At 36.7% G+C, this 142,659-nt stretch overlaps 4 protein-coding genes across 8 annotated transcripts; 3 read left to right on the forward strand and 1 right to left on the reverse strand.

Annotated features, from left to right (window-relative positions):
- Positions 1 to 16,193: 16,193 nt before the first annotated feature.
- On the forward strand, positions 16,194 to 64,740 carry MRVI1 (murine retrovirus integration site 1 homolog). 3 transcript variants are annotated; one of them, XM_030451424.1, is made up of 24 exons: positions 16,412 to 16,446; positions 22,440 to 22,517; positions 24,687 to 24,807; positions 34,022 to 34,119; positions 36,971 to 37,024; positions 37,761 to 37,910; positions 42,881 to 42,981; positions 44,138 to 44,208; positions 46,105 to 46,278; positions 46,848 to 46,897; positions 47,251 to 47,292; positions 47,689 to 48,276; positions 48,932 to 49,010; positions 51,805 to 51,925; positions 52,355 to 52,385; positions 53,505 to 53,645; positions 54,516 to 54,647; positions 55,395 to 55,536; positions 56,203 to 56,252; positions 57,676 to 57,783; positions 58,898 to 58,965; positions 59,525 to 59,644; positions 60,362 to 60,493; positions 61,484 to 63,373. In XM_030451424.1, the coding sequence occupies exons 6-24, from the start codon at positions 37,842 to 37,844 to the stop codon at positions 61,722 to 61,724; spliced, it is 2,460 nt and encodes an 819-aa protein (XP_030307284.1). In that variant the 5' UTR covers positions 16,412 to 16,446; positions 22,440 to 22,517; positions 24,687 to 24,807; positions 34,022 to 34,119; positions 36,971 to 37,024; positions 37,761 to 37,841; the 3' UTR covers positions 61,725 to 63,373. The 3 variants fall into 3 exon arrangements, with proteins under 3 accessions (XP_030307283.1, XP_030307284.1, XP_008502963.2); XM_030451423.1 differs by lacking the exons at positions 16,412 to 16,446; positions 22,440 to 22,517; positions 24,687 to 24,807 and adding an exon at positions 16,194 to 16,371 and having other exon boundaries at positions 61,484 to 64,740; XM_008504741.2 differs by lacking the exons at positions 16,412 to 16,446; positions 22,440 to 22,517; positions 24,687 to 24,807 and adding an exon at positions 16,672 to 16,740 and having other exon boundaries at positions 61,484 to 64,731.
- A 2,610-nt stretch (positions 64,741 to 67,350) lies between these two features.
- Positions 67,351 to 76,020, forward strand: LYVE1 (lymphatic vessel endothelial hyaluronan receptor 1). The gene is made up of 6 exons (XM_008504740.2): positions 67,351 to 67,614; positions 69,406 to 69,565; positions 69,675 to 69,814; positions 72,251 to 72,550; positions 73,298 to 73,376; positions 75,195 to 76,020. The coding sequence occupies exons 1-6, from the start codon at positions 67,533 to 67,535 to the stop codon at positions 75,376 to 75,378; spliced, it is 945 nt and encodes a 314-aa protein (XP_008502962.1). The 5' UTR covers positions 67,351 to 67,532; the 3' UTR covers positions 75,379 to 76,020.
- A 2,188-nt stretch (positions 76,021 to 78,208) lies between these two features.
- Positions 78,209 to 89,250, forward strand: RNF141 (ring finger protein 141). Of its 2 annotated transcripts, none has more exons than XM_030451242.1 (6): positions 78,209 to 78,319; positions 80,062 to 80,264; positions 81,587 to 81,695; positions 82,514 to 82,695; positions 85,346 to 85,453; positions 86,432 to 89,250. In XM_030451242.1, the coding sequence occupies exons 2-6, from the start codon at positions 80,080 to 80,082 to the stop codon at positions 86,580 to 86,582; spliced, it is 735 nt and encodes a 244-aa protein (XP_030307102.1). In that variant the 5' UTR covers positions 78,209 to 78,319; positions 80,062 to 80,079; the 3' UTR covers positions 86,583 to 89,250. The 2 variants fall into 2 exon arrangements, with proteins under 2 accessions (XP_030307102.1, XP_030307103.1); XM_030451243.1 differs by having other exon boundaries at positions 80,065 to 80,264.
- Positions 89,251 to 92,223: 2,973 nt separating this feature from the next.
- AMPD3 (adenosine monophosphate deaminase 3) lies at positions 92,224 to 118,254 on the reverse strand. Of its 2 annotated transcripts, none has more exons than XM_030450949.1 (15): positions 117,369 to 117,874; positions 114,390 to 114,615; positions 113,221 to 113,416; positions 112,588 to 112,753; positions 110,233 to 110,452; positions 107,929 to 108,058; positions 104,438 to 104,632; positions 104,066 to 104,197; positions 103,292 to 103,455; positions 102,032 to 102,158; positions 101,084 to 101,247; positions 98,955 to 99,075; positions 98,010 to 98,183; positions 96,793 to 96,903; positions 92,224 to 95,882 (listed from the first exon to the last, which is right to left on the reverse strand). In XM_030450949.1, exons 1-15 carry the CDS (start codon positions 117,535 to 117,537, stop codon positions 95,706 to 95,708), a joined length of 2,472 nt encoding a protein of 823 aa, XP_030306809.1. In that variant the 5' UTR covers positions 117,538 to 117,874; the 3' UTR covers positions 92,224 to 95,705. The 2 variants fall into 2 exon arrangements, with proteins under 2 accessions (XP_030306809.1, XP_030306810.1); XM_030450950.1 differs by lacking the exon at positions 117,369 to 117,874 and adding an exon at positions 117,961 to 118,254 and having other exon boundaries at positions 92,265 to 95,882.
- Positions 118,255 to 142,659: the final 24,405 nt, after the last annotated feature.

Consider the following 142,659-nt stretch of genomic DNA (forward strand, 5'->3'; position numbering starts at 1 on the left):
CCTGGTCTTGAGACCACGACTCCCTCAGGCTATGCCTCTCCAAATGTCATTTTAAAATGGGTAGAGATTTCCAAACAAATGCATCAGAACGTGTGGATTTTCCCTGTTTTTGAGGAAAAACAAATGTGATAATTGAAGTACATATCTAACTAACATAGGTGGTGTAATATTGTTAATACGTAATCACAATTTTTTTAGACACAGCTCGACCAATGATTTTAAAATTAAGTGTTTTTAATTGTAAATACTTAGTCTGGTAAAATTCTGAATCCTGAACCCAGGCTTAGATCCTAGAACTTGCTTTGGTGTTAGGTATTCGGCCAGGTGGCAGTGCCACTGCTTTGGCAGTGAAGCCCAACTGAGCTGGGCAGGCATTAGGGGAGTCCATGGTGATGAGGCAGGTCTGAGGTGAAGCTGGAACTGCTTGTGAGTGGGGCAAGGGCAAGGTCTAACACAGCCTAATGAGTGCCAGGCCTTACTGACCTGTCTGAAGTAGGTAAGTCCTCAGGCAAAGGTCCAGATCAATAGGGTATCTATGGCTAGGTTGGGACCTAGCTCTTACTGAGGGAGGGAACAACTCTTATAGTGTTATTCAGGCGAGGGCTGTGGGCCCTGGGTTGGGTTTATAGGCAGAATGCACCTGATATGGCTGGTCAGAGCCATTAAAGCTTATTAATGTAGCTAAGGCCCTCATGTAGTATGTGTATCTTAAAGAAATAGTGGGCTTAGTAAAATACTGGCTTGGTAGGTTTAGAAGGTGCTGAAAATTGAGTTACCAGGTATATAAATTGCTTTATTAGGTGTTCTAATACTTTACAAGTTCCACAATCTATTGAATTAGGTGTGCATCTCAAACTTGCTACCAAAAGAACTTAGGAATTTCTGTCCTGCTGGTTAAGGACCTCTAAAGCAGGGTATATTAAATCTACTTTGAGCAATTATATAGGTATTATTTTTCTACAAGCCTAACTATTTTTTTTTTAATAAAACAATGAGAAATGTAGCAAGGCAAAGCTCTCAGAATAGATGGTCTTTACTGCTTTATGTTAATGCTTTATTTGGAGGTGTAGTGTTTTTACAGGCCAAGAAAATTTGAATAGCTACTAAAAGCTTTACAATTTTGTGATGCTAAGGTTAGTAACTTTTTTTGTTGTTCATGTTTTTTTGTATTTGTCATTTGCCTTATTTATCTGATAAATATAATTGTGTCCTTCTAAAATAGTCAGCTAAATCTAAATAATTCTTCAGCAAGTAAAAGCTTTAGGGAGTGCTTGTGATCGTGTTTTGCAAGCAAGTTGTATATTTGGAGAGCGAATGCGTTTGTATTTAAGATATAAAACAGTGAGATGCTTACATTACAGCCTAAGTTTTTGGTGGTTTTTTTTTTTTGCCTTACTATGTTCTAGTGAGTCAAAAAAACATTCTTACTTGTTCCAGGAAGCTGTGATCGATAAACAGCTTATTCAGTGATAATTATTTTTCTTTTGAATGATGAACACCTTATATAGAAAGTGCTACTTAGCAAAAGCAGATTTTTTTTCCTCCTCTTCCTGGTGAAGGTTTTTTTCAGGGATTATGCAATAGCAGTACAAATTTAAAATGCATGTCAGCAATTAATAGGGCAAGCAAGGATTATGTGAAAAGGCAAGAGATACCAGATAAAATTACAGGGCTGAAATGTATAGAAGCGTTGCTGATTTCTAGTATAGATTGTTTTCTAGAATTCAGATGTTGAAGATTTTAATCAGATTTACATCTAGAGAGAGGGGATTTTTTTCTTACTTAGAATGAACATCAGCAATACTGCCATTCTGTATTCTATCTCTTTTTAAAATACTTAGTTTACAAAAGCTTGTACTTGAACAGAGCAGAATTTTTAAAAAGAAAGAAAAAGTTGAACATGGACACTACTCGGATTACTTTTTCCAGTGCTGCTGAGCTCTGATACTGTGTTCTTTGGAATGAAATTTCTCATTGCAAAGATCAAAATTACCTGATGTTTTAAAAGAGATATTAGTAGCTAACCCAAGAACGTTGAGATCTAGCACTTCCATAATTCTCTATCTTTTTTGATAAAATTATTCTTCATTAACATTTAACAGTTACAGTAATTTTTCACAAAATGCTTAAGTTAAAGTATGTTCTCCATGTTCAATGGAATGTTATTTGTGTACTGAAAATCAAAGGTAAGAAAAGACCACAGGATATGTTCAGAAATCAGTGTCTTCTGCTACTACAATTGCACTTTTGAAAATGTAAGGAAAATAGTAGGACTGCATCTTATTTTAAATATGTCCTTGTTTTATATCACTGTTAAAGCCATTCTTTTCATTATGAAATCCGTGCATGCTCTCTAAAAGCTAAGTTTCTAACAAAGATTAAGGAAAGAAAAACACATTATACAAGCAAATACTTGAGTGTAGAAGTCAGTTCCAAAAATAGCAATGAGCACTTGTGCTGAAGTTCTCAGGAAGGATGAATCCTGAGAATCATCCTGAAGATGAAGAAAGCTTTTGGGACTATGTCAACAAATCTGTTTCCTGGGGGTGGCTGGTTGTTTTCAATGTTCTTTTCATTAATGTGATTTATAATATAAACTATATACTGACTTCTGTACATAGACATTAAATAGAAAACCCAATTGATTTTCATGTCTCTAACATCCATAGTTTCTTTTTGATAATTCAGTCTTTTTCTTTTTTTCTTTACAGAATGCTTTCCACTTTTGTTTAAGCACTTAAAGTGATAATGTTTAAATGGATCAATGTCTTTACTTTTTGAGGGCAAAACAATTATTCTACTGGATTTAACTACTAGTAGTGAAATAGGTATATTTTCTGGAATTTATTTCATCCCAAGAGGAAAAAGTGAACTTGTAAAACTTGAAATTTGTGCCAATGATTCTTTATGATGTCCTAACATGCATCTTACTGTTGATAATGGTAAAACTTTATTTTGTTTATTTTGGTACTGTGGATGAACAATATAAATAACGTTACTTTTAAACTGCAGTGTAATAGCACAATGTGTATCTAGCTATTGTTTAAGAAATGTCTGTTCTGTGTTTCTGTCTATCTCTTGTGTTTATTAGCACATTTTTCTTGGAAGGCCAGAGACATTTTGTTCAGTTATTTGAGAAGTAATGTGGATAGATGCCATATTTGAAGACTGTTTTCATACCTCCTGTCACCATGTAACTGAGGTTTACAGTTAGCTTGATCTGTGAAAGTAGAGCTATTGATTCTCGACGTGGCTTATGCCTAGCTAGCTTCATGAATTAAGGCCTCAGATTGGAAGTAAACCAGTGACTGTTTTCAGCCAGAAGCAAATGTTATTTTGAGATGAAAGGGGGTATTCTAGACACTGGGTCACTAGGTAGTTTGGAATCTATTTCCATGTATTGCCCTGAGTATACTTTCTTCCTCAGTTTCTAAGGTCATGTGGCAAGTAGATAATGCTGATGTGTGAGCAGCAATGAATATCCTTTTAAAAGTAATGTAGCTGTAACTGCTCAGAAGCAGGGAACAGCATTTAGAGAGAAAAATAACATTTATCAGACATTCCTTTCCCGCTTCTCAAGATATCTTTTAAAATGAGTATTCTTTGATGTATCAGGGTGGTTATACAGGGAGATAATGGATTTGGTATTCTTAGCCTATGTTGATAATGGAGTCTAGGCTATAGTTTCATAGCAGTAGCAAGTAGAAATGCTGTATTGCAAACTACCTGGAAATTCATGGTTTTGCATATTGATAGAAAAATACCTATCATCCTCAAAGTGTGTAAGACCTGAACAGTGCAAAGAATTAAGCTGGCCTTGCTCAGTAAACTGTATACAGATACCTGACTGGACTTCAGAGCTGATTTCATTTGCTGAAGGGCAGTAGTGGTGCTGTTAGTATTTTGTAGTCCTCGCTGTTGGAATGGCAATCCATGATGCAGTATGTTTATAAATAAAACTGTGATTCTATCTGCAAGCTCAGCTTGTGATGTAAAATAAAGTTGTATTCTTTCCAGCTTGCACATCACCACTAATGGAGCTGCCACTGGAACTTAATCAAGCATTCTGTTGATTCAGAAGCCAGTATAGAAACTCCTGACCTATGTTGCCTCTGCAAGTATGAGTGAAGGTTGATTCATATCAGTCAATTGACTATGCATGCATACACTCAAATCACTTAAGGAAGGAAGATGCAACTTTGACAAATTACTCCTGATTATTTTCTTGGTGGGTAAAAGGAGGCTCCCATTTGCACCTCAGCAGGTTATTTTGCAGTTTCAAGGTGTATATGTGGTAATTCTTAGTGTGCTGGAATCACTGAACTCCAACGAGGAACACTTCTAACTATTTAATAAATATTGTTCAGGCATAAATCCTTTGTGCTACTTAAATGTCATGCAACTCAAATAACAAACTAGGAAACTCATGTAGGCAAAATTGATAGACATCGTACATTTGACAGCTGTGTGACTCAAAGCTGGAAAAATGGGTACGTATGCCTTACTATCACTTGTTTTTAGTTAGATGTACTTTTTTCATCAGTGTATTAAGTCCTTTTTTAACAGTGTCAAGGGTGGTTGCATTTTCTAACAATCTTAAATACATGGTCCTTTCTTAGTTTAGCTTTGCTATTTTGGGCAGCAGCTGTAAACAAGGAATACAATACTGATATTAATCTGTCTAAAACTGTAGTGATAGAAACCCCTAATCTAGCAGTCATGTTTAAAATGTGGTAAAACATCTGAGAAACACTTCAAACATTGGAAGTTAGAGTAAGCATTGGAGAAATTAATATTTTTTCTTAGAAATTCAATTTAAGTAGACTAAAAATCTTGAAGGAAAATGTTGACTACCTTTTGCAAAGCTTTAAAGCAGATTTAATAAAAAATATATCTTATACAACCGAGAAACATCTTAAATATCCAGGAATACTGATAGCTATCTTTGAAGCTTTTTACATGCTCTGAATAGGGTTGTTCTGTAGCTCTGAGGCCTGCTGTAAAGTATCCTAAACTTTTATGGCATGAAGAAGACATCTACTTTGACTTTAAATATATAGACACTTTCCAAACTGACCTAGTGCTGATAACTTATGTTCTCTGCCATATACCAAGAGATTCAGCCTGCTGTATTTATTTGAGTATTAGCAGACAAGAATGCTTTTCAGTTCTTCCCTTCCTTCATTTGTAGGAAAAGTGTCAAAACATTCACATATATCTTTGCAGTTTTCCCTTGCAAATGACAGCAGAGGGCAGCATTGAGGTATACATAGAATAACAGTAAGTAGCAAAAAAAAAAAAAAAAAAAAAAGTGGTGCCGTATGTTTTGAGTATTCCTTCATAAAATCACAGAATAATTTCCAGTGAAAGAGGTCTGTAAAAGTCATTGGGTTAATCCTTGCTCCAGAGAGCCAATTTAAAAATTAGATGCAATCAACATAGTCATGTGTCTACATTGTTGAGTTTTCTGAGACTGGATGCAAAGTGCACCTAGTGCTGAAGTTAGTTATTTTGTCTGAATAATACTAGAAAAAAATATTTAGACATTTTTGTGAGGAAATAGTATTTTTTAACCGTTACTCTTATGTATTCTCATAAATTTTAATAATAATAGATGGGCATCTTGAAAAAAATTAAATTAGTTCTAAGTATCTTGCCTGTAACTTCTGAGGAAAGATCGAAGAGCACAGTTATATCTATGTACCTTCTGTTGAAACAATGTCTTATTGCTGGGGTTTTTTTGTTTAGTTTTTAAGTACAGTTTCTGTAGTACTCACTACTCAGTACTATGATTTAATTGTTTATTATACCTTTATTGGAGAGCTGACACATAGTGACAGGAAGAATTTAAAAAAACTAATATTGCTCTCATATTAAAACTTTTTTTTTTTTTTTTTTTCATTATGTGCTGTATTGAATTTCTGGAAAGATTTCTAGAAATCAGAGGCTTCTCCTAATTAGTAAATAAAGAAAAGTTTTCCTTTCTACAAATATAAATGCAGTCCTAGCCTGTCATCACTACTTGAATTAATTCCAATTCCTTTTTACAATCTGCTTGTTTATGTTAGCTAAAATTTTATTGGCTAAATTGGTGAACTGTTGAATTTTGCAGGCTACAGCATTGTTCTTTATCTGGTTCTGTGATGCTTTTCAAGACTGTACTTGAGACAAAACTGCAGACTTCTGAGGTGTGGAACAAAAGTCTATTATAAAATACTAAATGTAATGCTATGTTAGGGAGATTACTGACACTCATGTTACATAAGAGCACTTCTGACATTTTCCTATACCTTTAAGATGCAGTAACAATTTGCATAATTGCCTTGAAGACAGTTATTCGACCTGCTGCCTTCAGTCTGGGAAGCAATGTTGTTACATCTCAGTGTCTAGTTTTCAATCCTTTTTTGACAAAATGCTACAATGTTTATTCAGATAAAATGTTTGCAATACTATTTATTAAATAGGACTGCTAAAAAGGATAACGTGCTTTTTAAGTTCTCTTTTTACTTCTAGAAAAGTAAATACTAAGAATATTGTTTAGCTATTCTTATGAGTATCAGAAATGTTTGCCTACTCTTATTGATGGCAAATTTGAACAACTCGTAAAGAGATGGCTGGCATTTTAAAAGCACTTTTTCCATCTTAATTAAATCAGCTAGGTTTGGAAAATGTTTGGCTAAAATTCTAACTCTTCTCAGAGAGCTAGCTAGCCCTTTAACATAAGCAGTTAAATTGGCAGTTTAGGTTCCTGGCAACTCTCCAAATCAATTTGTTTAAACTGTCTCTGGCTTATTGCCCCATCAGCCACGGGTGGTTTTGAGTGTTTCTGTGTATATATCAAGAAAAAATATCAGTTGCTGTGAAATTCAGTGAAGGCTAGAAAGGGCTCCTGGAACCACAGGTGGATGCAGACTAGGACAGAACTGTTCTGTTATCAGTACCCAGCAGAGCTCGGGTACGGTATGTATTTCAGTTGTGATCAGAACTTTGGCAGGGATGATGAGATGTTTTATAAGCACCGTCACATTGCTTAAAGGCCCACACAGCTCTGCTCGGCCCAGTTTGTGTATCAGCCCTGCACTTCCCTGTTCCTGAAGTAGTATGAGCTATCTCTTTGTGAAACTATTAAAAAAAAAACTATTAAAAGTTGGAAATTGATCCAAATGAGTAAATAATAATACATTTTAATCATGTTTAGAAACTTTGGCAGATGAGCATGTTTGTCATGTAGGAATACAGTCAGAAAATGTACTCCCAATTTGTATGTTATTTTAAAAAAGCCAATATTTTTCAAAATCCTGAAATATTCCTAGTTTCAAAACACTGAAGATACCTTTTTTTTGTTTGTTTAGATAACCTCACCAGAGAATTGTTTTTCTCTTTGACTTTAATAATAATGATTTTATATTAAACATGCAAATGAGTAATAGTAGTCATAGAACAGAGGTAGGCATAAATATTTGTGAAGGTGATGTGATAGTTGAGTGTGATGGCAGATGACAACATAGAGTTGACAAAGGACTTTTGTAGTGAATTTTAAATGGTGTAAAGCATGGAAAACTTTGGGACTAGCAAGGCACAGAAGAAGAACAGTCAGTTTGGGACAACTGATAATGACAAATACTGTCTTTTCCTGAGTATGGACTGAGGCTGTATAGTAGCCATGCTTTAAGCAGCACAGAAATCACAACTTGGCAGTCCCAGCAATGGAAATGTGGGAAGGTTACCTACTGTAACCTTATCTCTCTCCTGAAGAAAATGTAGCTCAAAAGGGGTATCCCCATGAGGGAGTGACACAACTTTAATCCAGTTGTAGATTGCCTTTGTTTAAATTATTGCTTTTAACTCCCATAGTACACTAGTGAACACCACTGTGAACAATAGCACATTTAGCACTCCTACTGGCAATCCTTACAGCGAGTGTTTGCAGTGTTTGTGGTGAAAAGGAATTCAAGGTCACAAAGAGTTGAGATATGTAAAATTATGTGGGAAAGTGTCATATGTCAGCTTTATACCTGATAGCCTACAAAGCCTAGTGCTTTCAGAGGTTACTAAATCTACAAAAAAACAAGTAATAGTTTTAGTCATGATCTTGTGACATCAAAGTTATTCCAGTTTATTAGACTAAAGTACATAGCACTGCGGATCCTTCATGTAACATCCTGTGTTTTGCTGTTCTTCTTCCTCCCCCACCACACCAGACCCTAGCACATTGCTCTCAAATGGCTGCCAAGCAGTTTTGTACTTGCATAATGAGATTTTATTGAGTGCATTCTTAAAAAAAAAAAATATTTCACATGATGGTCTAGTTTTGCACCACAAGATTTACTTCATAGCAAATTATAAGGAGAAGTCTGTGAGCTTTTCTGTCATTTTAAGATTGGAAATTTTAGTTGTGACTCTTGGGGTGATTTTTCTGTGAGGATGAACAATTGCTCTTTTGTTTCGTTTATATTCTGTTACTATTCTAATAGGATGAGTGAAGAGAAGAGAATATTGTTTATTTTTACTTTCCTCTGTAGGGCTTTTGGCTTGCGACACTTCTCTGTGAGATTATCCGTATGTTTCCTTAGTAGCTTTCAAGGAAGTGTTAGGTTCATTATTATACAGAAAAGGATGACATCCAAGGTGCTGCTCTTGTTCTGGCAACTTGAATTTTGTTCCAAAAATTTTGATGAAAACAAAATTAGTGGGATTTACTGTCAAGGATGTTTAAATGCTACTTGTATTGTGGAACAAGTTAGAGTTAATTTAAAATCCTTCCTTTCCCAAAATTTATTCTGAATCTTTATAAAAAGTGTTGGGGAATTTCATGTAAACACTTGTAGGGGCACTTATAAATGTATTTCTTGGATTCCTGGAACTGGAAGCAACTGTATGCAGTACAGCTTCCCAAATCCATGTACCTATTTGTCTATAATAAACTTTTTAGAAGCAAACAGATTAGAAGTCTCATGCAGGTGCTCTACCTCTGATCTGGAAAAAAAAAAAAGTAGGAATTTTCCATTTATTTTGAAAGACTGGCACTGGTAACATAGGTTCTTTTACTAGTGAAATGTACACAAAGCAACTGTATAATGGGAGGAAAAAATTCTCTTGCCTTTTAGTCATTCAGTTTGGTTTTGTTTTTCATTTTTTCTAAAGTAGTATATTACTTTAATAGCTATATTTCCAAAAGTGAGAAGGTCTATACTTGGTTCTGCACAGTGCCTGTCCTAATGGGCTTGATTAAGGTTTGTACATTTTACAATATTGTGTGAGTCAAGTTCTTGATGAGTAACTCAGCTCACAGAACTGCATTTTTTTTCGGCACTGCAAGTAGGAACGGAAGTTTAGAACTGAGCAGATGGTACAGTATTGAGGAATAATTGGTGAGTTGATACTATTTAATCTATTTTTGAAGTTGTATTATTTTTCTATTTTCATTATTTTTCTAATTACTGAGATTCTGTAAAAAGGAAAAAAATAAACATGGAGTAGTGTTTTAATGTGTGGATAGTTCATGCATAACTAGAGCAGTGGGCAATGGCTACCTTATCTTGCTTACTACGTGGCAGTAAGCTTGACTTTCATAAACTATTAATAGCCTGTTAATTAATTAATTAACTCCTGTCCTCCTATCCCAAGCATAGCCTTCCTGACATTACCACTTAGCAGGGTGCTAGTAAATGACCCAAAAAAGCTGTGCCTTGGCACACTTCCGTTGACTTCATTTAGGTTTCAATGATAAAATGCAGAGATGAAATAGAGCCACAAGAGGTCAACAGTCTGTTAATAGCACAGTGCTGCAAAGCATCATCTGTATAAGAAATCCTACTGCAGTACAGTATTTTTTTCCAAGAGACTCTTTTCTTAGAAGTTGTTTGTGTGGGGTTTCCTGTGTGGTTGTTTTGTTTGTGTGGTGTTTTAGCCTGAGGTTGAATTGCTAAATCTAGTGCATTCAAACCTCAGCTTTTGTAACTGTAACTGAAAATGAAATAGCATTGTAATGATTTGTCTGTGTATCCAACTAGTAGAGAAATGCAGAAATTATAGTTAAGTGGGATTTTAGAAATCAAGTCTTACTAGTTTATAGCAAAAAGGGGTTTTTGTTTACTTGTTGTGATTTTGTTTGGGTTTTGTTGTTGCATAGATATTTTTGTTGGTTTTGTTTTCCCTGGAGATAATTATACCTGTGTTTTCTTGCTGTTCAGCAGACTAGCATTTCTTCTCTTCATGACTAGCATGGGATGAATTTTTTTATAGCCATACAGCAAGTGTAACAAAAACCCAGTAATGACAATGCCAATTGGTGTTACAGATAATTTATTTGTAGCTGATAAAATACACTTTTACACTAATGTCTTTGTTGTTATGTCACATGCTCATTAACATGACTTATGTGTGCTTGTATTTTGCTAAAGGAAGTGGTTTGATACTGAGCATCAAGTAGCAAAGGGGGAAACTTAATCCATTGTTTAACTACTCTCTTTTTTAATGAGATACATAACTAAGCCAGGGCACGAATAAGATAAATAAAAGCTACTCATAATAGCTAATAATAATTATAAAAGTACTGTACTGATTTTAGGATCTGGCTGTTGAGAATAATGCATTTAATAGCAACATTCCTGGGTAAATCAGTGAGAATGAATGTAAAAGTATTTAGTTGGGAGTGCAGTCATTCCCTCTTGTAACAAGCATTCTGAAATATCTTGAAAGCTTTTTCAGGAAACTGCAAGTGAAGCTGTGAACACAACAGTAACTTTCATGTAGTCAGTCACCTGAGGCTCAATCCAGCTGTCACTAAAATCCATGGCAAAAACTCTTGGTAACTTCACTAAGGTGGATGGGACCTTAGATTTCCACATTTTCTCTCTTCCAAGGGATAATGCTTGCTTTGTTTTTCCTCTTAAAGGCTGAGTAGCCTTGCCTACATTTGAAAATCTAAATTGTGAAATTTCTAAGTATCATTATTTTTTTTCTTCCTCTCCTGCTTTAGCTGCAAAAGACCTATATCCAGTCTGTATATCCATGTATGTCTCTATATTTCTGTCATGAATTTGCATTGATTTCATTTAAATGAAACCTTCAAACAAACCTTATTCATATAAATTTCATGTGACTTTCTTATTATTTTTCTGAGGATCTTTGACTTATAAAAAGTTGGAAAAATATAAATTAGTTTTATAATATCTCTCTCCCTTGCAAAAGCAATTTCAGCAATATAGTGCAGTTTTAATTTGTAAAGCAAAATAAAGCAGTGCAATTTAGCAAACACTTTAGATTTCTGAGATAATCTTTTCGGTTTATGCTCAGGTCTTCAGTTTGTCCCTGTCCTACAATGAAGCTTTCATGTGTATCGTGTCATTCATACTTGGCTGGCTTTGTATCTATTGGAAAACCAATGTGTAGAATGATTTGACTATTGGAAGAGTACTGTGTAAGAAACAGAAAATCTACACTGGTTCAAGTGTGTTTCAGTAAGTACTCCTCTTTTACATATGACAAAGTTTTAGGCCCCTGGGAATGGATTCCTAAGAGTCAAAACAATTTTTCATGTTTTATGAGAGAAGTCACAGTTCTGAGTCTAGAATTTGAATTGGAAAAAGAGTTAATTGAATGCTGAAAACTATGTTGTCTGGAAAGTGCAAAGCAATTAGTTATTCTGAGCAAAGTAGTCAGAAAACTGAGGAAAGGGAAATAAATATGGATGTAATAATGAAAAATTATCTAGACCATAAAAATGGAATACTGTTTGGGATGGCAGGAAATATTAGTGAAAAAATTGAGAGCCAAACTTTTTAATCATGGGGTTTTTTAGAACTAAAAGTATGAGTAGCATGCCTCTCTTGAGAGATGTGTGGCTTTGAGGACATCTGAAGTAGAGTTAATTAGTGCAGTGACATTGTAGACATCTCATTCCTTAGAGTTTTTTTAATGTGCTGTTTATTTGGAGATATGTCCTTATTGAAGGAATATTTGATGTGGTAAGGAGAATGTAATCCAAAAAGCCTGGTCAGTGGGATGGGATATTTGGAAACGTAGACATTATGTTCTTGGTTTCTGTCTCCTGACCCACTAGGCTACACATAATTTATAAAGGCATCTTCCGTCTTCTATGGTCAGGAAGGGTTGAAGACTGTAGGAAGACTGAGAAGTGTGTGGTTGCAGCTCTCAAGGCTCAAACATCCAGCAGCTCTCAGGTGTCAGCTGCTAGAAATGATGAAGTATGTGCTCACCTGCAGCTAAACAGATACTGAAACAAATTTCTACCATGTGAAGTAAAAACGCTTTGCTTAAACCTTACTGTGTTATAGCTGATATTTGATCAATCGTTAAACTATAGTAATGCTTATGTATAATCCCTTATTCTGTGAACTGAGGCTTTAGGGGTTTAAAATGCTAGAAGAATCAATAAAACCTTTTACGAAACATATGTCTGAATAAAATACATAAGAATATGGTAAGCTAAATTTTGAACAAATTCTCAGGTGATTTGTTCATCTGATGTAATGGCTGTTTGATTTCCTTTTTTAGTTGCTTGCTACTTCAAAGCATTTTATTGCTCTGTTCTAAAAATTGCATTTATTTATCTACTGCTGCCTTTCACAGTCTCAAAAAAATGTCAGACTTGTTACAAGAAATGTGAGCACTACAGTAGTACGAGGTGATAAAGTAGTGACTTCACACCTAAAGACTAAGCTGTATGCTCAAGCTTTTCCCAGGCTTGCTCTTTATTATTAAGCTCATGTTGCATAATCAAATTTAGTAGAAATTTGTCTGCTAAAGCACGATTAGGATGTGCAGTCGAAGAGGTCTGGAAGTAAAGGTTTTGACTAACAGTGTTATAGGAATCAAGAAAAAGATTTGAGTCAGTAGACATAATGCAGGATGTTAATGCATCAAGTGATTTACTGGTGCAGTGAATTTAATCCTTTGGACTTTTTACATAAAATAGAAAGCTTGAGAGGATTATTAGTAAAGCATTAGTGAAATCCACCAAATTGTGCAGAACTAAAAAGTATAACATGCAGGAAATGGTATGTTAATTTTTAGCAAGATGGTGCTGGACAATTGCACGCAAAATTAAAGGCCTTGTAACTCAGAGACAGATAACATCTTACTTAGCTGTATGTAGCAGATTTTTGACCATCACTTCCCAAATGCATAAATTTGGCTTATAAAGTGGGATGGTAGGAGAGGTAGACAGTAGACCTATAAAATAGATTTTCTTCTGTTTACATGGTACTTATCTAGTCTAAGGGAAAAATTTGCTTTTCTGTATTACAAGCATGGTTTGCTCTTAATAATGCTGAAACTTGGGTCTTTTTCTTCCTGGGAAAACCAGAGAAATAAACTGGAATTCACTCTGTGTTGTAGCAAACAATAGATACTTGGATTAGTTGCTTTATGATTTAGTGCTTATAAGGCTTTAAAAAAACAATATGCTCTTAAATTGTGCCACAAATGGGGTCATAATCTTGTTGTTCAGGGTTTTGTTAAATTTCTGTACTGGGCCCACGGGACTTGCATGCAGTAAGCTTCTGAAGGTCTCAGTATGCACTAACATGCTTTCCTCCTTTGTCTCTGGCATTTTTCCTCTGCTGCTGTTTCACAGTAGTAGGAGTCTAAATTCCAGCTGTTTTGGAAACTTTTTGAGTGTTTGGTTTTCTGCTTGTTTGTCTCTGAGGGCAAGTAAGTGACTAACAGATTCCTCACATCACTCCAGAGATATGTTGTCTAAGGGCTATAGTTCAACTCTTCCAAAAATGATAGAAGCAATATGATAGAAACAATACAAGAAACAAGAGTTTTGAGGGAGTCCTAAAACAACATTATGTGTATGTAATGGCATGAAAAATAGCAAATTTCAACAAAAGGAAATAAATCTTTTTCTTGTCTCCTCTGGCAGAAACGGTCCAGGGGACAAAAGGGTCTCCAGCATCATTACAGGGTCTCCAGCATCATTATGGTCCTCTAAACTGTAAAGTTCATCCAGTGTAGTACATTTTATCCTGACTAGGTTTTTGCTGTTTACTTTGCCTATTTCTTATTGTCTTATCTTGTACTAACTCAGTGATGATTATGCTAGTCTCTTCTTTGTTTCTGTGGACTAAGTGCATGACTTCTTCCCAACAGACTCCTCCATTTTTGTTGGTTTTTGTTTTCATCTCTTTTGTTTCTGGTTTGGTTTTGGTTTGTTTAAAGAAAGGTGACTACAAAACCCCATCCCTGACAAAGGTAGAAGTGGTAGGTCATTCTAACTCTAGCCAGTTAACTTTACAATTGTTCCTACCTTGCTGAATTAATACTCTAGTAACAGAAATAAACTTATTCTATGGATACAGTGGTTTTTATAAAGATAATATTGTATGATCTATTATTCCTTATTCATACATATAACACTTCCCCAAGCCATTGCATATGTTCCATTGACTTCCACTTGATTTGCAAGTGTACATATGGTCTGTAGTTAAAAATTAGCAGAAAAGCTTAGATAAGACTTTCTAATCAACCTTTTTTTCTTGTAATTAATTTATTCCCTTTTCATCAATTCATGATTCAAAAAAAATTACACATCACTCCCATTGGTTCCTATCAGTAAGAAGGTTTAACCAGAAGTCAAAGGAATCTTAATTGAATTTTATATGTAAAATCAGTAAGGGTATATCTGTGTGATTTTTGCTCGTGTTTTGTTACCTTCTCCTAATGTCAGGTGGTTTAACAGATTAATCACCAAACCACTTGTGTAAACATATCCTGTTTGTTGCCTCTTCTGTTGGATAGTGAGGTTTTTTTACCCTACAAGTACCAGCAGACTGGTAGATGTGTCAGAATGGTGAAATGTCGGTTGACAAAGCTTTTCTGTAGAGTTCTACTGGTAGAGATGGATTAAATTTTCTATCATTTTTTTCCATAGGATGCTTGGAACTTTTAGAATAGATGACAAAATGTAAAATTTCAGCATTGAAAACAAGTATTAAGCAAAGTCAGTCTCTGGTCAGAGCTTGTAGATATTTTTACTTTCTGTTGTAGGAATGGAGATCTGTTACTGTATCCCTCATAAAAGCTTCCCACACTACTTGATGAGTTTATTTTTACCATGTGGTAATGTAGTATTACTAATACTTAAAACCTAGGGCCTTTAATTGAGTCTACAAGAATTCTGGATCAGTATGATTAAGATATATGCTGATACCAAGTTTCACATGTGGACAGAATTAATATTTAGGATTAATTCAGCAAAGGAATGTCAGCTTAAAGCCTAAAAAAAGTCTGTCTTGTGTTCTTTTTCTAAGAAAAAGCAAAGTCATGCTTTTGTTTTTACGGATTAAAGTATTTTATAGCAATATTTTAATTTCCCTTTGCTTGAACTGGAATATGCTAGGAAGTCCAAACTTTGGTATGAATAGCAAATTAGAGAAGAAATATAACTTTTGGAATTCGGCCTAGATTAGTGTGCAGTACTGGTTTCCTTCACTGGTACTTTAGAATACCATAGTATGGAATTACATGTACATATATACATGTGGGAGGAGAAGCCTGTCATTTGTTGGATTTTTTTTTCTCCTGACTCTTCGCTTCATAAGCAGAACTCTTAGTTGGGATCTGTGGATGTAATACTTGTAAATAATCTGAATTAGCTAAAGGGCTGGAGTAAGATCTGTGTCTGTTTCAGAGCTGGGCTCTGAATCACATGCAAGTGATTGTCCTATAGGTAACTGAATATAATCTGGTAAATATAAGGATTTTTTTCATTCCTCTTCATGCCCCAGTTGTAGCTGTATTTTCTCATGGGATCAAGGAACTTCTGTGGACTTCAATTAGAACTATTCATATTCTGAAAGTAAAGAGCAAAGACCATGGCTGGACTGAAGCCAACAGTTTTTAAAAGTTCACATGCCTGGTATTGGCTCTCTAATTTAAACTCCTTCCGACCAAACAAAGAGGGAGGAGGGAGAATGAAAAATAGTAGCAGCTGTTTCACTAAAAAATTCTAAGGGTTAATGTGGCATGTTGTAAAGTATCTCATCTGTTCTTTGTACTTGCCCATTTTAATCAGAAATGAGTAATAGAGCCTTATATGCAGTGAACTTGAAGAATGCTAATGGGATGTCTCTATCATGTTTTACTTGGGAGTGCTTATGCCAGAATAGGAAAGCCTTTTATTCTGTAATTCTCTGAGGCAAGAAAGAGGCTTTCTGAGGAGTTACTTTAAATTTAAACTCTTGTTCTAATGTTAGACAGCCTGTTGGATCTCCGAGTTAAAAATTGCTTCAGCTTTAGTTACTAGAGCCAGATGCAACATTGACCTTAAATGGTAAAAGCTCCCAAGAGTGAAAGAGAGGCTGGCCTGCGGGGGAAAAAGAGGAATAACTGAAGTTTTAGGTAAGTAATCTCTATACTGAGAATAAGCTCTTTTTCAGCTGTGAAACAGAACAGAACCATATTTCCTCCTTAAAGGTACAGTACCTTGTTGTTGTGAAACTGTTGCTGTTTTTTTCTACCTCTTCCCCCCACCCCTTTCAAATTCTACCTCTTCTTCAAATTTTAGCTGCTTCAAATGTAGGCGTAGTTAATGAAACCTAAATCTTCTTTTGTACTTTAGCAATATACAAGAGTGAAAAAAAAAAGCTGTGTTAATTATACTGAGATTTATTAACAGAGGTAGGTAGTCAGAAATTCAAGGCAACGTGATGCATGGATACAGTTATCGGTATTGTGCTAACCACTGGGCAGCAGCAATACATCCATAAGGTAACATATATTTAATAGATTTCTTTTTTTCTTTTTTAGTAGTATGACATTCCTTCCCCCTGCTTTTAGCAGTGCTGAGTTGTTAATTTTGATGGGTTACCTATTTCTGTCTGGAACCTATCTTTTAAAAAGGTATTTCCAGAGCCATTTCTTTATACAATATGTGTTTGGTTTAATCCTATTAGAGGTAAATTAATACCATGAAATTGTGTCTAATTGGAATGTTGTACAGAAAAAAAACACTGCCTTCAAATTTTGAAGCATGTTTGCTGTAGTAGGAAAAAATCACAATGTTTACATTTCCTGATATTTTAGTCTTCAGTTTTATCTGTGCTGTTTGGTGTGTACTCTGCAATTAAGTGTATTTTATTTTCTTGGCAAATGGACACTTTTTATGTGTTATGAATGTGTATGTTAAACACTTTTTTTCAGACAGCAGTATGAATGCAACATGAAAAATGAACTCTGTATCAGGAAATGATGTCTGAAATGGAAAACTCTGATTTCTGTTACTAATTCATATTAGAAACAACTTGTTTTAGTGAGTTGATTTTTTAAAATTGTATATAGCATAGTTTCATCCAGAGAAAACTTCTGTCTTTTCACCAGTAAATCTCCATCTTTGTGGAGCAATTAGACAGTAATTTTAGTTTATGCTATGCAAAGATTGGGTCAATTTAGAGTTTCGAGCACAGATAGTGTTCCTGCAAGTGTTAACAGTTACTGCATGTATATTTGATGTGGTAGTTGTTATCTAGGTTTTTATCAAAGTTCACTTAATTCAGTTTCAAGATAATGTGTTAACTGTACCTTAACTTATTAGAACATTTCAGGTCTGATTACAAAAATTGGAATTAATTTTCCTTTTTTTTTTTTCTGTCTCTCCTGACTGTCATCAGTGAAGAGTTTAGTATTTTTGAGTTAATTTCCTAACTGACCTCCATGTTTTTAAGCAGCTACTATATCACAACTCAACAATTACACCAAACTGTAATAATGTACTTATAAAAATGGAAATTAAGGAACAGTCTAATATGCAGAATATTAGAGAGTTCTCACTCTTTTAATATCCTTGCATGTTCTAGCCTCCAAAGGCCCTTGTTCTGATTTGCTGGTCTTGCATGTGCCACTTTATTTGTCATACACTGATAATCCTATGTGCTTTACATGCCTTTGGATTAAGCTCTAAATTGGCTGTGGACACAAAACCTGTACATCTTCCTGCCTCCAGTCTTTGTGCATGTTTGATTCATAGTCCTTATAGTCCTATTTATCTGGGACCAAAGCACTGGAAGTTAAGAATTTTCATGCAGCCAGATTAATAGTTGCAATCCTTAGCACCAGCTTCTTCTATCGTCCTTTGGATCAATCTGCTTTATGACAGCTTTTAATGATAGTGTGGTGTCAAATCTCTTTCAAAAAAGTGGATAAGACATAATATGGGAATTGAGGTACAGGGAGTTAGTACTGAGAAGAGACAAAAGCTTCTCATTTCAAGAGTCATATGTGTATGTTCCTTACATGCCACAAGGTTCTCTAGCCTCATCTAGTTGCAGTTCTTAGAGGAGTGTAGAAGTCCAGGAAAAAGAAGCATCAAATGGCTTGTGAGTGGAAAGGGAAAGAAAATGCTGGCTGTTTTAAGGTTTTTGGGCTTTTTAAAAGAACTGGGAGATTTGTGGGCAGAGAGAGATCTCCTTTTTTGTCCTAACTTGCAGCCTTTCTGTTAACTAAGCAAAAGAATTTCCTCGTGATGTGTTCTTCACTTATACTTCGTTCGAAAAGTGGGTCACAGAGATGTTTTGGATCTAAGAATCACTGAAAAAAAGGAAATCTCAGTGGGTGATGGATCTTTGTAAGCTTGTAAACTAGCTCCTCAAGACATGAGTTGCTGCTTATATACACATGTAGTGCTGTGCTGTGGAGAACTTAGACTGTGACTGTTGTGGTAGCACTTCAAAAAATAACTAAGTTTCTCTCCCTGGAAAGTATATAGTAAGATTTTTTTAAGGTTAACTGAATTGCTTGGAGAGGGAAGGGTTGGAGGGGGGGGAGGGAAACCTGCAAACTTGGAAGGCAATCGTTGTCAAATGTCTCTGCTAACCTGAAAATTTCTTTCCCCAGCTAATGCTAAAGCATATTCTGTTGTGTTTTGTCATGATGCAAAGTCATACTTTAGAATCATTGTGATGTCTTCTAATTTACCTGCAAATACACTTACACTGGTGATTATCCAAACAGAGCTGTTATCTCATGGCTATAAGATGGGGTCCACTGGGCTAGATCCTGCAATTTCTGCAAAGAACAAATGAACTGAAAAGTTGACATAGCAAACAGAGGGAGGAGGGCAGATCATTTTTTTGCAGGAGTTCCACGTTTTTTTCTTACCAGTTATAAGATTTGGCATCCTGGAAATGGATACGTGGTACAAATTCTGTGCTGCTGGGTCAAGTACAGCAATTGCTTTGGGCTAGGGGCTTGCTTTCAGACTAAATTTATTGCTGTTTATATAATTCTGCAGAATGTTTTGTAATGCTGAAATTATACATGGGGAATTTGGCTTTGAGCCTGTGCTCAAAAACATGAGAAAAATTTCCATTTACTTCAGTGGTGCCAGATCAGGCTTTTAGTGACTACCACAAAGGTAAAGGCTATGATAGCAGAAATCTGGGAGAATTTGAGTAACAGCAGTGCACTACATATAAGATATTATAACTGTATCTTAGTTTGAACTTAGAGGGATGTACTAACAAATTGTAGGATGCCTAAAATGTCATCTCTTTCTGAAATTTTGGAAAAGAAAAATGCATTAGTAATTTTCAAATGTTCCCCCAGTTTCTCTAAAATATCTCTGAAATGGCGTTTCTAGAAGTGGGTGTATGTATGCAGGTAGTAGAATATAATAATATAGAATATAGGGCCTAGTTGTAACAGAGAGTGGAGTTTGCCCCAAGAGGAGACTTAAAAACTGCTGTCTATACTCACTGAATCAAGTGAAAATATCTTCAAGGGACACAGAGAGAATTTGTGGGATATATTTTTAAACCCCAACATGTAAAACTCCATTTTTAGTATATGTGATGAGCTTTTGGGATACGTTTGAAATCTCTCCTTCATAAAATACAACATTAAAATGTCCCTTCCAAAACTCATATATTTCATGCTAATGGTATAGACTCACTGGAATACTAACAAACTTGTACTTTTATAGGAAGCTCTTGACATTTCCTGTTGGATTTAAAAAAAAAAATCTTTGACATTTCCTGTTTAACAGATTTTAAATGCTTTTTGTTGGTAAAATGGCAAACACCAACTATCCCACTCTATACAAGGCTGACACATAATAATAACAGAAAGGTGAATAATACCTAAAGATCCCCCAGGAAATCTGTCCTGTTGCTTCTTGGTATTTCCATGTTTAGGAATGTGTTCAGAAATTACATTAAACATTAAGTGGTGTTTTTCACTGATCACTCATGAAACTGATACAAAACTTAAAGGATACAGAAAAGTACTGTACCAGAGAAAAGCAGCATTTCTAATTATGAAAATGGTGAATTGCATTTCCTTAAACCACATAGCAGGTTAAGCTCTCACTTCTTCTAAGTCACTGTTGCTGTGCTTGGAATATGTGGAGCTTTGCCCATGTGCGTGAAATAGGAGTCTGTCTCCATGGATTTTGATCCCTCCCTCCTGAGAATCTGGCTCCACTTACTGTGAAGAAAATTTCCCTTTTTCTGGATCAGAGCTGATGAAAAAGTTTTTCCCTTCTGGGTAGGACCTTGTAGATTTCTTGCACATCTTTTTACAAAATGGGCACAAATCAGTGAAGTTTTTCATCTAGTGTTGCTCTCAGGTAGTAGTTAGTGATATGCTCTCTCAAAACAAAATCCTTTAAACTCAAAGTAGGTCTTGCACTTATCTGTCTGCTTATATGATTCAGAGGTTGTGAAGCTGGGAGGTTTTTTAGTTCCTTTTGAAGGTGGGTGCTGTAGAATCAACTTATCTTCTGAGTATCTGCTTAGAAAATAAAACAACATGCCATTTTAGCATGCAAGAAAGTGCTATAAAAAGTCTGTTGCTGTGTTTAAATGCCTACACTCAGTTGCTATAGTAATAAAAATCTCAATTTTGTACAAATTGCCACAGTTCATTGCCAGCCCTTTCTGGGACAGGGAGACTGTGGGACTGAGAACAAAGATCCCCACTATCTTAGTGAGCTGAGTTGCCACCTAGTTCCAGGTGTCCTGGAAAATGAGCAAAGTGTAGCCTAATGGTACAAATCCCAAAGTCCCTGTTTCAAAAAGGGCAGGAGGATTCCTAATTAATTCAGATGCTTTTTCATTACTTGTCTTACAGAGTTCAATACTTTGAGCAACTTCCCATTTCTTTGCAAGAGAAGCTGCTGAAAATGCTGACCTTTCTCTAAATTCCTCTAGTCCCATGGTATCAAGCGTGAAAATCAGCATCCATAGTGCATTGGGCTGTGTAGTTTTCCTCCTTGTATCATTGCAGTAGTCATCAGTCTGAAATGCTCTTGCTCCTGAGGCAGTTATGGGAACCCTGCTATAAAAAATAAAAGAAATTAAGTGGTAGCTAATGGAATCCTTAGCATCTCTCTGGGACTAAAAGCCTTGGACATTCAGTTGCTTCTTGAAGAGAACAGGAAATTCAACTTCCTTCATAAAACATAGCAAGTAAAGGAAGGCATGTAATTTTGGCAACTGTGAGTTCAGTTATGGAATTGTTATTTCAGGCATTTCTGTGCCTTGTTCTCTCCTCTCCTGAGGAGCAAGTTAGACATGGATAAGATGACTTGGAAAAACTGGAGCCTTGTTTAAAGGCAATATAACTGTTCTGTTCTCTTTTTTCCTAATTGCTTGAAGAATCAAGGTTCAAATGAGACTGGCTCAAACTGCATTAATTGTGCTATTCAGTTTGAATATGGTAATCCACAAGAGTCACATACTTATCTCAAGTGTTTTCCTTAGCCTATTCAGAGGTCTTACATCAAGTAAGACCTATTTTATCAGTGATAAAAAGAAATTTTTGTTTCAGTTGTTAGATGGTGATTAATGTTCTTATTCAAGCATCACTATACTGGTAAACATGGATAAAATGACTCTTAGAGGCACTATGATGCTTTGTAGCTTGAGGGCACACTTAAATCCTCTAATACTTCTAAGGACATGCAATTTACTTAATTTTTAAATAAACTACTACCACATATGTGGCTTATAGTTATAGTTAAAATAGGAGCTGCCTTGAGTGTAGCACCTCTCATTTCTACTACAGAATACTTTATGTTTGTAATCTCATTACCATATTTTTTTGAAATTAATTTGAGCATCTTTGAGATTTAATATTTCAATTTTGGTTTTAATTGTTGAGAAACTTGACATTTTGTAGCTCTTCAGCTGTACAAACTTCCATATGCATGGATACACGTCTTTCTCAACCTCTATGTGAATTCTTTGCTTTCCTTCTAAACTGTTCTGCATGGGGTACTGGACAACCACCTTCCAGATGGTTTTATTCTTAAACAAAAATGACAACAGAACTGTGTTTGCTTTTGTTTGGATTTGTTTGGTTGGTTTTTTAGAAGACCTTATAGAGGTATCCAAATGCTAGATCTATAAATATTTATTGATACTTGTTTTTTGTTTTTTTGCTTTTGTTTTTGTTTTTTTGTTTTTTAACAGTTGCAATCATTATGTTTTATGTCAAACCTGAGAGATGCTTCTGTGGTTAAATATACTGTGCTTGTATAATTAACACAGGTATGCTACATTTACAATATTGTAAACTTTTACTGTTAAGAATATGGGGTTATATGAATGATGTAATTGAGGAGGGGAGAAGGCAATGGGAGGAGATGTGTGAAACTTACAAACTGTAGCTTTTGTGTTTCATGAAACTGTAAATATTTGAAATACTTAAATGTTAGTTTCTGTAGAACTGTGTCCTGTACCTACAGCACCCTCACCACAATTGTTAGGACATCAGTTTATTCTGTATTTTAAAGTTATTCAATATAGTTGTTTCAAATGGAGCTCCCCTGAACTTGCATTTGCCATGGAAATGCAATGTGTCCGATACTTGCCATTCCCTGGAGCAGTTTTGATTGAAACTGAAGCACAGGGAGAGTTGAACAGACAAAATGGCTTCCAAGGAAAAAAGAATTATATGGCTGTTGGTTAGAGGCTCATTTCTCACTATATATTGTCCACTAGCCTTCTTTAAATGTTAGCTATGCATTTGTTCTTTCCAAATTTTTTTGGTCTTGTTTCCCTTGGAAAAAAGATTATGCTGTTGTTCTGGTTGTCAGCCAACTATCCTTCCCCCTCCTTCCCTGCCCTCCCGTCATTCCCTCCAAATAGCCTTTGAACTTGTCCAACTTGCTGAATTTGGCGAGAGAATCTAAAAGTATTACATTCCTACAAGTGAAAATTGGTGGTGTGGTATGGGAGGAGATACCCAGCTTAGTGGTGCTAAGGAGGAAAGGGTCCACTGTGAGCTAAAATCATCGATTCTGTATGATCTGACAGCTTGCAACCCCACATGTGTGGAGCTCAAAACCAGGCACAGCAAATTCTGTATCTTGTCCCTCAAGGCTGGCAGGAAACTTGGGGACAGTGAGCTTGTTATGATAAGTGAGATACGATGCAAAATTATTAAAATAAAACACCTGAAGAACATGTTTTCATAGGTAACTACTTAGAAACAACTTGTTTCTTGCTGAAAAGAAGTATTGGTTACAAAACTAACTGTTGGTACACTGGTATTTTAGATTTATTTTGGAAAAATTTTTGCAAATGTGTGTAAAACATCATGAAAGGTACGTGCTGATAAGTCTTCTGTGATTTCACTCTACGTTCTAATAGTTGGTGGCAGTCCTGATGTCTTCTTTCCAAAGCAGTGCAGAGTACTGTCAGATTGTAAAACAGACATTCATCTACTTTGCAGATTTTTCCACCAAGGCTCCATTGCCTAAAGAGAAAAGACCTAAGGTTTCTGTAGTCATTGCGACCAGGCTAGAGACCCGACTCTCTGCTCTTCAGGCACATCAGTCAGGCTGATAGGAATGTCATTAGTAGACAGGTTCTTCCCCTGGCAAATAAATGTCAATGGTCTGGGTAGGGGCAGCCATTCTAATTAGTCTTCCCTTATGCAACAGATGTTCTGAAGTTCAGCTAGGGAGAAAAAAACAATATCCAGAGACAACAGCTCTCATCTGCTTTCTGGTCATTTGAAACAGGCAGTCGAGGCTCAAAATTTACTTGCATTGGAAGTGGTTTCTCCAGTAACTGTGTCCCTTTGTGAATACATGAGGTCAGTGTGCAAGAAACTTGGGAGTTCCAAGTCACAGGCTCTGCTCACTTACATCTTCTCCTTTAGGTACCCTTTTAATCACCTGTCATAGGTTTTGCTTTTTAATTGAAAATATACAGCAAAATATTGGACTCCTCTGAAGATTACTCAGAATAGCCAAGTAGTAGTTTTATAGATCAGATCATATATACTTAATTTATTTTTTTTCCTCCTTGATATAATGAGTTTTGAATAACTTTGGGAAAACCAGCATCACTAGCCAAGCTCTCCCAAAAGTGGAGAGATGTTGAACCTGATATGAACTCCCCCACTGGCTTCTTTTAGGTCACTTTAAAAATTTCTAGAGGCCCTTTTTCTTGAAGTGAACTTCATTTAAAAATGGCAGAATAAGATTTCTTCTGTTCTTAGGCAAACAGAGTATATACTTCCTTTCTGTTAATCACTGCTTAGTTATTCTGTAATTATTTGAAATAAATCAACCTGTGGTAACATCCTGTTTTCCTTCTTTACTGGATCATCTGTTTGGTAGAAGTTGTTTGTTTCCTTAAACAAACAAACAAAAATGCCCTTTTCTTCTTAGATAACATGAAAATTGTTTCTCTTTATGTTTGAAACAGGAAGCTCCTGCCTACAGCATTCCATCCATCAGCCTGCTGAATTTTTGTTTTCCTTTCTTTTCCTGTGCTACATGGCACTTTGTCGACCATGACAGTTCCAGACCTTAAATTCTTCAAATAGGTAATATCTAGCTTCCTGGTTGCATTTTAGATTTTACTTCAGTTATCTGAAAGAGTCAGTAATTTCTCATTTGCAGGTCTTACCCAATGGGTTACATTGTTCAGCACTTTTTTTTGTAACAGTTTTGATTTTTATTTCAGTCATTCTGATTGACATACATGTATGTTAACCATTTGTTGGTTTTTAAAGTAAGTGCTGCTTCATAAACCTATTTTAATTAAATTGTTCATAAAAACAGTACAGAAGTTTTAAATGAGAAGACTTGGATACCATTTATATAATACCTTACTGTAGCTTACTGTCTGAAAATGTTAATCCTTTGCAATCTAGATTAGAAACTGAAGTTAATGAAATAGAAGATAAAAATCATAGATGCATTGCCTAAATAATACTCAAAAGCTATGTTTTTATCCATAACTATCAAACATAATTCCCACTGAGTTCAATGTTCAGCCTAAGTGGGTTTTCAGAACAACCTAAAACTCTTTATGTAACTGCAGTATGGTTTGGGTATTGGACAAAAGAGAGATTTAGTTCTGAAGTTCAGAAGACCAGACAGACTATTAGATAACATGATGAGTTTTACTGTATTTAATTTATTATTTAGTACCTATCCTGAAGCAGTAGTACACGATACTAACATCTGATAAACAGGTGAAAGAGTGATAAAGTGGCCACTTTCACTTAAGTGCTTTGGAGAGTGATCATTTCTTCTTCATATAGTGGTAAATCTTAGCCATATTAGCAAGCATTTATGTAAAAAAGCTGAAGAATTATGTTGCTGGTATTTTGAATGTTCTGAGGTTCTTAAATAGGTTTTTTGAAAAAGAAAGAAACACCAAAAAACCTCAGCTTTTCCGAAATATCTGCAGGATATAGTGAAAGGTGTGCCCTTATACACTGGAAGTATTGCATGAAGAAATAGATCTGAATAATTCAGAACTGAACTGTTGCACCCTTCACTTGGATTAACACATGGTTCTAGTGTTTCCTTCTGCATTTGTGTGATAAAAATGATTTAAATTGGTGAAACTTCAATGTTCTGCTCAGTTATAAAGACTGAGTAATGTAAAGCATATTCAGCATGTTTTCAATATCAACCCACCACAGTAAGGGAATAACTGTGGTTATAACTGTGTAGCTTTGTGAACGTCTGCATAACATCTGCATGCCTTTGCAGAGTAAATTGGCTAGAAATGTTAGGTGACTAATGCCTGATTTTGGATTGTTACAGTTGTGGAAATAGAGTATATACCTGGTGAGTAACTACATAAAATTCCATTATTTGTCTGCTGAAAAAATTGAAGGAAATGTGACTTTAATAGCAAAGCACTAAAACTGCGAAATTGGTTACTCTGTCATTTCATGTTCATGAAGCTCTGCAGAACAATGTTCAAGTCAACGTATCAGTTCTGTTTCAAACAATCTATGTGACTGGTTTTGCTTTTTGCTTCAATTTAGTTTAGAAACATGCTTAACATGCATTGAACTGAAGTGTTTTTTCTTCTTCATAAGTGATAGAAAAGTGTAGTACCATTCACGGAGGTTGGCAAATGAATTGTTATGGAAAGTATTCTAGCTGTACTGTTTGTTTATTTTGAAGATTCTGTTTCTTCAGAAAATAACTTGAGTCAACTGGCTAATGAGAATTTTGGGAAAAAAATCATAGCTGGCTCTGACTTTAATTTAAATATTTCCTTTAACTAAAACACAAAAATGGCATGTTCAGTTAGTAACATTATCCTCTTTGTACTAAAAAAACATACTTTTTTATTTTTCTTCAGGAGGGATAAAAACAAAACACTTGGCTTGTGGGTTGCCATTAATTGCCATGGAAATTAAAATAAACATTGTTCTAATTAAGAAACATTAAGAACAACAGAAAAATTGTGCTGTGAAAAATCTTTACATGCCTTAGAAACATTTTCAACACAATTTGATACAATCTTATTTACACAGATCAACAGAGTAAATGATATTAATTTATCTTTAGATAGACTTAAAAGTGTTTTTTGCATAGATCTACACACAGTGTGTCTTGTTTATTAAGCTAGATTGGCAAGTGTTACTTGTTTGTAGTCAGTTGTTATGTATTCTAAAGAAGAAATAAAGGAAGGATATGGAAAAAGAGTAGTGGAACATACATTATTTATAGAAAACTTAGTAACTCTAGATCTTACTTGTTTCTGTTTGTGAGGCAAAACTATTGGGAAGATAGTTTCCTGATGACTGTGGCCTAGGATTTTTGTAGCATAGAAGACTAATAAAGGGAATTAAGGTTTTTATATCTCGGTAATTTAAGTATAAGGTTTTTATATCTCGGTAATTTAAGTTCCAAGGCAATAGAACTAAGGATTAAGAGAAGGACAGGAGCTCTCTCTCTTTAGCCCACTGTTCCTTCCCCTGCTCCAAGGAATTTATTTGGAAGGTAATCAGAAGTCACTTCAGGAAAGGGGGTTATGTGAAAAAATATTCATTTTATTCTAATGAAGTTTGTCTCCTTAGGTTTATCCCATAGGCAGCTGTGAAGAGAGGGGCTCCTCCAGAGTGCAATTCAGAGAGCCTAAATTAAGTTCCTGATTTTAGAGCAGACACTCCAGTTGACTTAGCAGCTACAGTAGAATAGGACATGTCACACAGCCTCAGCCACTAGCAGCTTGAGCTAAACTGTGGATGTAAACCTCTAGACAAAAAGGCAAAACTGTGCCTAATTGGCTTCCTATAGTGATGATGCACACTGAAAGAAACAGAGGACAACTGGAGTGAGATCTTAGGTTTCTGTTGCAAATCTTGACCCATGGTATGTCCTATTTCTCTTCTATGAGTAACTGCTCTTTTTATGGTCTTCTCATCTTTCCCATTCTCATGTTATATTTTTAGGCCAAAATTTTAGAACTTAGTATATAAAATGTAAACCCCAAAGTCTATAATCCTCTTTCCTGCAGAAGTAATTCTCTGGTTAAAGCACACCTCTTCTGAGGGCTTCCCATGCACAACTCTGTTAAAACCATAATAAATGAGTGTGGGGTTTTTTAGATGCCAATGAGATGAGATTGTATATGCAGCTAGTTCATTGCTTTTGGATCAACTCTTGGACAAAATCAGTGATGGAATGGTGTTGGGTAAATAATGTTATCAGGGAAAGATTTTGACAAATTGAACATCAGGAACATTTTTCTACATTTGGCTTGTGCTATTCCAGAAGAGCAGAGCTGTTTTTTACTCAAAGCTTTGTTCTGCTGTCTAATAACCCAGGAGAATGTGGCTTTTGGTACAGCACATGCCAGTCAACCTATAACAGTTCCTTTATTGTTCTGATAGCTTTGATCTTTATTATTAACTTTCCTACTCCTGGATTTTGGAGAACAATTGTTAAAACCCTCAAAAATAAGGTTAACAAACCATCTGTTCTTAAAGGCTTAGTGTTCTGTGTTGGGTAGCTTTTTAAAGTAAATTAAAAGTTGTTCTTTTTAATATTGCTTTCTAGCAGATGCAAACCAATGAGTATAGAAATCTCTTTCCTGTTCCTAGATCGGGGCTCATGCGGTTCAGGCGAAATCGCTGAGTTTGGCATTTAGGAGCAGAAGAGAATCAGGACGCTTGACTCCTCAAGTTGTAGATGCAGTCAGGGATTACTTGAGGGAGGTTTGCAAGTACTACCTCCTGATATACTGATATTTTCAAACTAGGGTCTGTAGTCAAAACCTTACTTTTAAGTAATCAGTTGAAGTATCTGTGTAGTTTGTTGTAATGGTAATATGGTGCACTGCACTGATAAAAGTTTCAGTTAGAATTCAGCTGCCCTCTATCTTTTTATTTCAAGGACTTGTTTGGAACATGCACTGACTCAGATTGGAAAGCTGAAAAGAAGTGTAGAAAACCATAATATGGGCTGCTTGCAAAAGCAATTCATCTCACAAAGCTCACCAAATGATATTTATGACTGAGGCTTAAATCAGTGCTGTGTCTGCATTATGAAATACCCTTCTAAAGAATTCAAGTGAATATTTTATTGTGTGAGACAAAAGAGTAGCCATGCCATGATCATACTTAACAATACAGTTTCTGTGTTGACACACTAAGTATTTTACCTCAGTCTTAATTAATATATCATCCTTTCAGATAGAATACCTATGCAGCCCTCAGTTTATTAAATCAAATACTCTTCATTGTTTTCATCTTGAAATCCATAACTGTCTCAATTAGCAGAAAAGGAAACACTGAGGAATTTTTGTGTTTCAGCTAATATATGTGCCTCAAAACCCATGCTAACATTTGGTGGCTCCATATGAGCCACCAAATCCATGCTAACATTGAATTTCTTTGCTAAATTCAGCAGTAACAGGATGGTATTTCTGCCTCTGGATGTTGTGGTTCTTTGATTTTAAATTCCTGTCCATCAAATACTCTGCCTCTTGCCATCACAGCCTTTAAAAATTAAATCTAAATTGAAACAATTCAGTTCGGGAATGCTTACTGTAAGAACTTCATAGTGTGAAATAATCTGACTGTTATTCTGAAAGGTACTCTTCAGTGTATTTTTCATATGGTCCAAGAAGCATAGTTTCAGTAGCAAGAAATAACACAGCCCATAGAAAAGAGCAGATGATTCAGCAGAAGACCTTCTGCAAAGTATACTTGCAAAATCTTGTTTTGCTTTAGTAGAGCTTTTGAGCAAGAACAGGGCTTTTGGCCCTGATTCTGCATTATCATCACACCTGAATGAGAAAGGAGAACTTCCCTCTCTTTGGGTAATAATGAAATGAGTGGTCATCCTTTGTATTATTAACATTTTATGATTAATTATTATGACCTGTTTCTTAGGCTAAATATTGACAAGGGAAATTAATGTAGCTACTGGTTTAAAATTGTTTCTTTTTCCAGCAAAAGATCCTATGAGATGGCATTTCTAAATGTTATTGCTTCTTCACAGTTCTGTGTCATGTTGTAGCAGGAAGGAAGAGTTCTGTGTGGTTTTGTTTGCTTCTTCAAAGATAGTTAGGCCTGCAGAATCAATGTGTGTTCTGGGCATAAAATCCAACTGTTTCTAGCAAAAGCAGCTAGTGATCTAATAATACAACATCCCTGTATCCAAGTTGCGACACTGCAGTCTTGATGGGTGAGCTACCAGATCAATGTAAAAAGCAGCTGAACAATTAAATTCAAGTAACACAATTCATACTGCTGGGATTACATGTCACCTGGCATTACCTATGAAGTTCCCTGAGGGTCTCTCCGTTTAGATGTGGAGGATGAGTAGGAATATGTTCTTATCAGATGTGGCTTACTGTATCTTCTTTTGGCCCCAAAGGATGTTGATAAATTTGAGCAAATCTAGGGAGAGCCACTATGGTAGACAGAAGACACACACATCCTGTGAGGCAGTGCTGAAGGAAAGAACTGGTACTGCTTAGCCTGGAGAAGAAACTAGTTGCAGCCTGGTAGTACTTAAGATATTGCTAAAAACATGGGATATTCTGACCAGATATAAGGGCATGGTGGAGAATTACTGTGAGGGTAATAACACACTGGATTAGATCTACCAGAAATTCTGTGATTTCTGCACTTGGAAGTTATCAGGTTGCAACTGGACAAAATCCAGAGCAACAGTCAAGTTGCTTCAGTGCTGAAACTGATTCAAGGAGGAGATTAGTCCAAATGACCTCAAAACTGAAGACTTCCTTGAGTCTGAAAACTGATTTTCTAGTCTGGCCATCATGGAGTAACATATAAGTTACCTCTAGTCAAATAAGCAGTTGGCAGTCAAAGTCCACACAATGGCTGATTATTTGGATAAGTTGATGTTTTAGAATGCTTGATAAGTTACTCCTTTTCTGGTTTACAGCAATATTGAAAAAAACTCAATGGACCTGAACTCATATTTCTTGTCATAAACAAGGAAGTGAGATATATTCATGCTCTTTTAGGTGTGTTGATTTTTGCAATGCAAAAAAACCAAATATGTGCATGTGTCACTAAAGTAAGCAATTATTAATCTGATTTTGTCCAGCAAGCATAAAATGAGAAAAAAATACTTAGCTGCTTTGCCATTTATTTCTCTATGCAACATGGAGAGTGGAGTGTAATCTCCCTCCTTGAAAGACCACAATTGCGTTATAGGATCCCAGAGAAAGCTTGGTTTCTTCAACATAGTGTGCCCTTTGGGATTACCCTTTGTAATCTGCAAAGAAAGAATTCTGTTTTATTTCTTCATTTGGAAAGTTTTTTGCATGACTAGCAACAAGACTCCTGGGTCACTAAGCAATAGTGTTCTGCCCTAATTGCCTTCTAATTATTTATGTTTCTAAGTTAGGCATTTTGTAGTCATTTTTTCCAAATTATATAAAGTTGATATTCAACTGTCCTGGAAAAAAATATTTTATAGAATGTTTATATGTAAAAGTTGCACTTGAAAATATTTCTTACTGTAACAGCTTTCAGTTTTTTCTCAAACAGAATGAACTAGCACCAAAGCATATGATTTTTTTTCTCTCTGGTCTTATGTCTTCCCTCCCAACAAGACATTTTTTTCTCTTTTTATATTAACTAAGAATATCATCAAGTTGCAGTTTGAGAAAATATTGTCTCAGGTTCCAAGCTCTGCCTACATCATCAACAGAAATAGATGTGTAACTAGAATGTGATGTGTAATACATGCAATCCAGCCAGCAGAACATACTTAGGCTTTTCCAAATCTGTGAGAAGCAGTAGAAGAAAGAGACCCAAATGTCTCTGTTACTGAGTCCATGATGTTCATTATGGCAAAGCATGTTTGGTGATAATAACTCCAGGTATCATTACTATTACTACCATTAGCAATTTCTACTGAGTGATTTATGAAGCCTAGGTCCTACACCAGAGGGGTCTTTCAGGACCATAGAACAACAATGCTGCCTCCTAAAAAAAAAATTGCTTGCTTATATCAAATAATAATTTGTTTAGGGGGAGGAAGAGAGCAACATTTTTTACTCACATAAAAGTTTCCAACTTTTTTTGATTTATTCCTATCTTAATGTCACTGCCTTTATAATATGACAAGTTTTTTTCTCCACATACTTTCTAGCTTTTGTTTCCTTTTAAGCAACCCTCCTGAATAACACTTCATGTACTGTTCTCCCACTCTTCACACTTTGCTATATGCCGTTACTTACGCTTATAAATCCTTACTCTTCCTGCCAAATACCCACTCACTCCACATTCACATTCTTCCTTTAAACTGCATTTCCTTAAAGTCTGCCCAAAATAATCTGCAAGCTATCATTTCTGCCTTGAGATCTGACAGTCTTCTAACCTTTGGATTTGTTAATGTAGACTGAATGCTTTAACTACTACATGTTGCGGAATAAATCAAATCTTAATTTTCCTCTATATCACTTGAACTAATTTAACCAAATACATATGTATTTTCAAGTACCCCAAAGCTGAACCCAGCTGGTTTCCTCTAGGCCATCTGGCTGAACCCTGCTGCTTGTTGTCACGTTCTTGTCTTTCTGAAAGCCTAGTGATAGAAAAGAAGGAGGTCGGTAAGACATAGGATAATTTTTTTTTTTTTTTGCAAGTTAACAGATCTTATGGAAACAGCTATCTATGAATTGCAGAGTGTTGGTATTTTTTCATGTTGTGGGTTTTCTCTTTGTGAGGTTTTGGGGGCTTTTTTTGTTTTTTACACAAAATAAGGGAAAGAATTGTTGAACTTAAGAAAGCAAATGTATTTATAAGTGATTAGTTGAAATTTAAAATGCAAGGAGCGTATCTAAAAACTTGTAGAAGGTAAGATCTGCTAGGCAGTTATGGCTGTTTCGTTATCTACTCTGGCATGCTTTTGCACTTTGTTCCTAATGTGTAGCAAGGTTTTGCTATGTGGCTATGGAAGACAATGTCTTGTGAGGTCAAGGATCTACCATAATTAAAATTTTAGATCTCTAACTGGTTCTTTGATTTGAGTATAAACCTTCAGGAAGATCAGTGAAAAACATAGGCAGTGTGTTTTGAAAGACTGAGTACATGGCTTCATATTCACTTTGACTTCTACTTTCTGAAGAGTCGCCCATGGCCTTAGCTAAGAAATACTACATGTGTACTTGGAGGACAAGAAGAGACCAAATCAGACTGTGTAGATAGGGAAAGAGAGATGGAGAATAAGATGAATTGTTTTCTCTTTTGCCACAGAGTCCTTGGACATAGTAGTTCTCTCTGCTCTGTAGTGAATGTCTTAAAAGTGGTCTTGAAAACTGCTACCAGCTGAATTAATTTAGGTCATGCTGGATGCAAGCCACTGCATGAGAATGGGAACAGATGGGTGAAAGCCTTCAGGTATGGCATCCTTGAGGAGTTGCCACCTCCTTTTGGTTCTAAGGCCACAACAATCCCCCTGCTGTCTGCAGCACAGGATGTGTGGACTTCCAGGTTCTTGCAGTAGCATGACTGAAAGAGAGAAGGCTCTGCTCTAAGAACCTGGCAGATCTGTCCTTTCCTGTAACTCCCTTTGGCAGTCCTTTCCATATGAAGGCTGGGTCCAGAGGGACTTTGACAGGCTTGAGAGGGAGTCAATGCCAATCTCATGAAGTTCAATAAAGCCAAGACCTGGGGCTATGACTGTGTTTTGATAAGCTAACTGAAGCAGTATCTTAGTATCTTGCAAGCTTAAGTATTTAATATGAAAACCCACTCTATTATTATTATTATTTTCTGGATCTGATTTTTTGGGTTTTGTTTTGTTGTGTCATTGGGTTTTTTTTTAAAAAAAAAAGATATAGCTGATGTATTCCAACAAACTTTTATGTATCTTAAATACTATGTGTACTATAAATTGTGTATATTAAATCCTGTAACCATCCTTTGTGTTTGCAAAATTATCCTGTGGTGCAAACATAAACCATTTTTGCTGATGCATGTTTTGAATGTAATAGGTTTAGTGTTTTTTAAGTACTGCAAAAGCCTCAAAACGTAATTCAGAATGCTACATTAATTCCATAGGAGTGCAAAGAGATACCTTTCTAACGTGGTGATGTTTTGCAATCACTTTGTAGGATAAAGAAAAAAGTTACAAGCTCTGAATTGCGTGGTTTATCTGTGTTCATCAGCATGCAGCTCCCATTGTTGACAAATGAGAGTTGCTTGACTTGACTTCAGGCATCATGAGGTCTAGAAATATTAATAAAATGCTTTCCTGACTGCTTATTTTTGCTTTTTTATGTATCCTTTGATGTGACAGTGCATTTGAGGTCAACTGCCAAGCTATCAGTGGAGATGGAGTTAAGCACCTTTATCTAAGCCTTCACTAACCCAGTACTCAGCTGTGACTCAGAGAGGGTAAGTTAAATGATTATACTTAGCTTTCTCTACTATGGTAAAATGAGCTGCAGAGAGAACACACTGAAAGCCAAGGGCCTCTAAATACTTTTCCCTTTTTTGGAATAGAGCTCCCAATCACCATATCCTGGAGATTGTACTCTAAGCCTGCTCAGTGGTAAAAGAAAGTTCTCTGCATTCACTGATCTATATCTAACTACAAATCTGAGCTCAGGAATTAATTATTTTCCTCACTATTTTCAGCTGTAAGTTTACAATTGCAGGCCAAAATGTTTAAAAGCACTCCATCCTCTCTTCTTCCATAGCTTCTTTTCTTTACATTGTCTCAACTTAGTGTGGAAATAAGCAGGATCTGGTGAATAAGATGGGTAGTTTCTTGGAATTTTTAAACTTATTTTGTAGGTGCAAAAGGCTTGTGCAGACTAAGATTGTAGATCTTCTCCCATGTCCAGTATTGTGACGCAAGTTAATCACAAGTACCTGAATTTTAAAAGGTAATTTTGAAGATCTTGCTATTTTTAAAAACTACAATTTGGGGGGGAGGGGTCATTTTATCTGATAAAATACTACAGTAACCTCATTACATCCCCTCATAGGATAAAGGCAGGCCAGACAGAGTTTGATCAATGCCTAGCAAAAGAAATAACAGAATCTTGAAATTGCTTTAATGACTAGGATGTAAACATGTGCTCATGCACACTGACTTTTTTTGGAGTGCAGATATTTTTTTTTCTCTGCCCTTTTGGTAACTTAGAGACATTAATTACTTTTGGTATCTCACCATATTGCATGTATTATTAACATATCATTTCATTCTTTGACGGAAACATGTTTATGCTTGCAGAAAGGAGATAAAACTGGCTTACAGTTTTACAAAGACTGTTCAGCTGGTAGATCAGCCAAGCTTAGATCCAGGATAATAATAATAATAATAGAAATTCAGAAGAAGAAATTTTCATAGTGATCATCACTACAGACATTTAGAACGTTTCCCTATTTGCAAGATAGTTCTGTAAGGAAGTCAAAGCAAGGCTCTTACTTGTCAGAGACAGACTGAACTCTGTTCACTCCAAATCTGGGGGTTGCTAAGGTGCCGTAAATTCATCTTTCTACCCTCCGTTCTCCCTTGGCTGTACTTTCTGTGCTGCATCTCTAAGACAACATACCTCAGGATTTGTCCTTTTCTATTCTTAGACAAGCCTGATGATTTTTTTTTTTAAGTTTTTTTGCTTTTTAAATCTGAAAAACGAACTGAAACTTGATGTGCTTAATAGCTCTTTCTTTTTTCCAATATGACTTGCATTACTTTTTTAAATTTAGTATGTACCAGGAACTCAGCTCAGACCAGGAATAAACCACTTTGATGCCATAGCTTACACAACTCCATGTAGGACTGCAAATACACTTTGGCCATGCCTTGAAACATTCCTGCTTTTTCAGACCCAGCATTCTGTTGAGTTGAGCCTATCAGAACCATTATAAATTCACAAGGCAAACAGTAAGAGGGATTAAATAAACAGCCAGATTTATATCTTCTCTTTTTTGTTGTTGGTTGAATTTGAGTTCTTGAAAACTCAGGAATTGTGTGTGATGCCAGGATTTTATTACAGAGATGAAAAACAAGAAAATGTCACTTTTTTTAGTTGTTACTTATCTCTCATCTGCATGTATTGTTAATAGTTGGTGACTGCTGTTTGATACAAAAATACTTAACTGTTGAAACACACAGATGTTTAATGTTACTTCTATCTACCTAATCTCTATGGGTTTCTTAAAATATATGTAATCATAAATGTCCATCACACCAAGGACTTTTAAGATATTTTGCCTTAATAAACATTTTTGTAATCTTTCTATTCATAGAAGGCTTCATCTACTTTTATTTGAAGTCAGAGGTGTGTAAAATAATGATACAAAGATAAGCTTCCACTTATTGCATTAGAGCTAGAAATTCACCTGTAACAGGTTTAAAATGTCTGCAAAAGCTTGAAACATGTTACTACCCCATATACTCCTCTGGAAAAAAATATGCTCACTGCTCAAAATGGTCTTTATCGTAGCCTTCCTATTTATGTCATGTGTGCTGCATTTTTTTCACTGTCGTTATTAAAGAACTCTAATAACATTATTTTTTTTAACACACTAGTACTTGTGTGTACAAGTCCTTTTTACAACCTATTACCTCTACATCAATTTTCATGTGAGGTATTCCTCTTCAAGTAAAATATAAATTAAGTTTCCAATATAATGTGAAATAAATCTAGTAAGAGCATGGTTCTTAGCTGCTTTTGTAGTCCAAAGTTTTCATACACCCTGTAGGTTTTGCAACAGAATTTTTAAATTTTTTTTTTTTTTTTTTTTTTTTTTTTTTTTTTTTTTTTTTTTGGTGAAAAGAAAATGTGGAACTTCTCATTATTGAGGATGCTTCAGTGTTCCGTGTGATGGTTTTGTCTCTTTTTATTTTATTTTATTTTTATTTTTATTTTTATCAACCCAAATATTTTGACAGTTTTGTCAGCCTCAATAAACAAACATTTCTTTGCCCTTCCCTGAAATGGAAGGGAAATCTGTAGAAGGTTAATCTTACAACACTGCTAAGTGTTTAGAATTCCTCATCTAAACCTCTTTGTTCCATGTATCTTGATATCCAGAAAAGCAAAAGAATAATAACATGTTTTGGAGGTCAAACCTATACTTCTTGGGTATGTACCTCCTTGATACACTACTGAAGTGTATAGCTCTATTCTGTACACAGCTGTGAATTAACTGTAAAGGAAATATAGTTAGTTCTTACTGGTCCAGACAGGAACTGTACCAGGTTGTCTCTAACTGCATTGTCTGTTATCTGTAGGCACCACCAAGGACTCGAATGATTTATTTATGAGGACTGTTCCTTAGCTATCCGGTAGGTGTCACAGAAAGTCTTGTAATACATACTCTATGTATGAGGTTGCTATGAGGATTAGTATTTAACATTTTCTCATTTCAGAGTACTGTGCAGGCTTTAATACTAATTCACGGGAGCTCCTTTTTTTGATACTAATAACAAGAATTTTTCTCATAGGCAGTAATTTTTATTTTTTTTTCCATTTGGGCATTACTGCTCTTTTGCTTCAGAAGTGTTGTGCACAGTGTTGTCCTGTGCATATGTACACCAAGTATTTGCACAATTCACCTAAGCTTTGCTCTTGTTCAGAGGAAGAGTGCCACCATCTGGGTTTCCAGTTTTACTCTTTTCTTAGAGAGCTGAGATCATGTTCTGTAGCATTAGGACTTTTTTTAAAGGCATATTATGGATATTCAAAATGCTGTTTCCTTCTCAGAGGATTTTAGAGAGAGTATCTTGATCATTGCCAAAACAGTCATAGTAATGAAAAAAAATTGTACAATAGAGGGAAGAGATGGAAATAGCAGTAAGAATGGAAGGTTATCTGTTTTGTATTTACTAATGTATTTACTAAATTACTCTTGACTTCGAAGGCTTTAGTTGATCAAACACAAGATAGAATTTTTAATTTTAAACCTTATTACTGCTTTTATTGTAAAGTGATTTCAGTTTTAGAGCACAGAGTTTTAAATGGATTTGACTTGTTTTTTTGGCATCTAACACAGCCTGCTGATCACAGTGCTTATGCCTTCAGGCTAACTTGAAACAGATATTCTCAGCAGTGCATGGTCCTGTTAGTCCACATTGCAGTTCCACGTGCTTCACACTGTCCACCATGCCAACCTTACCTGAAGACAAGGGACAATCAAAAGAGGCACAACACAACATTTCTCCTCCAGCCAAAGTAAGCACTCTTACCAAGGTGTTTTCTGACACTTGCTGGAAACCTGAGGCTGAAACCTGTTTGTGTATATTTAGGAGTTTATAAAATAATGTCTAATCACTGCTATGTACTAGTGTGTTTTGATTAATTAAAGAAGCTATGAATGATTTTTCAGTTGATATTCTTAGAATTCTTCAAGTATTTTATAGACCAAGGAATAAGAACTGAAATTGCAGAATCACTTGTTCATTACTTTGATTTGGGAGATTATGTGTCTGTCTGTTCTGAACCATTTATATCAAAGCTGGCCAAGATTGTCCTTTGTAATCTTATTGCAGAAAACCTTAACCTTTGAAAAAAACAACTTAGGCTTGTATTTCACAGTAATCTTGACCTACTTGATCTAGCATTGCCTTTACAGATGTAGAAGGTGCTATGCAATTCATGTATGTGTGAAAGATAGAAATCTGGTTTCTGGTTTATAGTCTTTCTCAGTGCTTTATTGTCACAGTAGTAGCTGAATATATACTAGAACTACACATGGGTGCTTCCCAGGCACACTCATAATTTTGCTACTCAAATTTGTGGCATCTACATGTTTTTACATTTCCAGATAAATTTGAAAATTCTGTAAGGGATTATACTTACCCCATTCTGAATAATTTATACCAATGATAACAAGTAATTTTATGTTCTAATAAAGCGAAGGGTTTTCTTTTAATTGTTAGCTTAGCTGAATTAAAGAATCTTACTGTGATTTCAAAATCACAGGTTATGCAGATCATCGTGTTGTATGCAAACTTGTGTAAAGAGAGGATTTATAATCTGGCACATCCTCAGTTAAAAATGTATCACTGTCACTGGTTTTGAGGACACTGTATTCTACACTTTAGGTGAAAACATCCGCTACTTCAATATTGATGGAAAATATTGTCAGCAGTGAGCTCTACACTGATTTGTCATGCATTCCATCTAAATTGCACATTGTGCTGAGTGTTAGTTTCCTGGCTTAAGATAAACACCCTAGATGGATGCAAGTTCATTGGACTGTTAGCTGAGAACATAATTAGGTCAAGAAATTTTTGGTTTTTTTTTTAACTCAACCGTGTGATGAGTATTTTAGTAGAAAAGACTTACTGGGTAAAACATACCCAAAGAGAAAAAATATGAAAAACCAGCAGATATCAATGAATCTAACACAGGGCATGCTTGTCAAATGGGAGAAATTAAGAACTCCAATCAACTAATCGTAAAAAAAAATTGAAACTGGTTTAAAAATATATAGTGCTGGCCTTTTAGAGGTAGGTCTTGAGTGAACTACAATAATTCCCAAATCAGGTAACTGTGCAAAATGCTTTGTTTTTAGGTAAATTGTTCTTTTCAGACACAAAGTAACAGAGGAAGGATTTTAAATTAACACATAGTTGTTGAGACTTGTGAAGTTAGGGGCTGCAAAAGCCAACATTGTGAGATTTTGATCTTTTTCATGGCTTTTATCACTCTTGAGTCTTGAATTCTACAGCATGACTCTGTGACAAGTGAAATGGCTTAATGTGAGATAGGATCTTGCAAGCAAGGAGGGGGTGCTGGAAAGAACTAAAACCTGATGGACTCATTTTTTCCCATCGAACAAAACTTTCCAAGTCTGGAATTGCATCTTACCTAAAGTGCTACCTGGTGGCTCACAATTTCCTCATTCTGTTTCAAGAGATGTTTCCCCACATTTTTCCTGTATGTGTAAATACACACATAGTCACAAAACAAAACAGAAAATGAAAATGAACCTTACTTGTAATTTCTTACTTACTTCAAATTTCTTCTTCAGGATGGGAAAACCTGGGTTAGATTTCTCAAATTTATTTTGAGAAAGCAAACATGGCTTTCCATTTCAGTATTTCTTACGGCACCCTGTGCTCACCTTTGTGACTGACTCTAAATAACATTCATTAGGGTATTCCTTAGCATTGTATTCCAGAAGGAAGAACTTGAGAAATTCACATTAACACAGGTGTTAGGGCAGTTAGCCTAATTCCAAGAACTTGAGCCACTTGTTTCAAGTGTCTGAATTAAGAGTATGTAGTTGAACTTATAGTTTTTGTGCTGTCTTGTAGGTCTTAAACATTTTAGAAGTGTTTTATACAGAATCATTTCTCTCACCATATATCATAGAACTTCACAGTCAAATGTTGGTTTTAGTGATTTTGATATTTAAATTTAAGTAATTTATTTCACGTAGAATAATATAGCATTATCATTTGCTTTCACTGATACCCTTAAAAACTAATACCATGTTTTTAATACAAAAAAAGGAATTTTCTCTACAAATAATGTGTAACGGTAGCAGGGAAAATTAAATCCTCACCAGCTATGTTATGATTTATAGCGGCCTTTAAATCTCCCTACAGTTTCAAGATTGGTTGTGAGCTGCCATCTTTCCTTCTTCATAAAAAAAAAAAAATATATATCTCTATTTCTAGTTTTATTCTCTTTTTGTATCCTGAACACTGTCTTATTTGCTCTTCTTACTGAGGAAAATTTTCTCTGATGTTCATAATTTTTCTCACTCATCAATTGTTCCCTCATTCAAGCTTCCACATTTCTTTTTTTTATGATTCCTATTTGAAATTGTATTGTACTTTTATCAAATCACTGCCTATTATCTGTTTTGCTCTGAAGATGTCCCATTAATTTTTTCTCTTGTGTGTGTCAACCAGATGCAGTTACAATCAAATTTCATTAGCTTACTGGCTAAACTCCAAGCTCAGCACTGCACTTAAACATGTAAAATAAAGCTTATTTAAAACCCCATCTCACCCCAAAGAATCTTCTCTGAGATGTTTAACTTTTCTGAGGCCTTTCACATAACTGCTTGTTTCAGGCCAAATTTGTTCTGAAATGCAGTCCAGCCCTTTAACTAATTTCTAAGAGGCCAGGTGACAGGATTTTTTTTTCCCCTTCAGTGCTTTAAAGGATTCAGGTGGTATACAGTAAAGCTTTATCATCTGACTGCCCTGGCAGGGTAGCTCTTTTAGCAGAAAGATTTATTCCTTCTTCCCCTCATTACTGTTCAAATCCATCCAAATTTGGCTGGATTATAAAATTTCTAGAAACACATTTTCTGTATACTTATTGAGGGCTTGGTAGATTTTTAACAGCCAGAATGTCAGCAAATCTTACCCACCCTGAGTGTCTCTGAGCCTCTTGGATCTTGTGTTGCAGACCAAACTGCATGTGCCATCCTCTCAGCCCTGCTCAAGTACCCCTATGAGATGAGATGACACATGGTCATCCTTGTAGAGCATGAGGATCAGTTCCCACCTGAGCCATAGAGGTGGAGTCAGTTTCACCCTATGTTTTTTATGGGAGAAGGACTTGGGTCAAAAAGGAAGCAAAGACTTGGTAGCAGGCAGTCACTGGTACTAGGAGATGACCAGGTGTTGGGAATGGCTGCAGAGCAGATGTGTGTGGAACCTAACACAGAGAGCAGTTGCAGGCAGGCAAGGGGAGGGTGATGAAAAACTTCTGTATCATCTTTGTGCAGATGCACTTCTGTGAGATAGCTTAAGCTTCCTGTTAAAGGTTCTCTTCCACGATCAGCCTGAGTACATTTCAGAGTGTAAAGATTTCTTTTGATTTTTTTTAGTCCAGAAAGGGATGTGAGTGACTCTGAGGCTAATGTTACATCATTCAAAAGCTTTTGCTCTTTGGCAGTCATGAGATTAGTATAAACAATGTACATGTGTACTCAGCTCCTTTGTCCTAGCAGCAGGGCAGTCACCTGAAATTTTGCAATTCACTGTTAGACCCAATCCATTGTGTCTACATGTTACTTAGTTACATTTTCAAGAATACTACTAAAACTGGGTTTAATATAATGCCAGTTGTTCAATTGGATCTTGTAATAGATCATGCTTTTAAATTCTAACATTTCCAGTATTGCAAGAATATATTTCTTAAATGTAAATTTTACTATTATTTTCTTGGCATGTTTCCCATCCTGCTCTCCTGTGACTGACAATTTGAACTTGCTGAAGAATCTTATAGGACAATTATGAGTATAGAAGTATGGGGCTGCATGGAATGTACTTATTTTAATAAACAAAAGAAGCTATTTACCACAGAGTCAAAAGTCCTAAATCAAATGTCCAAACTAGAGTATATTTTATTTCCTTTGAGAGGAAGAGACATTATGCTATGTATTTTAATGTACCATTTTAAAAATACTTCGACTTGTTTGAATTGATCAGAAAATTTATTATTTCAACAAGTATATAATTCACCACTGGGATGTTGAAAGGCCTTCTGTTGTATCTGATAGATATTAGCAGTCATGTAACAGATTTCAGGATGTATGTAATTTCATTTCAATTTAAGCTCTTGGCTATTTCTTTATTGTAACAAAACTTACAACTACAATAATAACTACATTATCTTATTAAAAACATTTTCCCAGTTAATGAGAGGGAATAACAAGTAGAACACTAACAAGATAATCTTATTATAATTTTGTAGTATTTTGGATACCGTGTGTGTAGTTAATACTCCATATATTCAGGTTTTCATTACACACTAGTACTGTTTGGAGGTTTGTGTGCCTAGTTTAGCCCTGTTATACACAGCTGCTTTTCACTCTTGCATGCAGCTCCTAAGTCCACTAAGCACTGTTCATGTACTCTGGTAGAGGAGTGGTTTGCTTTGTGAAAAATCAGTTTGGATGCCATTTTATAGGTTTCTCATTAGTTCCATGCTCATTGAATTTAGCTTGCATGCACTAAAGCTTGGTAAAGAAAACAGAAAATTCCAGGTCTACATCATCTCTTTTTAGTAGTTTATGTATAGTCCTCTAATTCACATTTGTTTTACCAAGTATGAGCTAATTATCACTTAGATCTTATAGGTAAATTACACATTATCTTCCACATAAAGTGTCAGTATTCAGTATTTTGAATTTCTGTTTAACTACATTTTTATATTTGTCACAAACCATTCAGGACACTACTGTTGAAGGGACAACATGCAGTACACCTTCTATTGTCCTTCCAGAGAATGCTGTTGCGTCAGATGTAGAAATTGATAAAAATCTGGTTAACAGGTACTATATAACACATTACCAATCTATGCATAAATTGTACAGTAATTCCAGGAGCTGTTTCTAAAATACTATATATATATATAGTATATATTTGTAAAATTCATATTGTATTAAAATATTATTACTGTGCTTTTATTTGTAACTTGATCATACTGCCTTTGTGTTTTGCTGATGATTTTTTTGGATACATAGAAGGGGAGGGGACGTGACACAGGAATACTAAAAGAGTAAAGTTTCATATAATACTAAACCTGCCATCCTGACTCAATATACTTTCAATTTTCATGAACATTCTTATCTTTCAGAATAGCATTATTTGAAACTAAAACAACCCCCCCTAAAACTTAAGAGTTCGCATAATTTGGACTAAAAGCTGTACCTTTTGCAGTACATCTTTTTGATAGCAAATAAAAAAAATGGAGGAAAAATTTGCTTGGTCAAATCCTTTTGCAGACAAAAGTGGGGTGTCTTTGTTAACAGTCCTACACCTGCTAGAAGGATGATTGACAGTTGGATCCCTCTTGCTCTGCTTATGGCAATGTGCAGTACTGTTCTTCTGTACAATATGAAATTTTACTTACACCCACTCAATCATCATTTGAGACTCAGAAAAAGTACAAATGTTTTACATATCTTAAGGTGATGCTGATGAAGGTACTGTTATTATATATTATTTCTTTCTTTACAAAAATTGTTGGTAGTTTAGTATTGCTGGTTAACTTTGTTTCATAAGGTACTACCCTAAGATATTGTAATACCATGTTATCATTTGCCAGCATCTTTCTGCTCAATCTAACAAATTTAGGCTTCTTTTCCACCTCTCTTCTTTTACTTCCTCCATTGTATGTGTTTAGTCCTCCTTAATGTTTTGCTGAAGCTTCAATGACATTTCTGTAGAACCTGGAAATTGTGATAAGATCACATTCCTGATATTGTGAATTAAATAGGGATCAGTTGAAAATTCTAGTAGATAATGTTTCTAAGATAGATAGTTAGACAACTTAAATATCTACCTTGAATACTATAGTACACCATTTTTTTTTCTGTTTTAATCAAAGACAAATGCTTTCTTTTTCATGTTTTATTTTTATAGAGAAGTAGAACTTTTATTTGGAGGCATAATCCCATAATTTTATTTGTTCATTTTTCTCTCTAGGCCTCGTAGTCCTCATAGGAGACATTCTAACCGTGCCACTAGGAATCCAACAAGTTCATTGACATCTGTTGGTAAGAAATGATTATTCATTTAAGCTAGGATGTTTTCTTAGAAAATGTGACATGCAATAGAGACCTAAATATAGAGTCTGACTATATTGACTTGAGTTTTTTTCCTATGTATGCGGTCTAGTGCCAGGTAGGGGTTGGTCTCTTCTCCCAAGTAGCTCTCAGTAAGACAAGAGGGCAGGGTCTTAAGCTCTGCCAGGGGAGGTTTAGGTTAGATATTAGGAAAAAATTCCTTACAGAGAGAGTGATCAGACATTGAAATGGGCTGCCCAGGGAGGTGATGGATTCTCCATCCCTGGATGTTTTTGAAGAGACTGATATGGCACTCAGTGCCATGGTCTGGTAATCACAGTGGCAGTGGATTAAGGGTTGGACTTCATGATCTCAGAGGTGCTTTCCAACCTGGCTGATTCTGTGAAACTGAACTAAATTTATGAAAATAAGAAACAAAACAACCCGCCCCTCAAAAAAACCCCACGAAAACCCAACTGCAAACAAGCCACACCCACAAATGAAAAACCCCTGAGTTTTTGCTGCTTATGTCTTTAGCTTCTCTGAAGACTGATTGTTCTGCAATGGCACTTGTCAAATTTAGAAATTTTCTTTTCCTATTACCTCATGACTTCTCTCCTCCTGGCCCAAACTGTTCTTTAGTAAGTTATGTTATTTCAGAACAGTGTTATATATTCCATTTTCCCTAGTAGAGTCATCACGCTAGGGAAAGAGACAGTCACAACTGATATTTCTTAGAATACATTTTATTCTCCAAGCTGTTGTTAATGTGATGAAGCTGTTATAAACACCAGATAACTCTTTGTACAACACAGTTGTTTATTCACTCATATAGTTAGTTCACTCACACACTTTTTTTCATAGTCACTTGAGGATAAATGTCTGATCTGCAGTCTGTTGTTTATGCTACCGTGTGCCTGTGGCCTTGTAAAGACTGATCAGACTCCTGATGATCTGTTTATCAGTTTTTGCAGATCCAACAAGCTTATTAGTCTCTAGAGTTTATTAACCCATGAAAAACTTGGACACATTACCCTGTCAGCATATACGTTTCTTTTCTTTGGCCTGTTTTCAGGCAATTGTTTTTCCATACAAGCCCAGATGTTTATAGCAGCCATTCATACCAGCTCAGTCAGAAAATGCCTCACAACCTAGATGATTTTTTAAAATTAATGCTCAAAATTTACTGGTTTTGACCAATTTGGAAGCCAGGGACTAATGGGTTATTTCCACAGCTAATTAAGAACTATTTAGAAAACAATGCATTAATCTAAAGGTCTGCTTTTAGAAATAGCTTCGTAATTCTCAGACCCTATCTATTTGACTTGTGCCTGCAGTTTGGCAGATACAGCTTTACTGTTGCTTCTGCATTTGTAGGAAAAGCTCCTATGTCTGCACAGAATAAAATCTTTATACTTCCAGAATCTGCACTTTATTCTATAACTAATCTATTGGAATCACCTGTATGTTAAAACTAGTGTGCATAAGTCTTTGCCAGGTGAGTTTGTGGGACATCAGCCTTGAAAAACTGAACACAGAAAATCCGTTTAAGTCTACAGTGGAAATGCTGTGACTGCTAAGTGAGATGGATCTAATGCCACTTTTATTGATAAATAAGAGAAGCTGTACTGAAGACACAGCCAGAAAAAGCAGTTTCATATAGCAGTGCATCTTTGATCATAGAGACTTAATTTTAGTTACTTGTGTTTTTCAGGACTTACTCTAAACTTGAGAATATACCAACATGAGAAATGAGCAGGCATGAGCTAAAATTTATAAAAAATTTATAAAGCTAAATTTATAGATATGTTTTGTATTTTACTCTGAAATGACACAACCTATTTGGAAATACGAGATACAGCTCTAATTCTGACATTTTCTACCCAGACAACACTGGTCATGTGATTGATCTGGTACATGATCAACTACCAGATGTCAAAATATCAGAGGAAGACAAAAGGAAGAACCTAGAATTACTAGAAGAAGCAAAGAAAGTGAGTGAGAAGTTTCTAATGCGCAGAGGGAGAAAGTCAAGAAGCAGCCTTGCAGAGTCACCCACAGGTAGGTGCAGATTCTTTAAACAGGATTTTATATGCTACTTCAAACCTCTGCAAAGGCACAATCAAGCATCTACTGTAATGAATCCATTCTTACTGTATACAAACAACTTCTTAATTTGAAGATGAGAATCCCTCTTTCCCTCCTCACAATTCCATGTAGAATACAATTTTCCAATTTCTGTGTTCATATGTAAGAGTGAAAGATGGTTTTAGGTTTTTAAGTGCCTGAATAAAACATGGGAAACAAAGCATTAAGGATTTCTTGTGGAATCTAAAAAAATGGTCACAGGTTTCTGTTTGTGATGATTTTCTTCCTGAAGTTCCTATTGGACAAAAAAATAAATTGTAATGGCAAGATTGGTACCCCTGAAAAAGCATTCCCCCCAGACATAATTACACAATAATGGAGTTTTGGGGAGCTTTCATGATCTTTCACTTACCAGAGATTTTTTTTTTCCCTTTTTTCCCTTTTAAATAAGACTGTATATGTATGTATTTGCTAATGCTGTAGTGGTATAAATTTTGAGCAAAACATTGGTCTATGCCCTAATTATGTGTGTGTCTGTCTAGGGTTTGATGTATGCACAACCACTAGTGTCGAGTCAGTATCTCCAGGGCAGGTAAGAAAGATCTGAATAGTGTGCACAGTAACCTGGTTATTACAGTACTGTATTACTTTATATACCAAGATTGGTTTATTGGTGTGATTTTTTTGCATAAAAAAGAAAACAAAAATCCATGAGCTAATGAATGATGAAAGAGTGTAGAGATCTGTTAAGTGTAGAAAATGGAAAAAGATCCAATCTAATTCTCATTTGGGAAAAAGCTAATCCCTAAAAGTACTTCATAAGTGGAAAACCACTGTAAAAATTAGCATGGTCAAAGTTTGACCATAATATCTATGCCTAACATGTGCAGCATAGATACAAAAGATAACTTGGTAAGGCAATTTTTTTCCTCCATTTTTTGTTAGAATAACGGAACTGTGAAAGAGGATGACAGGCAAACTGCAGAGGTAAGTGTTTCATATCCAGTGTTGAACAAAACCTGCCTGTCTTAGCATGCATATGACTGTTATTTATGAAACTATAAAGGATAAAAAAATGTTCAGTGAGTGAAAAGGAAAACGATACTGCTCTGAGAAATTGTGAAGTATCTGCAAATCCTCTATAAGCATTTCTATTATGGAATCTGGAATGGGAGGAGGTTGTCTCAAAAGTTCAGAGAAGAGATTCCCAATTCAGTGTTTTTTCAAGCTGTTTTTAAAAATTATTATGGTCTTCAACAGTACATATTTAAAATCAAATGTCACTGAAAAGGAAATGGCTTTTTACAGTGAAAATCCATCTTCAGGCAGGGGAAAAAATAAATCTGCACTTGTTTTTCTTTGTTTTATGTGTCATACTTTTAGAATGCTGCAAAAGGATTAATTGATCGAAGGCAGAATGATCAAAGAAAGATTTCTCAGGGAAGGTTGGTTCCTCGTTCTGCTGGTTTTGAAAACTCCAAACAGAAGCTTTCAGAACAAAAAGAAAACTTTGATCCGCGTAAACATATGGATACAAAATCTTCCCCTTCAGGTAGTGATAGTGGCAAAATGTCTCTTAACACCTGCATGAATGTTTGTGAAAATGAACTTGGAAAATCATTCCTCAAGAAAGCAAAAGAAAATGATGTTCCTTTGAGAACCCATCCACCAGGACCAGGAATAGGAAATATAGACTCAAAGCTAAAAATTCCTGTTGCAGAAATAAGGGACCATAAAGTTTCATGTAAAACAGAATTTAAACTCTGTGGACTGCGTCCTCCTCTACTACGGGCTGTATCATGGGATAGCTTGGAGCCTGGACATAAAGATAAAACACCTTTAAAATTACCATCTGAGGAAGAGAAAAGCTTTGTGGTTGGTAATAAATCCAGTAATCAGTTAAAAGCATTCAAAGACCTTCAAATCCAAGTTCAGCCAGTTCGAATGCAGAAACTGACAAAGCTCAGAGAGGTAAGTTCTTATCATAAGTTGTATCCTGTTTTAAAGTTATTTTCGTATCTCACTAAGCTTGCAACTTCCTTGGCATTCTTCACATTACATGAAAGATACAGAAATGTAATAGAAAACAGTTACAGCAAAATCAATACAGAGTTGTATTGTGTTTTTCCTTTTCAACTTTTTAGTAAATTGCAACCTGTAACTAAATTCTATTGCATTACACTTAATTCTCTTCAAATATACATCAACTGCATTGTGGTCTCCTTCGGTATGTACATACTATGCATGTGCTCTTGCACAGGCAAGTTTTGGCTCCTAGAAAAAAACCTGCAATACTCATGTCAAGAAAATACTGATTCCTTTGACTGTGACAGAAAGGGGAGTCTAGTCCACAATGTATCTCATTTTTGCATCATGTACATGAGCTATAAACAGGAAGCAGTTGATTAATGTGTATGAAGTTTGAAGTATATAATATTTAAGAGTGTGTGTGTGTGTGAATGTACACTTCTTCATAAAATGTAGCAGCTGACTATATTGTAATACAAGTATCTCCATCAGTCATATTAACTAAAGTGAATGTTATATTTGATGCTCACAGGTCTGGAATTTTTAAATTGAGATTTCTATTTGAGTTACTTAGAAATGTTACTGTTTTTTTTAACAGGAGCATATTTTGATGAGAAACCAAAATTTAGTTGGACTTAAACTTCCAGAACTTAGTGAAGCAGCTGAACAGGAAAAAGGTGCAGTATCATAAAAGTTGGAAGAAGTGTTTTTGTTATACACTGATTTGTATAGTTGACTAATATGAGGGGGGGATGTGGGAAAAGCATCTTTCCTCAATTGCAGTAATAGTTGTAATCAAGCAGTCACAGAGAAGGTTAGTTACTGATGAATGGGAAAGACCAATTATAGATGCACCTGAATCCTTTATGACTTGTAACAAGATACTGCAGGTATTATTACAACCAAAACAAGAGATGCTTACCTGGAACAGAGTCTAATTTGTATTTAGTAGATGGACGACTACCTAAAGTTTCAGTGACTTCCTGAAAAAAACAAAGTTTCAGTAGTGATGGATTGAGTGGAGGTAACTTCTCCAAGATACTGTAGCCATAAGAGTGAATTTTATCCTTGAAAGTATAAATAAGAGATTGAATGCTTTTTTCTTGTTGCTATGCATATTTTAATTTTATTTTAGTATATATGTGGCAAATATTGAAATGACATTTTCTCTTCTGCTATGGAACTCTTGTCCATGTGGATAAGTAGGAATAAGGCCAGAGAAGAGACTTAAATTTGATTGAAAGATTGGAAAAACATGTCTTAAAATGAGCTGAGATTTTTTAGCTTGATTTGTATGATTTTTAGTAAGGAAAAGATTTAAAACTCAACATTACTGATGGAATAGAAATCTGGAAGTAAGTTCTTTTCCAATCTAGCACAAGCAAATGAGATTTGATGCCTGTAAGATGCATCTAAAAAATTCAGAATAGAAACAAAGAGCAAACATGTAATCCTGAGAACAATTCTGCAGCTGGAAGAAATTAATAGCATTAGTGCTGAGTAATAAATTGAAAATATTTAACTGTGTATTTGTTTGTAAATAGTTATGTCATACTGTGTTCAGGGTGTTTTTAAGGCCACATTAACTGAAATGGAGGTGGTTGATCATAACTGATTGTCCAAGATTCCATATAAAGACAATTTCTATTTTTCCTAATACTATTTATTTTGTTAATTCATAGATTTGCTTTGGGACAGTTCATTAAGGCCTTAAAGTTTCTCTTATGCAGGGAGATAGCTGAGATACTACATTTCATTTTATCTCTGGAAACAGATTCATCCTCAGTCAGAATGAAACAAGATTATAAGACACATCTTGTCCTCTTTCTATATTTAGTGATTATATCTTTGAATTCTTGGATGTGGTAATATTACTCCTGTCACTCTGTTGATATATCATTTCCTAGAAATCATTTATCAGGCTCTGTTTGAAAGTGTAAAGTAGTAGCCATTTTACCAGCCTGTTACACAGTTTTGGCAGATTTGAACTTTTTGAGGCAAACAGTATGAAAAGGTAAGCATTATTTTATCCAGCATTTCAACCAAGATCTCATGAGCATCATGAGCTTTTTTAAGTCTGCTGACTTATCTAAATGATAGCCAGAACATTAAGGGTCAACTCCTGATCTACAGTGGGCAAAACAAGTGAGGGGTCAAATACTTAGTTCATTTGTTAGGGAGTCTTACTTCCTTACATTGTCATAAAAGCCACCTTTCCAAACAATAGGAAATAGCCCACTACTTCATTCCTACTGTTCTGAATCAAGTATAGTGTCTCTATCATGTTTTCCTATCAATGCCAAGTTATTGTGGTCATCTGAGTAAACACAACTAAGCATCTACAGAAGTTTAGGTAAGTGGGATATATTAGATCTGGAGACATAGTGATGTCAGGCTGGCTTTTTATGGGGAAACACAAGACTACTCTTAAGTAAATACTGGAACTTTAAAATATAAAGGAAGTGCATACATAATTGAAATGTTGCTAGAAAGAATCTTCCATTCTTTTATGTCTTTCCTACAAATGCTCATTTACAAAATCTGAGCTTTTTCACACTACTCGTTTTACAAGAATGTTTCTCTTAGTGCAAATGAACAGGAGAGCTGTACAAAGGTACCTTCCCAGGTTTGTGATTCAGACTGGGGAACCTGACTTTTCTGTAGGAGAGTCCTTCATTAAATTCCAGCAAGATAGAAGCATCTAAGACATCTGTTATGTATGAAATTAAATCAGATGAAAATAAAAACATTTAAGTAACATGAAAAAAAAAATTTAACCCATATCTTGGTCCTTGTGAAAGTGACAAAAGTAGATAATGAAGTTGTAATCTTCATGCCCTGTTTCACTGATCATGTTGTGCAAACAAGTACATGCTGTAGATTCATTGCATAAATGGTGCACAGAAATCTGTAGTAGGGTGTGCTATACTAGATGTTATCTTGGCAGGTGGCTTTTAAGGCCTTAGGAAATAACAATACTCTATTAGAAATTCTGAGCTAAAATAATCCAGAAATGATGTAACTTTACCGGTAAAGCACTAGGGTAAAATGTTAAGTTAGATGAATTTGGGTTCAGTTTGAATTCTAGGAAAAATATGTACACATAATGATTGTATAGTGTATTAAAAACTGTCAGTACATATTCAGGTGTTCTACTTAAAGGATGATAATTGTACTGATTACTTTTGTTGCTACTGCTTGAAAGGAAGATAGGGGATCTTGATGTTAGCAGTAAAGGAGAGATGAGAGATGTTTCACCATCTGCATTAAAGGAAGTAATGTTCTGCATGAAGGGACGGGGAACCTTTTTTTGTTGTTCATTTTGTCTTCCAGTAGAGTTGGGGTGAAATCCTCAGTGACTGCAGAAAGGACACAGCTAGATTAGAAAGTTCTATTTGGCAGAGATGCTGACTACTGATAGTTATGCATGACTTTTCAAACAATATTTTTTTATTCTGAAAATGCCTTTAGGCTCTTCACCTCTCCCTTCCCCCACTGAAGAGGAAGAAACAAAGAATAGCTCTGATGTCATGCCCAGCATTCCTGATGTATTGCTGCGAAAGCTACGGGTCCACAAACAGCTTCCAGGAAGGTAAAAGCTCATTAGAAGTGGAAGGACTTCATCTAGGGGAGGGCACATGAGGGGCTTCCAGTGACCTCCCTTTATGGAGTTCCATTTGTAGGGGAGCCAGATAACTATAGAAATACTGCATCTTAAAATGTGCAATGCAGATTTTCTGAAAAATTATGGGTGTTCACCAGCTCCCAGTAACTGGCAAACCAAAAGCTTTGCTATGTTTTTGCCAATACTCTAGTGATATCATGCTGATGCTTTTTAAAACGCCTATGGAGTTTAGCCATAACAAGTAGAATTGAATTAATTTAATACTGATTTCACCAAATGAAATCCTGAAATATGTAAGGGGTGTCTTTTGTTTTTCTTTTTTTAAGAAATACCACAATAGTTCTATTTTTAGAGACAAAACTAATTAAGATATTAATTTTTTGCTTTTATTTCTAGCTCCCCTGCACTTACTGAAAAAGAAGTTGAGGTATGTTCTTAAACTCATTCATTTAGGCAGATGCCTCAATTTTAAGTGGATACTTTATTTCTAAGTGTGGCTATTAGAACCAGGTAGTGGGATATCTTTTTCCCAAAAATATTTCCCTTAAAAAAGCAACGTATTGAGCTCAATGAAAATAACATTTTATTAAATGATTGTCCCAAACAATATAAACTGTAAAGACTTAGAGTAGACATAAGTATACACTTGTTTGTGCATTCTTAATGATGAAATACACATTAATTTTGGATATAATTCTTTAATATACTTATAGAACTGAAAAAATTAACCTTAAATAACACAGAAAATTGAATTAGTTAACTTGCAAATTTTTTTTCCATTGGGAGATTTGGGACAGGTTTTGATGATATTTTGCTGTTAGTTTACATAATTTTTACTTTTCCAGTTCAAGCCATTTTTATCTTTTTTGCAGTTCATTCTTGAACTTACTGACCTTGTGGGTTTTTTGTTTGTTTGTTTTGTGGGGTTTTTTTATTTTGTTGGGATTTTTTTTGTTCCATAACCCAGTCAAGAAAAAGATCTTTATTTACATAGCTCCAGTCTTGAGGCTTGTGCTCTGCAAAATTTTAATCCTAAGAAATTATGTGTCTGGTAAAGAAAGAAACAATATTTAGAGCAGGGTGCAAGTGAATTAAAATGTTAGCACTTAATCTTTTCCTGGATTGAGTGGTAGGTGTATATCCCTTAGGTAAAACAATGCTAATGGTGAGCTCATCCCTGGACTTCCTCTGCACAGAATATCTGTTTAAAAACCTTAGGGACCCTTGGAGGAAGTCCAGCTAGAAAACAGATCCATTGTGATTCTGATACTTCTGGTAGGCTACTTCCTTCGTTGTATCACTGATCTACTGATCTCCCAGAAAAACATTCAGGAAAAGAGGCAGCAACACATTTATTCATATTTTAGAGGAAGTAAAGATAAGGGATTTTTGAAAAAAAATCTAATAAAAAATAAATAAATTCATTTTTCTGTTTCAATGTTTAATTTAACACCTCAGTTTGTTAAACATACCTTATTGACAAGCTTTTACTGGAAACCACATTGTTCTGACACTCATTTTTACATTCCTTTTTAAATCCAAACAGAATGTATTTGTGCAGCTTTCCTTGGCCTTTAGAAATGATAGTTATACCTTGGAATCCAGAATTAACCAAGCAGAGAGAGAGAGGAATCTTACTGAAGAGAACGCTGAGAAGGAACTGGAAAACTTTAAAGTAGCCATTACGGTAAGCAAACAGCAATAATTCTTTTTCTAAACTGTGGTGTGCATGAAAGCACACACACATTTGAAAGATATACTTTTGTCCTATACAATGTAATAAAGTAACAAGCAATTAAATTACATGATGACTTCTGTACAATCTCTATCATATTAGACCTGGACTTGTTCCAATCATGGTGGGAGGTTACCTTATGTCTTGAAGCACTGGCAGATTTACCAGTCTTCATAGATTTTTTTAAATCAGTCTTATGATAATTGATGTTTTACTCAAAAACGCAACTTAAAGAGAAAGCTTATTTGCATGAATTTCAGATTTGTTCAAGAAAATAAGCAAGTTAGAGAGGTTAAGTAATTGAGGCTACCTTTTGATTTACAGGCTATATTGGTTTAGATGACTCTTTTACATTTTTGATCCTTGAGACTATGTCTTATTTTCCAAGTAACTGAAGTTATCATGCAACTGAAAGAATATAAATGGCCTTCTTATTACCTTGTGAATACCTAATGAATGAAAATCTTCTCTGTGTTTAGGCAATCATTTTTAAGTACCGGTTTAAATAAGCTTGACATTTGTAAAGTTCATAGGTAGCTAAGCATGATTCATCATTCATATCAAAAGGAGTATTGCAAATGTTCTTAGCCCTTTTAGCTTCTTGAAAGGGGTGCTTGCAGTATGCAGTGAAACAGCATTCTGAAACGGAGCAGCAGCACTTGCTCTGTTATATCTGGTGGTAGTGATGACACTGCTCTGTGTTTTATTTCTCCATGTGTAGTTCTGCCTACACATGTCTGCCCAGCTTCTGTGGCTTAGGCTACTTTATCTGATCTAGAAGTGGCAAACCATGAAAATAAAGCTTATGTATTTTCACTTCAGTCTTCAGCTCACTTATGGCATCACTATGAACACAGAGAAGCTTACCAGAAGCTACTGGAGGATATTGCTGTCCTGCGGCGTTTAGCTGCGAGGCTCTCCAGTCGTGCTGAGATGGTTGGAGCTGTTCGCCAGGTAAGAATGTCCTGGTGCCTAATATGTGTCTGGGCAGCACATGTTCAATCTTTCTCTTTTTCAGCCATGGCTAGAGATTATATTAGCCCTTCAAATTTTATTTTCCATTTTATCAGATTAACAGTGTTTACTGTAGTGTCAGATAAGACACTATTTGGGTCTGGATATAGAATTCAGACCCATGATGCTATTAAACAACTGTACCACTGGGGAACAGATACTATTCAGAACTACAGCTGCATCACAGTAAATGTATTTAAAATCAGTGCTTTCTGAACAAAAAACTTTCCTGGGTCAAAAAGCTCATCTAGCTCAGTACCCTGCCTTTGGCAATAGCTTAGCCAGGTAAGTGTAAAGAGTGTAGGAACAGAGAATTATAAATGAGAACAGAGCAATTATAAATGAGAACACAGCAAAACCCTCCCAGATTCAACACTGTTGCCTCTGCCTGCTAAAGTAAAGACTGAAAGTGACTGAAACCTTCAAGGGACTGAAAACAACTGTATCTACACCACATGACTGATAACACAGGTACATAGGAAGACTGTATGTATGACAAAAAAAAAAAATTGTGGATATTTATGAATGCATGTGCATTTGTATTCTAATTGGCTATAGAGTTTTCAGGCATAGAGATACCAATATTTCTTTAAGAAAAAGTATTCCAGATTTAACCCTGAGAGGGAGCATACAATTTGTTTAAGAAGCATAAAGGTTACATCAGTATTCTCTTCTTTTCCTCTTTAGGAGAAGCGTATGTCAAAGGCAACAGAAGTGATGATGCAATATGTGGAAAATCTGAAAAGAACATATGAAAAGGATCATGCTGAACTGATGGAGTTCAAGAAACTTGCTAATCAGAATTCTAGCAGAAGCTATGGTGCATCTGGTAAAAAAAAAAAAAAAAAAAAATTAAATACCTGACTTCTTGATTTACCTCTATACAGAGAGGTGTCTAGGGCTGTTAATTATAAAAAGTGAAGGACAGTGAAACTTGTTCATGAAGCTCTGATGTACAGGAATAGACTTCAAAAAGTTAAAAATATAACAGACAAAATATTTCATGTAAGCCATACTTAATACTTTGGTACAGTAGTTTAAAATTGTGATCACCTACCAAATTCTGATTCTGCATAGTTCACACAATTTTGAGGTACCTAACTCTTATTGAAGATGACAGATAAAGGCAAAATTTCATTACTGAAGAATTATTTTTTTTTTGTTTTGCAACCTTTTTTTCTCCTAGTTTGCTGAAAACTGCAATATGAGTATTTTCTTTTTTAAAAACTTGTATACAAAGGCAAATAGTGGGCTTTTGCCTGATCTCAGTAAAGACAGTAATATTTTGATTTTTTGCTGTTACTTCAGATTTCTTGTGCAAATGTAACTGATACCAGAACTGTATGACAGATAATTTATGCAGTCACTGCAGACCTTATATTAATTTTTTATATCTGAGTTTGAGATACAAGGGTTCTATAAATATTATTTATAAATATTATTTATAGATATTACTATAGTCTAAGATTGTTCTTTATCTACTGTTTTCATGCAGAAGAGGGAGTACCTCGTTCATCTAGATCCATGTCTCTTACTGTTGGAAAGGTATTTATACAATACAAAGAAAATTAGATGATTTTATGTAGTGAATTTTTTTCTGTGTACATGCAGTTTTATGAGCTGTGTTCAGACATAATGCTGGTAAATTCTCAGTATTGTTCATGTAATTCCGTGCAAATGCTTTCTAAATTTGGATAAATGATTATGAATGATAGCAATACTTATAATGCTTGCTGTAAATAATATATATTAATATAATATAAGTATAATATATAAATATGTTGGTTTAAAAATATTTTATATAAATACTAAAGGGATCTACTTATTTAAGATTAAAAGCTTGACAGTTAGACCTAATGACCTTGAAGGTCTTTTCCAACCTTAGAAGATTCTTTGATTCTGTGAATAATTGTATTCCAGGCCACGTACCTGTGCCCCAGAGAACGTCTTATGTCCTGTGCTTTGTTCTAGTTCCTCAGTGAGGAAGCTGAACACTGTATCAAAGCTTACTATGTGGTCAGGGATTCCATGATCATACCATTTTAATTATCTTAAAATTTGCACTATGTTTGGAGAACCTTAGATGTAAACAGTTATTTTTAAGTGGGCTTATTTTTCGTGTAGCATCAGAATATGTTGTTCGGTTTGGCAAAGCATTCAGAATAAAGGATTATCTGAGATGGTTTTGGCTTGACCAATTAGTAACTTTAACATGGTCAGTGTTCCATTTCTGCAGAGCTTGCAAGTGTTGGAGATCAAATTTATCCCCAAAATTCCTAAAACAACCTTAAATTCAAACTGAAATTTGGTGGTCAGAGGCATTAAATTTTATGATTTATACTTAAGCTAGAATATATTGTGTAAAGCTAGCATGTGTTTATCATATCAAGAATTTCTATGGTCTTTGGGAAATGTAAGCAATCTCTCAATGCTAGACAGGTATCTCACAACTCAAAGGTTGGGGGAGAAGGCTCTGCTTTTTGCAGAAGGAGCAGATGTTATTGTTTCTGTGAGTTATAATTTTTAAGTTTAGAAATAATTACTGTATCATGGTGTGTACAGTATATAACTATGGGTACATAGCAAGAAAAGAGCTTGTGACACCGGCACTTTTCTCAGTACCGTTACACATCTGGTTTAACCAAAGGTAACAGCCTTTAATAAGAACTGACAATATCACCTCAGAATGTACCTGTTGCTTGACTTACACAATTGGGCTTCCAGTGTGGAGGGAAGAGTAGCATCTCTGTACAGCTCCTCATTTCACACTAACCGCTTACTACTCCAGACAGTATTGGAGGAAGTTGTGGGAAAAACCAAAGCCCTAACAGCCATTTAGCTTAATTTGCTCCCAACTCTCCTTTCCTCCAGAGACATTAACCTACACCTCTGCCATACCTTTAATAGCTTGTAGAGTTGTTCCACAGACTATCTTGTTGTATGAAAAGTAAAATGTTACTTTTCACAGAATATGCCTCGGAGGAGAGTCAGTGTTGCTGTTGTTCCTAAATTTAATTCCTTAAACATTCCTGGTCAGTCACCAACAGCTTCACCTGTACCTTCAATGCCATCCCTGGTAAGTAAAAACCACAATTTAAAGGTACTACTTTCTTGTCTAAACCACTCTTGCATAGAGCCAAGCCTTTACTATAAAATATAAGCCCTTTTATTGATGTAATTTGCTTTGACTCCATCATAGTGAAAGGGAGTAGACAAAGGTAATTCATGTGTGAGGGACATATGCCTTCAGAATCCACCTCTATAAATGATCACTTGTGATACAGAGCTGAACAGAGCTAGCTGGTGATTCAGAGGAATTAGACATTTGTTGAGGAAATTTGGCTTTTTATCTCTAGAAATACACTGGAAAGAGACAGTAAAAATAGTTGCACTGTAGGAGAGCTATTTTAACTAGAATCCAGAGTATGATTAGACTGCCAAAAGTCCACTAAACAGAAAAGCAGGGAACTAATGTGCAGAAGTGCATGTGGTACAGATTTACAAGTTCTATGATGATCTGGGAATCAGTGGAGCTATCAGCCCTTGCCTTGACTTTTTGTTTATAAAATTTTGTTAAATTAAGTGAGGATCTGAACCTAATCTATACAAATGCTTTGGAGGAAAACAGCAAGGCATACCAACTGTTCGTAGATGAGCTAAGATGTCACATAACCTGAAAGTTATGCAGTTTTACTGAGTGAAAATTGTAGGGCTATGTAAATTAAGAGTGTTGTTGAAAAGCTAAATCTACTTCAGTGTTAAGAAAACAATCTGTTTGTGCAATTTAATTATTATACACTCAGAGTCAATTGCTTCAGCAACCAAGTGTGTTTATTTGCTGTGAACGTTTATGATTTTTTTTGTTTAAAATTTTCCATCAAAAACTTAGCCAAAAAATCTGTGTTCCTAGGATTAAATGAGAGAAGCAGTACAGTATTTGACTGTTCAATGATCAATATATGAGTAAGAACGACTTGGAAAAAAGAAGCAGAGTACAAGGAATTGTCAAAGAAAATTTTTCCTAGTGTGCAAGCATTGTTTACTGTGATTAAAGGGGGTAATTTGGAAGCTGCATATCAAAGATACTTTGCCCATGGATGTGAGAAGAAAAAACTAATTTGTAATTTTACTGTAGGCTGACTTGAAATTAATTCATGGATGTAATATTTATTGCTATTTTTTAATTGCAGTCTGAAACACCTAGTAATGGAAGGAGCACTCTAACATCCAATCCTGTTCTGCCATCACTTTTAGAAAAGTGAGTTTTCCCTAGGTCATCTCATTACCTATTAATAATTCCTAGTATGAAATTAAAATTATGTAGTTTCTGTCTTTCCTAACAGAATTTGAACCAAGGCATAAGGTACAGAAATCAGTGAAGCATCATTGGCTTAAGTCAATTCACAATCTGGTAACTGTATTTTACCATGTCACCATTATATTGTTTGTTTCACATTGAAAGTTTGCAAGTAGCATTTTAAAACTAAATCAAGCCTGCTCTGGTGATTAGAACTCATCAAGTAAAATTGCAGCAGATAATTCAGTTATGCATTTGAGTAGGCCTGACTTTAGAACTTCACAAAACTAAGAGTATTGCATACAATGCATCTCACTTTAAAAAAAAACCTATTATTTCTCAGGACAAATTATTTCTGTATCTAAAGCTGGCCACAAACAATCCTGGGTATGAATATTCCTATCCCAGTAACAGAAGTTAATGTTCTGCTCTTGCCTTTTCAACATGTAGCCAGTTGGTAAGAATCATATTTTGAAATACTATGATATCCACTATTTCTTTGTTTCTTTTTTCTTGGCAGTGGTAAGACTAATGGAGAGCCTGACTATGAAACCTCTGCTTCTGTGCTGAAACAGCGTGGGCTGGAAGAAATAAGTCCTGAAACTAAAGCCAAGATAGAAGAGGAAGCATATAACAAAGGGTGGGAATACTTTATGTGAACTAAATCTGTAAATATGTGCTACCAGTTGAGGACATACGTTCTTACAATGTGATTTTAAATTCAAAATGAATGATGTAATTGATATGAGCTCCCAGAAGAGGGTCATAATTGAAGCAATTTTGGAAACAATGTGAGTAAGCTTCATTCATTGTATTTGCATCATAGCTGTTCACTTTCATCCTATATTAAGTTGAGCCAGGCTGTGGGATATCAGAGATGCTGAGTGCAGTAGGTGTTCTTAGGTCAGTAGTCTTCAGCTTCCTGTTAGGATAATCCAAAAGAACTTTCCAAAATGTTTATTCTGAAAAGTGTTCATGAAAACGAGCAATTGACTTTAGCAGTACTTCATGTTGTTGTGTCACAAAACGCACAGCATATTTTGGGTCACTTAAAAGCTTTGGGATCTGTTTCTGAGTGTCAAGCAAAGAACTTTATACTATGCAAACAGTGAGGCAAAAATTTTTAACCTCTACTGCAGAATTCAACATCTGTCTTCAGCACTGATTTGCAGTTACTCTCTCAGAAAGAAAAGTAGCTAGAAGGTCTTCAAAATGTTTAAAAGAAAGGGTGATGCCATACTTATGGTCTTTGGCTAGTTTTTATTCTTCTCCAAATGCTGCAATGCTAATTTTTCATTACACAGGAACAAGCTTATCCAGTGTGCTAGACTAAGAAAAATTTGTTTGTTTGTTAAAGCTACCAGGAAGGCTTGAAGAAAACCAAAGAACTTCAGGAACTGAAGGAAGAAGATGAAGAGACACCAAAGGGAAGTCATGATGAACACGAAGAAAGTGGAAACGATGATGAGATAAAAAATCTGAAAAGCAGGTGAGATAGTGGTATATGTCCATACAAGAGGGACCACTTTTTCTATTTGTGCCCATATTTGTGCTGAATGTAATTCACAAAGAGTCTTCACAAGTCTTCCAGTACACCTGCAAGGTGAATAGAGATTAAGACAAGATCCTCAGCTATATGGGACTAGCTGTGACTTGGACAGGCAGGTGTCTGCTTCCTGTGAATGCTGTGCAGATGCAGCAGAGATGCACTATGCTGGAGTTCCTGCCTTTCAGCAGAGTCACATGGTTATGGCATCCATCTGTAGCCAGTGCTCTTTGGTTATATTGGAGACTTTTGAATCCTCTGCTTATTGTCTTACCTGAAGTATTTGATGCCTTAATGGAAGGCCTTTATGAAATTTTCAGCTTTTCTTATAGTTAATTTGTTGGGTTTCCTCACTGGCTCTACCACACAATTCAATATACCTGCAATGTCCCACACTGTAAAAGCAAAGAGACTTTTACATTACAGAGGAATAGAATGCTGTCCAAATCAAATTGTGTGTCCAGTCCCAGGCTAAGGTAGGGATCCTCACCAGATCCAGAATTCATGTCAATTGTATAACTGTTATGGTCAAAACCATCCATTAACTTGAAATTTAAGAATTTTCAGAAGTGCAGCCATCTCACTAGTCATGAAATTCCTAAGAACACATTCTTAATAAATATTCACAACAGTTTCTAATGTTTAGGTTAGTTGAGCAAGCTATAAACAGTGCAAATTTTACATCCTATGAAGATCTGAGATTGACAGGTGGGAGAAATAGAAGTCAAGTTTCAGCCATCTTGCAAACATCACCCATATCTGAGTGTACAGCTCTTCAGAAAAGAACTTAAAAGTCTGATTCTTCTTTGACAAGGTGCTTGTATTTGGACAAAAGATGGTGCACCATGTGTCTATTAAACTTCTCAGACTGAAAGCTTAAGATAATAAATTTGCATATGATTAACACATAACAGTTTTCTTTTAATTTTACAGAAGACTTGAAGTCATCATTAATTATTTACATATACTGTACCCCAAACTGTGTAAACACTGGAACGTGATATGGCTTGTAGTGGCTGCGGTAATCATTTTTGCTATGATGTTGGGAATCTACCATTCATACAACTCCTGTGGTGAAAAATCAGAGGGACCTGAAGGGAAAGCCAGCTGTTCTGCTGCCAGTCAGTATTCCTGGTGGAACTCAGGATTTCAACAACAGCAACGCACTGAATAATAAAGGAATGACCGTGTGTTTATGGTGCCTGAACAAGTATGCATATAGAACTCAGTTGTTGAAGGTAGTGTCTTGTAATCCTTGTGGTTGTTAAATGTGATCTGTTAGACAAGTGAGTTACTCCACACCATCAGGTTTGGAGTAACATACTGGCCAAAACAACAATCTGATGAATAATCCTCTCTCTCCTCTTATTTTAAATGACTGATAGAAATAAAGTAATGAAAAAATGATAAGGTTGTAGCAGTAATCAGCAACCAGCAAAACATTGAAAAGAATGAGTTGCACAAGACATTGACAGAAAACTTTGATTTGTAGTCAGTGCTTTAATTGGTATTTCTTGAATTTATTTGTGAAGTACTAATGGCATTGAAGTGGTTTGGGTTTTAAAAGTCCAATTAATTTGCTTATTCATAAGTTTTAATAATTATTTTTAATAATCATAATTCAGTGATTTTCTAAGAGGCATTACCTGTAATTATTTAAATTGAATACCAGTGACATGCATAAATACATTTTATGATATACCTTAAAAATGAGATCACTGTTTTTTAGTGGGATACACACCAAAACCTAAAGTCAGGTCTAGGTGGCACAGCTGATATTGTCAAATAAATCTGGGAACTTTTGACATAGCAAAGGGACATGTGGCATGCTTTGCAACAAATTTGTCTATGCCACTCAGAGTCAAAATTGTTTACAGCAGAAAGCAGTTACTGTCTGGAAGATTAGATGCCAAAATACAGCAGTTTTAAGTTTGAGTTATCTTAAATTCTTTATTAAAAAAAAAATTTAAAAAGTGTTGAAACCTCTGTATACAGGTGATCTCTCTAAGGGGACTCTGTCCTGCTGCTAATACTGGAAATAGATATCCTTTGAGATCTGCTCTAGGGACAAAGTTCTGTGTACAATCAAAATCCTACCAGTGCCTATGAATCCTACCAATGAGGACAGAAAAGCAGTGAGGATTTTAAAGAAGTCACTGCATGTTTTCAGAATCTGATGCCAAAAGTGCAACTGTTCTGGTATGCTTTCAAAGCTAAAGTACCAGGTTGTGATAGATTAGCCTTTCACCCAGATTTTGTAATGGTTCAGCATGTCTGGGTGTTATGAATTCTTAACAATGTGAAAGCCTGATATTTTTAGACAAGCAGTTTCAAAGTGGTGAAGCCATTATCTGTTAAAAACCACACCACCCAGGGCTGAGACCAAAATGCATGTCACATAAGGTATACTGTATGTTCCTGCTGAACATCACACTGATTGAAGATGAACTATGTTTGTCTTTCCATGGCTAAACACTTGAATCTAACCACACTATCAAAATCAGCATGACATTTGATTGCACTCATTTCTTGTATTTTTCTGGCATTTTCTGACTGATTAACAGGTCTGTTTACCAGCTGACTGATAAGTGTGTTATGAAGTCCTGTAATTTCAATTCAGATGCAGTTATAATTGTCTTGTTTTATTTGGTATAAACACTGAATCTCAAGCTAACTATCAAAGATGACAAGTTTCTAACTCAGTCAAAAATTTAACTCGCGTGTCTGGCACTAGTAACAAATGCTGGTGAATTGTGTTTGTTGTATCTTTAGCCCCATTTTTCTTAAGAAGTATTTATATGGAGAAAGAAAAGAAAATCTGCTATTTTGTACTAGCACTTTTTTTTTTGGGTGGGGGAGGGATATAAGCAGTTGGGTGGCTTGGTTTTGTTTTAAAGTATATATTGTTGAGTAATAGTGTGCTTAAGGAAGTTCAGAAAGGATAATGGGAAAGTGTCATTTGGTCTAAAATTGTAATTGGTAAAGAATAAGAAGGTTTCTTGCAAATTAATTGGCATCTGTTTGGTTCAGTTAGAATATCTGACTATGAAGAACTACTGTGACATTTCATATACTTTCAATATTTGAAGAAACTTGTCAGTTGCTCTTTGATTAATTCTTTATTAAAATCAGCTTTAACTTAATATTATTTACAAACAGCACTGATAACTTAGGGCAATAAAAAATGAAGCTAAATAGTCCTGAAGATTCAGAACTCTCTACACCAAAAATTTTGGTACGTATTTGATGATATGATTGTGGAAATGTTGGGCTGCACTGAGGAAAAATAATTAACAATGCCTATGATAGAATGAATTCACTCTTATTTACATCTGCACTGATGTGGGTCCAACACCTTATTTTTACATACATATAGAGAGTTATTGATATCACTAGATTCTTGAACTGCTTCAATATTAAGAATGTACTAAGTGTTTTTTTGGTCAGTTGATGACTGGGGGCTCCATCCTCTTCAGAATTCAGCACAGTGGCTTTTTGTGAACTTAGTGCACAGGGGCACATTCTTGTAAGTAGTTGTACTGATCTGAACTGAACTACTTGTATGTCTAAGTATAGTCAACCCATAAAGTTATTAACTGTAGTGGGGAATGGACTTAAAGAGACAAGATATTTTAACAGGGATGAAAAGATGAAGATAAAGTTTATTTCTAAAAAAATTGTTGTTCTTTTTTAACCACTTTGAGCAAACTGTTCACTAGAAATAACGGACCACAATGACTAATAGCACATGAAATATTTTTGCTTATGTTTTTCAGTTAGTTAATGAAGACACCTTTTTTAATAGGAAGCTAGATTGAGCTCAAAAAACTATTCTAAAGGTAATTTTATATGTTGGATATTAGTTTGCTTTATCTGGAAAAAAAAAACCCAACAATCTCTGTTCAAGTATCACATCAGATAACAACATCAGAAATAGATCTATTATTTATGCTATGGACACTGAAATAGCTTTCTTGAGGTGCAATATTTATTTTTCTGCTTTAACAAGACACGTTATTGTTTCTCTTGCACAGCACAGATGTTTGTAGTAAAAGGAATTTTAAAAGGGCACTATTTTTTTGTGTATCAGATTTAAATATGTAATATTGTAAGATTTTGCACAAGTGTGCTGGTATTGTACTGTATAGTATCACATACTTGAGTTTTGAAATAAAAGTTTCAAAAGTCCTCAATGTTGCTACCTTAAGAGGTGTTTTTTTATATTCACTCTGTCTGTTTATCAATGGCTATGTTCTTATGAAAACTGCCTTGTCTATACTGTATAATGTTGTGCCATGTTACACATACCAAAGATCTTGTTCTTAGTCTTTTGGTTCTTCAGGAAAATGATGTAGAATAATAAGCAAGCCAACTCCTCTTTCAGTAATTTTTTGCAAACAGGTTCCTCCCTGTCATGCCCTAAGAAACAAGATGAGAAAGGAAATTGAAATATCCTGGAGAGAGTTTAACTCCTGCTTTACAGGGGGGTTGCCTGTCACTGAGGAAGTGGAACAAAGAAAGCCATAAGGGAGGTCTATAACCAAAGGAGTGAAAGGTTAGGATTCTTTATTTGCTTTGTGTTCTTGTAGGCTTGGGTGGTCTGGGAAGCCTGGGCTCTGTGGAGAGCTGAACTTGCCAGACCAGTGGGAAGGAGACAACATTCAATTTCCACAAAGAACAGGAATACCACTTCTGGATCTCTGATGGTCTGTGAAAAAGTTTGGGACAGCAACAACTTTGAAAGGAATTACTGTTACCAGGAAAAGACCCCAATATTTGTATTTTCTACATAACCATTTTTTTTTTTAATTTGTTTCCTCTTCTGTTGTTCAGGCTTCAAGTTTCCTTTAGAAATTACTATAGAGAACAGTTATCCATGTGATGGAGCTTACACTTTTGTTTGCTGTTACAAAGGTGTTTATCTCACTTTTCCAGCTAAAAACTCTACTCAGCATCAATAAAGTGGACAGGAACTAAAGGAACTTTACCACAGTGAGGATAACAGGCACAAATTGTTATAATTTGGAAGAGTAATTAGCATGCAATTTTGAAATGTCTCTCTTCAGAAACCCAGCTTTTCCTTAGTTTTCATGGTAAGCAATATTTAGCAATTCAAGGTAAGCATGGAGATGGTAAGATTTTGTTTCATGTACTCGATGTGTTACAGCCAGTCTATTAGTTCATGAGAGTTGCAGAATAACAGTTCATTTCCACTTTGTTGTGAATGCAAGTGAATTTACTTGGAACTTACTACAGTCAGAGTAAGTCTGATTTCAATATTTCAGATTGCCATCGCTTTGTAGAGGCAAGTATTTACAGCACAACAAAGGACTGAATAGAAATTGGAGCAAGAAATTGGTCTCTTAAGCTCTCAAGTAGCTTTACCAACATTAAGTTCCAAACCACAGCACAAGCACAAACCAAGTTCAACAGCATTCTTTACTTGTTCTGCAGATGCCTGTCTGTATTACAGTACACCCATAATAACCATGTTATATGTTGCTGTAAGAGGTTGGGACTATGGCAACATAAAAGTGAATACTGTCTTCAATATATTGACTGGGAACTTTCAACAATGCAAAACACAGTTTAAAGAGGTAGCTACTGTTAAACTTGTGTTTACAAAACCTTGAAAACAACCTAAGTAGGTAGGACAGCTAAAAGTTTCCTGAATCACAAACTGAACACAATGTAACAAATTTATCTTTTTTGGAAAAAAAAAAGAAAAAAGGCTTATACCATTCTGTACTGTAAAAGCAGGTAAAGTAGCTCACTAATCAGTTCTTTGCATTGGTCAGGCCTCAACTAGAAAGAAAATGTGAGCAAGCTGGTGGTTCTTGCCTGAAAGAAAATTGGGACCAGAGGCATAAGTCTTTAATACAAAAGATTGCTGAGATATGAAATATGTGTGCAATATGAAATAAGCTATTTTACATGTCCATTTCCAACAGGAAAATAGCTGATAGGTTTACACTACAGTATGAGTAAGTCAGTTAAGAGCAGGGAAAACTGTTAAATAATAAAGAACAGTAAAGCACTGTAACATAACATCTGAGGAAATACTATCAGTTTGTCTTTAGGAGCAGGTTAGATTAATATCTGTCAGCAATAACATAAATGCAGCTGATCCTACTGACAGTGAAGGAAACCAGCTAATCTCAAACTCCATTTTTGCTTTATGTTTATTGGAATCTCTGCAAAAGTAGTTTGTTTGTGAAGACTTCCTGAAGGTTTTCTAAGTTCAAGCTGTGAGGATCATTTGTGTTCTGAGTCAGGCCACTGGCATCACTGTTTGTAGGAACTTCACAAAAGGCAATAGTGAAGGGACTAGCTCCCACCTCTGTCCCTACAGTTTCACAAGGGATCCCATTTACAGCAGCGTATCTCCAAATATGTTAAAAACAAAGTATTGTATTATGTCTGCATTATGGGAACTGTTTTTGCATTGAAACTCTAAAGCAAAGAAAAGTCCTAAGTACTACATAAAGAGAAATAGAATAGTGGGGAACCTAGGCACTTCCAATTCCAAAAGGAAAATCCTGCCTGGCATGCTGTGATACAATAGAGAATTTGTTTTATTTACGAGATGAATAGACAACATGAGTAATGAGCTGTTAATCAGCAAAACAGGAAAAAATAGCAAAAGAAAAACTTTTTAAGTGTTTACTGACTTAGCAGTCTAACAGTCTTATCTCTCTTCCTCAGCTGTGTTTTCTGAGTCAGCAGTAGTTAAATTTTCCAGCAAACCCTACATGAAAGAAAGTGTAAAGGGTGATTAGGGATTTCCAGTCAGTGACCTCACCTTTGAGTGGGACAGTCAACACATTTTCTCTGACATTCTTTCTATGAGGCAGTGCAGTGATAGTTGAAGTTGCTTTCAAGAAGTCATCTCAAAGGTGGTCTGATAGTGTCCAGTACCTCATCTTTTCTTAGCACAGAAGAGAGATCACTTTGAATTTTTTAAATTTCTGTGTTGGGAAAAATGGCAACTTATTTTGGATTTACCTCAGTAGTGTTTTTCATCTGGGTTATGACATCCATGGCTCAAAATTACTTTATAACAGGTATGTAAAGTTCCACTTTTTAAAATCTTTTAGTTGAACCACTAGTGAAGTACTTGAAACTACTAGCTGAAAAGTAGAGCTGAAAAACAAGAAGGTATATTTGCAAATGGGGGGAAGGGAGCATATGTAAATGCATTTCTCACATGGGAAACCACAGCATTTTGAGAATGCAGTGCATTGGGAACTACTCTAGCATATAGGGGAACTCTTTCATTGTTAGTCTAATTATTATATAAATGCTTTATCATTGTTGTCTAAATGCTACAGAACTGTTTGTTTTAAAGATTTACATTTAGGTATTGCATTTAGGATTAAGTTAATAACTATTGAAATATTTTATTATGAACTATTTAAAATATCACAATTAACAGTTTTATACACTCCTCAGGGAGCAAAACATGCATGAAACCAGTTCTGTGCATCTGTGATAAAATGTTATCTTTAAGGCAAAGTGTTTGGCTCTGATTTGGCAATATCCTAATGCTGTCTTGATTTATAACATTGAAGGAAATGTGTGGCAAAGATCTTGCAGTTCATCTCCAGGGCAGTCATGCCCATCTCTGGTTAATGAAGTGCAGAAGTTCCTAATTTTATATTTAATTCCTATTTTGTATAACTATCTATTTGGAGAAACAAACAAACAAACAAAAACATAGGGAATTGCCGATTATCAACTTTATCACACAGTTCTTAGATAACTGTCCTCCCTCAAACCAGGAACTGTTTGAAAGAGTCCAGCACAGAGCAACCAAAATGAGGGAGTGGAACATCTCCCTTGTGAGGAAAGACTGAGGGAGCTGGGTCTCTTCACTTGGAGGAGAATGAGGGGTGACCTCATTGATGTTTATATTATGTATGTATTTAATTTTAAAAGGGTTAGCACATTTTAAGGTGCAAGTTTAGCCCATTTTGTAAAGTCACAGTTCTTATCATTTAAGACAATTTTCTGGTACTGAAATTTTGTTTAAAGACCTTTAAATACCCTTTCTCCTTGTCTGTGTCAAATCCTGAATTCTGTCCTCAGATCCTTAAACCTAACTTATGCCTATACTGGTGGAGTATTGTGGATAGTGTACCAGCTGTGGCATTCTAAACAGGCTGGATGAACTGCCTATGGAGAGGGAATAGGGAAAAGTGTCATGAATTCACCTGGCCTTTCCTCTCTTTTCCTACTACCTGCCAAGCACTTGGTAAATTTGCAGGGTCTGAGAGGTAGAAGCATCATGCTAAGCTATGGGAAAAAAAGATAAGTTTAGGAGGAATAAGGAACATAAGGAATAAAACCTTTACAGATATATTTTCTTACTGGTATATTAATTCTGTTTAAAAACATGTATTAATACTTTTAATAGAACTTGTATTGGTAAGAGTTGTGTACTGACAGGTTAAGTACCTTAGGGCAACTGTTAGTTTTATAATTTCAATTTAAAAAAAAAAAAAAAAAAAAAAAAAAAAAAAAAAGAAAAAAAGAAAAAGACTGCTGTCTGATTACTCCTCCTATTTTGTATAAGTATGACAGAGAATGTCATTGGTAAGAAACTGACTCCAGGTAATGACCAAGTGTATATGCATTAAGTCTAATAAAAGCCAAACCTCTTGCAATTCTAGACTATTAAGAAAATATACTCTATACTTAAAGAATACCTTTTTGCTAGAAATTAGTTTTCTATTATCCTCAAGCCAGAAATTTTTAACAATGGTGAATTCGGTTGAACATCGTGTTAAATTTTTCATGAGGAATAAATGTTTATATTCAAATACTAACCTTGAAAATTTATGTCTAAATTACAGGTTCGATTCTTTCACCTTGCAGGATAAAAGGTGTAGGAATTTATCTTGAGGAGAAAGTGAATTTTTCAGAAGCAAGTAATGCATGTAATCAACTGAATCTACAACTGGCAAGTAAAGATCAAGTTGAAAACGCTTTGAAACATGGCTTTGAAACATGCAGGTATATAGTATCAGATAGTGTCTCATTATCTTTAGTGAACACCTTCTTTACATGCATCTGAGGCTGGTGATTAATCTGATATTAAAAGGACTGATGCCTTTTATTGTAGCTACGGATGGGTGAAAGATGGATTTGTTGTTATTCCTCGGAAAATATCCAACAAGAAATGTGGAAGGGGCAACGTTGGAGTAGTGCAATGGTATGCTGAATCCTTTAAAACGTTTAAGGTTTACTGCTTCAATTCCTCAGGTATGTAAGCATAACAATCACATTTTTTTGTGTTTTGGTTTGGCTTTTATTATATTTTAATTACCTGCATAATAAAATCATAACAAGTGAGTTCTTATAATTTCTTGGCCATTTTCCTCTCCAGTCCTAAATGTTGTCAAGCTGTGCTTGGCTCTGTAGGGGTAAAAAGCTTCCAAGAAACACAAAAGGTTAATCCAAAGTAATAATTTGGTATTTCCATGAAAGCTTACAAAGAAGAGCTGCTTTTATCATTCTGTACTGTTGACACAAAGGTTTTAATATGTTTTGATTATTTATGCACATTAATTCAAAAGACAGTGAATTGAATCTTTAACCAGAGTGCCTCTGTTATGTGTTTTCTTGCAAAAAGACTAAGGGTCTTCAGGAAAAGCTGAATGCTCTTTGATAAAAGGAAAGTTATCTATGAAACTAAATTAAAATATTAGAACAGCTGAGAGACCACAAAATTAATTATATTTCCAATCTGTTTTCAGTAAAATCAGTGCCCTTTGATGTGCATCATCCTATGTGTGAAAAGGCTTTTCCTTCCCCTCATTCTTGACTGTCCATTCCTAGATTGAAGATTCAGTGTCAACTGGGCCTTCTCAGCACAATACATCAGTATTATTTCTTAATGACTTCTGTGGTATTAAGCAAAAATAAGTATTGCCACAGCTAGAGGCATTGTGTTTCTGCTAGTGTCCCGTATCATCTAAGGTCATTATGTAACAACTATCCCAATAATTAGACCATATATAGGATCCATGAATTGTTTCTAAACAGTTCCTAGACGTTGCCAATTAGGTTTAGATAAGAGCAGGAAGAGATTATGTAAAAAATCCAGAAAATTTTCAGGAAAGATTTGTGGGGAAGGGTTGAAAAGAGCAGGAGAAAGATGGATATATCAAGATATGCCCATGTGAAGATATAAAGACCTGAGACCATGTCTGGCTGCTGTCATCACTAGAGTTTACAAAGAGACTGATGATAAAGCTGTTTGGGAGAAGGCCATGCCTTCAACAAAGGGCTTTGTTCATGACCCGGCCCATTTTAGTGAAGGGAGATTAGGTAATTTAAGTAGTTGGCTTAGGAAGCCTGATTACTGACCAGAAAGAACTGCAGAGAGAAATCTCCTTTAAAAAATTGACTTATTATCTAGCCTGTAAAATTAAAAATTACATGACTGGCTTTCTTTACAGTCCATAGATTTTATTGCTAAATGCATAAGTGAACTATTACTTGGGCAACATGGTCTAAAAGAAGCTGCTTTATTGGTATTGTTTTTTCTTCTGTTCTTATGCAGCATGATGTTTCTGCATCAGAAATGTTGGGTAGGTTGGGAAATGCTAATGAGGTAACAAGTAGTTTCAAACTACTTGCTTTGTTTAGCTTTTATTACAAAAAATACTTTTATGGTATGTGAAGAACACCACTGAATGGTTTGAAAGTAACTTAAAGTAACGTATATTTTACACTGGGAGGATTCTCCATTTCTTTACCTTGATTGCCAAACTGTTGTCTGTTCTAGGTATTTCTAAACCAAAATAATTGGTAGAAGCTTATTCTGTCAATTTTCTTTGTGCCAAAGAAATGCCAAAATCACTTAAAAACTGTAGTGGAAAAAGTAAAAAGCCCCTGCCATTTAGCTTTTATTCTGTAGATATAACTGCATCATCAGACTTCCCACAGGAATCCATTTGGAGAACAGTACCTACGTCGTTTCCCTGTTACTTATGCTGTCATCTATGTGTGCACTTAGTGAATTTTTTATAGCTTTACAGAATATAGAACTTCACTAGGAAAGAATTTTCATGAGCCTGATTCACACCTAAGCTTTTCCACTTATATGTAAAAGTCCACTTGCACCCATGTTTTTATATAGACAACAGTGGCATCATTTAAGTGACCTAATGTCTGTGACTGCACCTGGTTTGTTTCTTTGTAACAAAGAACCTCCCAGGAGAATAGGGCACTTCTTTATTTCACACTGGTGCGCGGTTTACCTGAAAGGTTTTTTGTTTCCTGAAAATCAAAGTAGTGTTCCATGTATCAACAGTGCGTGCATGTGTTTTGAACATATTCATAACATAAAAGACATATTTTTAAATCTTGGATCTGTAGTTAAGTCTTCTGCTCTGCAGGACGTAAAATTACTGGTTTTGTGTGCATACTTTTCAGGAGGGATCTTGTTATGGGTATGCAATTATTAAATAAGGGCCACACTTGCTCAAAAAACTGTTTAACTAAAAGGTGCATAATCTGAGTTGTAGCCACATGTTTGAAATAGTCATGCCTGATATGGGTAAGGATTTTGAGAGTAAATTTCCCTGTTGTGGCAGGGAATGACTAAGGAACAATGCCAATAAACTTGTGTGTACATTTAGTACAAAACTACCATGCAACAAAACTCTTCTGTATTTCCTTTCCCTGCTGCAGATGTTCAGATTAATTCATGTATACCAGATCCAGCTACAACTATACAACCTTCATCAACTGCACCAACAGACTTCACTACTTATTCAGACTCTGATTTGACTGAGAACATCACAGCAGTTCCCAATGTGACTGAGTCAGAAAAATCCCTGAAAAATATAAAATTTCGTGTAATATGTATAACTGAAACTATACCACCAACAGAGGCAGCTACTACAAAAATGCCAGAAGAATACTCACGGATTGACTCTCCTAACTACACTTCCCATGCTGCCTTTAAGAATGATGCTATTGCCTTTGGAGGTAACGGGCATATACAGTAGCTATTTAATCAGAAAAGGTATTTAGATAGATGTTAGTAGTGAATCTGCTGATGGCTATTTTTGTTTGCTTTGCCAGCATCCATTTTGAACCTGGAGGCAGAATAAGAGTGTTGTGGTTTTGTAAAGTTGATAGGGCAGAAGATTTTAAAACAATTTTTAAGTAGAAGTAAGATACTATTTGATAATATTTTAATATGAAATCATGGAAGTTCATTCTAGTTAATATGATGTTGCATTAATAAATTTCTGATAAAGTGCTAGCAAACACCATGTGCTCAGAGAAATGGAAAAATGAGCAGGCTCTTAAAAACAAAAGCAGCCAAGAAAGTTTTAAAGACAATTACTGTTCTTCAAATATGGAAGTGTTCTTGAGTTACGAGGTGTGAATAAGTAGTCCTGATATATAGCAACTTAGAAACAGACTAAATATGAGGAAAAGCATTCTAACTGTAAGGATAATTAATCACAAAGATGTGTTCTCTATGCAAGTTGTAAAAACCCTCCAATGAGTAGATTAGACAAAAATCTGTCAGGGATTGCCAAATACCTGTTTCAATATCTGTTGAAAATATGAGCAGGAGTAACTAACCTTTTGCGATTCCTCTCTTCTTGAGTTGCTGTGTATGTACCTAGGCTGGTTTTGTATAATCTGGATTTATGCTTGTGAGCTTTTAAAAAAAATTGAGGACATATAAGAACTCTAAACTTGCCTCACTTTTATCTTTAGGTATCGCCACTGCACTTCTTGTACTGGCAGTCGTCTTCTTCGTTATTTCAATTGTTCTAGCAGCCTGCTATATCAAAAAGTAAGTTTTCTTTTTCTCTCTCTTTTTTTTTTTTTTTCTCTTGGGCTGACTTCACTCCTATAGAACAATCAATATTTTAAGTACATAACAGTGTAGCACAAAAAGCCTTAAAACCTGTTGTTAGGCAGATAAAGCTTGTTGTTGCAATTCCCTGCTTTAGAAAAGGAATCAAAGGCAAATATTGGCTATTTTTGATTACTCACTATGCCTAGTGTGAAACATGTCCAAGTGTGCCAAAATAGCAACATTGAAGTGTGCATCTGAAGTTCCCACTGACCAAAAGAGGGGAAACATTACCCCCATTTTCATAAAGGGAAAGGAACACCTGGGGAACTACAAGCCAGTCAGCCTCACCTCTGTGCATGGCAATATTACAGAGTGGATCCTCCTGGAAACTGTGCTAAGGCACATGGAAGCAGGGGATTGGTGACAGCAAACATAACTTCACTAGGGGCAAATCCTGCCTGACAAATTTGGTGGCCTCCTACCAAAGGGTTATAAAATTGGTGGATAAAGGAAGAGAATTCATGTCATCTAGCTGGACCTGAGCTAAGCATTTGGCACTGTCTCACATAACATCCTTGTCTCTAAATGGAAGAGACATGGACTTGTCAGATGTACCACTGGCTGGATAAGAAATGGGATGGATGGTCACACTCAAAGAGTTGCAGTCAATGGCTCAATGTCTAAATGGAGATCAGTGACAAGTGGCATTCCTCATTGTCTGATATTACTACTGCTGTTTAACATCTTTGTCAGTGACATGGACAGGGAATTCAGTGTACCCTCAGCAAGTTTGCTGATGGCACTGAGCTGTGTGGTGTGACCAGCACACTGGAGGGAATGGATGAGGGAGCGTGACAAACTTGAGAGAGGAGTCTATGCAAACTTCATGAAGTTCAACATGGTCAAGTGCAAGATCCTATCCTGGGTCAGGGCACTCCCAAGCACAAGTACAGCATGAGTGGAGGATGGATTGAGAGCAGCTCTGAGGAGAAGGACTTAGGGATGATGAAGACTTGGTTTATGAGAAGCTCAACATGAGCCAGCAATGTGCCCTTTCAGCCCAGAAAGCCAGCCATATCTTGGGCTGCATCAAAATAAGAGTGGCCAGTAGGTGAAGGGAGGTGAATCTGCCTTTCTACTCCCCTCTCATGAGACCCCAACTGGAGTACTGTCTGGTTCTGCAATACCCAACAAAAGAAGGAGATGGAGCTGTAGAAGCAAGGCAGAGAAGGGTCACGAAGGTGATTAGAAGAATGAGACACATCTGCTATGAAGACAGACTGAGAGAGTTGAGGTTGTTCAGCCTGGAGAAGGCTCTGGCAGCCTTCCAGCATAGGCAAGTTAGAGAGGGGCTTTTTGCATGGGCACATAGCAACACAGTGAGGTATCATGGTTTTTAAATGATAGTGTGAGGGTGGTTGTGACACTGGAACAGGCTGTCCAGAGAAGCTCTGCATGCCCCATCCCTGGCAGTGTTCAAGGCCAGGTTGGATAGGGCTTTAAGCTGTCTGGTCTAGTGGGAGGTCTGTGGCAGGGGTGTCAGAACCAGATGATCTTTATGGTCCCTTCCAACCCAAACCATTCTGTTGTTCTGTGATCTGTTTGTATATACGCCTGTTTAGGAGTTTTTTCTTTGTGTTTTTCCTATGTCTGACTCAAGGTAAATGTCTTTATTCTTGGACTACAATTGTATGCAGAAAAAAAAATTGTTGAGCTCATTTGTCATGCTTAAAGGCCTTCAACACAGTGCATCTTGAGTGATACTACAAACCTGTATCAGTTTCTACTTTACTATCTTTTTTCTGTTTAAAGGTACAAGAAAACCTTTCCATTTTCAAACAAGAATCAGCAAAAAGAAATGGTTGAAACTACTGCTCTCAAAGAGGCTAAGTCAAATGACAAAACACCTGAGAAGGAAACAAATAATGGAAAAAAGGTAGAAGAGTCTAAAGCCAAACCTGAGGCCACAGTAAAATGTCTAGAAGCAGAAGTTTAGGGGGAAGAATGTATACTTCGTGATAGAAATATAAAACAAAGCACAAAGAACTTAATGCTTTTAAACCTGGGTGATGTTAAATACTCATGAATGTTTTCTCTATCATAATATTCAATTTTTTTAAAAATAATTACATATTTAGCTAAATATGCTCTTGAAGAAGAACATGGTATCTTATTTACTTGAAATGAATAGAAAATCCACATTACAGCTAAGTTTTCATCATTAATAAAAAAGTAATTAGGAAAATGCTACTAGTGATCTGCAGTGTGTTAATTATTTGCATGGAACACAGATCAGTATATAATGAAAAGTGGGGTTTTATCTGGCTGCAGAATGTCTGCTAACTTAATGTCTAAAATAACGATATGATACTGTAGCTCTTCATCATGTAGATTAGCTTATTTCCATTAGGTAATTGCACACTGTTTGTTAAAAGTCTGTTTACAAACAGAATAAATAAATCTGTTTACAAGTGAGTAAAATGAAAGTAGTAACCCACTGTCATTCAAATACCCATAGAAGGGTACAAAGTTGCTGATGTATATACATGCTAATTATATATACAACAATGGATAACTTTCTTAGCTGTCTTAATCATATCTTAATGTACTGTTTTATTTATTAAAACCTTTATCATTCTTCCTCATCAGATATTTGACAAGTGGAAAAAAACCAAGTTTGAACTGTATCTCAACAGTTATATTTAATATCTTTTGTATATATTAAGGTGGGGCTTTCATAATGAAGATCTCAAATGATGGTTACAGTACTTTATATAAAAATTAAAATATTGTAGATGTGTTTGGACGATTTAATCTCATTAACAGTATCTCACAGTTAAAAGCAGAGATAAGGCCATCAAGAAAGGCCACAGTGAACACTTGTCACAATGGTGTCAGATAGCAAATGGGCTTAAGGACACAGGCAGTGTTCGTGGACTCCAGGTAATTTTGTATTTTTTTGGTGACTAATTAGAGTTTCCCCTCTGCCTCTCTTTTCTGTGTTTTAGAGATTAGAAATTACCTCTTTCTCTGTTCTTTTCCCCACCACCAAGAGATAATTATCTATGGCTTCTCTTACTCTCCTACTTATATTACCTCTATTCTACAGGCATCAACTTTCTCTGATTGTCCCATTCACACCTAAAGGAATCCTCAAACTTTTTCTCTTGTTCTACTCCAGCTGCAATTTTGGTGCTTCTGTTTTAGATCTAAAGGTATTTTTTTCCCCCTGCAGTGTTTACTTTTTAAAAAATCTATATTAGCTGATACCAAAAGATACTGCCTTAACCTATAAATGTCCTGGTTTATCCTGTACCTCAAAAACTTAGAAAGCTTTCATCTGCCCCTCTTTTCCATTGCACAATTTCTGCCAACACTACAAAGGATAACAAAGGAACCCATTACACTGTTCTGCATATAATAAAAGCTAGCTATAAGTACTTATCAACAAGCTGTTTTGTATTGTATGTATATAATGAGTGCTACTCAGATTCTAACTAGAAAAGTACAAAATGTTCTTGCTCATTGTTTAGCAGGCTTGCAAGGGATGTACAAAGCAAACAGGAAAACATTTATTTAAGTTCTAGACAGAAAGTGTCAAAACCCCAAACCTTTAACTGGCAGAAGCAGAAACTTTAAGATAAATCATTACATTTCTGATCTATCTCAAGTGCTTTTTTTACAAGACATTCTCAACAGCTATAAAATTCCTTGATGTCTCAGAAATTGCATTATGTTCAAGTATCTTGGACAAATAATTAATTCCACCTCACAGGACATCACAGTTTTTATTAGTCATTTGACAATAACACTGCTCTGATTCCCACACTAAGGCTACAGATGTTTGCTGACCTTCGGTGAAAGGGCTGCTTGGCCTGCAGGAAATACGACGAGGTTCTCAGTCCAGCCCAATCCAGTCTGGAATACAGGGGAGTCTCTACCGTGGGAAGTACGTGTGTCTATGTGTGAACAGAAGTAGCCAGGAAGAGGAAGTACGTACTACTCCTTTTCTCCACATTAAATAAAAAGCCACCCAACTCTAGAATTAAACCTTGAAGCATCAGAATGCAGATGACTGACCTAGAGAATGTTCTAGAATTTCTGTTCCTAAATGGCTTTTTATATTTATGGGTGCTGTGTATTTCTTTTTGTAAAAATGTCAGTGAGCACTGACCTTTGCCACATGCATCCAACTTCCACATCCTCCACTCCAACTGGAGTCTCCCTTCCCCACCACCCTGGGCTGCGCTGGCCAGACTGGGGAAGTGTTTTGCACCAGCAGTTGCCAGTCTATGATGATTTCACCAAGGTAGATGCTTTCATTCCATTAAGTATAATTTAAATTTCTATTTATTGTAGCTAATAGAAGAGAGGATAAATCAGGTGGGTCTTAGGTCCCTTCATGCAACCCCTGAGCTGTGCAGCACTGACTGGGCATTAGCTGAGGGTGTAACAAGGCTTCTCTGGAAGTCTCCCCATTTTGGTCATTCAAGCTATTACATGCTTTTTCTTAAAGAAAACAACCGAGTACCCCATTTCTGTTGCAGAACAGAAAGGATACTCAGGCTCTGCTCAACTCTAACGCCATCACCGGCTCCCCCGTGTAACCACTCTTCCAGGCCGCATAAGGACGGGCGGCGCTGGGCCGCCCAGTGTCGCGGGGGCTGAGGAAGGCAGACAGAGACCAGACGTGTCCCGCCTCTCCGTGCCGCCCGGCCCCGGCCTGGCGGTGCCGCCTCTCCCCTGCCAGCCGAACCCGGCGACCTCCGTGTCCTGGCAACAGCGCCAGCCGCGCGCCGCGTCACCAACCCGCGCCGCGCGCCGCCGCCACTACGCCTGCGCTGCTCGCCGAGAGCTGGGGCGCGCGGGGGAGCGGCCCCGCTCCGGTCCCCGTCGGGCGGTGGCGGGTGCAGCAAGCAGGATGCCGGGGCGCCGGGGTGAGGTGGCTGCCGGGGCTCTCCCGTTCGCGGACCCTTGGGGGCTGGCGCGCGGCCCGCGGTCTGGGCGTCTGGGCGCTCTCTGGGGAGCACAGGCCCAGGCCCGTCCCGGGGGAAGCCGTTGGGTGCGGACGCCCTGAGCAAAGCCCGGCCGCTCTGCTGAGGCGAGCCTGGCTGCTGCGTCCGCCAAAGAGGAAAGGGTCGAGTGGCGGTTACCCGTGGGCGAAAAGGGCGGAGGGAGCGGGGCGGTTCGAGTGTGACGCAGGCGGGCTGTGCGCGCGGCCTGTCTCGGGCCGGACCGTTGGGGACGGTTAAACGGTTAAGCGAGGTGAAGCCCTGGTCGCGGGGAGCTGAGGGCAGCGCGGCGCTTCCCGTCAGCCGATGTCGGAGGGGCTTGAAAGGGAGAAGGCTCCTGGTGCCCCCACGTTACCTGTGTGTGATTCTGTGTGTCGTGATACTGAAGAGTATATGGCAGGAAACATTGAGGAAATGTACAAAGATAAGGATATGCTGTATTTGAGTGCTGAGGGAGATGATTGGAGGGTAACTTGGAAGGAGGAAATTGACTTCAGTGGAATCACATCTGTCTGAGCACAGAAATTGGTCAAAATTCAAACATTAGTTTGGAAGTTTATTTTCTTGTGTGAAATACCACAATACTTTGTAGGATGCTCCAGTACGAGCTCACTTTATGTGTGCTTTGTTTTACTCGCACAGTGGTAAGATGTGGACAGCTGTGGCCCGTGTTCCTGGGCAGTTTTATGCCCAAATGCAGCAATATGTGCATGCAGGGTGAAGTTTTTCTATGATGCCTCTCATAAGGTGTTCATAATGCACCTAGCACGACATTATTCCATATGTAAGTTATTGTTGACGTTTGGCAGTTAGCTTACCATTGCAGGCCTCTGTCGATAGCAGTCTTAAAAGAGTGTGAAAACACAAGTTTGCATTACAAGTGATAAACTCTAAGACAGAATTAGTTTGCATGGCTCTACTACTTCAGGACAAAAAAGCAGAAATTTTGGGGACTGTCAAATGAGGTGGATCAAGGGAAGGAATTGGATAAAGACTCTGAATCAGAAGGTGTAGGGTAGATTGTTATGCAGACTTTTGGGAAAAAAATGCACAAGTGTAAAGGAAAGGTGAAAAAAATTGGACAGGCTTGACCAAGTGAGTTCTCTAATACATCCTAAAGAGGAGTGTTTTTTGCAGACAGGGAGATTCCTGAATTGGTCTATACTCATGTGGATTCCTTGGCTGACGAGTTTAAGAATGCTGTGAGAGCTCTTTTGATCTGTCAATATCAATCTGATAAAAGAAAGTTGATTGCTAATGTAGTGTCTGCAAATAGGCATATATTAGTATGCTTATTTGCAAACATTCTGACTTTCACATGTACAGATATTTAGGAGAAACAAACATTGTCATAAATTTCCATTGTCATCTTAAGATTTTCCTTTCTGTTCCATTGGATGTATTTATATGTGTATGCTGGAGCTGCTGAAAAATCTGTGTGAAAAATTATCTAATATCTAGTATATACTAGTAATACACATTTTTCATAAGTTCTTAATGCCACATTCCAGTCTGTTCAAAGTGTTCTGCTTTGTTTCTGATTTGACTATTCAAGTTATGTTACTGTAGAATAATTAGACTGGTTATTAGGTACCTAAACTCTTACATTAAGAATAAGGGAGTAGCCATTCATAAAACATACAAACGTAACTCTCAAATATTTTTAGCAGAGACTCTACAAGTGAATGAGAACTTCTTTCTACGGAACTGAGGTGAAGAACTTCACCATGGGTCAACAAATTTCAAACCACACACAAACTGTAATTAACAAGTTGCCAGAAAAAGTAGCAAAGCATGCTTCCTTGATTCAAGAAAGTGGTTTCCTAACGTATGAAGAGTTTCTGGGAAGAGTAGCTGAACTTAATGATGTGTAAGCCTTACTTTGTTTTCTTCTTTTTTTCATGTTTTATGGAGACCTTGTATGCAATATATTCTGTGCTGGCTAAGCCAGACTTGGCCATTTGATTTTGAAATGTTTCCTTCAGTTCTTAAGGTTTCTATGATGGTTGTAATTATACTTTAAAACCACAGCCATATATCCTCCTTAAATTCACTTTTCTCCAATACTTTTCTTCCAGCAAATGTTCCATCTTAGAAGCTAGCAAGAGGGAGATTGCATCCAAAGATGCAATGCTGCTTCCCCTCTACCCATCACTTTTGGTAGGAATTAGCAATATGAGCCTCATAAAGTACAGCTACACTAGAAAGGTAGTACCTGAAACCAAACTGTTTGTGACTATCTCTCAAACCTCTGTGGATACGCAGTGCTGTTCCTTATTAAACATGAGGCAACTGAAACCAGTGACCAAGATAGTCCCCACCAAAAGGCTGCATAAATAAGATTATTCATAGCTGTCTTTTTGTATGACTAATACCTTAGCATTAAAAAGAAATTAACAAAAAGAATTTTCATTTGTACCCAATATTGATGGTATAAAATTATATGGAGTAGGCTTTGTAGCGCGTGGCTTTTGTCAGTGTTGAATGTTTAACTATAAAGTGAGCTTGTATTCACTTTAGAAATTGTCTTCTAGTGTTATACATAGATTTTGAAGAGCATTACTTTATGCTTTGCCTGAGAATTTAAGCATAGCTCAATATAACTAACTCCAAAATATCATGGTGGTGGGGTTTTCTTTATTTCTTTACAGTGTTTACTTAAGCCTGAATGGGACCTAGCTTGTTCTGTTTCTTATGAAATAGACCTTTGAGTCTAAAATACAGTAACTCCCAAAATCACCACGTCATCTGAAGCTGTCACCTGTTTGCTTCATTATTAATATATACTAACAAAAATACACTTTATCTGTATATGTTGGTATTTGCGTGGGTTTTTTTCATATACATGGTAAGGAAATAACCTTTTTAGATTGACCAAAAGACTGTATGATTAGTATAATAAATAGTGGAAGTAATATAAGTTAAAATGTCAACAAATGACTCCTGTTTGTTGATGCTTGATCAAAAGACTTGCACATCATTTTCTGAAATTTACTCTGCAATTTAAAATTAAATGGACTGTGTATTTTATAATTATGAGATGCTGTAAGTTCATGTTCCTGGGCAGCATTGGTAAAATCTCTTTTTATCAATAAAGGATAAAGAGCACAATAAATAATACTGTAGTGGCTGAGGTTGCTGATCTTTGTATCACCCAGTACATGTTGTAAAACTTACGTCTTTTTATTTCAGTACTGAAAAATTGGCTTCTGGACAAGACAAACATTTGTTATTTGAAGTGCAGCCTGGTTCTGATTCTTCTGCTTTCTGGAAGATGGTTGTTCGGATAATATGTACTAAAGTAAGATTCTTGAAAACAAAAAGCTTTTTTGTAACTAAGTTTAAAGGAGTTATGTATTCCAATGGAGTGCATACTGCCCAATAGTCATGAATTCAGATGGTTTGTGAGGTCAGGTCATGGTAATTGGATAGTACAGCAAACTGGAAACTGTATAGTTTGATAATATTGAAGTTAGGCAGTAATTCTAAGCATTATTAGTCGGACTAGTGTAACTGCATATTCTTATTTCTTAGAAAACCAATCTGAAAGAGTATAACTTAGTTTGAATAACAAGACAAAGCTTACTAAGCTTGCTCTTTTTAGTGAGCAGATTTTTCCTCTCTGTATAGTGTCAGTAAACACTCTTAAATTGCCCTGAATCTGCTCATCAGTCTTAAGATGCTTGGTTTCTCTGTAGGCAACTCTCAAACTTTGTTTCAAACTCAGCAGTTTGTAATTTTCTGTTTGTACTTAGTTTTCATTAAGGCAGCCATTGTTGTAGGGTATTTTAAATTCAGACATGAAATTACTGATTATTCTGTTATTTGTTCTAAGTTTTGTCTATTTATTTAGGCAGTAGGATCCTACTCACAACTTAAACCATTTGAGTAGTGATAGTGATTGTCTTGCCCTAATAATCATGTCCTCTCTGTGGTATCGCTTGTGCTGAAACAGCTGTGTTTGCAGGTCTTAACTCTTATTGAAGGAGACTACAATTAGCCAACATAGTGATTGATGCTTGAGAAGGTGGCTACTGCTGAGACTTGTGCATCAAAAGAATTTTGAGCAATGTCAAGAAAAATCTGTTGTGTAATTGTTATCAATTCTTATATCTTAAGATAAATAAAACAAGTGGCATCGTCGAGGCTTCCAGAATCTTGAACTTATATCAGTTCATTCAACTTTATAAAGATATCACCAGTCAAGCAGCAGGAGTTCTTGCACAGAGTGGTACTTCTGAAGAATCTGCTGAGAGTTTGATGTCTGTGTCATCTTGTCAGGCCAGCTTATGGATGGGAAGGTATTTTGATATACTCTAGCTTCTGACCATAGTTACAACATAAATATTCTGGAACTTGTGTGTAGAACTTGAACTATAGACTTTGTAATCAAAGCAGTATGGTCTTGGCAGATGCAGACTTTGAATCATCACAGACACGAAGAGCACACGTTCATTTGGACCAAGAGAGCTGTAGGGTACTTGGGTGAAATTCTGTTGGTGCTACTATGCCTTAGTTTCAGAACAGTTGCTTAATTAGTAATTCTAATATAAACACAGTATATGTTGAATCTCCTGAATAAGGAAATAGGAGGAAATGGAATCAACTGCAGCTACAAATCTAGGGGGTTTGACAGTGTTTGTTTAAACAGATTTTGTTATTGTTCCACTTGAACTTTCTCTTCCTCTTTTATATTTTGGCATGTGAAAGTTCCCATCTGTTGCCACTAGAAAGTCATCAATTACAGTAATAATTTAACTGGTAAGACTGGAAAAATGTGGACTGTCTCTCACATGTTGACATCCTGCTTTGTTAACTAGAGGAAAAGCAAAAGTCTGAGGTCAACACCTGCAAAAACTTCAATCCAAACTGACCATAAGAGCAAGAATCTTGTCACCCTTTCACTGTGAAAATGTTGATGCCAGTAATTCCTTACTTTTAACTTTCTGAATTATTTTAGAGTTCTAAGTCAATTTTAAGAAAGGTAGAGGTAGGTGTTACAAGAAAAAGTAGCAAATGGCATAGTTCTTGCTAGCCAGTGAAGAGCTGGTAGCTGGGTATTTTGACAAAACAAGTTGCTGAGCTTGTTAGCTGTCACAATCCAGCTATTGGGATGAGAAAAGGGTCAGCTGTGTTGTCAGATAGAGCCCACTGTTTTTTCTAAGTCAGTGGACTGCAGATTGTGCTTTTCATGTAATTTCCTGCTTCTCTTTTTGGCAATAATCTTAAATTATTGTCTGTTCTGAGTTATTAAAATGATAGAACCAGGTAACAAATTGTGGACATGCTTGGGAAAGCATATTTTCCTGCTTTTTCTCAGAAATATATATGGCTATACTAGAACACACGTGTATCTGGAAATGGCCATTTACTTCAAAATAAACAAAAAAACCCCCATATGCTTATGCAAACAATTGCACATATTGCTAAAGCTGATGTGCCAATATAAGGTGTCCTAGGTAAGATTCTTTTTCAATTTTCAGACTTTTAGATGGGGTAGACAAACATCCTTTGTGTTTGTAATCTTCATGGCTTGAGGTAGTACAGTGACAAATAACAAAAAAAAATATACTTTTCTGATACTCTGGTAATATGCTGGAAAATACAGTTTGAAGCACCTTCAAGTATTTTACACCGAGGAAATCTTCTGTTTCTCCTGTTAAATCCTCCCTTTTGCCTAAATTCTACTCAACTTTAGACCAACTAGGCATCATTGTACAAAAATAGCAAATATCATCTGTTTCATTATTCTTCTTATCTTAACTTCTTCCACTGGAATAATGCCCATTCCTCTAGAACATCCTCTTCCTATTTGGAGCATTCCAAAACAGCCATAAATGTTTTCTGATAGTGAAGAGACAAGCATTTCCTTAGTTTGTCACCCATGTATTTTACCATTGCTTCAGAAACTTAGTCCTATGGATAAATCTTAAGTTCCAGAAACTATGACATCCATTTTAATTGCTTGTATATAGATCAGCAAATCTCAAAAATCAAGATTATTTACTAGGTTAGTACTCAGTGTTGCATGGGGAGGGAAGTTAAAGGGAAAAACTTCAAAGAACATAGTGAGCTAATTCAAAGATAGGCTTTTGGTAACTGTTCTCACTGTATGCAAATCACTGTGTAATTCTAAAAAAAAAAAAAAAAAAAAATTTAGCATTCTGAAGTAGCTCCTCAAAAAGCAAATTGAAAAGGAAACCCCAAGAATGTGCTGAACAAAAGCATGTTAATTGCTGTTTGTTACCTGGCTAATCTCTCCAGGTAAAAATTACTTTGTATTTGACAAGCTCCCAAGATAGCTAAGCAAAAGAAGCCTGGTCAGTGGTCACAGGGGTGGATTGTCTCTCCTGAAATGCTCCTTCAAGAGTGTCTCAAGTCACAGAAGGGATTTCCAAATCAGGATATTTTTTAAATCTAAAAATTTCAGAATTTCATGCATTCTAGTAGTGATCCTCTTGATGTGTGTTTTGATCTAGGATGTTTAAGACAGTACACAGAAATTCGGCCCAAGTTCATTATGAAGTAGTTCAGCCTGACACTCTGTGGAAGAAAGGCAGATTCTTCTCCTGCCTTTAATGTAAACAGTGTTTCTGGTTTTCTGTTTTTTGCCCCCTGTGGTATGTAACAGTTACAACTTCTTACACTTCCTTGTTGATATAGAAAAGGATTTTCGTAACCCTTTGCAACACCAGAAGCACCATGACACAAAAAATAAATGCATATTCTAACTTGATTTAGTTGAGGCTATGTATGCTGACATAGGCTGGAGTGATGTAACTATTCCTTTTTAAAAATTACATGTTCCTTGCAGATAAGCTCAGAAGTTGCTTTCTGTCCATTACTAATGGTTATGAAAAATACAGTTACTAGTGTAGCTACTGGGCATAAATATGATTCTATTAATTATAAAACTAATTAGTTATCTTAGACAAGTTTTCTTTTCTGCAGGGTTAAGCAGTTGACAGATGAAGAGGAATGTTGCATCTGCATGGATGGGCGTGCTGATTTAATCTTGCCATGTGCTCACAGTTTCTGCCAGAAATGCATTGATAAATGGTAATGCATATTAAAGAATATTAATTGTTTTATAGTATGTACTGGTTACCTGATATGTTTCAGTTTGGTCTGACAGATTCCTTAGTTCCCATATAATTTAATGTCTGGAGATATTTACAAGCTAATGTACATATGATATATAACAAAATCAGACTGTAGAAGAGGAAAGGAAGAATTTTGTTTTGGAAAAATAGATGTGAAGGTGCTATTCAGCATTTGTTTTATAATTTCTTATCTTTATTCTTATGAAATTGAATTACTGTATTCTTGCACAAAAACTAGAGAAGATGGTATATACTGATGCTGGCTTGTTATGCATTGCTATGCTTGTTATTTAAAGGTTTTAAAGGAAAAATCAATAGTTTGTTAGACTAAAAATATGAAGGCAAGTTGGAATGTCTTACCAATTTTTTTTTGGAAATAACTGTCAGGGATTTTGGCTAATGAATCAGCTTGAATCCTAACAAAATTCCAGTTATACCAATCTTTTTATTGGTATTCAATTTTTAAGGTTCATTTCTTCTTACCTAGGCATAGAACAGTGGCTCCCAGCTCAGAATCACAGTTGTTTGGGACCTCTGAATTAGTCATTGGAAGGAGATGTGACCCTGGGGGACCCATTCGAGACTTTAGAGCTCTGAGTGACCCAGGAAAGGGGTTTCTTTCTCTCTTCAGATAGGAAGCTTATGGGGACTGGTTTCTGAAGTACCTCAGATGTGTATCTGAAGATCAGGAGAATTAATTTAGACTCAAAAAATGGAGCTACATTCAGAGCTGTTTGCCAAAACAAAAAGAAACAGCTTTTAAACAAATGAAAAAATATATAAATGGTCTAATCCTGTTAACCTGGTTATTCTTGAGGTTCTCACTGGGTTATTTGGGGTGTTTGTTTTTGTTTGTTTGGGGACTCTTTTGGCTTTTTTTTGGCCAGGAAAAGACCATCAATGAAAAATACTCATTTCTCTGACTTCCTAACAGGAGTGATCGTCACAGAAGCTGTCCAGTCTGCCGTCGGCAAGTGACGGGGGCAAGTGACTCTTGGGTTGTCTCAGATGCACCTACGGAAGATGATGTGGCTACCTATATACTTAACATGGTAGATGAGGCAGGCCAGCCTCACAGACCCTGACACTGGCCAGCAAGCTGATAGTAGCAGAAGCACTCAAAGCTTTTGTTTTCATAAACATCTGATTTTACCTCTCCTTGCAGTTCTTCCAAGTCTGTCTTCTCCTCGTAGCTGCTGTGCCTCTATGCTGCTCTTCTAAAACACAGGTTATACGAACCAGTGTATGTGCAGTCTTAATTAGCAATCTGTACTTTCAGTAGACTTCTTAACAAAATTTAACAACTTTTCATATTAACAGTTTGGCTACTAGGTGAAGCAGTTTATAACAGCACAACCACAACTGCTAACTGCTGTTTGAACATCACAGTGTACTGCTACAGAAGATGAACTATGTCAGATGGCTTGACCTCACAGTTCTTATCCTTAAAAGCTTTTAGTTTCATGACAAATGTGAATAAAGGTGAGTTAGCACTAGTGATTATTAATTTGAAAATTTACTACTGAAACTTGAAGATGTCCCACTGCCTGTTCTTCAGTAGCCAGTTATTGCTGGTTTTAGTGTTTATAGACACATCTGATCTGAGTGTTAGTAGTCTTTTAAATCTGATTTGGAGAGTGTAGGCAGCACTGTAAATATACTCATGCACTTCTCTTTATACTTCTAACAAGATTTTCTCTTAGGGTATTTTTTTTAAATACAATATTTAGGATAGTCTTATTAGCTTGGAAACATTAAGCAGTTTCATATACAATCCTTTTTTAATCAAGAACAGCCAAAATTATTTTTAAACATTAGGCATATCTGAAGAGAATGACAGTATTTGGAGGTTAAGATGTACTTTAGTCTGATGCTGTGGTTTTACCTGCTTCTCTTGAGGTTTTGAAGTGTTAACTCAGAGTTATAAAGGATACTAAGAGTTATATGGTGATGATCCTAAGGAAAGGTGCTGTGCTTTATTATCTACAAGTGCAATATACTTTTATGTAGCAGAGAGAGACTTCCACTTGAATAATAATGTTTGCAGTGAGATGCGCATGTGACAACTTGGGAAAAGGGATATCACAACTGAAGGGCAACAGTGTATTTCTGTGTCTAGCACAGTAAAATCCTTAAAGAGCTGTGTACAGACAGTCTAAAATGTTAATGTTCAGGAAACCCATCTTAAGCCTCTTTTGCATAAATATTACTAGAAAAATTAACTGCTGTTGTAGATAATTAATTTTCAGTATATATTAACAATACTCTTTTAACTTGAGGCTATGAGAAATAATCAAGTGTAGCATTTGAGAGAATATCAGCATAAATCTTGCTTACTTTAAGACTGCATTTTTAATTACTGTATTTGTTAAAATTCAGTGATGCCGTAAGGCTAAGGCCTTTTATCACAGACAGGTTCTGAGGTAAAAGGCATGTACACAGGTAGATAGGTACATTTGGGTTATTTTTCTTGATTGGCTGCAAAATAATTTAGTTACATAGGGGACTAGATCTTGGGAATCTCTCTATTATACTTTTATTTGTTCAGAAACATGCATAGCATTGGCAGCCATTTGAGCTTGGCTTATGGCACAGTTGTCAAATTTGCCATAGACATTAAGACAAATAAGCAACTACTTCTCTTGTGTATATCATCAAGGGCCAGGATGACTTTGTGTGTAAATCTGTAATTAACTATCGAAAAATCCATTTATTAATGTATATAGCTTAGAATTGATTTTTTTTCCCTCCCTTTGTTAATCCTTTTATATCAATGAGATACTCTTCAGAATATGCTTGGACTATTTGTTGCATAACTGCAGTTATTATTTGGGCTGAAGATTGTTAAAGGTCAGGGATTTTCCACTAAAATATTTGCAAATATTCCTAATCACACACCAGTTTGGGTTCTTTTTGCTTTTTGAGCTTACATTAGCCCATGTTCAGAAATCTAAAATGAACTATGAATTTTTTTAAACTTTTTGTATCACTGGAACGAGAAGAGCATCTAAATTAAAGCTTGAAACTACTTTGTTTTTCAAGTATTTCAAGCATTATACTTCTGGAATGAGATTTTGTAAGTTGACTTTCTGCTGAGAACTTACATGAACTTCTTCAGATGTAATTTTATAATGATGCAAACAGATTGTTAATTGCAGCATAATCACACTTGCAGTTGCAATATAAATTAATGCAAGAATTATTTAACTAGTGAAAAAGTAAACTTTGTATTCTGTACAGCTTTTTTTTTAATTAAGTTGCTGTAATTCACACTGCTGTGATGTAGGTACTGTAATGTGTGCCTTGTAAAATATATGTACTGTATGTTATATGGGATAATAGGTAAACTAACACTGAAAAACTAGTAATTTAGTACTGATACCTAGCCTGAAGTGCTACATTTAGCAAACGGTTTTGGAAAAAGGAATCAGATTGGCAGGGACATGGCAGTGGGTTCCAGAAGTTAGGCCTTGAAAATGTGAATTACTACGAATAGCTATTGGTGGAGGGCATTAGAAGAAACTAAACTTTCTTGTGTTAAGATTTCCTACAAGTTTAATGTGAAATTGTAATTTAAGCGTATTGTATTAATAGCTAAGGACATTCCAGTATATTAAAATTTGTGTATGAATTGTGCAATAAAGTTACTTTGGAAAAAATGTCTAAGTTCTTTTAAGCTTAAGGAATGTCTTGGCTTTAATACCATAGAAGTATGAAAACTGAATTTTAATCCAAATAAAATTTCATTGTGCAGGTGGTGTGATTAAAAATATGTCATTATGAGTCAAATGTCTCTTAAATGTTGCAGTTTTATATTAGTAGGTAGCTTAAATGCAGCTCTGCAAAAAGACTCACTCTGATTCTTCTGGTTTTCTTTTGTCAAAAAATTAATAATTAATATTCTACAGCAATGGGAAAAAATAAAGACTTCTACTTCTTAAAAGGATAGCATTGAGAAGCAGGTTTCTTTGGGGAAGGTTTTTATTTTTTTTTAATTCAAAGTATGATTTCTTTTTTTCCTCCCAAGTGATTCCATTGTGTTTCCAATAGAATATTAAAGCTTAAGAATGCTAAGATTTGGAGTATTCTCAGATTTTTTTCTGATTTTTAGTAAGACTAGAAGTATATAATAATGCCACTGTTTCTTCTTTCTAGTTACTTGGTTTATCTGTTTGGATCTTTCAAAGCCAAGTGAGAAATGGGAGAGGAATTCATTAACAGATCAGGAAATTGAAATAGCAAAACTTACCAATTGACATCCATACCAGGAGGTAGGTCTACTTGAGGAATTAAAAATGTTTATATTTACTAGGTTCAAGTTCAGACACTATATAAATGCAATGCACATTTCTTTTTTTTTCTAGAGGAAAATAGCACATTTAACTTGTGTATCTTTCCTTTAAAAAGAATTCTGTGTAGTGAAATGAGGCAATCAGGTGTTGCTAATTACGAGGTGGGAGGCATGAGCTTGTGCCAAGCCCACCTATGCCCAATTAGGGCTGACTCCAGCTGCACATGAGCAGGATTGGGGGGCCAGTAAAAGGTGAGCTTCCAAACAGGTGCCCAGCTCACTCTCGAGAAGCCAGAGGAGGAGGTTAGGTGAGTCCAGAGCAGAAGCACTGAACAAGGCCAGCCAAGTCTAAAGGCGACAAGATCGGAGCACTGTTTGTGCACCTTGGCAAGAACAGCTGCTTGACTTCGAAGTGCCGTACCCCAAGAAAGGTTTTGTCTGCTACAGTTCTGTATATAATTGTAAAGGTTTTCTGATCCATGCTCGTTCTAATTCTGGAAATGAGGTAAGCAGCAAGATCTTTGTGCTAGAGGTTTGACCTGGACTGTTAAATTCCAGCCCTGTGTTGCTATATGTGCCAAATGCAGCATTTTTAGGAGGACAGTCTTAAGAGCTAAGGGTCTTTGTGCTGTGTTTCCTGCTGAATCCAGGAACAGCAGCCTCCTTGGGGAACATTAAAGATGCTTCGTATAACTGGGAGCTGTATGTTAACCTGTCTGGCCTTAATTCTCAAAACTGAATGTGTGTATTTTTCAATTTTGTATCCACTGAGTACCCATGCTCTGTAATGGAAGTACTTGTGACTTATATTACAGTAATGAATTAGTTTGTTTTCCATTAAACTAGTCTTGAAGGTAATTTATCATAAGGTTTTATCCTCACCTGTTCTACGCAGGTGAGTCATATTCTCCTCTTTTGAGTGGGGGATATTCAAAATGAGTAATTTCAAAATGGATTTTTTTTTTAAATTGTCATTATTTCAGATGTTTGATTCTAAGGCCTAGAATTTATCATATGGCAATGTACTCTAACGACTGAACGTTCTTTCCCTGTTGCGGCGTGTAGCTGAAATTAACCTAAATGGGACAGTCTTCTCCTGCAGTAACTGCAGTGTAAGATCTCCAAATAGTGATGTTCCAATGAATGCTGTGTCTGTGAGGGATCTAACAACACATTATACTTTTGTATCTGAGCTGTCAGTGTGTTGGCAAATTATTTCTTACCTATTGCTTACCTCACTAACCTATGTTTAGTTGGAAATACTAAACAGTGGACATGGGTTTTGTAAGCCTGAGTTTTAGAAAAAAAAAAAAGGTCAGTTTTATGAACTTGGATGAAACTTTGAAACTCAGTCTAAGTCTGGTGGAACAAGGAATGCTATCAGGTAACTAAACAAGCACTCTTCTATGGTTCAGCATGCTATTGAAAAAGACAAGGTGTTTTTGTGAATTAGGCTTTTTCAGAAACCTGCACTTCGATTGCACATGTAATAAGGTAGGGTTTTGATGCAGCAGTCTATGCTTCCATGATAATGTTTTTCCAAAAAACTGTTAGACCATGCAAAATATACTCTTTATGTGAGACAGTGTCTGTTAGTCACAGTTAATGATTAAAGAATTAGCACTGTTGGTGTCTTACTATTATATGTACTCTTCTTTATGCTGTTTAACTTTGATATTTAGGACTTTGAGAGGTATGAGGGAGTAATACACATTCTTCAGTTCCAGATGAGTCTCTGCTTTTCTGCTTCATGAGTGCTGCTTTGTGTACAGAGATATGCATTTTAATCTATTTCAAAAAGTCCTTATTACTTTATTATTAAGGCTTTATATTTTCTAGTGAACATAGCAATTTGTGCTAAACTTTTTTCTGCAAAACTCATCTTGACAGATGTAGCAGAATGTCTGTGTTGATAGTAAGTTCAGTTTGTGACTTGTTGGCTTCTTGCTTGTGTTCTTTTTGTCATATAAAGTTGTTCTGTGTACTGCTTAAAGTATTTCAGTTGTGTCAGAACTGCTTTTCTGCTCCCAAGTTCAGGTGTTTGAGACTCTGTTTACTATTAAGATAAGTCTCCAGGCTAAGAAAAAGGTGCTTCATGCCTTACTGTGATGTCCAGTTCAGATGAGCAGGGAACTAGGGCACTAAGTGGGTGCAGCCCTGCAGTGCAGCTTCACTTCAGGACTTAATGCCAGTTGCCATTGGCACAAACCAATGTTTCCATTAACATAGTGTTCCTTTAAGTCAGTTAAGCTTAAGCTTTTAGTCCCTTCTCATACGTATTGGTTATTATCTCCTCTGTTTCTACTGGTTTCAGTTTTCATGCTATGGTAGTCCCTAATTTTGGCTTAGTTTTCTGTACTGCTAACAGTTTAAGTGCATAGGGTTTTAGTTCTGAAGTATACACACAGAGAAACCCTAACTATATTTTTTTTTATAATTTATTAGTGTAATGTTTAATGCTTCCACAAGAGGCAAAAGATAAATATTTAACCCAGGCACAGAAAGAAAAAGCCATTTTACCGATATCCCTTCCCCTTTTTGAGACTGACATTTTAACTAGGCAAAGAGAACAGAAAGCTTTAGCCACAAGCAAAGAAAAATGAAACGATAAGATAAGGTAGCTCTGGGATGAGGAACAAAAATAGTATTATCCAGTGGCAGAGCAAACGCCTTAAGTTTTCAAAAGTAACATAACAGAATGAAGGAGCATCACTAAAATTTGTTCAGATAGGTGTGTTGTAAACAACCATATTTAACCATGTTAGCTGAAAGTATAAAATTCTCTTTAAGGAAGTCTTTAGTAATGTTTGAACCATAATACAAATGAAATTATGAGAAAAACAGAACACTCCCATGCTGAAACAACACCCACCCCAATCACCACCTACACTGATGTTGTTCTGGTCCCCTTTGATGTCCTTTTTGAATAAAGCACAAGCTGTGGTGTAGCTCCTTCTGATCTGGACGCTGTCAGACAGGCAGGAGGGGACTGGCTGCTGCCCTGGCTTGCATTTGAGCGAATGTGTGCAACAGTTATTCACATCTCACTAACACCTGAACACTGGATCTGCCTTTTGTTATATACACACCCTAAGATGCAAGGATATTTTGTACAGACATACATTAGAACAATAGTGCAATTTTGTTAAAAAAAACCCCAAAGAACTTGAAATATCTAACTTCTGCCTAACTAAAAGATGACCAAAAGAGAGGTAGTAGTGGAAGCTATTATTGTTGGTTTGTTTCCCTAAGTATAACACTATTAGCTGAATTTATCCTTAAAAGCAGCACACAAGGAAGCACAGAAAGAAGAACTTGTGGTCATGGCCACTTTTGTATTGTTATTATTGCCAAAATCTTGATTACTGTCTATTAACTGAATATCCAAATGCAGTTTTGGATAGTTTTTTTGGCTTTTTTAGTAAGCTCTACAGACACTAGAACTTGATGTGTTTGAGGTATGGAAATCTGGAAAGTTATTAAACATACACAAATTTGGTGTAATATTAAGAAAACTAAGTAAGAAATTTAAGTGACAATATAGGCAGCACTAATAGCAATTGTCAGGTGAAACAATTCAAGTAAAACAACGTTTATCAGATGAAAATACTTATAACTTAATTTCTTCAAACCAAGTATGTTGCTTATTAACCTGGACACAGATGCTTTTCACAGGTAAATAATGTTATGTTGGTAAATATTTATTAGTAAATTGTACTAATGAAAAGACATCTGCATTTTATGCAGCTGAAATGCTTGAACAACTGTTTTCAGACTTCATCATAAGGAAATTACACTCGCCAGTCCTTATAATGCATTATATGAGCCACTAAAGTTTCTAACATTGAGGCCAATAGGTGCTGACTAAGAAGTCTGGACAATTTTATTATCATACAGCTGAGCAGCATAGCACAGTTTCACACAGCTTTTAGCTGCACAAGGAATACAAAATCTGGCACCAGTTGAACACTGCAGACATTAGGCTAGGTCACTGAAGAGCCAGACAAGTTTCCCACCAAAACGTTTGCTTGCCCGCAGCATATTTTAGAGGAAGAACATCTGCACTCACTGCAGCTCCCTGCATGTGACTGTCTCACTCTCATGGTGACTGGATGGCTAGAACTCTGCTCATGTGCCCTGGTCTCCGTCTCTGAGCAGCCTTATACCCAGTCTGCTTCCTTGGGGCCTTCAGGTTTCATCTTTCTGTACCTCTCTGAGATAGGTGACGGGATTTCTCTTTCCCTTATTTTGGTGCCATTTCTGCAATGCACATACACATTTATGCCATAAATTAATTGCTTGGTACTGGTGATGTTGCCTCTGCTACTTCTGGCTGTATTTACAGGAGGAAGTGAGACCGGATCAGCTCTTGAAAGGATCTAAGTGCCCAAGCCCCAGGAGAAGGGCCTGGCCTAAGAAATACAACTGGCACAAGATATCTGATGTAGGGTAACATGCAGGATTTTAGGTCCAGTGAGGCTTGGTTGGCTAGTATTCCTTACGTGCTTTCTATGCATTAATGTGGAATTACTTTTCTAAGTTGCCTGACCTCTCTGTATTACATTAGTTGCCTAGGTCTGTAACTGTAGGCTCAAGATCCTACCTTAGGGACTAGAAGCCTTCAAATTAGGCAGTGCTGTGTTGGACTCAGACATCAACATCTTCTGCTGCCTCTAACCTTGAATCTTTTTTGGTGTGAAACTACATGCAGCTTCTACAGGATATAACAACATAACATGTAATAACATGCTATCATGTTATTATTACCTCTAATACATTCTGAATGTGTCATAAGAATGATGACCAAATTGGAAAAAAAATTGACAATGATAAATATTCCAGTAGCTGTACTTTCCTAGCCACTGCATCAGAAATAAAAAGTTTAATATAACAAGACTGAAAATGACGTATTTCAAGTGGGCTGATTTCTGTATAAATAGACAACTTGACTCATCATTCAACTCTGATTGACTAAAATACAAACTAACACCAAGGTGTAAAAAGATGTCAGAAGTAGGACCAGAACCCAGGTCTGGAGTTTCTACCACTGATTTGTAAGAACACTTCCTTTGTTCAAGTAAAAAAATTCTCTTTACATGCAACCAAAATTATCTGCACAAATTTCCAAGTAATTTGAACTGGCATATCCACATATTCCCATTACAAAGCAATAAAAAAGTGTTCTCAACTTTCAAGGCAAAGTTTTTATGAGATAATTAGACATTATTACAATATACAATAGTGATGATTTTGACACCATGTTTTCTAGTTACTAGATTAAAAAGCATTTATCTGCTGTTCTTCACAGACATCCTACCTGACAACAGGAAGTTATTTTAATTAGCCATTAACTAAGAGTAATGGAATTTTTTTTTCTTGTCTTCCTGCATAATTGTTGAAACATCAGGATAAAAACTGTCAGAACACCTTCCAGAAAGAAAGGGTAGCCTTAAAATTATGCATTCTTTACAATTTGCTAATGAATAAAGGGATAAGCTTGTAAGTGCTAAATGCCATGATTGCTGCTGAGACTAGCAGGACAAAAACAGGTGCATGTACACTGTCAGCATCTGCAGAATCCTATGGTGCATATCACAGATGCACTACTGAATATTCTTTATTTTCCAAGCTATGATGGAGTGCACATTTAAGACAGTATGAAACAAATATTACATGATTCTGAGTTTGCATTTACTTTTAACAGCAACTTGATCAAGCCTAATGTTTGTAGAAACTGAAATTTTTGCAAGGAGAGCAACTCAGTAAAAGGTAACTGCAAATGCTGTTTACCTTCCATAGATACTATGTTTTACCCTTTACTGTTCAGTTATATCTTGGTAGCATCAAGGACAGATGATTCAGTGTTAATGAGCCGCTTATCTTGCTTAGGAATTGAAATGTTCTGGTTTCTTTGTAGCTACTTCGACAGTGTAGAAATCTCTTCTGTTCTCATAGCATCAGAGAGGAAACTGAGTTCATTGCACAGTGTCTCATACCTGAAGGCCATCCGAATCTGTGCAACATTTGTCTTTCGAATGTCATTTCCCTCAGGCCCTTCTTTACAGTAATTCACCCCTAAGAATTTCTGTTTTTCCTGTCAATGGGATTAAATGTAAAAGGAAAAAGTAAGTTCAGCTGTTCTGATTTATTGTGTAACTGAGTAATGGTTGAATTATTCCAGTGCAAGTGAAAAGAGCAGCTTCAGCCAGCTGGCCAATTTTGGAGATTTTAAGGCCAAAGTTCATATATGTAATTACTCAGCAGTACACTCAGCCTGGCTTGCTAAAACCCTTTGTGTTATTGTTCAGTCTTCATTACTACAACTTGCATGTGATGGGTCAAAAAGAGGCTGAAGTTTCTTTTCTTAGTTAAAACAAGTGGCAAAAGTAGGAAAATCAGTCACTAGAGAATACTGGAAGAAACAGGATATACCTGTAAAACCTCTTCACACACCAGATCCTTGAGAGGAACATTTCAAAGTGACATAGAGGATGCTCTAAAATAAATCCTAGAGAAAGCCATGCACTTACAGGAAATGGGATTTAATGTAATGTCTCTCTCTAAACCAGAATATTTTCTGTAAAAAATGTAAACATGTCTTGCTTAATATGTGCAGTTTAGTTTTACTCAATGCTGGTTATGTATAAAATCACTGGCAAAGGGATATCACCCAAATAAAAGTTTGAGAGGCAGAACTAAGTATAAGCAGGAACCTGGTCTCTCTGCATGTTTTGGGAATTCCAAAACAAAAATAATGAGGAAAAATATAATGCTAACAGGTTGTTTTTTTTTCATGTAAGACTGCATAGAAGATAGTTTGTTAATATTTCTGGAGAAGACAATAGGGGTATGCACAAATACATCACATAAGCACTTGCTGTTCATTTATCAGACTACTGACTTTTCAAAAGTTCCTGCTTGCCCTAATGTTCCCAGAATAGATTATATTCCCAGAATAGATTATATTCCCAAAATAGATTTTTGTTTTTTTCAGCCATAATTACCTTATCTGACAATCCACTCTGTAGTACACTGTTTCTTGCTATTTCACACAAGTCACACGTACTTAGTTTCCACACCTGGGCTGCAATAGCATATTCTTCCATGAGAGCTTCCTGTATCACCAAAATAGGTTTAATATTGAATCATATGTAAATAAGATGTAATAGGGATTGGTATCGTTACTAATTAAGGAATTTATACATGCTCTTTGGATAGCTGTGAAAAATTGGAGGTTTAAGACTTTAACATCGTAACTACTAATGAACAGAATTCTTTATTTCAGACTTCCCAAGGGCGACTTGAATTATTGATAGGCACTGGGTATCCAGTTATCTTAGTCTAAGAAATTGCAGCCTGCAGTCCAGATCCTTAGAGGTATTCATTCAGCAATTTGAAATGAGATCCCAGGGTGTATAAACACCTTGGAGGACCTAGTTATAAATCTTAATGAACATGTCCACAGACAGACTGCAGGGCAATTTCTCACTTCTGACCTTCCACACAAGGAGTCTGGGCTGTCACAGCTGAGGATCTGCGTGACTTGGCTGGTGCTGTTACATCCATGCAGAAAGCCCCACAGAAGCTCTGTGTTTTTCCTAATAGAGACACGTCATGGGCCAGAAGAAAGCCTGGGTGTGAAGCACACCAGATCTCAGCTTGTCCACAGAACACAGACAACTGAGCAATGTGCAGGCCACTCCAAGGCACAGCATGACTCAGCTCAGTGCAAATCACAGTGCACAAAAACGGGTCATCAAAACCAGTGACCAGGCATTTCTGTCCTGCCAAGCCACCCAAGGGCAGGAATCAGTTTCAGTTCGCTGAGCAAACAGCTCATACATCATCTTCAGAAATTCCAAATTGTGTTTTTGAAATGTACTTCCCCAGATTTATTAGTAAGGAAACTGGACTTTCCTGGCACTCTAGAGGATTGTTTATGAAGGCTCAAACCTCCCTTCAGCCTCATCCTTCATTCTATACTTCAACAGCCAACACTGGAGAGAGGCAAGAGTACAAAAGAAACATAATTAGGAAATCAGACATTTCCCACTGCAACCTAACAGTGAGTAGTAGACGGAGAATGAGGAGAATAATGAATGAAGTGACTGAAAGACATGAAACTTTATATCCTAAGCAATTATATAAAATAGCTTTCAGGTCATTCTGGCCTATGTGATACATTTGTGATTCAAAGACAAGTGCTTTCTGCAATTCTTACCTTTGTGTAATGAAACTGCATAGGATCATCTGTGGAGAGAGAGACATGAAGTCCTTTATGTAGAAATTCTCTTAGTGGATTTTTTGAGTACTCCAGGAATAGACTGTTGTTGCTAAGTGGAGACATAGCAATGGGTATTTGTGCAAGGTAATAAAGATACTGGAGGACAGGACTCTGTGAAACAAAACAGAATCCACATTTAATGGATATGTTGAAAAATACAGGGATAATTTTCCAGCATTAACCAGAAAATCCAACTTAAAAGAGAACTCTTTCCAAAAAAATCGCAAGAAACTCAGTACAAGTCTGCCACCCACTGACCAATTATTTTCATTACAAAACAGGGGCTTGGGTAAGAGTTGTACGATGGTTTTTATTACTGTTTATTATGTTTTTATTAGCTGATATGCCAGGAGTGAAAGTGTTTGTCCTGTCACAGTGATCAAGCTGTGTTATTCAGCTATTTGAAATTTCTTGATCAAGTGATCCCTGTTACTTTAGATATTAATCATCAAAATCTTAACAAACTTCTAAATGAACTCTAAAGTGCAGAGATGCCATTCAGGGAAAATTACCTTTGTCCCTACACAGAAGAAACTACAGCTATCCTTAAATTCTTCTGGCAATTAAACCAAGTCGGAGCAGTTTTTTCTGTGTAATTTTAGCTCTGCTTGTAGTAACCAAAACCAGGTGCCACCAAGTTCTCGACATACCTTATTGGTTGATTTTCTCTGTAAAGACACTGCTTTAAAATATTCACTTTGGAAGAGCTATATTTTTGTAGCTCAAATTAGATACTGGAAGTTCAGCTGAGGTTATTTATTTTTGTTCAAAGTGAAGAATTACTTGAGCCTTGCTAAGGAAATTAATTTGGGCTACCCAGCCTAGTCAATTTGGTGACTGCTGTTTGAACCAGTAACTGATGTCTAAGCAGATAAGCAATACCTTTTTCAAGAGCAATCCATGAGAAATATTGTCTGCTGTCAGAAAGGCTGATACAAGATGTGTGATAGACCCAGCTTCTCCACAGTGAGGTCGAAACAGAAAAGTACACATGCCTCTTTCCCTGAGGAGATTAAAAGCAAGTTCCACTAACAAAAAATGCACTGATCTTCATGTATCTTACAAATAATTATCATTAACATTGGAATGTAAAGGAAAAAAAAAGTTACACATTCTTATAGAGTCTGACGTGACATCTGATCAGGCCTACTTAGAGCTTTTGTCAGAAGGGGTAGGTCCCTCTACCCAAGCCTTTTCCACTACCTGACCTACTTGTGTCTTCTTTCTTCTTTCCTTCCCCAGTTACATCTCATTTAGCAATTGTTTAGCTACTGGGTCAACAGTTACTGAACTGATTTTTGTTGAGGGAACTGACAGATGAGAAGTTAAATGAACTGATACAACCTGTGGCTACACAATTCCTGGATTCAAAATTATGAAAGAATTGGAACTACATTGCCAAGAGTTGGCTACCACTACCTAATGACAACCTCCCACCTCGCTAGGTTAAGCATAGTATAACACCACAGCCTCAGCAGCACAGAGGTGATCTGGGTGTGTTAGTTATTACACTAGACTTCACACTGTAATTTCTAGAACTATTTCACTACAATCATCTATATTAAAAATAATGCTGGATTTTAGGTTATAGTGGACCCCATTACTCAGTGCAGAAAACTGTCCCTCCCATAAGTATCTAGAGATGTTCAAAACTATGAATTTCAACAAGGACTACTAGAGTTCAAGGCAGTTGTTAAGATGGATGCTCAGTAAAGTTTGTCCAGAAAATGGATGTGACTTCACTAATACTACCAGAATTGTAAAACAGTCTTGTAATGGACTGGCTGTGGTGCCTCAAATACTCGGTATGTTTAACATCAACAGTTTTACTGACTCACTGATGATCTGTCATTATCTAACCTAGCTGTAAAGAATGTTTAATTATTATCTAGGGAGATTTTAAAAAACAGTAGTTGAAAAATCGTTTTGAGCTAAAAAAGAAATGCAGAAGTTATGACAGAATCTCTCTTTGGAAAAGTAGACTGCAGAGAATGTTAAGAAAGTCAGAAGAAAGGGATGCCCTAGATATCCGCTGTACTGTGTCCTTTCTGTTATAAAACTAACAACTAGGCCTGGTTTCTGCAGGTACAAGGTAGCTTGACATGGATTTTTTTTATTATGAGTTTTGCTTATATACGATGGTAGGAAAAGAAGTGCTTGAACAGCATTGGGACAGAAGAAATAATATTTTAAATATTAACTTAGATAAGAGCTGTTGAAGTGACAGATCTGTGAACTTCCTATAAGAAACTCCCAAAAGTTTTATATACAACTGTTAACTGAATCCTTGCAAAGTAAGTGGTGACACCATACTATCAATGGATGACCTCACTTTGAGTCAGTTGTGCAGGTCACTCAGTGAGTCAGGGACAAAATCTCAAGTTGAATTTCGGGCTTTACTGAGCCGTGTGCCAAAATCTGCTTTTACAACCATGATCTCACTTTCAGTATCATAACTCCCTTGCATTACTTCCTAGACATCAGTCTCAAAAGTAGTAAAACTGAATGAATTAACAAGCCTGCTAAAGTGAATTGGCTACTTGTGCACTTTATAATTACACCCTCCTTTGTCTGTCTTTGATAACAACAGTCTTGCTTAAACCAGTATTTCACAACAGAACTTTATATCTCTTAAATTACCTATTAAATATCTCTTAAATAGCAAGCTACTAAGAGTTACTATGGATTTGGAAATCTGTTGTATATCCAAGCAGGGGTGAACACATCAATTTTGTGGAGTTTCTTCTTTTGTTTGATATATTCAGGTGTAAGGAATTAACCAAACAAAAATATACATAAATGTCAATCCAAGATATTAATCTGATGCCTTTATAATACCTGAATATTTAATTTGAATTAATTTTGCAGTTAACATTGTCATATACTACTCTTAGACTCTAAAATAATTCAAGATAACTTTCACTTCAAAAGATACCTGATCTAAATGCTGGCTTAGATTGTTTATTATTTTTTTTTCTGGAAGCTTGTAAAAGAGAAAAATTACTACTTACCTCCTAAGGTTGTTTAGCAACATGATATTCACATACATGTAATACAAATAATAGCTATATGGGGGATTCTTCTCACTGGTCCAGAGGTCAGGGTTAAGGCTCTTGTCAGAGAACATATGGCCACTATGTTTGGATTCATCATCAACACTGTCAAAGCCAGTCACCTGGGAGGAGAAAAGATTCACAAAAATCACTTTTCAAGGAGCAAACTTCAGTGCTTCTTACTTTTGCTTCACGGCTTGCTTGTACAAAAATTGTAGTCTTCCTTCATTCCCCTGCTTATGCTAGTAGTGCTACTGCTCTGCCCTGCAACCATGGCAAGCAGACAGCACGAGTAATATATTTTCTCAAAGGAGAAAAATAGGAGGCTCAGGTGCACAAAAACCTTCAGACTCCTGTGGAGGGCACAGGCTTGTAATCCTTTAAACACAACTGCTTTATTATTTGAAAAGCATCTGAAGGCCAGAGGCTCCCAAGAAACCTGAGTTCCAATCTGGGGCATGACCAGAAATGCGTCTTTTAATCACATCCCAGCAGCTACATCCCCACTACTCTCCTGAGATACACGAGGATATACACAATGCTTCCTTTCAGTTAGCTTCTTTTTGGAGGCCAGTCCCAGAGGCAGGCTCAAAGTACACATCCTGGATTACAATGTTCCCTCTGCAGAAGGGCATGCAAAAGTTTTTGGTCATTCTTTATAGAGAGGATTACTGAGAGGACAAATAAATAGCCTTTGAGTTGCTGCAGAGGAAATAAATGGGAACTATTTGACAACAGGACCTTACCCAGGCTTTTGTTAAATAGTATGTCAGAACTTTAAAACAATAATAAAAGTAATCCATGTAGGAGGGAGCTTTTTTAGTGTCTGGCAACAGATAAGCGCAAACAAAATTTATGAGCAGCAAAAGATCTTTTGTGTGAGACAGAAAATCCAAACATACTTACATATTTGAGGAAAAGGTGTAATTCTTTGTGATCTTTGGGATTGATTGTTGCTTCAAACAAAGGCACAAAGATGTTCTCCAACATTTTCCCAAAACTAGGCAGAATATTTTTTGACCTAAATATGTCACTGAAGGGGAAAAATATACACAGTTGTGACCATTCTTTTATTAGCTTATTATTTTTCCTCCACTTTCATATTTTCTATCATTTGTATGTGTTCCACAGCTTCAGTTCTACCAGGATTCAGAAATTCAAAGTTTATGTCAGGGCAGGGATTGTCTCTGTGCTCTGTTTCCTACATTGCCTGGCACTCTGCTTCATCCAGGCTCTGCTGAAACTCCCAAGTGCTCCAAAAATAGAGGCAGTATGCAGGGATAGATGTGTCAAGAACAGTGACCCTTTCCATTACAGCAATCCAGGCATTAACCAGGGAGATAAGGAATTACCTCTGCTTCCCAAGGTTGTAACTGTTCTAAATGAAAGTAGAATGTTCTGCTTTACTGAGCCTTTCAGAAAAGAACAATACTGCAGTGTGACATTAAGTGAATGACTTAATGAAAGCATTGACTCTGTGAGAAATTGGTACGTAATAAATTAAAGGAAACTTTCTCCCTAATGAGACACTCTGGGAAATATATGTGACCATGACAGCTCTTTCTCTACTCATATGTGAACTGTGCATTTCAAAACATGAAGGTCAACTATTAAAGCTGACAAAATTATCATGGGAGATTGTACAAGAACATACAGTATTAAAAACAACTTTAAAGTCCCAAAGGATGCTTAAAAACTAAGAAAAACCAATACTGATTTAAGCTTTCAAACAAGCAATCTGGGTTGCATTTCCATGTTCATTGTCATTAAGACACAGATGTTAAAGGAATTTGATTATAAGTTTTATAGAGCATTTTCTACTCATCTGTGGAGTTCATTTATTTTCATTACTAAATTATATATTAACTTGCCTTTGAATACAGCTGAATTTCAGCCAGTAGGAATTTTTGGTTTTAGTAGTATCTTCAGACTTACAAATAATTCACAGCAGTTTTAAATAGTCTCATAAAGACTAATTTTAAATCCCATCTCCTGCCTTTCCTCCCCGGACTGTCAACAAAGCTGCAGCAATGGTCAAGAATAAATTTCCCAGGCTGTTGCTTATAAAAAGAACTACAGAACACCTCATAAACCATCTTAAAAATACCAGAAATTATAACAAAATAGTGGTACGATTAATACTATTAGTGAGAACTGATTACTTACTAGATTCTTGGGACCTGAATTATCCAGCGCATATTAGGGGAATAAACTTTATGTTTAATGAACCATTTTGCCAAGTTCACCCATTCATCTGGAGACCGTCCGTAAATGGATAAGCGGGGTTCTGTGTACTGGTACTTACTTTCTTCTAGTTCACGGGCTACTTCCTATTAAGTAATAAAAATATTTGCTTTAACATGGACACTGAAGATAATTTACAGCTAGTACTATATTTACCATTGTATTTTCCTCAGACCAGATATAACTGTCTTGTCACTCTTTAAAGATAAAGGGAATCTCTTGTCTGTTAATCCATTATTTTATTTTAGGTATCTAAATATTCTACTAGCAAAGTATCTGATATAATTTCAGTATAAATAACTGTAACAGCTAGATTTGGCAGGAGAATATTCCTAGGGGGTAATTACTAACACGTTTGTAACACGTTTAAAATCAGTAAATCAAAATTATACTATTTAAACTGGACTGAACTACTACATAAAATATGCAGACCAATAAAGAATCTGACTCAGATTCTGTGGTATCTAGCAATTTTAAGACTTCTTTTTAGACAAGCACTTCTATACATCTAAGAAGAGTTGACATCTAGTTGATAAACACTAATTTTTTGTTGTAAGAAAAGAATTTGAAGCAAATTGCTAGAGCAAGCCCAATAGTTGGAATCACTTAACCAGTGTATTAGCGCAAGAAACAATTATGACATCACAAATCTTTTACAGACCTTTCTCTACAGCTTGAAAAGCTTGAAACATTTACCTTGACCATACGAGCAAAATATTCACCACCAATATAGTTCTCAGTTTTCAAATACAAATCCCTCAGTTCACTGGCACCAACTGGATTGTATTTGGAATTGAATTTGTCAAATCGATGAAACGTTTGACGACCCTGGATGAGTAAAAAATGCCAAGTAACTATGGTTTTAAGTACAAGTAACAGTTTATAAGTTAAATCGCCTTGCAATAAAACACACAGAAAAGAAAAAGCCTGTGCTAACTTACTTCGAACACGCGAAGTAATGCATGAGTTCATACTCTTAAATACTTTATCATCTAACAGCTAGAGAAACCAGACTTTCACCTGAGGAAACAGTATTCCTCTTTTATTTCGTCATTTTAATAGACTTACTGCATGAACATCTAAAGAATCTACAGTGAGGTCATAAGGGTCCATGTGAAGGCTTTCAAAGACTTGCTTTAAAGTCATCTTCTTGCCTTTTTTCTCTGCAACAATCCTATCAGGCTCCGTTTGATATGTGTGCTTAATAAACCGCAACAAGTGTTTCTGGTTCATGCAAGCAGCAGCATGGATATGAGTATCAACCTGAAATCAGAAGAAGGTTATTCTTGCTCATAATCTACAAACATAAATTAGCAAAGTAGCTATGTCAGCTCTTTAAAATACTATTCTAAACATAAAAATACTGAAGTATGAAAGTATTCTTCTAAAGTAACAAAGTAATTTGTGTCTAAGCAAGTCAAAATGTTTAAAAACCCCAAGATTTTTATTTCGGTTAATTACTCAAGCAAAACTATAAATAAAGTATCCCCCAATTAATAGTTTCCTATTACTTCATTGAAGGACACTTTGATCCTTTAGTATCCTTTTGTTTTACCCATGAAACAATGATATATTCCTTATTAAATTAAAGGTAGTTATTTAATTTGCAGTTTATACATACAGACATTCTTGGAGCCTTTTAAGGGTAAATCTGTCTCCATGGGAATGTTAATAGCTTGACTACAGACCAGGATATAAAGTGAATCTTAAACATTAACATTTAATTGTTAATCACTCCCTAGTTCAAATATGCTGCACTCTTTAAACTCTTACACTCAATAAACATACTACTGTCCCAAAGTACACAACAGGAAGTACATTACTAATGCACAGTAAGCAGTGCTGTGTCTAAAATAGTAAAAACAGCTGCACTTAACATATTATTACACTCCTCCAGGTGTTTGTATAGACATTTAAACCCTAGCGCACTATATTATGCATACTCAGGTTAGTAATCTTCTGTTTTAGAAGTAAATGCTGTTTACTATGAACTTTCTGGACCAGTAAAATCCTACAAACTATGAGGTTTGGTCAACTTATACTCAAGGTCAAATTAATCTTCAATTAAAAGAAAAAAACACAATGACCAACTCATCTTCCTGCATTGCTCCTCTTTCCTCCCACTGTCTCAGACCTCCACAAAAAATCCATCTCAGGTCTACTTTACAGATGCTTATCTGAGCGTATCAGAAATGAAGTGTTGCATTAGGCATATGTTCTAGATTCAGAGTGACAAGTGATAAATTCAGCAAAACAAATGCCAAGGGCATCCCTTTTAATGACATTGAACTTTTCCAATACATAGATTAGTAGCATCCACAGATGCAAACTACCTATTCTTTCAACACATGCACTTTAAGCCATAAATACTTCTACGAGCTTCATGAACTTCTACACCAAATTTTCTGCAGCCTTTACCTCCATGCTGGATTGAAGAAAAATCATTCAACTTCCCACTGCTAAATTCCCTGCTCACCAATATATTCATACTGCATCAGGTTTTCAGATAACATGCAACAGGTTTCTACAATGAGCTTGATTCCTCCCTTGAAGCTCTAAAATAGGCATGAGAGGCAACAGACACAAATACTCTGCCCTAGGGTAGCACAGCAGTTCTCCTGGTGGTTGAAACAATCCCTGGGCAAAGCCCCTCAGGAGCAATTTTCCAGTTCCAGCTTAATCAGTGAAGAAACTACCTTTGGTTGCATTCTGGTTAAGTCCAATATATAAGATATAAGGGCAATATTTATTTTGAGATTTACTTCACTGAAGAACTACATGAACCAGGATAAAAAATGGGGGGACGGGAACCCCACACACACAACAGTAACTTTTGATTGTCATGCCAGTAAATAATGCTTGTGCCATTTACTTTCCATGGAGAGTGTTTCATAAAAATACTACTTTAAGCAAGATATATTCAGTGCATCAAGAATTTTTAAAGCAGTAACTAGCATTAGGAGTGGTCTCTGACAGAGAAGAACAAGCTTGTTCTTGTTCTCTTGAATGTGGGTATTGCCAGAGGGGAAGTGATGCACATTTTGTGCTTTTGAACAACAGGAATCCATTTGTTGGTGGGATTACTTAATAGTAGATAATTTAAAAATAATTAAGATATGGCCAGAGACATGAAACATTTTCCTTAAAATCAAAAGCTGAACTTGACAAGTACAGTCCTGTTAAGTTCTCAGTAATCAAGCTTTTGTCTAGGCAGTTACCTGATTCCTACCTTTGTCCTTTGCACCTCTCAGTCACCGTGTGTTTTATTATTAACATCTCTGTCGCTAGCAAAGTGTTTCAGCTGAGTGTGGCATGGATTAAGTTGCCCAGAAGTAAGTGGGAAAACTGTCAGTTTAGGAGCTGACTCTACCACTTACGTCCTTCTTGAATGAATTAGCTAATAGATCCCTCCCATACACATGCTTAACAGATAAAATGTGAAATTCCTTAGAATTTACCTAACAACTTATCTGCTTCTAGCCTTGTGATAGAGAGGGGTGCATTCATCACTTTTGATTAGCAGATTTTGTATTTGACAGTTTATTACCACAACAGTAGCAAACACTCAGTAGCCAGCACACTGGACACTACAGGGAAAATCAAAAAGACTTTTTGATGTATTAGCAAATCAAAACATAATGAGAAGGATTAAAATATTGACCTAAACCCTAAAGTTATAAAGGACAACCTCTTCCAGCTGCCTATAGAAACAATGCAAAACAGACCTGAAGTGGTTAAACACGAGCCAGCTTCTGCTTTGTGAAGAATCTTCCCTATCAAACTGAAGCATTCATTCTGCAGTAACTTGCTCTTGACTTCCGGAAGAGGAAGCAAATGGAGCAGCAGAACACTGTTGCTTCCATGCTTTGAAAAGAATGTATCTCCCTTCAGTATGAATATGCCAGAAAATTAAATCAAGCTCCTTGATTCCCCTTTCCTGTCTCCTAATTATATCAGGGACTGCTAACAACTCAATGATCTTTTTATTTAATATTTCACAGACATTTTTTGCCAAATACTAATGGCAGTGTAAACCCTCAGTTCAGTTTCCATGGGAAGCCTTTTTTTATTTTGACATGTGTTTAAAAACATATTTTCAATATGAAGTGACATTTTTATTTAAAACCCATACAGCTGTTCCTACTGCTGTCTAGTATGACTTACCTAGATGAAAGTAGGAAAATGCAATTGATTGTCTTCATGTGATTTAATTAAAATGAATCAAACCTCCATGTGGCTATTTTTATTCATAAACCAGGTGAGCTTCAATTGATTAACTCTCTTTCACTTTTTTAAAGCAATCTACATAGAATTAGGCCCCTTTGATTTGAGTAATTAAACAGATAAACTTAGCATAATCTATTTAACCTACCTAGATTAATTTATGCTGGAGTGTTCCCATACAGAAAAATTTTAATATTCTTAAAACAATGTAATTCAGTTGAGTGACACGTGCACACCATTTCATACATACACTCACACTTCACTCAAGAAAAGAAGAATCACTGGAACTCCTACCAAAACCAGTCATGCCTCTAATTAGCCCTTTTCACACTTACCTTTCTCACATTATAGAAGTCTCGATGGGGATTACTCTTGAGTTCTTTAAATTCTGACATTTCATTTAACATCTCATGTAAACTAAATTTAGATTCTAAAAAGTTAAGCCTCCGATGACAATACGTTTTTCTGTAAAGGAAAAAACAAAAATTAATTGTAACTTAAAATTTTTTCAGGTTCAGAAAGAACTTGGAAGTTTTCAGAGTAAAAACTTTTTTTAAAAAAATTGAGACCAAGACAAATCCAGTCTTCTGGTTAAGTAGGATATACAAGCATATATACAAGTTAGTATCTGACATGATTTCAGACCAAAGTTATTAGTGAAACCTCAAGCTGAACTCAACTGTATTATCTCCTTTAAGTTGTCCAAGTATTGTTACATCTGCAGTTCTTTTAGTAATTATAACCAGAGAGAGCATAAAACCCATACTAAAATGTGATGTCAATTGCTGCTACTCTGAAACTATACCTCCAGTAGAGCAGATCATATGTAACAGAAACAACCTAATCCAGACTTACTCACTATGTTTTTTTTTTAATTTCCTGAAGTTTATTTTTTGCTTTTTCATGCAAATATAAAGACTGAATCAAACAGAACTTCATTTTTTATGCCTCACAAACACATATTGTGTAGAAATACTTTAAAAAATAATTTCTTGTGCTCTTCTTGGAAAAAAACATGCTTTTTTGTTCCTGCTTGCTTACTCCTGTCTTCACTGTCATCTTGTTATGTTTCTCATTCTATTTTTATTCAATGACATGTCTTTTTACCATCTGTCAGTTCTTATTGAATCTACAATACTTTGCAGCTCTACTAATGTAATAGCCTTCTTTTTTTTTCTGCTTTATTGTTGACAATCTCTCCTCAATGGAACACCAATCCCTTAATGGATTTGAAAGTCCTATTTAAACAGAGTCTGGCTGTATCTGATACTGATCAAGACCTCTTTCCTGACTGGAGGAAGTGTCTGTTGGATTATACTACTATTCAAATGACTGAGGAGTAGGGGTTAGATTCCACCAGTTTAAGAACAGCAAAGGTTAAAGAACAGTGGGTTCCTGATGCCCAAGGGGCCCCATGTGTGATAGACCTAAATGTCAGGAGAGCACTCACTGCAAAGAAGGGCACAATAGCATAGAACTTCCACGATCGGATTACTACAAAGACTTTTTCCTTTGGGTTTATGTGTATTATCAGGGAGTGTGAATCAACATGCAAAACCTTAATCTGAAGAAGTGAAAGGAACAGATCATAGAGTCATTTGGGTTAGAAGGGACCTTAAAGATAATCTAGTTCCAACTCCCCTGCATGAGCTGGGACACCTCCCACTAGACCGAGGTGATTATGACCAGAAGCACTGATCATGCTGGTGGTAACACAGGCTTTTGCTCTTGGAAAAGTGCTTAGGAAATGGGACAGTTCTGTTCAGGCCATTCACTATCAATGCACAACGCAGACAGATGATGCTGCAGATGTCAGATACAAGACTTGGGAAATAATGCACCAGCTGTGAGCACCTTGTCACATTGTATATTATAATCTCTCCATCAGGCAGGGCATATAGCTCAGAAAAACAGTCCAGGTTCCTGCTTTGTTCCATTCTAGTGTGGATCCTGGTGCTGAAGCAATGAGAAACCTCAATGTTTCCAGTTCTAAGCTGGGAAGTAAACTTCAGAACTTCCATTGCATGTTGGACAGACAGATTGTTTTGTCATGAGTATGACTGTACTAGAGTTGTTCTATTACTAGTTTTCAGATATTTCCCTGGAGTTTGATCATTCTGAGAAACTCAGATCTTTCAATTGTGTAAGTAGATCAGTTGTGCCGCATGAGCAGTTAATTCACATCTGAAACAAATCAGACCCTATATATGCAGGGTTTCTCTTCATGCAGCAAGAGCAGAGCTGACTTGAAGGAACTCTGGACAACTGTTTAAAAACCTCAAATGCAGCATAGGCCAGATCAAAATAAGAAAGATGAGGTTCAAGTTTCAGTTCCCATGCCTCAAGAAGTTTAGGTCAGATTGTACTTGACTGTAAATATTTAGCCAATTTCTTCCTTTTCTGTTAACTGGTTCTCATTTTGCCATAGTTGATGCAAAGAAACTATGTAAAGAAGTTAAATATATCTGTATGTTGCTGTTTTTTATCCAAGTCTTTGTGTGATGCATTAATGCTTGGAGAAGGGGAAAAAAACACTACTGTAGAATGAGTGCACTGAGGAATTAAATATTAAAAAGTGAGAAGTATTACACTATAGGTAACCAGCAGCCTGCAGGGGCAGAGAAGAAAGAGAAACATACGTTGGACCATCTGCAATTAGAGCAAGAACGTGACTCAGGTCAAGCGTATAGGTCTCCAGGTCAGGATATGGCAGACTCCGAGGCTCGTTGTGTTCCATCATTTCTTTGTTATCATAGACAAATGGAACACCACCTTTTATCTTGATAACATAATCCAAATTATCTGGAGCATCATCAAGATTGTAAGGATCTTCATTTTCTTCTGGGGGTGAATGGAAATCTGGAAATAAATTTACAATACGTTTAAAAGAAATAAACAAAAAGCAAAGAAATTACAAGAAAAAACTTTCTACTTCTTTAATGCTTCATTTCATTCAACTCATGTTTTCAGTATTTATAAATGACCTGTTGTTACAACACAGGCTTTAACTGCAGTCCCTTTCTAAGCCTAGTGCCTACCTTAATTCAAATATTATACAATATTAGAGTTCTCTGAACCAATTGCACAAACAGATTTAATACTATTCTTCATTAACGTGTGATGACACAAGCTTCCAAAAGTATTTAAATTAGAATGGTTGAAAGTATAGTTGAGATTTTTGAACAGTAAAGCAGTTGTTGACTTTATACCCATCTTCATTATTTTCTTTTCACCTTCTAACTCTCTATAGTAATTTTAGAAGTTTGTATTTAAACACACAGTAATGCAGCTGTTCTCATAATGAAACCAGAAAAGAACAGGCTGTGCCTTACTTCTTCATCTCTGTCCTTCCCACAACCTAGCAAGCTAGGCTGATGCATACATTCTAGGACTGGATCCTCTTTCTCCAAACCATTTAGTGAATACACTTCAACCATGGTAGAGCAGGAAATAATCTGACTGAGTTTCTCTGCCCAAGGTAGTGGTTGATTGTAGGCTTTGGAGGTCTGTGGGGGTGGTTTTTTTTGTTTTGTTGTTTTGACTGGGTGGGGTTTTTGTTGTTTGTTTTTTAATAAAACTCCTTATTTTTAATTGCTTTTGAATGGAAAGCACAGAAGCCAGGAATGGTTGGCACAGAAGTCAACACAACTCCCTTGGCCTTCTGATCATGACTGAAATGAAGTACCAGAAAAACAGATGGTATTTGTTCAGTACAGTTTTGCAATTCCTTTACAAAATTACAAATATATTCTTCTGATAATCAGAAGATTATCTGGAATAAATGCTTATGTGAACATTCAGACATTATAACTCATACTGGTGAATGTTCATAGCTTCTTTTAAGGTATCTTACTAATGCAACTGTCATAAATAAGCATCCCAAATACATTTATGTCAATTGAACTACAGTTTTGGACAGAGTCTTGTCACTGAGATTTCTTCTTTTCAGTTAAGCCAAGATAGAAAGTAACTACTCCTTTTATTCACCTAGAGCACCTGAATATGTATGCTATAAACTGATACCATTCTTATCTCTAACTATCTCTATTTCAATAACTATCCAGTTCAAACTTGTGGTAATAAGGACATTGTGTACTGAGATTCTATGGTTTATATCATAAATTTAAAATCATAACTCTAAAAGTTATTAGAATTAATGATAGCTTGCAAATATCTCCCTGACAGCTGTTCCAAAATATCCTTCTTGTCTTGGATATTCAGTATACTGTTCTCTTTACAGTCTGTATATAATAGAGGCTTGAAAACATGTTCATTCACCCTCTTCCAGCCACTGAGATAGAGAGTAATTGAGTTGAAATGTCACTTTATGGCGAAGAATACATTGCCAAAAATATAGACACATCTACAGTGGCATGCTTAATGCACAAGGAAAGCTTTCAAGACACAACCCAGCTAAGAGACAAATATAATCTGTGACACATGTAGTGGGGAATATGTTCAACCTAATAAGACTTGTTCAGAGAACACAGTTTATTAATCCAGGCAGAATGCCCAAATGACTATACACAGCTTCCAGTCTTGACCTGAGAAGTGCACCATGCCTGTGAAATTACTGACTCAAGGTTCACTAACCAGCATGTCTGTATTGTGATTTAATTCATAATGCAAGATGAGCTCATAATCCCTTTTATTTCAGTACACCAACATCAGCAGGAATTAATTTTCATTTTAAACTATATCAATCAGTTTATCTTTTTCCTGCAGGAACACGAGCGTACTACTTACCATCATCATTTACTATAAAAAAACCAAAAAAATCCAAAACAACCAGCCAAACAAAAAAGAGCAATCAATGAATGTCTGGTATGTTTTTAGCTCTTGACAGCTTCAAAGTTTCAGATTAGACACAGGATCAGTTACTCTCCAGCACATTCGAGAGAGGCAGAGACACACAGAAGAGATCACAACAGTTACCTTTACTACAGCAGTACATGGGTTTAATTCTATATTTTAAAAAGAACACGGAAATTCACCTGGATACACTTCATCTTCAACCTTCCATTTTTCATTCCGCATGCTACACAAATACTGAGAGGTTGTTCTGGGAAAGCGATGGTAGGCAAGACGCGAATACTTTTCTCGAATGAGAAGAGCTTTCACCAGACTCTTGGCAGCTTGTTCATAATCATCAACTGTAACCTGAAAGGAAAGCATGTATAAATACTGACAAAAATAAAACATCAGCTTTAGATACAAGCTGAATCCACACCAGTAACAAGAAGACCCAGTTTCCAGAAATCTAAATGTATGTGGTTTGATCATTAAGAGCATATCCAAGGTCTCAAGAAGCCAGTGAGAGAAACAGCCCAAGTACAGCACACAAAACACACAAACAGATCTTTTTCTCCTACCATACATTAACCATTTATTTAACTGCCTTGTTATGTTTTTATCTATTAGATTTATTTTTTATGATAAAAAGTATAAAACTGCCTAATCTTTATTTTAACTGTCTTACAAATCAATGAGTTCACAAACCAATATACAGTTTGTTTCAGAGAGACATAACACAATGGTATCCCACACTTTATATACATTAGTTCCTTGTGGCTTGGGATTCGTTTTTTCCCCTAGAAGCAGAAAGGAAAAAAGAGATGGTTTCTTACCCCTGCACAGTAGTCCCCACTGATTGAAACTCTCTGAAACTCTGGTACATCATACGGCACTTGGACTGGCAGAAAAGAGCTTGGCAGAACTGGTGTTGCAGGAGACCGAGCAGGATTGGATGATGGTGCTTTCCACTCCTGAGGCGGAATTTGTAATGACAAAGATTGGGATCGAATCATCTTGAAACTTTTCTTCCTACAGATTCATGGTGTAAAGCACAAAATAAGCCACAGTATAAATTAGTCATACCTTAATGTAGCTAAACTGACTTTTCTCACTTCAGTTCCAGAAACATGAAGACAAGTGTTGTCCAGCTGATTGTCTGCAGCTAACTGGGTACATGTGTTTAGTTTTTAGAGGCTTCTCTGTTTGCCTTCTTTTTGAAGAGTCTATACACATCCAAGCTATTTGGTGTCAGACTGCTCTTGAGCTCACATGAAATAGTCTAGCCAGTCCACTGAAGTTAAGATAGTGGAACAGCCTGGCATCAGGATAGGGCTGCATCTCTTGAAGTAAAATCAAACTAAATCAGGTTTGGCTTCATTAGATTCAAGGATAAACCAAAGGTGGACTGTACTTTTTTTCCCCCCTGAGAAAACTCAATATGTGTCTTTTTATTGCTTATAGTAGTTAGATTTTATCTCTTAGAGTTAAGGAAACCTAAAAATAACCTCATTATGCCAATACCACTTTTCACCTTCTCCCTTGAAGTTGAATTCCAAATCTTTGCTTTCATCTATTTTTACACAGTGTAAGAAGCATCATACCACTGCCATTTTCTCTGTTTGCTGTTTTTTGAATTTGCTGTTTTTCTGAATGAAACTAGAATAAAGCCAGGGACAATTTTTCTTTTCCTTATTCCTTTTACATTAAAGTTCTAGGGTTATGCTCACTTCTACCCAGCTATACTGTTTATTAAACTTGCATAAATGATACCTACGCTATTGCTGGAAATGCAGCTGAGACAACCTCACCAAACCAAGCTCCCTAGGGCCCATCCCCACACCTTCTACACAGCATGGAAGGACATCACAGGTGCCCTTGGTACCTGCTGTTGACCTTTCTCCTGAAGTAGTAAGAAGCAAAATGTTATTTGCCAGGTATTTCAATATTAAGTCAAACTCATTTAAAAACTACTTTCCACTAAGAAAGCAACTGTTGAACAAACCTTTTAGCTGTTTCCACAGACTGTTGTTCTGCCAGTTCCTTCTGCAGTTCCCTCTCCTTGGCCTCCTTCTGCCCAATAGGGCAGTCTTCAGGCACAGTGAATAGCGACAGGGCATCTTTGCTGTCTTCTTCTCGGAGAACTTTAGCAAATACCTTCTCTGCCAGAAGTCGCACATGCTCGTCAACCTCAGAGATGTTCAGCTTTGGAAACTGTCTGGGCATCTCAGCTAATAAGGTAGACATTTGACAAAGTTATAACTATAAGAAGAATAAAGATATTCAAAAGACTAATGTTTGGGGTTTTTTTTTCATGGTATGCCTACCTAAAATTAAAAGCTTAGAGCAAAAGCAGAATAAAGTGGAACAGCTAAGCAGAATTTGACCTACTATGCAGTACACAAGAACCACGGTATCCACTGAGCATCTTTACTTGTGGAGCCATGCCAGTTTGTGAATTAGGAGCTTCTTGGTATACTCATGAAGATGCCTAACAGATATACATACAGATTTGCCAGTAAATCCCCCTTGGATAATCAGACTATTAGGATTTGCCATATAATGTATACTTAGTTGTGTGTACCTGCACTGAACTTGGAAAACACATTCATTCAGTTGCCTGCCTTCTTTCCTGCTCAGTGACTTCAACATTAGAGCCACAAGCAAGTTAGAAAAGAAGGTTGCATGTTTCTACTTCACCCCACCCTTTCCACAAATAAAGTCATGGAGCTGCTGTGAAGTACAATGGTTACACAGCAGGAGCAAGTACAGTGTAATGAGTGACTTTTTTTCATTTGCTTCCAGTAGTTATCCCTTTTTGAATTGAATGTGGGAAGCAGATAGGATATGGACTTCAATTTCTACTTGGCATTTAAATGTTTTTAAGTAACCTTTCATCACAAAATGTTTCCATTTTGTTGTAGCATCACTACTGAAAATACTATCTTTAGTGTTTCCTCTGTAGTTTCAGGGCTTTATTTATATTTCACTATCATATAACCCACAATATTAATTTTGGCATATCTGGTAGCATTCTGGAGGGTAAAAAAATATACAGTGTTTGTAAGCTACTGGCCAGCATTATTTATTATGTACTATAAAGCTTTTTGAATGCCTTCAGTGTGATGGAGTTTGTAATAAATAAGATTAAATTCTTATTGCACAAGTTAAAAATAGTAATAAATATGTCACAACAAATGGATCAAAGCACCGCCAGAATGTGGAGTCTGGGTCCAAAACTGGCATTTCTGAATCCTTTTTGGTTACAGAAATGCAAATATATTTTAGACATGGTGTTCATTTAAATAACAAAGTATGCTGAAAGTCAGCTAGGCAGTTTTTAATCACTCCAGGAATAACTTATCGGGGCCCCCATTACAGTATTTCTGTAGGCATGCTGCAAGTTTCACATGTTGATATGTGATCCATTTGATACATGACCCTGTTGTTTTCAGCCTAAAAGATTCTAATTAATGTTCACCTGTTTACACAGTTGTTTTGAGAACACTTGCTTTTATTTTAAAAGCAAATCAGTATGGAAGGGTGATGAGAGATACATTGGACTATAACATGGCAATTTAGTGATCACATTATTTTGTGTTCTTATTTTGCAAGAACCAATTCAGAACCCAGTAGAAAAAGAGCACTTTTAAAGAACTGTGGATCTGACTGTGCAATTTTTCTGCCTGGAGAGTATATAATTTTGCAATTAAGTCTTCATAAAAATCACATATAACTACATAACAAGCACTAAAATACATACATATTTAACCAAATGGTTCTATTACAATGCACTACAATGTCTTAGAAGCATCCAGACTTAGATTTGGTTTCTCAGTTTCAGATGTCAATGAAGTCATGAGTCTTCCCACTGACCCCAGTGAACACAGTTGTCTGCAACAGTAACTGTCACCCAAACAGTTGCCAGCAACAGGGGTCTTTTGGACCACACTTCAGCCAGGCAAGAACAGTCTATACAGTTACTCGACTATGGTAGGATTGCTAGTAATAATAGTAAAATGTGACGAAATCATGGTTCTTCAGCTGCTAAATCAGCAATTAAAATATTTTCAGTACTGCTGGCTAGGACAGGAAAAAAATCCATTTATGTTTAACACTGTCTGAGTACTTTCCCACTATTAATTAACTTTTTTCTTAAAGAATTGTCATCAGAAACAGATATGTTATTTTAAATCATTGCTATAAGATAGTGAAGAGTCAGAATGTATGATTCTCTACTAAGACCTGAGTTTTTTTCTCTCTTCCAGAACCTGGTATCATGGCCTCCAGTCAAGCAAATGAGAAACTAAGGCACAAAACACTTTGATAAGTAGGTGCTCCCACATCACTGCTAGCTAATGTCACAAAAATGAGTTTTATAAACCTAAAATAACTGAAAGGCACGTCATGCAATACTCATGCAATCTGTGCCGTCCCAAAGTGAAAGAAGGATGAGAATCTTGTATCTGGTATCCTTCCATACAAGTCATATCTTTCACCCAAGATGAGTGACTGGGAGAGCAACAACTGGAGATCTTAATGGAATGGGGGGGATGTATGAATGCCACCCAGCAACCAGCAAATGCTCCTTTCCTAAATATTTCTCTCACAGAAAGGCTACTTTGGTTCCCCTTTACTTTTGCATCGTTGTGGGAAAAAAGAAAGCTATTTCTTTTGGAACATACTGCATAAAAATGATGCAATGCTTATTTTAAAAGCAATTATTGAGCAGAAATTTAACGGGCTTGAATATATCATGACCACACGCCGGTAAAACAACGGCCGCCGCCTGCACACCCCCACAGACGATCGCGGGGGGAGCCGCATCCTGCCGCCGCAAGCAGGTGGGGCAGGGCCGGGCCCCGCCGCAGGAGCCCCGGACACGGTGGCCCAGGGTCCGTCCCCGCCGGGGCGGCGGCCAAGGTCACCACCTCTCCGGGCCAGCCCAGCCCGGCACAGCGCTGCCGCCTGCCACGGGACTTACCTAGCGCCCCGGGGAAAGCCATGCTGGGGCTGGGTTGGGCCCCGCCACCGGCGCTCCCGCCGGCTGGAAAGAGTCTGTCAGAAGCCGCTGGCGGAGGGGAAGGAGGAGGCGGCGATGGCGGGAGGGAGGAGCTGCTCCCGCCAGATGCCGCCGCTCCCCTGTGCCGCATTCACACGCCGGCCTGTCGGCCGCCCCGGTACCGCGGTACCGCAGTGCCGCGCCGCCCCTTCCCTGGCCCTTTAAGGCCGCCGCAGCCCCCGGGCGGAGGAGCGCGCTTGCCTCGCTCCTGACCCCACCGGGGCGGCCAGCTGCCTCCTGGGCAGCAGCATCGCGACCCGGGGCGGTTCCGCGGCAGGTGGGGCCGGGGCGGGCGGAAGGAGGGCGCAGAAGGGGGGGGCGTTGGGCATGGGGTGCGGTTCCGAGCCGCAGGAGGATGCAGGAGCGACCCCCCCCTCCCGGCCCGCGGGTCTGGCGCGGTGGGGGGGGACAACACAGCCCCGCCCAGCCCTGGAGCGAGGGGCGAGCGCGCGGGGGGCCGTTAACGGTCGCGCAGACGGGGCGGGACGAGGAGCGGCGCGCGCCCTGTTCGTACCTCTGTGAGGCGGCTCCCGCGCGGGGGATCGGCCGACGGCGCTCGTCCCGCGGCTGCACCTGAGGCGATGGGAGTGGCGGAGGCAGGGGCGGCACCTTCCCCGTGGGGCCGCGGCCTCGATGGGAACCGGAGGATTCGAGAGAGGCCTTTCACCCTCTCGCCGCGGCTGTCCCTTCCCCTTCGGAGGCTTCAGGACAGGAGTAACGCTGTCACATGCCCCCTGGCCGGCGTGGGAGGGAGCTACCCAGGGCGCGCCGCCCCGGCCCAGCCCGGGCACCTCATCCCGCCTTAGCTCGCCCGAGCTGTGAGGTGGCCGGCTCCGCGCGCCTAGTGAGTGCCCCCTTCGCAAGCGCTTAGTTCAAAATCCTCCGCAAAAGTATTTTAATTTAGGAAACTTTGGTTTAAGACCAGAACGTTGTGAGGCTGGTGCAAAGATGACACCCGGTAAGTAAGTTTGTTGAGGGTGTATCGCTATCAAAAGTGTCGTCCACAATGCTCTTCCTGAAGCGTAGTGACATGTATTCAGGTGATCGTACATTCTAAACAAATAAACAACAACAAAAAACTTTTCCGGGTAAAGAGCTCAAGATAAAAACCTGAAGCTCAACACAACACGATTCGGCAGGAGTGAGGGTCTTAGTTTGTAAAATAATTTTACCTCCTTTTGTAAGATTCCAGGCCCTGAAGCTAAAAGGCTGAGTTGCAGAGTTGCAAATGTTTGCAAAGACCAGATATTTTTACTTATAATGGTATCAACATGCTCACCTTAATGGGCTCAGAAAGAAATTATAGTCACTGGAGCTGTATGAGACAAGTACTAATCTAAAGCATCTGAAAATGAGACAGTCATCCAAAATCATTTAAAAAAGATGTTAAATTAATTGGAAAATAGACATTTTCTTAGCTTGGATAAAAGGCTTAAGCCATGTGTGCACGTTTCTCCCACAGTAATTCTGAATGTCTTAATCAGCTGCTGCCAGGCTACACCCAGACAAACCATCTGCCATCCCGGAAACTGCAAACTGTAAGTATCTGTAAGTCTGACTCACAGTTGCCCTGCCCACATGATATATGAGTAAAGGACACCTGTTGCTGCTGGCCATTCAGTATGCCCATTGATTGCTGATCTGTTTGTCCTGCTTCCTTTCTCCTGTTCCCCATGTCCTTTTGCCAGCCTCCTGCCTGAGCTTGCCCAAACTTGCCTGTCTTTCCATCACGCAGTTTGCCCAGCAGTGTGGGCTCTTTGGTGTCTCTCTAACCAAAATTGTGTCCTGCCTGCAGGACTCTGATGACTACTTGGTCTCTTTTTCTCAGCTTGGCAAATGAGTCTAAGATCACTGTATCTAACTGTCAATATTCCACCCCCATCTATATCACCGTGCCCACTAGAGCATGTCCTGAAGTTTCTTATCCACGCATTTTTTCAATACTTCCAGGGATAGTGACTTCACCACCTCCCTGGATAGCCTGTTCCAGCACCTAATGGCTCTCACAGTAAAGAAATTCTTCCTAATATCTAGCCTAATCCTCCCCTGGTGCTACTTCAGGCCATTTCCTCTAGTCCTATTCTTATTTACTTGAGAGAAAAGGCCAGCACCCACCTCCTTTTGGAAGGTTGTAGAGCACAGTAAGGTGTCCTCTCAGCCTCCTTGTCTCCAAACTAGATATTCCCATTTCCCTCACCCTCCCCTCATAGGACTTGTTCTCCAGACCCTTCTAGGTGACCATTACTACTTAAATTAGTTTTCCTTTTGTAACAAGTTAAAAAACATGAAAGGTAAACTGAGATCATAACTTAATAAGAGCACCAGTAGTTAATTGAAATATTAAGAAAATGCTATTGTGGGATCTGTAGTAACGTCAAGATGGATTGTAAGAATAGGAGTAATGCTAAAAATTGACAAGAAAATGCTTCAAGTCCTCTCACATTTTGCAGAAATAATTACTATTTTACAAACTATGTTCAGATCATACATTCAACTACTGGGTCCTTTTTCATGATCTATGTGTGCTTATAATGAACAATTCACGTGTATCTTTGGGAAACTGAAGTAACACTGAGCTGACTACAATGATACAGAGTATTTTGAATACCTGATGTTGTTGTATGCTTTCTTTAGTAGCTGCAAAGCATAAAGCATTAAACTTTGCATCCAGACTTACAACACCTCAGTGATGTCAGTCAATACCTTGTTAAATACTTGCCATCTGGCCCATGAAGGAATCTTTTTGCCAGTCCTGTTTGTGGGTAGATTATACTTTTATACACAGTGCAAGTGTGTCCAGAATGATTTAAAATGTTCTGATTCCTATTGTAAAATGTCAGTACCATCTAGCAAGTAGTAATTCCAGCAGTTACATTTTTCACTGTGTTAAAATGCATTTCCTTTAATCATTTTAATATTATTATGCAAGAAGTTATCCCCTTCCTTCTACCACAAAGTTACAATTTAATATATCTCTTTATATAATTCTTTTTAAAAATTATATATTTCTTGTATGTTTTCAACTTGCTTTAAGACCTACTTTAAAGATTATTCTTTTGATAACAGTAGTAAACTCACGATTTTTCCAGTGTACATGGCATATGGAGTGCTCTTTCACAGGCAGTCTATTTTAACAAAAGGAAATGTAATATAAGTTCCAACAGAAAAAACCCCATAGTTAAATAGCTCCAAAAGCTGAAGGGGAGTTTTGTTTCAAATGTGAAATGTAAATGAATCACATTATCAAATACTCTCTATTAGAAGGGAAGAATTATTCAAATTTTAAACAAAACAATAGGTAAAAATTGTGATCATGCAAAATGGGAGACAATTACTGACTGATTGCAATGAAAGAAAGCAAATAGTACCGGTCTATTTTATAAAGTCAGCAAATGAAAAAGCATAATCTTTTTTATGTACTGTTCTTCAAAAAGCTTGTAGACATTAATCGGGCATAGAAGCATTGAGTCCTATATTAAATTAGGCCCAGTTAAGAACTCTGGGTACAGATTATTTGGTCTCTCTCAGTATTGAGTTAAACTAGAATTTGTAAATCTAAAATTTTGGTCTCTACTTTGACTATAAGATGTAAATTTAAATGTTTTGGAGGCTGATCAGGGCCGATCCAGAAAATTTGCAAGAAGGGCAACAGGAAAGAGAAGCCTTGATTGGGCCAATTTTTATAAACTACATCTTGCATAGCTGTGGTCTTCAAATAAGTACATATATGATACAACTATGCTTATACACAATGAAAAATATTTTGATAATTACTTGCACTGACATCAGAACTGATAGTACATTTGGAGTCCTGGTTTTGGATTTTTTTTCAGCCAAATTACATTCTCCTTTCTGAAAGGATACTTGCAAGTATAATTATCCTGTAATATATTAAAATAAAATAAAATAAAATACATATAGTACACAAATATAGATCTGGTTGTTGAACAGAAATGGAAGTGGAAAAGACAGAAATTACAAAAGGATGTGACTGTTCAGACACTGCTTTAAAAATAAACTAGGAAAGTGTCTGTACAGTCCTAATAATTTGAGTCTGAAATAACAGAAGTTTTCCATGAGTTTATAAATGGAATGCACTGTAGTACTTTGTTGCACAAGAAAGGTTTACAAGCAAAATGGGACCATTTGGTGTGTCTGGAATTGTAAACTGCCATTTGGATGTTTGGAAAGCTTTATTTGAATCCAGTTCTTTACTGGCATCTACTAACTGCCTTGTTTTGTCACAGCAGCCATGTAAAAATGCTAATTTAATCCCAGTTAATCTCAAACCTGCTTAGCTTGGATTTTGCAAGTATTTACCTTTGATGGAAGACTGCCTGGCTCTGACATAATACAAAATTTATCTGAAAATCTGGAATTGTTTTAAAAAGGAGAGATCTGGCTACATAAGACAAACCAGTATGTAAAGCTGAAAGACCTTTGATTTATGAAAAGGAGAATTTTCTAAAAGTTACCTTTCACATCTGTGATATGATATGCACATGAAGTATTTTTAACCACCACGCTGATGTACAATGACATTCTACTTAGGTTTGTATTAAGAATTTCATTCACTCAGAATGCACATAAAATAAAATAGTCAGCAAGCAACAGTTTAATAAATCAGAAACTGCCAGGGCGTGGTAAATAATGAATCAGTGTATTTACAGCTCACAGAGGGGAATTTTGTGGTCTATTTTAGAAAATTATGAAATAATAAAAGTTATTGCTTATTTTATTTCTGCAGTAATTAGTACTGGAATCTAGACTGTATGTTTAAAGTTGGTTTACATATTATGTGGAAGTGCAAATCGTTCCGTTAAGTGATATTGAGTTCTGTATTTGTGTTACATTTAGATGACCCATAAGGTTTTCATGATTATCTGTGACAAAGGTTTGCATCTGGATCATTTGCCCCTCAAGTCAGATGTTTCATTCCCAAGGAGCAGATATCTGTGTGATGCAGGTGGAGCACATAACTGCTCAGAAACTGGGAAATGCAAGATATGGTTCAGACATAACCTTACATAAACATTTCATAGCCTTAAATAAACTCAGGCCTAGGTGTTGCTGAACTGCAGTCTTCCCTGTCACCAGTATATTCCATCTTCTCTTTGGTTTACAAATGTATTTTCCAAGTCCGTCCTTTTACAAAGGAAAATCTGCAACTCCAATTCTCGGAGTTCATTTATACATTCCTAGTGGACATTTACAGCCCAAATAAACCTCTATATTGCTTGTGTAGTGCTAAGCAGGCATAGTTGGCAAGAGATGAAACTCAAAATGTCGTAGTTGTCATATAGAAACTTCACCTGGGAGGTGGGGTGGAATTGCTTTATTATTTTTATCCAACCCACTCGAGCAAAAAATGCTACATCCAGACCCATGCTTACGTGCAAAGTGACTTAGAAAGCCCCCGTCTGCTTTCCATACATCTCATCTGAAACATGGGTACTTCAACTTCTGAAATTCTCCATCATTTTTTTCCCGCCCTGTAGACAGTGGGAAAATATCTCGTTTCCTGTGGTCCGGTGGGCCGCGCCGCCGGGCTGGGCGCTCTGTTCCGCCGGGGAAAGACCCTCGCGGTGGCGGCACCGACACCGGCACCGGCCCGCCTGGCGTTTACGTAAGCAGCCGTTACGCAAGGAGCGCGGATTTCACCTTACGTAAGCGCCCGTTCCGACCGGGGCTCCCCTGCGCCTGCCAGCGGCGCCTGCTCATGGGCGGGAGGGCAGAGCGGTGCCGGCACATATCTCTGGTGATAGAGTAGCTCGGTGACACGTTTGCTGCTGTCGTCCTTTTCGGTCAGGCAATTTCGTGGAACTCTCATCGCTTGCATAACCTGGAGGAAATTCCCTTCTATTCAAAAAAGCAGGACACATACATTAGTCATAATTGGGCTCATTCATGAGGGTCTAAGAAAACCTTACTGTTTCATAGTTATTGCACAGAGGTAACTTAATCCAATTTGGTCAAAGAGAAATGAAGTTTTATGTAACTGAAGCTTTATGTTTCAGCTGCTGCCACAGTGGACCTGACGCCAAGATCTGTGTGGAAAGATAAATTCCCAAGTCACTTAAGTGCCACCAGGTCTAGAAGAGCCCTGTAGATCATCAGTCTGTCTCTAGTAGGTATTAGGAGAGATCCCAGAGACATTGGGGCCTGTTTCTGTTCCTAGAACCTCTCATGTGCAGGCAGACCATCATCAAGTGGTTGTACACTTGGAGTTAGTAGAATGCTGTTAGGGATCCTGTCCTTGATGCTTCACTCAATTCTTTCTATGGTAACTGTTGATTCTGCAGCTCTTAACAAACCTTTCCTTTTTCATTTAGTGCCCCTGCTGAGTTTGAAAGGGGGGAGCTGTGTAGTTTGGAGTTTTTTGTTTGGTTGGGTTTTGGGGGTTTTGTGGAGTTTTCCCCCCCTTTTCCTTTAGCACTTTTTCTTTTTCTCTGGAAAGGCCTCAAATTCTACCTTGAAGGCTTGGTGGACAGGGGAACTCTGCTCAGGGTTTTGCTCGGGTTCTCTGCTTATGCATTTTTGACCATACATCTTCATATCCCTTTCCTGTTTTGTGTGTTGTTAATGCCCAGCCAGCCCTACAAGGAAAATCCTGTGTGAACAGGAACATTATTAGATAGATGGTGTAAAAGGCTAGGCTTTTTCCTGTTGTACCTCACCTGTATTGCTTTATAATCTTTATGAACTAGAGGTGGAATCTGGACTTGTCCTAACTAATTGTCATCCGTCTTCCAAGAGTGAGTCGAGATGCGTTCTTCACTGTGGCTATTTTGGTGTCCACAACATTTTGTGATAGCGAGCTCGTTCTACATCTTCATTATGCACAGTGAGCCAGGGGGATGTGAGCCAGCTTTGATCCAAAAATCATATGTCTAGATATAGCACAGCTCTTTGAGCTCTTAGTTTTTTGCTGGTTAAGACTAGAGCCAGTACAAGCTCACATCTGCCCCAAATATAGTACAAAGACATCCTCTAACTGATATTTAGACAGGTCACAGTAAAGCCATATTGAGCAAAATGAATGTGCCATAGATTACCATGCTCATGCATATTGTGCTACCATGGAAAGGCAAAAAGTCTGTGGGGAGGGCCTCTGTACATAACAAACTGCCAGATTATGCATCTGAAAGGAAGAAAATTCCACAGGGATTAGCTCAAATGCAGACAAATCACCTTGAGACTTAGGCAGACAAGAGACTGGAGCAAATGAAAGTATGGAATGAAAGGTGACCTGCTACATTAGTCAACTGTTTGAATAGCTTACACCTGTAATCTCCTGTAAGATCCAGTGGGCATAAGCATAGGGGAACAGCCAGTCTTCTCAGATTTAGAGAAAAGTGGGAGAAAAAAAAAGACCTCTTAAACTCATTGCATGACTTCCCTAATAATTAGTTTTCAAATCTTGACAATCTTTTGTTTACAAAACATAAATATCAGAGGAATCTAGAACTTCAATTAATAGATAATTAAATAAGAGATTATCACATTTACATTTCTTCCTTTTTTTTTCAATGCAGTTTAGCCTTTCTTCAAAACTCAGACTGCCTGGTTATTTCATCTAAATGAAATATAAATTTTAAACTGTTATATAGGACCTATATATATATAGGTCATACTTATGCTACCATAAAATCATGGAGAACTGTAAATCTGCTGGATGGAAATATTCATTTGATAATTGGGAAATGAAGCTGTGTATTGGTATAAGAACAAGAGTAAACTTCACATACATTCTATCTCTTTGCTTTTCCAGATATGCTTCAACTGTTAATAATTTCCTATTTATACAAAAATGTTGATTATTGTTGATTGTCAAAATGCTCTGCAACCACTAGTCCAGACGAATTCTAAACATGAAAATCATGCATTAGGGAAGAGAAAAGAAGTTTTAAAGGTGGAACTATTACAGCCATGTCTACCACAATAGTTAGAAGGGTGCTAAGAAAAAAAATGCATCCAGTTATTTTCTGATGTGAGGAAGTATGCTAATTGTGGCTAGAGACTAGAAAAGAAAGGATTCTAGATCTGCAGCCCCTCTAGAAGGCATAAAAATGTTTCCACATTCCCAAATAAAATTAATCGTTAATTTTGCTATTTGATACTGTAAAATCAGGGGGGTTTTTGTTTGTTTGTTTTTGTTTGAGTTTGTTTTAATAGTATCTGTGTTTCCTTGTGATCATTCACAATAGAGGCTTTTCTAGGAAAAATTACATGGTCCATAGTGCCTGTAATGCCTGTCAGTATAGCACATCGCATGGAATCCTACCTGCTTGTGGAAACTTTCAGTCTTGGGAATGCTGTGCTTTAGAAAGCCAAAAGAGCCACCTAGTGTTTAGATCTAACATGTACGGTTTCGTCTGCTTTGGACTTCTATGTGCAAGAGCAAGACCTAGGTGCAATCTCAACGGTCAGAGAGCGGAAACAGCTCGAACCATTTCATATTAATTCCTGAGAGTTCTTGTTTCTTACTAACTTTGCATTTATTTGTGTGAGATTAAACAGTGTTGAAATTGTACGTGGAGAATTTTAAACTTCATTAGAGACACTCATGACTAATAAAAAACTGCTATTTGATATTTAGCCTAAATTACTGTCATATTATAATTTTCAGTTATACGTTTTTATTTCTTCTTTACACTTAAAACCTTCAGATACCTGTGCTGCTTAATTGTCTGCTGCTTCAGGATGTGTGCTTAATAATTTTTTTTCTGTAGTGTGCCCTGCTATGAACTGCCTTTTTTGACAGTCTGGCATGTCAAACTCAATGCAGTGCTTTGGAGGAGGTCAGAAAAATGGGAAGAGGCCACACTGGTTTCTGACATTTAGCAGTCTAGCATATGTGTAATTCAAAGGCAGGACAAGCTTTGGGCATAGGAGCTTATCTGGCCTAACTTTAGATGTTCGAAAGATGGCTGTCTGAGTCTAAGTTGGAGCTCTGAGATTCTTTATAGTCCAAAGTACCAGAAGAACTAAACACTGTCAGAATTTGTATGTTTTGATCTCCACATAGATGTCTGAGAATGTTGGAGTCCATCATTCTCAAGAGTTGAATCCCACATGGCCGACAGTAAATACTAAAAACCAGTTGCTTACTAAGAAGGGCTGGACTTGATGATCTCAGAGGTCCCTTCCAACCCCGCTGATTCTATGATTCTTTGATTCTAATCTCAGAGTGAGACAGTATTATAGTAGGTATTTTGGAAGCTATTTCTGGATGGTGATCTTAGACAGGAGAGACTAAATAATAAGAATGCTGTTCTTTAAAGGAATCACTTAATAGCTGATCATTTAACTTTTAGTAATTACCCAGTGTGCTTAAGAAAGAAAACTGAGTGAGCATTGTGCTTTATAAAGCTTGAGTATTTAAGGCTTTTTGCTAAAAGTCAAAATTAAGATTCTTATAATATCACAATGCATTTCTGCTGTATTCTGTTTACTGGATCCCTTCAAAGGTACTATTGTATTATCACTGTGATTTCAAAAAAATGCTAGTCTTGTTTAATCATTAGAACAAAGAGCTTGAGACCAGAAAGATCATAATACAGCAGAGACAGAGAAGAGCCAACAATATGGTTCATAGAAATCAGAGACAAGAAAAGACCTACTTGAGTCTGCAGAGTGTTTCCATTTTCTCTGGCTGATGTGCTGCACAAACACAGTGATATATATAGTTTTTCCAGAATTTAAGTTTACATTAAAGTAGATCATGTGCTAAGCTGTCCTGTTTACAAAAGATTTTGTCTACACAAGGAAATTGACATAATCTATTTCTGAGCTATACTAAAAGCTGCAAATAGTTATTTAAAAACAACTATTGTGGAACAGCTTATGCTACAGTGGTTACACCCATCATTTTCCCTGGAGAAAGAAATCCATTACAATATTGTAAACATGAACTCATTGTAAACTTTTGCAGCATTTTCTTCAGGACTTTGCAAACAGACATCTTGAAATAATATTCTGAATTACATTAGTTGATAGTTTCTCCCCTTGATCTTAATCCTGGCACTCCACTGGTATCAGTGTGCATCTTGCTGTAGATTAAATGTATCATATAGTCCTAAATTTAGACTAGTCATCAAGCATGGAATTTGGTCTTCTCTGCAAAATGACTTTGCACATTCCTCACGCCAATGCCAAGATAATATTTTCTCCATTGCACGCTCATGTTTGTTCTGCCAGCTTTTTCATTATTTGCTTCATTTACTCACAGTATGTCAAAGCCCTGATTCTGTGACATTTCAGTCCAAGTATCTTTTAAAAGAACTGGGTTTTGTATCCTTATGAACAGTACAAAGAAACTTGTTTGTTTCCCTTCCTGTGCAGATGCTTCTGGCCTTCTCAAAGACTTAAATACTCTGATATATTGAAGGATAAGTATGTTGCTTCCACATGTATGGCACAAGCTGTTTAACCAGATGAAGTCACAAGGACCCGTGCTGTGCAATAAAAGTAAATAAGGACACAGTAGAGAAGCAGAGTCACCTTTGTCAGACCTGTGCTGCCATACTGTCTGAGACTGTGTGACTCTAGTCTGTCAGCTTCCCATACTCTTCATGGCTGATATTTGCACATCCTTGCAGGATCAGGACCTCAAGTGGTTTTACACAAGTGTTCCCTTTTTTATTTTTGTAATTCAGGAGCTGAAAAAAGATTACCTTGATCAAAAAATATAGTTAATTCTCATTGTGATAACTGAGGCAATTTTATCTATGTATTGGAAACTTTTGCCTGTTTTTAATGTCTATGTATGACGGTGTATACACATTTGATAAAAAAGCCTTTCTACCTGAGATGAGGAGTAAAGGAGACTCCTTTGTTTTAAATCTTACTGTTTGACCAAACAATTAATCAAGGAGGTTAGATGAACCTTTTACACCAAGTGTATTTGCAGGGGATCAAAACTTCAACAAAAAACAAAGAAGCCAAATGCTATAAATGGGTATATAAAGTGAAAAAGGCTCAAGCATGTAAAAGTACTAGAGAAAAAATGGAAGAATTTTATATAGGACGGAAATGAAAACACTCAATGCGAGGTCTGAGTTAGCCCCCAGAAGTAGATCTGAGGAAGTGAGCTGGACTGGGGAAACTCCAGCTAGAGCTTTGAGAGGGGGGTTCTAGATAGTTCCAGATGATATGGTATATACTTGCAATATGTGATTTAGGTTGTGTCAAGAAAATATATTCTGAGTTGTCCAAAGAGCAGTCATGTTTAAAAAATACATGCAATGTGTGCTATGGTGTATATACCTTCCATCTTAGGTACTTCTTAAGGTGTCAAATATAATTCCAACTATAGTTTTGCAAAAAGTGCCTTGGGTTCCCTTGGCATTCTGACAACTGGAGACTGATCAGTTGTTGGGTGTATTTCTGTGAAGGGGGGACAGAGAATCTGTATCCAGGAAAAGTATGTACTGTCGAGGCTGATGGAAGAGGTAATGCTGTAGCCCATTAGGAAAAGCTTTGTGCTCAAGGGGAATGAAATCCAGTGCACCAGTTTGGGGAGCATACACGGGTGCAGTCTGAACAGTTCTATGGGCCAGGGCTGAGTAGATGAAGTCACAGATAATTTCTCTGTGTGAAGTTGTCAGGGACATAAGGTCTCTTCAGTATTTTAGAAAGAGGAAAAAATGAGCAACAATGGTGAAGCCAACAAGTTCAGATGAGAAGTTAGGCATGCTTTTTAGCAGTGTGCATGATTTATCAGTGTCATGGAGTTTTTGGTTTTCTACCTCTTGATATTCTCACTTCAAAACAGTGTACTTTTCTGAAAGCAATACTTCAGTTTAACAGTAGTAATAAATGGATAAAATGTAATGGCCTTGACAAACAGGAGTCAAACTAAGAGTCCTATTTTTTCATCCTGGCCTTAAATTCTCTGAATTTGTGAAATTTCTTAGACAGCTTTGACTTCCTCCTCCTAGATTTCATACTTCTTTCTGCATTCAATTTAATGTTTTAAATTCATGCCTAAAGGACAGAGGTCCTTTTTTGTTGTTTTTGTTTAAACACTAACTAGAGTCTGAAAACATTTCTATTTGTCCAAATCTGGAAAAATGCAGAATGATTATATTACCAAAGGGAGAGAGAGGGGAAAAAAAAAAAAAAAAAAGAATACTGTGTACCCAACAAAATAGAGGCAAGAATGCAGGAATGTAAATGTGTTACAAGCTGTTATTAGGATTTTGGATGCAAAAATGAAACTTAGAAAAGACTGAAGGGTTGAAAAGGCAACATACGATCCAATTTACTTAGACTAAAAATTTCCTTCCCTAGCTTGCTAAGGTGACAGGAAAAAATTATGAAAATAAGGTAATCATATTTGGTTTAGGTCTTGCAGTTTCCACTGAAGTGCCTGTCTCTTTATAATAAGTTTTTTTGAAGAAAGTGCCTTGGGGAGTTACTAGAAAAATGAGCTTTATTAAGTGTTCATGGCCATCTGAATTACCCACCCATCCAGTATAAATGTGTTCTGGCAAAACAAGTGTTTGTGTTGCCATGGCCTTTCCCATGATGTTATTTTCTTAAGCAAAAGCATTTTTCTAGCTGAGATCTTAACAAGGACACAGGCAGGGTGCCATGATTCAGTCCTTGAGGAGAAAAATAATGATTTGGAAGGAATGGTGAAGGAAAGAGAGGGTCTCAGAGGGGTTAGAACAGAGGACTGGGATATCTGGTGACTCTTTTGCCCAACAGAAGCAGTAATCCCTTCTACTAGGCACTTCAGTTATGTGGGAGAGTAGTGCAGCCTCCACCAGCATTGCAGAAATGCCACTAGGCCCAGTGCAAAAATTTTCCTGTAGCATCCTTAGTCTAGGGCAAATCTCTCTTAAAAATAGCAGCTCAACTGTTATTTGCTGAGCAAATCACACACCTCAGATACAGGCTGCATCAAATCAGCTCATAGGGCCCTGTGCTGTGCACATGTACAGGGACTCTATGCAAATTGGAACTGTTCTATATACTGTTGGGTTGAGTCTGTTTTTTTCTTCCTTTGCCCTGCAAAACTTTCGGGAAGGTCCTGCCTAAGAGTTTCACATTGGTTTCTATCCTCCAGTGCATACTTCTGCAAGTGAAAATTATTGTGAATTTAGTAGTCTTTATTGATGAATATTTTTGTTTTAGATTAATATCAAAATGTTTTGTCATCAAACTAGTGAACCAGTCAGATAAACATTGCAGAACATTGCTATATACATTACAGCAATTGAAGCAAAATGAATGGTGCTTATATAAAGCATGTAACAAGGCAAGTATTGAGGAACCTTTTCTCTGCACATCTTCCCAAATTCCAGTAATCATCAGTTTGTGAAGCAGTGGTCATATCTGAATATTTCTGCTTCCCATCCCCCAAGGGTTCATAAATTCATTTCTGAAGGAATAAAAAAACCAAAGAAGATGAAAACCTCATTTTCTTAATCTCACTGGTACAGGACTGCAACACTATTTTAGCAAACAGATCTATTACAGAACTAGGGCAAAACAAACAAAGGAATGTGAAACATTATATTTACCTTAAATAAAAATTAGTGGGAAACTAAGAGAGCAAATAACATTTGATAGAAATAACAGAATATGCCTCAAGAGAGGTGGCCTATTCACAGGCATTCCCTCTTGGATTTTACAGTCCTTAGAGCAGAAAGTGCTTGATGGAAGATGTGTTCTCACCTTCAATAAAATGCTAAAGAACATGATGTAATCACAATTTGGTTCCAAATATATACTTTCTTATTATGCAAATTAATAGTACATTTAATTAATATGTAGTTATTGGGAATTGCATGCTTTACTGAAGTAATAATGATGAATTCCTGAACATTAGAGTTAAGTTTTGTGGTTCCTATGATAAAATATGTTTAGCTGGACAACATATGAAGGCACTTAGATTTGACCCAGCTTCTTTAATAAAAACCGATTTCTTTTGTGAAATACTTTAAAAATATTCTTACATAACTTGTAGGGAAGTTGGTGGGTTTTTTTATAATATAAGTTGGAATGCTAATCACCACACATATTGCCTCATCTTAAAACAAATTGAAATCAACAGGTGTTTTATAACTGGAGCATGTTATGTACTTCCCAATATGCATGTGCATTTAATCAGAGCCTCCATTCTCTTTATGTTTCCAGAAAGGTTATGTGATTTTAGGTTTTTATTAAAGAGAGATTCAGAATTTAATTTATTACTTAAATTGACAGTAAGATAACTCTTCTATTTAAAACTTGAGAATAGGCATTGGAAGATGGGAGTTCTAATTCCCAGCCTGCCTTGTTAAGCACGAGAAAAATGTTAAGGCTAACCAGTTCTTTGATATCGCGATGGTTTGCCTGTCAATTAATTAGTCCTTGTGGCAATAATGTTTGTGGCAAGTGGTCTCTGATTTCAAACTCTGAGAAAGAATTTGAGAATGTGTGTTACAGATCTCCAGCATACTGTTGGGTAGTCATCTGCACCAATAGTGCGTTTGGGATGAAATTTTGGCTTCACTGAGGTGCATGCAAGTTTACACTGCTGCTTAATAATATAACCATATAGATGAATGAGAAGAGTAGTTCTTTGGGTTTGTTTTTTTTAGTTAATTTTGCTCTAACCTATCAAGGTGTTACCAGTTCTGGGAAACAATCAAATATCTTGTAACGCTCTCTGAGATTTCCCGTTAGTGAATGAATAAAAAACAAAGAAAACAGAATCTGTATTTTAGAACCTTCAGAAAGAGAACTGAGGCCAGTGGCAGTGTCTGCTCTGTTCAGGAGATTTTGGTGTCATTAAGAGTCTTGGAGATCAATTTGAGTTCACATACTATCCAAGAGAAAGCAATTTTAAAATTAAGCCACTCAAGGTCTTGTCAGTGTTGCTAGGCACTAGAGCCACACTTCTTGATGCTAGGCCACTGTGCAAAGCCTGTCTTGGGAGATATCCCAAGGGTACCCGCTGAGTGTGAAAGGAGCATTCAGCCAAGAAAAGCAGGGAAAAGTGTTCTTCTAAAGTGGGGGAAGGGATGCTGTTTATTTTCTGTTTTTAATCCATAGAAATCCAAGAAAGAGAATAAAAAAATTAAAGAGTGGGAGGACTGAACTGGAGGGGAGTAAAAGTATCTTTTTACATCAAGAATGGCCAGACCAGACCACTGTTTAAACCTTGGAACTTCATTATTCTTGGTCCAGCTGGCAGTCTGTTAGAAGAGTTCTCCTGACTCCTGAGTATCTAGACGTTTGGAGAAAGGCAGGTTTTCCTATTTCCACTCTTGCAAGAGTAACAATTTCCTTGCCAGAAGCACTGACTAGGGGAAAGCTACAATATCTGCTACTGGAATAAGGATGGAGGGAGTTGGGTTGCTGCTTCAGGATCTCAGAAGGGATTTCTAGTACAAGGCCAATAAAAATCTATCAGTGTCAATGCTGAAGACAGTTAACTGACTGCATTGTGTCTGTGTTCACAAGGGTTCCCTCAAAGTACATTAGTTAAAGTCTCTGCTGTAGCATACAATTTAGATTTCCAAAGGTTAACTGCTCTCTGCCAGAAGAAATTGGTTTCTGTCTCGTTGTTTCCTGCAGAGCTGTCAGAAACAGGGCATAAACATGTCACCAGAGCCACAGGAAGGGGGTGGTTTGTCTTGCCTTGCAGCCTCTGAAAACCCAAGTCTTCCCTGATACTCTTTTGCCTGTTTGAAAATGTGTCACTGAAAGGTGCTTGCAGACAACAGTCATTTCTCTTTACTGCTTCAGTAAAAATGTCCATCTTGGCAAAGTGCAGGGAGACAAACTGATGATGCCTGAAGGAAAGAGTATCAGCCATGAGCTTTTTCCATGGGTCAGGAAAAGGCACTTTTCTGGACAAAAGCTAGGGATTGTAGGAAATAAATTGAGCTCTGTGTTGAATTCAGCAAGGTGAACCATAAGCCTGTAACTTTTGAAAATAATATTTTCTGTTGTAATATATAACTGTCTTTATGGACTCTGATTTAACTCATACCACTTTACCTTTTGGTGCATTTTGACTTTTAAAGTCTTCTGTGCAAGCAAGGGCATATCTGCATGCACCATCTAACCTCTAACCATGTATATCTACATTTTTTTTTTAGAATTGTATATAGAGTGAAAATAACAACAACAAAAAAAAATAGAAACAGATAGTCTTGGAACCTTAGCACAGTTTTTTTTGTTTCCTTGAAAATTACTTGCAGATTTGCTGAAGAAAAACATGAGTTCACAGAGAATACAGCTTCCTACAAGGGGTAATAGGAAAAAGATACTAACTTGATGTATTTCTCATTTTCTTACAATCAACTTTTTCCAAAGCTAAACAGTAATACCTACACATTGGCATACACATGCAGGTTTAATTTAGAATTTTTAAAGATCAATGCTGAGCAACTATGTGCTTTGCAAGTCAATTTAGGGACACATACTGTTCTTAGACAGCAAATAAATGAAGATGGACTTTTAAGCCTTCAGCTGAACATTCCAAAAACGTACAGAAAAGCCCACACCAAAGTGAATTCACTATCAAGTATCATGATATTCTGGCATTCTACACATTTTATAACTTCTTAGATACTTCTAGTTAATTCTTGTTATCACTAAGAGGTTTTTTTAATCAGATATATAACCTCCTAACTACTTCTTGGATCTTCTGAGTTAAGCACTGTTATACATACTGCCTGCTGTTGTTTGCATTCATTTTTCTGAATAAGTTATGTTACACAAGGAACCTGTGTTGGTGTCCTGTTGAAGTGTGTGCAACATACTGTGTTCCCCTACAGACTAGTGAATTCCTGAGTCTCTCCCCTGAGAAATTACTTATGCCACACATTCTCTAAGCTGTTACGTCTGATGTGTTTCATTCTCATTGCTTGTCTGCTCCCAGCATCCACACTTCACATTTTTTACCCGTTCTAACTCTTTTTGTTTTGGAGTCTCCGTGTTTTCATTTAAGAGACTGGACCATGGCTGTTTTTAATCCAGATAGTCCCTGTTCCCCAACCACACCCCAGCTGTCAGCACAAATGTAGGCAACAGTTCTGCATGGCAATGCATCAGAATGGGCATGAACGACATGGAACAGCTTGGCTCAAGGACCAGGAATTGCTCCTTAGAGGACATGACATAATCCATGAAAGCATAGCCTCTTCGTGTCCACTTGGCTCCCATATTCTCCAGAGTATCCTTGTATCCTGTTCTTGCCTTAATGTGATTAATGGGAACTGTTTCCTTGCCCAGTGAGTCCTATAACTTTAAAAAATGAGTTTCAGGTACATGGTAGTATAGAAAAAAACCCCAGTGTGTCACTAAGCCCAGAAAGAGTAAGGTTTTGCTTAAAGAGGTAATTTATCTTAGCAAGTCAGGAAGAGAGATGACCGCAGAAGCTCCCAGACTGTGCCATCCTACAGGCTCATCTTTCTAATTCTGTATTTTCTTAAATATTTAGTTAAGTGCAGCTCTATTGCTGACTCATATTTCCATTTCTAGGTTCTATATAGCCACATTCTTCATAGGTGGCAATGAGGCAAGAAAGTCATTGTAATTTAGCATTTGGAAAGTTGGTGTACACTTTTATGTCAGCTTCTCTTTTTAGCTAACTGCTCTTTCAAAAATACTCCATGTTAGACCTGTATGAAAATAACTTTGAGATTGGAGGAGTTTTTCAGGCAGACATCAACAGAGTCAAAAATCCTATTCTACCTCTATGCAGTACAAGCAATATTTAAATATTCCAGGCATTTTCATGATGGTTTGAGTTGTAGGAAATTTGGACTGAACACAGACCATAATCTTTCTAATGGTATTTTAAATTCATTGAGCATGTTGGCAGTTATCCAGTTGTCTGACAAAATTACAGGAAAGGGGTTAGGTCAGAATGACCTAGACAGATGCAGGAAAACCATTACCTTCTCAAAGCCTTCTGCATGCGATAATAATTTTGAATCCTATAACAAGGAATGCATCGTGTAATAGTGGTGAATTTAGGAGGAAACACCAGGGCTAATGAATGCTACAAATGTGCAGAAGTGTTGATACTCTCCTCATTGCTGCTGCAGAGAGAGCCCTGAAACGCTGAGTGTTGTTTAAGTGGAAAAGCCTGACAGTGTGCTTCTGGGAATATAGTTGCCTTTTGGCTCAGGATAACACTGTCAGGCAATACCACTTCAGGGTACCAATGTGGGCTTTTGGGCTCTGTGGGAAATGCTGTGGTTCCAAAGTGCACTATCACTTTCAGACTGGGAAAGAGCAGATGTAAGGGATATAACTGAGCACAGTTACTGCCAGACTGTGTTGTACAGAACAGAAGGCTATGCTGTGGCCTGAAAACTGCAGTTTGATAGAGTTTCATCCCACTTAACTGGGGTTCAGAAGCATTCTAATCAACTATCTGATCCATTTACTTTTCTCTCCCATCTGTAACACTACATTTTTGAGAGAAGTATCAAGAAATCCAGAACAAAACACTGAATGTGTCATCGTAAGCAAAAATATTTTTCTCCTCCCTTTGATTCCAACGCTGTGAGCAAAATCGTGAAGGTTCCTTTGCTGTCCACTTCTAACAGAAACAAAGCAACAACTCTTCTGTTGCAATGTGTCTGAGGTAGCTGTAATCACCATGCTGACTGACAGTAATTGGTATGTGCTGTGGTCAGCTTTAAATTCATGCTAATTAAAACTGATCTTCCTACTCACATATTGAAAGAAACACAGTATCTAAAGGCAAGATCATGTTTTCAAGCATCTGGGGGAAACTTTAATAATCCTCAGGCCCCAATGTCTGCCTCTCTTAGAGCTGGCTCCAGTAGCCTCCGTGCTCCGAGACATTTTGTCATATTCTGTAGGTTCTTGTCCTCTCAATGTGCATCAACAATTCTTCTGGCATGACAAGGAAGGCTTATGCTTGGTAGTAAACCAGCACATACTGTTGACTGGGCATTTGTGTGACAGCCAAAGATATTTGCTATTTTTTCTGAAATTTCCTTTCTCCAGTACTTCACTGAAACACTTTATTGAGCATGCCTGACATCCCCAGTGGCTTGGAGAATGGGGAGTAGAAAATACTGAAATAAGAGGAAGAACTTGGGAATACATCATGTGATTCCTCAGACGTGGGCCTTAGTCAGGACATGGGAATTAGTACTTAATGCATAGTTTAACATTGTGTTAATATACCTCCAGCAGCCTGTTGCCACCCGTTTTAAGTTGGTTCATTATGGGATCAGCAGAAGGTACTCATCCTTCTGAAGCATTAGCCCACTGCCAGCTGTGCTGGTTCAGCTGGGTGTTGTCCATTCAGTCATTAGCTACGGATGTTTATGAGATTGGAGTCAGAGGCTTCAGAACAATATAACGTCTTTGTTTTGTAACCTGTCTGCTCAACAAATATCTCTCTAAAGACTTCAAGGTGATCTGAAATCTACCAAAATAGTTTTTAGAGGATGCCTTGCATTTTGTAAGATATTACAAGTTTTCCCTTAAAGAAAAATTAAATGGGTGCCAGTAACACTCAAATAAGGAACTTCAAAATCAGATTAAATAGATATCAATGTATTTTCAAGGTTCAACTTTAATTGATGCTACATTATTTCATTGGTGTTTTTTATAAACCACTCACAAAACTAAAGATGTACTTGCTTCAACATCCTCCTTAAAAGGTTTCCAAATTCATGTTAAGCATGCAGTGAGATTTTATAACTGAAGATATGCATCAGTTTATGTATGTTATAATTTGACAGCATTGCCATAAAATGCTATTTTAGTGTTGCTATTGTCTGATTTAATTATTTTATTTTTTTGTTATTCCGGCAAATGTGGAACTTGCCTGAAAATGTTACGGTTCTAATGTAAGTAAAAACCACAAATATTGTAGGTTCCAAATAACTTCAAGGACTACAAGATATCTTGATTAACCCAGATTTACCAGCATGAATGTTAGCTTTTTCATTGTTCTGTAATATGGGACCATATAAAGAAAATATACTTAGTATGTCAGTCTAAGACATTTTGACAGTTTGGTAGACATTGCATTACTACTTTCTTTTATGTCTTGTATGGCATTATTGTCTTCCACACCACTTAGTAGTTGCATAATTGCTCCCTTTCAAGCATTCCACAAGGTCAACTTGAGTCATGTCAAATAACTAAAGCAAATACCTCATATGAAACCATTTAAGATAACAAGTCATGTGATCACATATATTACCTCTTGCCTGGATTTTCTGGATCATACTAGAAGCATGTTAGAATACACAAAAGCAACAGAGCTCACCAGCTGACTGCTTTGCCTATGATAAGCAACTGATGAGCAGTTTATTGCAAAGTATAGAACACAGACAAGCTAGAATTTAAAGTTACCATCTTCTAAATCATTATGTCTATTTTTCAAGTTGACCTTCTCAAGGCAAAACCTGTGTTTTCCTGCAGAAAAAAAATTATGACTGGGATGATGGTTTTAATTTTATTTTAGTTCTTCTAATAACATTCAGCTATGTTACATTTTAAAGCTCCCTAATTATCAGATGTAACATCTGGGATACAGTATCTATCAGACTGTGTTTTATCCAAACTGGGCACAGATACAAGAAAGTGTTATTTGTATTTATTAATTGGGACATACAGAGAAAGGTCAACACTTTCTCCATGCATCTTTCATCAGCAGAGAGGCTGGTGAGAAAGCAGGGTAAAAGTAAAATTCCTTAATCAACAAACACTTTTGACTTCAAAAATATGCAACATGAAGTGCATGAAATATATAACATGAAAGCAAAGAATAAGCTTCTTACTCATGCATTTTTTTATTTAATATCATTCAGTTCAGTTGTACCCATAGAGCATATCAGACCTCTGCTGTTCTCAACTGAAATCAAAGGAAAGTGGTTTCTCTCTACAGTGGTTGACAACAATAAAGGAATTAGTACACTGCTGCCAAGCAAGCAGCAACTAAAAGGAAGCACAAAATGGTTAAAATAGTCACATTAAAATGCTTTATTCCACTATGCAGCACCCTTGACGTAGTTAAAGTGATTGGTTGCTTCTATAGCCTTCCCAACAATTTGTGATAATATTTGAGCCATTATTGGCTCTTCAATGCAAATTGTTCTGCCTCATGTCCAGAGATTTTGTGAGTCTTTTTTTTTTTTTTGTCTACACGGCAAGACCTCACAAAGAAGAGTTAACCCTCTTCTAGACTTACATTTCTAGAGAGTTTCAGCATGCAGTTTCACGTTAGGTCATAGGCTGGACATCATTATCTCAAAGGTCTTTTCCAGCCTCATTGATTCTGTGTTTCTGTGCTGCTGGAGGGTGTGTGAACACACAGGCTGACCTATACTGTTGGTATCTCTTACTGTGTAGACACATGTTTTTATACCTATATACTCTCTCTACCTGGTTTCCCAGTCATCTGGCACCATTCCCATTCCTGGTAGAGCACAATAGATTGGCTTTTTAGGCTTGGAGTGAATTCTCAACACCAAACCTTTACTCACATGAACACAAAAAATTGACTGAGTAAGAGCAGAAGTCTGTCTAGGCCAATGTGTTGTCACCACTGTCATCATATAATATATCCATCCATTGGGCTGTGGTGGTTCAGCATGCTCATTAGTCCTGTCTTCCACTCCTCTGCCTGATGCTGCCATTGCTTAACTGCAGTGTTTCACCTTATTTGCAGTCTTAACTAGGGTCTTACAGTTTTAGGCAGAGGGAAGCAGCTCTGCTGGCCTGGGAACACAGCTGATGTCTGTCCTGTCCTTAGGCAAGGAAGCAAAGATGTAGGCTGAAGTAGCTTCCTTGGCTGAAGGTCCGTGCTTCAAGTGTGCCCCATTCATATATTTCCAATTTGATATTTGTTCATAATAGAGTACATCATATATAAGCTGGGTGGGCTAAATGAACCAACTAGTTGATCACTGAATATCTGGTACACAGCAGACTTAACCAGCACCAATTCCAAGACAGAGATAAATAAAAATGTACCATTTCAACTACTTGTTTTAAGTTCATTATGAATAAAGGGATGAATGTTTTAAGTAGGCACCATATAGCATATAATTTTTAAAGACAATGTACGGTCATAGAGATGAAATAAATATTTTGATGGAAGGCTCATTTTTCTGTGCCTGTTTGTAGCATTGAATACTGCTCAGGAGTATTAAAATAAAATTTTTTAAGTCTTCCACATAAGACAAGAGATCCTTACAATCTTTTAAAAGTCAGCTCTGCTGTCTTCATCTACCTCGTGTAGAATTTGACACAGTCTTCATACAAGATATACCAATTTTTTCTTGTGTAACTGTTGCTGGAATAGGAATTATAATAAAAACAGTTTGCATCACAATAATTATTAAGATGAGATTACTGTGTTACAGTAAGTATATATTTCCTAATTATATTAGAGAAAATACAACTGTAATTTCAATGCAGTTTAAAAATGTCATTGCAGAAAAGATTCTCTTCTGTTTGTAACAGCTGGAAGAACAATTCTGTGACTGTAAAAGCTGACAGCTCACACCTAACTGAGCTGGAGTATTGTTTATGCCATAGATAGATAGATGAGAGAAACAAGTAAGTCTGATTCATCATACTGCTGTTTCAAAAGCTCTCTGTCTAGAAGAGAGGAGCACATGGACAACTCTCCAATCATGAGTTCTCCTGAAAAGGAAATACTGGTCTTTCTCACTTCAGCCTGCTTTAATTAGTAAATAGGTATTTCCTGAAATACACAGGACCCAGTATTCTCTTTTGATCTCTTCAGAGAATTCTGTTTGTTCACTGTTCTCTTGGTAGCCCAGAGTGGCAAAAGTGATATCTGTATGAGTATTCAGGCATCCCTTGGGCAAAGTGTAATGCTGGAGTATTCTCAGAACAACAGAAAAAACAGAACAGTTTCTTATCTCTGTCTCCTCAGAATATGTAAAGGTATTGTGCTGTTCCTGCTTTTTGTGAGTAAAGCCCAGGAGGAATGAAACATTTGAGTCTCTGCATTACTCAGCATATTGAGTAACTAGCCCAGGCCAGATATAAAATTCTTTTAAATGCAGGCCTTCCTGCTGGCAGCAACATTGTGCCACTTTGACATCCAGCAATAATTCTAAATCAGAGTGATTTATTTTTCTTTAGAAGGCAGCAGATGGCAGCAAAGTTGTACTGATGTGCCAGACTAGTAGAAGAAGAAAAATATCTTAGTACACACACTCTAACAACATTCCATGGAAAAAAATGTATCATTTGTTTTTGTCTTTCTTGCAATGCAGTTAAGAAAGTAAATCAGGTTAAATGGCCCTTGTGCACTTGTAATGTGGTTTTTTTTCCCCCCATTACCAGAAGTTAATTAAATCAGATTGGTGCTAGATGATGTGATTTATCACTCAGTAAATTATCTTTGTCTCTGCAGGAATCACTTCTTTGTGCAAATCTTTTTATATCCTTCATTAAACAGATACTGATTGCCTTGTGCAGATATGTTACAAAAGGCTAGATTGTCTGTGTGTGGCATCCTGATTGATAAAGGAACTTTGCCATTCTCAGCTGTGAGTTATGTACACCGCTAGCTCTCTCATTTCATTATTTCGTTTAGCTGTCTGAATACATAATTTTCCAAGGTTTCAAAATAGGTTTGGTTTTGCTTTTTTTTTATTATTTTTTTTAATAGAGAGAAAAGAGGAAGAAAATACTGCTATATAAAATCATAGTATTGAAGACACTCCAAAATCCCATTGCATTAAATAAAAAAATGAAGACTGGGTTTTGGAGAAGAGCACTGGAAGTTCTGGGATTCAGTCCCTACTCATGAACTCATTTAGCACTGCACTTGATATGTATGTTTGTTGAAGCTGTCACTGCCAGCAGTACCACATCCACTTAGAAGGAGCTGCAGTGATCATACATTGCTCAACTCATTTCAGTTTGAACTGAGAGTCTGGATTTGAGTTACCTCTTTTTGATAGAGTTCTGATCCCTTACTTCTACTTTTTAATAGTTTCTTCAGTTTTCAGAACTTCTGGATAAATTAAGTATAAAGCAAAACTTAGAATACAATATTTAAGTATATTTAAGTATAAAAAATAGACGTGTTTTTGAAAGAAAGGCTTAATTTTTTTTTTACTGAAGTCAATAGAAGTTTTGTTTCTGTTAGATGCCATCTCAGGCCTGGGATTCAGTGTTGAGATTTGGTGTTGGGATTCCTATCTGGCTCATCAGTTCATCACCACCAGAATGTCTGATGTGTGTAGACAGTAAGAAGACTAGTGATCAATGCCAGTTGCATATTTTTTGTGTTGTTTATCAATAAAGGGCCAAACTATGAATTTGTTCCTTATGCAGAATGAGATGCAGAGCTGCACAGCCCCAGGAAAAAGAATTACTTAGAAAAACTGTCTTAGAAAATCCATCACTTTTTCCTTGTTGCTAAAGAGAACAAATTTTCTTTACCAGGTGCAGATGTCTCCTTCCAGCCTGCAGACTCAGATCTCCTCTGGAGTCCTTATACACAGGCAGGGAAGTGTGGTGGCCTCTGAGAGTTTACTGGTTTCTAGCAGAGAGGCACAATAGGGTCCGGTCATGTAAGGGGAATGAGGAGTCCACATACCCTTTTGTCCTCTCCTGTAACAGCTATGGGATGGATTACATGCTGGCCTTTTAGTCTTTGAGCGTTTCAATTTCATGACAACTCCTGTGGCAGTAACCACCTATTAAAAGGACAATAATTATGTTTGTTTGATGAACTGCTTGGTTTGCTCCTGCACTAACAGATAAGATCCGTTACGTTTGTTCTCCTGTTTCTGCCAATACTACTGGACATCAGAGATTAAGACCCAGACATTTGTTTGTTTATTTTTACACCATGTTAGCAAAGTATGAAGAAAATATAAACCATTTTATAATTGCTGGAAAAGTTGTGTGTAATTCACAAGCTGACAGATGTGGGAAGCGATAGTTGACTGAAAGTATTGGAGGAATATTTATTTTGCAAACCTATTCTGAGAGACAGAATTACAAAATATTTGCCTTCAGATGGGTTGGATAGATCTTTCCTGACTTTGGAAAAACCCAGGATCTTGTAAGTGGATGGGAGGGTTAAATGTGCTAAAAGTTATCGGAACATCAAACAAAGTCAAAAGATTTAATTTGGCCTCCTCATTTCTGTTTCTGTTGCTGGGAATTTTGTACACAAAATACTCCAGTCTTATCAAATCATTAACACTGATTCTGG

Source organism: Calypte anna, chromosome 5 (assembly GCF_003957555.1).
Source record: "Calypte anna isolate BGI_N300 chromosome 5, bCalAnn1_v1.p, whole genome shotgun sequence".
Taxonomy (NCBI): domain Eukaryota; kingdom Metazoa; phylum Chordata; class Aves; order Apodiformes; family Trochilidae; genus Calypte; species Calypte anna.

Coding starts and splice junctions, on each gene's coding strand:
- LYVE1 (XM_008504740.2), top strand. CDS start 67,533: ATGGCAACTTATTTTGGATTTACCTCAGTAGTGTTTTTCATCTGGGTT. Junction 69,566..69,674: donor CATGGCTTTGAAACATGCAG/GTATATAGTATC, acceptor CTTTTATTGTAG/CTACGGATGGGTGAAAGATG. Junction 73,377..75,194: donor GCAGCCTGCTATATCAAAAA/GTAAGTTTTCTT, acceptor TTCTGTTTAAAG/GTACAAGAAAACCTTTCCAT.
- AMPD3 (XM_030450949.1), bottom strand. CDS start 117,537: ATGCGGCACAGGGGAGCGGCGGCATCTGGCGGGAGCAGCTCCTCCCTC. Junction 112,754..113,220: donor GTGGGGACTACTGTGCAGGG/GTAAGAAACCAT, acceptor CTTTCCTTTCAG/GTTACAGTTGATGATTATGA. Junction 101,248..102,031: donor TACACCTTTTCCTCAAATAT/GTAAGTATGTTT, acceptor TTCTCCTCCCAG/GTGACTGGCTTTGACAGTGT.
- RNF141 (XM_030451242.1), top strand. CDS start 80,080: ATGAGAACTTCTTTCTACGGAACTGAGGTGAAGAACTTCACCATGGGT. Junction 81,696..82,513: donor TTCGGATAATATGTACTAAA/GTAAGATTCTTG, acceptor TTATATCTTAAG/ATAAATAAAACAAGTGGCAT. Junction 82,696..85,345: donor GCCAGCTTATGGATGGGAAG/GTATTTTGATAT, acceptor TCTTTTCTGCAG/GGTTAAGCAGTTGACAGATG.
- MRVI1 (XM_030451423.1), top strand. CDS start 37,842: ATGCCAACCTTACCTGAAGACAAGGGACAATCAAAAGAGGCACAACAC. Junction 54,648..55,394: donor TGGTTGGAGCTGTTCGCCAG/GTAAGAATGTCC, acceptor TTTCCTCTTTAG/GAGAAGCGTATGTCAAAGGC. Junction 55,537..56,202: donor CAGAAGCTATGGTGCATCTG/GTAAAAAAAAAA, acceptor GTTTTCATGCAG/AAGAGGGAGTACCTCGTTCA.